This window comes from Tauraco erythrolophus, chromosome 3 (assembly GCF_009769465.1).
Source record: "Tauraco erythrolophus isolate bTauEry1 chromosome 3, bTauEry1.pri, whole genome shotgun sequence".
Taxonomy (NCBI): Eukaryota; Metazoa; Chordata; class Aves; order Musophagiformes; family Musophagidae; genus Tauraco; species Tauraco erythrolophus.
This window is the reverse complement of record NC_141467.1, coordinates 26,915,269-27,031,804: the sequence shown is the minus strand read 5'-3', so window position 1 is coordinate 27,031,804 and position 116,536 is coordinate 26,915,269. Positions and strand designations below refer to the sequence as shown.

General features: G+C 42.5%; 2 protein-coding genes across 9 annotated transcripts; one reads left to right on the top strand and one right to left on the bottom strand.

Moving 5' to 3' along the window:
• The first annotated feature begins 6,661 nt into the window (after positions 1 to 6,661).
• On the top strand, positions 6,662 to 8,785 carry FIGNL1 (fidgetin like 1). Its single transcript, XM_009988314.2, has one exon. The coding sequence runs from the start codon at positions 6,662 to 6,664 to the stop codon at positions 8,735 to 8,737; it is 2,076 nt and encodes a 691-aa protein (XP_009986616.2). The 3' UTR covers positions 8,738 to 8,785.
• Positions 8,786 to 28,497: 19,712 nt separating this feature from the next.
• On the bottom strand, positions 28,498 to 98,349 carry IKZF1 (IKAROS family zinc finger 1). 8 transcript variants are annotated; one of them, XM_086608489.1, is made up of 9 exons: positions 98,328 to 98,349; positions 84,949 to 85,002; positions 77,659 to 77,778; positions 49,492 to 49,551; positions 47,149 to 47,409; positions 41,308 to 41,475; positions 39,171 to 39,296; positions 34,644 to 34,778; positions 28,498 to 30,113 (listed from the first exon to the last, which is right to left on the bottom strand). In XM_086608489.1, exons 2-9 carry the CDS (start codon positions 84,986 to 84,988, stop codon positions 29,407 to 29,409), a joined length of 1,617 nt encoding a protein of 538 aa, XP_086464615.1. In that variant the 5' UTR covers positions 84,989 to 85,002; positions 98,328 to 98,349; the 3' UTR covers positions 28,498 to 29,406. The 8 variants fall into 8 exon arrangements, with proteins under 8 accessions (XP_086464615.1, XP_086464614.1, XP_086464619.1 ...); XM_086608488.1 differs by lacking the exon at positions 98,328 to 98,349 and adding an exon at positions 97,719 to 97,742; XM_086608493.1 differs by lacking the exon at positions 98,328 to 98,349 and adding an exon at positions 96,793 to 96,912.
• Positions 98,350 to 116,536: the final 18,187 nt, after the last annotated feature.

Genomic DNA, 116,536 nt, shown 5'->3' with positions numbered 1-116,536 from the left:
AACAATGTTCATCTATAGCACATATGGTCCACACTGATAAAATTTTACAGCTTTTACATTATGAAAACACTAGAATCTAGGAGCCAGAGAAGAATTACACCTTTTCTGTGAGACAGACCAGTATTTTGTATGTGAAATACATAACCAGGTCTGTCCAGGAAAAAAAAAAAAAGAGATCAGATTCTGATCAAAGCTATCATAGAGTAAATCCAGGATAATTCCACCGAAATGAAATGGAGTTGTTTGGGGCTTATGTGACTATAATTGAAATTAAAATCTAACTAATAAGTATTGGAAAAGAAAGGCATAAGGTAAAGCAACACTAGACTGAGCAAAAGAGGATTTTGGTGGAAATCCTCTCCATGGAAACCAGAGCAGAGGTGGATGATGCGCGCCTGTGTGAGCCACAAACTGCTGTAGAACAGGGACGCGGGCAGGATGCACATCCAAATCCAGGAGAGGTGAAATGTTCCCAACAGCCCAGAATTAGGCATAGGTCCCTCTAGGCATTTGTGGGAAAATGTTGCCAAAACTGAAATTCAGTTAAACGTTTTTCAACATACGGGTATCAGTTTTAGAAAAGGCTGTTGTCCAGATACTAAAACTCCTTTTGGCAAAGAATTTAAGATAAAGGTTAATTTAAAATATTATAAATGCAGTAAAAGTTTATTTATTTTTGTTTTTAAAGAAGTGACGTAAGTAAATCTTCTATTAAACAGCAGTGACAAGACGCATGGAATTACATTTCCCCACGGCCAGCCCAATACAGAAATCCAAAGTTCGCAGTTCTAGTTTTCCTGAAATTCTGGAATGATTTGAATATGTAATTGGTGAAGGCCTTCTTAGTATTCAATCTCTCATACCCTCTTTTCCCCACGTGACAATTCCTTCATAGACTATTGATTTTAGGTCATCTACAAATGAAATCTGGGCTATATAATCAACTCAAGAACAAAAGCATTGAAAAGAACATTTTGAAAGAAGAACATAACTGCTCTTTCCCTTCTGTAGCTTTGCAACATATCTGTTAAGTGAGAAATACTGTATTTATGAATAGTCAATATGTGAACCTGGATTTGTTGTGCCTTGTGTGAAAAAGCTAATACAGTCTATGCCGATTAATATTGTTTGATGTTAAAAATTATTACAAAATCTTGGAATTGTACTTTAGTAGAATATTCACATCTCAAGGGAGACAGTGTGGCTACTAGAGAAGGAGGGTAAAAAAGTAAATTTTCAGTAATCATACATATTTTTTTTTAAATTATTGGAGTATTAGCACAATACTTCTTTATAAAATGACAGACTATAAATATATTTTTATTATTGATGGTGAAATATTGAAAAGATACATATTTATGAAACTATTGCTAATCTATTATACTCGAACTCCATTATAATTCTGCTCCTGGTTGTTGTATTTTTGTTGTTGTTTTTGTTGTCTCCTGTAAGGGTACCATGTTTGATGAGTAGTACTCACATCGCAGTTGCCTTACAATAATAGAATAAACCTTGAGACGTGCAAACTTGAGTTGCTCAAAGACAGGAGCGAATGAGAAATAAAACTGAGAACCCTGAAGACCAGGGTGGTGGGGGCAGGTCAAATAACCATCACTGGATAGTATCTGCATAGCATATGTAGAGTCCGTATGACCTCAACGGAAAAATAATCAGAGGTTTAGTGCTTTTTTATTATAATTTGTGAGCTGTCGAGTTCCTTTAAAATCTGTATCCAAAGCCTACTAAACAGACATGTAGGTTTTAATTTGAAGCATTAATAAATGGAAGCAAAACAATCACTATTGTCTGTCTTTGCTCTTAATCAAGCTTTTCCCATTTTATTCATGCCAGACGTGCTGTAAGGGGTCCAACTTCCCCACTCAGGTCACATCAGTGCCCTGATTTTCACCACCGGTGACTTTTTCTCAATGTGTTCTTTGAACAAATTACTTTGCAAATGAAGAGTTCCTGCAGGGAGTTTCCTCCTCAGCCACACGAGTCTGAAAAATGCCTGGTCATAACTGGGTCAGTGCCAAACCTTCCGTAATGTTCTGCATGGTCCTGCAGCTGGATCTGGAACCACCTGCCCAGCTTCGGCTTTGGTTTGCGGCTGAGGCACCCTGAGGTAGGACAAGGCAGCGGCCCATCTCTTTAGCCCTGCCTGGCTGCAGCCCGTGTTCCCGAGGGGAGCTGGCAGCTGCGGGCTCCTTCACTCCCTGCCCCTGGGCGACCCAAGGGAAATCAGGCAAACACACCGTGGGGGAAATTTGATGGCAGCAGCGTTACAAACTATAAACGTTAGCCCAATTCGGTCTTAGATGATAGCTTGCCTAGTAGCACCGACAGTTTGATATGCTGTCTGCACTAATGATATAACAAGCTTGATGTATAACAGAAACCTGACAGGAACTGTAAGAAATGTTTCTCATGGGAAATTAAATGTTCACCCACACAGAAGTGACTGTGTTAATACCAGAGGGAGGTGTAACTGCAGCGCAGGGTGCTAATTAGCATCTGGGTTGGTGTCCTAATTTGAACGTGGTTAGCGAGATCCAGCTAGGGGCTCCACGACCACATTCAGTTTGTAGGATACACCCATCTGGGCCACCATCTTTTGCCCTCTAAGCCATCAGGTTATTCATCTCATCCCTGTGCCAGAGCCTCGCTACTACTGCTGCCGAGCCCGTTAGCAGAGCTGTTGTCCCAAAAAGGCCTCTTCAGCAGCCGCTGTTTGTGAGGACATTAGACAGCATCAGTTTCCAATGCTGCCACGGTGGCTGCAGCAGCCTCGCAGCCTGTGCCACAGCGGGAGAGGTGGAACAAGTGGCCGTGAAGGTGAACCACCCGGTGAGCTGGGGCTTGTGCGTGGGCACATCTCCTGTGGAACTTGTCTCTCGTGGAACTTGTCTCCCGTGGAACTCGTCCTGCACGGAGGGCGGCCGCTGAGGAGAGAGCCCGGCACTTCGCTGGCCTGGCCTCCTCCAGGCTGAACGAAGGGCATTCAGAGGGCCTTCTGCCTCAAAGGAGAGGAACGAACGGGGCAGGGGGGTTACGCTGATGGGCGCCAGCCGCCCTGCCGTTTCGGGCAGCCATCGGGATCTGCAGCACTCCGGCGCCTGCAGCCACCGAGCATGCGCAAACGCCAGGGCACCTCCTCTGCCTGCCAGGGGCCGTTCATCTCCACCTTTCCGTTTTCTGCTGCTATTGAGAACGGCCTGGAGAAGCGATAAACGTAACAAAATCCTTCAAATGCTCCAGCCTCTTCCTTCCCGACTGCTGTAACTTTCAGCCGAAGGACCAAGCCTTTACCATAAAAGTTTTTCCGCAGCGTGTGCGGGCCTGCCAGGGTGCGAGAACCCTTCTGGGCAAGCGGCGGTCACTGACAATCAGCACGCCTCTGTCAGCGCGCCAGGCGAGGGGCCGGGACCACCATCGGGAAGCCGGAGCGGAGCCGGGGCCGGGGCCGGGGCCGGGACCGGGGGCTCCGGGACGCGCCTCCAGCCGCACGCACCAGCCCGCACCCTGGGGGCGGGGGCGGGGGCGGGGCCAGTCCCTCGCCCGCGGCGCGGACTCCGCGCCCATTGGAGGGCGTTCGGCTCGGGCGCAGCCAATAGAGAGCAGGGTGGCCCGCGTGCGCGCTCCGCCCGCCCGCCCTCTCGCTCTCCGGCACTCTCAGAGCCCCGGTAAACCCGAGCCGATGACGTCGGCACCGCGAGCCTTCCCCGCTTCCACTCGGCCCGCCCCATCCGATCTCTGATTGGCTGCGCCTTCAGGAGCCCTGTTATCCGATTGGTGGAGGGGAGCGGGGCGGGACGCGGGGCAGAGCGCGCGCGGGATCCGCAGGCGCGGCTGGCGGCGGCCGTGGTCGGTGGGTGTGTGTGCGCGCGCGCGCGTACGGCGCGGCGGGCGGGAGAAGCGAGAGCGGGGGGAGTCGCGCGGCGGCGGCTGGGGCTGCGCGGCGGCACCGCCTCTGCCGCCGCCGGCCTCCTCCCCGCGCGGGCGCCCCGCTCTCCTCGCCCCCTGTCCCCTCCCGCCGCCTCCGTCGCAGGCGCCGAGCGGCGCGCGCCGGGCCCCGGCCGTTGGAGGCGGTTGGCGGCCGCCGCGCCGCCTCCCCTCCCCTCAGGCACGGGGGCCCTCTCTGCCTCCTGCGGCCGGCCCACCCGGCCGGTTTGAGATGAGGGTGGCCCGTCGGCTCCGGTGCGGGGGGACGAAGGCCGCTGGGCAGCCCTCGGGCCTCTGGTCTCGGCTTCCGCTGCCGCGGCGCGGTGCGGTGGGTCGCCCCGCTTGAAGCCGTGCCGGTGAGGGCTCCTGAGCCGAGGGGCCCTGGCTTCGCGCAGCGCGGAGCCGTGCCCGGGCAGCTGGCGCGCTTCTCGGCTGGTTTTCCTGCCTGGGGGCAAGCAGGCTTTCCCTGCGTTTGGAATGGGTGTGTATGTTCACGCGTGGATGCAATGGCATCCGGCACTTGGCTCCTCGCGTGGTTACTTACCCCTCTGTTTGCTGAAGACTCGCGTGCCGGAAATTCGTTTTTGTCCATGCTTTGGTAAACCCCCAACTTCGGACACTTATGTGAAAAGTATGTCTGCAACATCTGGGAACAGCTTTGGCTGTTGAGGAATGACTGAGTGACCATATAGGCGTTTGGCTGTCTCTTGGGGAAAAACAGTAAGACGATGAGGACAACTGTAGGAATTAGAATAGGGAGAAAATATGATCTTAAAAGATACTTAAGAAGAAAAATCAAAATGAAATTTTAAACCAGCTGCCACTGTTCACTTACTATGACTTCCCGCAGTGCTGTGAAGATGATTACTAAATCTTCAGGAAGTGGTGGTGAGCTTGACATTTGTATTCTGAATGATATAAATCTATGGAAATATTTCATGGGAGCAAATGCCTGATACTAAACTTCTTCTCAACTTAGCTTTTATATTTCATGAGAAATTTTTGATTCGACAGTTACCGAAAAGTTATATGCACAGTGACAGTTATTTAGTACGTTGTGTAGAGAAAAATTAAAGACTGTGGCCTTTCATCTCCTGTTCACCTGTCACTCAGCTGCAGATGGGTTATGGTGGGAATTTGCACCTCATTCGCTAGGCGCAAGTTAGATTTCTCACAGTGCAAAAGTTGACTAATTTCTTGGAAGACTTATTGGTTTCGTGTTGTTGGGGTTTGTTTTTTTTCTTTTTTTTTTTTTATTGGCTTCCCATGTAAAGGCACTGAATCTGCAGGAAAAAGATATTTTAACTTTTCTAAACAGCTCTACAAAGCTGGGCTGAAGTCCAAAAAAATCCAAACCAAAATATTTTATCTCCTTATTGTTAATTGTGTGTGAACCCATTCTGCTGTAATCGTATTGTGCTCTCTGTTGCCTAACACTGATGCAAGACTTTTTGAAAGTAAACGGAGAGGACTTCCCACCGCCACCCCAGGTTCCTTCAGCACTGTCTCCCTGTTGTTGTGTATACACTACACCTGAACCTGTTGAAAGGCTTGCAGAATATATGGACCTCTGCTTTAACAGTTTTTAAGTATTCTCTGGCTGGAACATTCTGATACATATTGAAGTTAAAAAAAAAGAGAAATTACTATTTGATATATTTTGTCATATCATATATTAGATGTATATCCCTTATGGACAGATGAAAAGATTGGAATTACTGTGTGTTACAAGCTTTCTGCAAACCCTCTTGAGGCAGTGATAGGTTTTTTTGTAATTTTGCTTGTACTTGTTTCTCTTCTGAAATCATGAATTCTTGACATTACCAGAAATAATCTCTGCACATGATACATTGCAGAGATAGACTTATTTGAAAATACATCATAAACATGTGCATATCTTTTCAAGTCTAGCAAAATGCTCCTTCCTAGCCAAATGCCATCTTTCCTATTTCTTTAAGTAAAAAATTGCTGAAGGAATTTAAATTCCACTTTCTAAAGCTGAGAAACAAGCATTGCTTTAAACACACAAGAGCTTTGTTTCTCTAAAATGTAAAATGGGGACATTTTAGTACCTTCTAAATGGAATAAATAGTTTTTAACATTTTCTATGAACCTGTAAATACTTTCTTAATCTGAAAGTTTAACACATTCAGGCTTATTCATTCTCCTTTTACCTCCTCTCAGAGACTTCGCATATAGTTTTGTTTGTTAGCTTCATTGTTTCATTTTTATTACCATCACTGTAATAAATTTCATCATTCTGACAGTGATGTGTAATGTGTCCTCCTCTGCACTGTGCTGTATTCTGTCAAACAAGAGTGAAAGCACTGACGATTTCATTTAACAAGGCCGATTTTCGTTTGGCCATCTGTTACCATTCTTTGCAGTCTACTTACCTCCCCAGGAGACCTCTGGTTTGAAGCAAACTCTTTTTTTTTTTTTTTTGGTGTCCTCCTTCTTCTTTTCTTTCTTTGAACAAGGAAGAAGAGAGAGCCTCAGTCTAAATGGCTTTACACCACAAACCTGGTTGCTTTTTGAAAATGGTAAAGTGTCCAGACTGACTAAGTAGCTTACGAGATCTACTGCGCTGTTGCTGTCAGTTGAAATAATGTCTGTTTTCATGTGTAGGTATTTAGGAAAGGGGGAAAGCAGCCAAAGCAAATAGCTGTGAAATGCATTTTATAACAGCAGGTATTTTGTGTATGTTTCAGTGTCAGTGATGGAAACCCCCACCCACAGCGCTGTGCACCTGAGCGACTGGCAGAAAAGTTACTTTGCTATTACCTCTGGCACCTGCACGCCCGGACAGAAGGCAGATGAATATCGTGCCAAAATCCTGCGTATTCAGTATGCATGGGCAAACTCAGAGATCTCTCAGGTCTGTGCTGCCAACCTGTTTAAAAAGTACGCAGAGAAATACTCTGCAATTATTGACTCTGACAACATAGAGACTGGCTTGAATAACTATGCTGAAAACATTTTGACTTTGGCAAAGTGTCAGCAAAATGACAGTGACAAGTGGCAATCTGCCTTGACAACGGATAATGTGTTTGAATTAAAGTGTGTGCGAGAGATGATGCAGGCTGGCAAAAATTTCCAGAGCTCTCAGATGGCACCAACAGATGCCTGTGTACTAGCTGATAAAGGGGTCAGTGCCTCTGCTGCTCCAGGTCTTCTTAAACTCAGTATCTTCAGCAGTGCCGGAGAGACTGAGCTCTGTGCTGGCTCAGCAAAATGTGCAAGTCAGGGGCCAGATCTCCTTGAGCATCCCTCATCTTCAAAGCCTCTTCAAAGCGGTGTGCCTTCTGTGACCAAAACTTCGGACACACTTACTGCTGCTTCAGCCTCTTTAAAGGAACAGGTTCATATGGGTTTCCAGGCAACTCCACTATTTGGGAGTAAAGAAGCGACAAGTAGCAGTTCTCTGAAAATGTCAGGTAACTGTCGTGATGGACAAAATTCGTCTCCTTCCAATCAGACAGCTGTACCTGCATGGTCCACAAGTTCTGGAAAAAGGAAAGCGTTCTATGGTCTGCCTGATGAAGGCAGCACAGCGATTCCTAGCCTTGCTCCATGCCAGACTTCCATTAGTACAGAAACCAGTAGTTTTTCAGGCTGCAGAAACAGGAATGAAGAGGGCAGCGTTCCTGGTTTTAAAACTGCAAAAGAACAGCTGTGGGTGGATCAGCAAAAGAAATCTCAAAACCTACCCCAGCGTGCACCAGTCTTGTCATATGGAGGTGTAAAAAAATCACTGGGTGCAGGCAGATCTCGTGGTCCATTTGGCAAGTTTGTTCCTCCAGTTCCAAGACCAGACGGAAGTGAAAACGGAGGAGCGCAGTGTAAACCTCCTGCAAGAGGACCAACAGATCCATCACTGCCCGTAGATGAACGACTGAAAAACATAGAACCAAAAATGGTTGAACTCATTATGCACGAGATCATGGACCACGGGCCTCCTGTCAACTGGGATGACATTGCTGGAGTGGAATTTGCTAAAGCTACTATAAAAGAAATAGTAGTCTGGCCTATGCTGAGGCCGGACATCTTCACGGGGTTACGTGGTCCTCCTAAAGGAATTCTTCTCTTTGGCCCCCCTGGGACTGGCAAGACTCTTATAGGCAAGTGCATTGCATGCCAGTCTGGAGCTACTTTTTTTAGCATCAGTGCCTCTTCCCTGACTTCCAAATGGGTAGGCGAGGGGGAAAAGATGGTCCGTGCGCTGTTTGCTGTGGCACGATGTCAGCAGCCAGCAGTGATTTTCATTGACGAAATTGATTCTCTGTTGTCTCAGCGTGGCGATGGGGAGCACGAGTCATCGAGAAGAATAAAAACTGAATTTCTGGTCCAGTTAGATGGGGCAACAACCTCCTCTGAAGATCGTATTCTAGTGGTTGGAGCAACAAATCGACCCCAAGAAATTGATGAAGCTGCCCGAAGGAGACTCGTGAAGAGACTGTACATTCCTCTTCCAGAAGCCTCAGCTAGGAAGCAGATTGTGACCCGTCTAATGTCACAGGAGCACTGCTCTCTAACTGAAGAGGAAATTGAGCTTGTAGTTAAGAAATCAAATGGATTTTCTGGGGCTGACATGACTCAGCTCTGTCGAGAAGCTTCTCTGGGCCCTATCCGCAGTCTGCAGTCCATGGACATTGCAACCATCATGCCAGACCAAGTACGGCCTATTGCTTTCCTGGACTTTGAGAGCGCCTTCAGAACTGTGCGGCCCAGCGTCTCCTCGAAGGACCTGGAGCTGTACGAGACTTGGAACCAGACGTTTGGCTGCGGAAGATAATTGCATCCTAACTGTTTGGCAGAAACACCTCTTCAGCGCTGTCACACATTAAACCCATGACAATTTAGAGCATCTGCACTTCTTGTTTCTGTCTTTGAAATAAATATTCTTACATTATGCTGGCAGATGTCTAGGCCCTGGCCAGAGGTTTCACCAGCCGAAAAGACCATGAGAAACTGCTGGTCATTATATGAGAAATTGCTGAACGCAAGTAACAGTGAGAAGCTGACAAAAATTACAGGTAGCTGCTGTGAAAGATACATGAATTTCACTGATGTTTGAGGGGAAGATGGTCGAACCTCACATGTAATTGAAGGGAATATCGGGAGGAATCTTGCAAGGCCCACTGTGCTGTGTCATTAGTACCATGCAAGGCTGAGGGCACCCAGGTCATGTTATCAGAAATACCATTTTTGGGTAGGTATGCGGCAAGACTGGGACTGATGGGGAAAAGTAGTTAGGGACACATTGTTTGGGAGGAGACAGGAGCAGAGGAAGGAAAGGATCAAGGTGGATGTGGAAACATGCATGGAAAAATAGAAGGGGGCATAAAAGGGGACAGTCTCATGTAAGCAGTGCTCTTGTCTGACAAAGACTGCATGTCATTGCAGTCTATCCCAGCTTCTTATTAAATAGTTTTTCTGATGATTTTCTGCTTGACCTTGCTCTCTGTGCTGCATCTGTGTTTGTGGACATGTGTTACCAGGAGGTCTGGGCACCTGCAACTGGAGAAGAGGCCATGGGTCATAGAGGCTCTGGTATCTGAGGGCCAGCTGTGGGCTAGCCAAGGTGTTTACAACCAGGTGCTGTAGGGATCCCCGTGTGTGTGCAAACTGCACTAACAAAACTCACTAGCAAACTTCAAGCTGGACTAGCTGGCAAGTGGGAGGAAACCAACATCTGGAAAGAGCCCAGATACAAGCCAGTGTCAGGGTAAGGGGGCTCAGAGTCTGTTCATGGATATTTGATGAACTTAAATCCCATGGCAGTGTTTGAAGGCTCCATGAGCGTGGTGTCCTTGTGAAGCTGGAGAGTGCGGGGACCTGCATGTCTCGCTGGTGATCTTCAGTCCTGTTTGGCTGGAGGTGAGGGACGAGATGGGGCTGTGGTGTTGGATTTATGTGAGCACGTTTGCTGTGCGTGCTGCTCACCCTGTGTCCTTGTCTCTGTGTGTGTGTTTGTGTGTATCTGCTGTTTTGGACTGGGAGCTCAGCCTCGCTCCTGGCTGGACTCACAAGGAAAAACAGGGGTGGCTACATCCATCGAACTAAGATGGGAGAAGTCAGTCTGAGTGCACCTGATGGGGCTCCAGTGGCCGGGAAGGAGAATTCCCATGTCCCAACCCCTGTTGACTGAGTTCCACTGCTCTGCAAAAAATCTTCATGCAACAATGGTAGAATTCCTAGCTAGCTTGTATTTAGTGTTCCTACCTAAGATCTGAGAGAAATGCACAGCCTTTCATCCACGTAACCTGTCCTCGCCCGCTGGCTGGACAGAGCTGCCCCTGAATGGAAAATGAAAAGCTTTCCTTTGGGTTTCTTTGTCAGTGTGGCAGAGCTGGCTGCTGTGGTGTGCATGCTCTATTTTCAGTTTCTCTAAAGCACTTTTTCTCCTGTTGGGGAAAATGCAGAGCTTAAAAGTTAATCTTGCTTAGATTTCTCTAAAAATGGAGAAATGCTGTTTAGGCAGCATTTTTAAAAAACCATTTGGGAGCTACAGGGGCTATGAGACTATAGTGAAGTTTGAATTCAGAATAATTTGGGAGACTTGGCATTTCTCAGAGTTCATCCTGATTTAAACATAAAAAATATCAGTTCTGTTTTTAGCTTATGTTTTTAGTAAAGTCTACTATGTATTAGAAATAGTTTTGCAGAGATGTAAAAATTCAGGTATGCGAATTTATCTTAATTTTTTAAATAGTGAAAGTGGAATAACTAGATTATTATGTCAGAATAAATGTGTGATGTGGTCCAAACTGATAGACTTTTGTGCCACTGGGTAAAGATTATGAGATTCATGATACTCTCACAAGTTTAGCATTGGAGAGCTACAAACGTGTACGAGGTAGGATTTTTGCTCTTGCCGAATATCTCTCCAGCCCTAATGAAAACATGTTCTTGAAAACCTCAGAGAATTTTAATTGTTGAGTAAAACCTAAGGGTTGCTGGGGGAGTGGAACTTGTAAAAGAGAGAAAAGGGAGAACCACAGCACCAGACAGGAGTATTCTCCCTCCTGCTTCTTATGTTATTCATTACTTAGCACTCTCCTGAAGTCCACGGACATGCTTTTGTTTCAGAAAACACATAGAAATCGTGAAAGGGAACATTAGGTGGAGTTTGTTCTTTTCCAGTAATGATGCAGGTAATAACAACTGTCGCTGCAGCCATCCGGCAATATTCAGGCTTTGCTGCCGGACTCACAAGTCCGCAGGACTTCCGATATTAGCCCAATATGTGTTTCATAACCCGCTGTAACTCTGCCACCAAACAAGAGATTAGATCGCCGGTGGCATAATTTCACAAAATACAGAAAATTGCACAGAAGTAGGGCATGATTGCAATTTAAGGGAAATGGTGCAGATAAATCCGCTTTAATGGATCTGTTTAGTGTATGCAGAAACCTCTGTACTTCATTATTTATTCTTTTTGGCTGGCTGAACTTTGTAAGAAGAAATGCAAGACTCTCCTCTGGTTTTGTGGTTCAGTAACATTTGGTGCACAATCTCTTAGTTTCTCTTAAATAAAGGTAAATAATTGCAGTCCTGGAAAAGTGAGGTCTTGTTAATAATCAAGGCAATTCATACTCTTCCTTTTCTCAGTGCAACATGTATTTGAGCGAGCTAAATTGTTTCAGAGCAGTATGAAATAATCCCCAGATGAATTTTGATTTATCGAAAACTGTGCCAACACAAGTAGGTAAAAAGCTGATGAAGCAGCGATGATCATCATCTGCTGATGGCAAGTGGGTGAAAACCAGGCTGGCCTCTAAGAGCATCGTTAAGATTGTCCTGTTCAAATAAAGCAATTTCTGCTTTTCTAATAGAAATTACAGAACTACTCCCAAGCCAAGATATCATTGGAAAAAACCCACCAAACACAAACCAACCCCCACTTTTCCTATGGAAATTAGAATTTTGATGGCAGTGAGGGATTTGTCTTGGTGAGCACTTACATTTACTAAGACTTAGAAGATGCTTTGAACTGTAGATACACAAACAACGCTTGCACTTGTCTTCAAACTCATGAGTGCGCATTCCTTTGAAATTTAAATGAAAGATCAGGCTTGGGAGAGTTTTGAAAGAAGTCTCATGAGTAGTTTTCTTACCTGAAGAGATACTCTGGCAGGTTGACCTTGGCTAGCAGCCAGCTGCCCACCCAGCCCCTCGCTCACTCCCCCTCCTCAGTGGGGAGAAAATAGGATGAGAGAGCTTGTGGAACGAGATAAAGACAGGGAGATCACTCACCGTTACGACTGTGGGCAAAACTGGCTCGGCTTGGGGAAAATTAACTTATTGCCAGTTAAAATAGATGTAGGTAGTGAGAAAAAAAAAAAAAAGACAAACACTGAAACACCACCTTTCCTCCCTGCTGTCCCAGACTTGATTGTGCCCCCAGCTCTCTCACCCTGCCACCATGGGTCTTGGTCGGAGGTGGGGGGTAGGAGGTTGTGATCAGTACATAGCAGTTTCTCGCTGCAGCTCCTTCCCCCTCATGTTTTTCCTTTGTTTTGGTGTGGGCACTCCGTGGGCCACAGTTTCTTCAGGAGTATCCGTCCGCTCTGGCATGGGCTTTCTCATGGGCTGCAGTGTCGATATCTGCTCCACTGTGGGTCTGTTGGAACCAGCTGTGTCTGACATGGGGCAGCCCCTGGCCTCTTCCCACAGAGGCCACCCCTGCACCCCCTCCCCACTACCAAAACCTTCACACCTACACCCAATACAGGTGCCTTCAGCAGAACAATTCACTTAACTGCTGTGCTTAGTGAAGATACTGACATAAAATTCCCAAAGACTGAATTTCTTGGCATTACTTTTTGGTATTTTATTACCATTCTTTATCTGCAGTTGAAGTACTTGTTTCGCTAGTACTTGTTTTTGTTCCATTAGGAAAACAGAAAATCATATAATCTTGGCTCATACACATGAATCTGAAATTGCATTATCACAAAGTTATGGGTCTGGAAAAGTCTGTAAGAAAACATCAAATTCACACTTCATGTAGGGTGAATTAATTTTTGTGATTCCTGGTGCGTGTTTTACCCAGTTTGTTCTTTGAAACATTCAGTGCTTATAAAAACCCTGGTCTCTCCTTGGACTTAAACCATTTTTACTATTGAATGTTCATAGTCATACTGGTGATGATATCATCACTCTCAGGACTTCCCGTATGCAGTATGTGCTGCTGTGCAAACACAATCGGACAAATACGTAGTTAACCATGGTAAAATGGCTTTCTTGCCTGGATTCGTCTTTAGCAAGATTGCAGATGGGCAAAATTCTTCGCCGGTGCCCCATCTCTGTTGCTATAATGCAAACGTTTTGTGCCTTATCCTGTCCTTATCGCTTACAGACATGGGGACATGTTTAATCATCCCTTTTGTAGCAGGTACTTAAACCAGTTGAGATCCGCTGTCATCTGACATTACAGTACTAGCTAGACTAGATAAATGTCACTCTTCCACTCTACTTAAAAATGTCCTGTTCAGACTTCTGGTCTCTTCTGTAGGTTCTCAGCTCTTCTGCGTTGTGATATCCCAAACAGGACAGTGTTCATCAGTGATAAGAGATGAAACTGGAGCAGAGCAGAAAGACTGAACATGGATGCCAGGGTGGAAGAAAGGTGAACTTTTCATTGGGGCATGATGCTTGTTTTCAGTTTGTAGGTCATTTCCAGCAAAGTTGTTCTGAAGTCACTGTGTTTTCCCATCTTTCCCAACTTGGTTTTAACAGCAAAGTTATGCAGTGGAGCCTCCTTCTTCCATCACTGAAGCCACTGATGAAAACATTGACACTGCTGCGGGAAAGACCCATGTGAAATCTTCTTTGATATGGTCTTGCCGTTTGTCTGTAACTGCACTTTGAATATGGTTTTACCATTACCTGTGCACTGGTGTAGCAATAATTTAATAATTTCCATCTTCAGAAAACGCCGTGCAAGAATTGTGAAAGACTGACAGAAGGTAAGACATGTTCTGTATTCGTAGTCCCGTATTGCCTGGGCACATTGCCTGTTCTAGAGGAATATTAGGTTGTCTTCTTGGGGCGGAGGAAGAAGCAACAGCAAGCAAAGGGCAATATTGTTCTCTTTCAGAAGCTGAGGATGGAGGAAAGTCAATGACAGCTGCAGGGATGCTGAAAAGATACTGAAGCTGCATTTTGGCTGGCAGAGAGATGATGCAGTGCTTCCTCACTGTAGGTTACTGGGGAAAAGGAGAACAACTGCCATTTCTCCACCCGGGCATGACTGGAGTCGTTCGCTGGGCAGGGAGGAGGGGACCAGAAAAGGGGAACCTTCAGCTGTGCAGGCTTAAGCAGGAGCAAGGCTGCCACTGTTGTGGGTTTGGTTGTGGCATCACAACCATGTGGTTCATCCTGACTTGGGTGTGTGCAGCTTAGATGGTCTCAGAGTCCTTAACAACACTCTAAGCCTAGAAGTGTCCCTCTCTTGGAGTTGAGTTAGTTTGTGGACTTCATGGGTAGGGTGGCACCGTGTGTTCTGTCGTACTTCTGAACATACCGCACTTTCCTTTGGCTACCGATGTGTGCAGAATAATCAAACATCTGAGCTAGAAATACAGCTGGGCTGTTCAGAGGCTCTTCAGCAAAGCCACGTGAGAAAAGCTTCCAGGAGCTGGTGCTTTCTTTAAATTGTGCCGATAGAAAAGTCCAGTTTCAGATTAGTTTGCCTGCTTTTGGAACTGGAATACTGCAATCCTGAATTCTCACTGGGCTTTGTAAAGTGGAAACACCGGGGCACATGAATCTACATGATGGGTCTGCTAATGCATTGCTTTGAAAGACTATCTAGAATGGTTGTGGATTTACAGTCAGGAAAAAAAAAAAAACCCACAACAAAAAACACTGACTTTTTTTTTCAGAAGTAGATAAAAATAATTCCAGGCAGTGGCTTGTGAAAATTCCTACCCAATTCCTTCAGGTTTTGAGTTCTGTACTATGGGTGAAAATGTAAGGAAAGATGAAATTGCCTAGGGGTCTGCTTTTTAATTTAGAGTAGCTTCTATGACTTTTTTACTCTGTTTACTGATATTAGTAAAACTGCCTTTTGGTAACTTTTTGGCTACAGCTAGAGGAAAGAGGAACTGCTCTGTCAGTTGCGACAGTCAGTCCTTCCACCTAAACCTGTTACGCAGAATCGTTTCGATTAATAGACATCACCAGTTAGAAATATTGCTCAGTGGTGATTAAGACCTACAAGTCTGTTTTCTCCTTTTCCAAATAATTTTTTTTTTTTTCCAGTTACAACTAGTGACTGCTTATCCTTGCAGACCTAATGTAACCACTGAAATTTCTTACAAGAGTTGTCCTGAAACAGCTTGTGCTCATACACTTAATTCAATATTCTGAAGAAGAACAACTTTGGCCTTCATTATTATTTCACTTATGGATTTTTTTTTCCCAAATATGAAAAGAAAAGAAATAAGAAGACGTGTGAAATATTGACATAGGGAGCTTAAATGTTCTTGATATATTGTATTTCTTGCATACCAATTATTTGCACTACAGAATAGATATAGATCTGTTAATGGAGAATTTTTTTCCAGAGAGGGCATGAACTCTGGAAGCTGATTTCTGCAAGCTATTCTGGGGCCAGCTACCCCTAGAAAAAGGGAGAAAATTCAAGAAGAATCAACAGAGAAAACTGAAATGTGTTGTGGGGAAGTTGATTACATGTAAAGATGCAAATAAACATGTATACTTTGAAGTTATTTTGGCAATAATAATAGATTTTTCTCTTGATGGCTTAATGTTATATAAAAGCATACGTTTAGCAGTGATGGCATTAAATTGGAAAAAAAGAAAAACTCCACTTTCAAGAAGGTTACAGAAACTCTGGGCTGGTATAACGACAGGAAGAGTTAGAAAATACAGTTGTAGTGACAAGGGAGGATGTAATAGGTAATTTGTTCTCAGGTTCTGCGATTAGTTTGTTGTTTTCTGAACATCCCTTGTGATTTTTTTTTCAATTATTTAAATGATAAATTTAAAAGGTTCCACCCTATTTAATGTGGTGCCTTACTGCCATATGGCAGTGAGTCTTATAGTTGACTGAAAAAAATTAAACGTGTTAATTAAAATGTTGTGATATCAGAAGTCATTCCAAAACCAGAAGTTTTGCACCAAAGAAATGCAAGAGAACTGAAGATCAACTTTTCAGAAACTTTTGCTGACATCTGCTAAAAGTATATACTAGTGCTCTGTCTGTGAATGTCTCAGAAGGGGCAAACTTGCGCATCCTGGGGTTGCTCCATTGTAGTTTCATTCATGAAAACTATTTCTCGTGTGCTTTTAAAAATGGTTAGTGTAGTACAACCCCTTCCTCTAGTGACTCCAGAGTAGAGGTAATTTATACCAGGGAAGGCTACCTTTTATCTGTAAATAATCCTCATTAAAAAATATATCTTTTAAGAGTCTTATTGCCCTTGCAGCAGTGGAAAAGGAGCACCACCTGATTTGTATCGCTATAGAGGGGTATAGCCATTGGCTATGGGTGCGTCTTAGTATCCTGGACACATCTGCCTGCAGATGCAGGTGACAATGGTGCTGCTGCTTCTCATCATCCACAGGCTGGAGTTGTCCTTTCCACGTATCTGTCAGCAGGAAAAAATGTGCAATGGCCTGTGTGAGCCAGATCAGCTCAAGTGCTTTTGCTGGACGTGCATTTAGGACAGACTTAGCAAGACCGGAAGATGCCTTGCTCGGTCTATCCTATAGAAGGTTTAGAAATTTATGGAGAAAAAAATTATCCACAGCAAACCCACTCCGTTTCTAGTGCCGGCACTCTTTTCAAGGGAAAGTTAACACCTTTGTAGTGTTGACTTGATCTTTTCCATAGCCTGCCACCAGATGGAGATCTTTTCCTGAAGAAGGCCACCCCGTTTCTTAAGGAAAGCCCATGGGTAGTCGAAGTTATGTTTTCTTGTTTTGGCACTTATAATCATCCAATATTAATGACTTGTTACTGGCATTTTATTGTGGGTTATTGTTGATTCGTTGGGTGGACTTTTGATTTTTAAGAAGATTTTTTTTTTTGAGGGAGCTGTGAAAACCAGCCTGATATCTCTAGAACTCTCTATTTAACAAAGATTGGATTTTTAAAGATTAATTTACCTTGTGTCTCAGGCTGTAATATTACATTGGGCTTGGGAAAAGAGGTGAAAATCCAGATATACAGTGCATTTGTGTTGAAACTGATCCTTGATCTTAGGAATCTTAATAGCAGAATAAAAGAGCAGATATGAGCAGTCTCCCAGGCTGAAGATCCTGAACATGTGTTGAAATGTAGATACATAACAGGTGGGTAACAGGAGCTGAGTCCAATTAATTCAACAGGCTCAATTCATTTCAGTTTTGGTTGATGGTAAATGGCATTTGTTGCTCTCTTCGTGTTGCCTTGCAAGTAAAAATCATTAGTGCTATCGTAATAGTGTTGAACATCTGGCACCACTCTTACCCCAGCGGTGCAGGGACCTTCTCCTGACCCACCTGACAGAAACCCCAGAAGACAGAACTCCTACGTGCTGGGTAGTTAGTTAACTTTCTAGGTGATCCCTCTGCTGATGTTTGACTGCGTTGCCTGGGCAGCGTAAGGCATGTGGTCAGTACTGTAGATAGCTTCCATGACTGAAGAAACCACTCAACTGATTTCTCTGGAGAAAGAATTCTCTGGATCTGTTGAAGACTTCAGCCCCTGGAGCACATTTCCAGTGAAAATCGCTGATGCCATCCAAGATCATTAATCAAGTACATTAAAAAAAAACATATGTATTTAGATATAGGTGGCTAATATTGCTCTATCTCCCCGAGTCCTACAGTTTCTCACTTCCCTGCTTTGTGGGTCAGATGCTTTGCAGCCAATTTACATCAATTCCTGGCACTGTTTTTAGAGGAAACAAGGGGGAACAGCGCGAAGTCTCACTTTCTGCCAACAACAGGAAGCGTACGCTCTTTGAGTCAGGCAGCCTGTTTCAGCCGTGCCTTTTGGTGAACCAAAAAATTACTGGACTACAGGTTTGGTCTTCAACATGGTCGTGCCGCTCAGCAAATCCCTGGAAAGACAACGGCACAGAGTGGCAGCATGGATGGTCGGGGGAGGGGGAGAACTGTATGCCACAGCAATTCCCTTTTTGGAAAGGAGCATTCCCTTTAAAGACCAATCATTGGAGGGAAGAGAGAGGAAATGGCGGTAACATCTCTCTCTGGTTCTGTCCTGTGGGTCTGATCATGCTGCTGCTGAAATCCCGCTGGGGGTGACCGCTGGAGGAGTCTGCTGTCGGCGTCTGGGATGATGCCGTGCAACACAGCTGTCCTGCCTGTTGAACAGAGAGAGGTGCTCTCTTGGATCCCGTGCTTCGTTTTTGTGCCTAAAGCAAGCTGAAGTACTCTGTGGGCTCCGGGAACTTGTTATGTAGTTTTTCAAGACTTCCATAAGTCGATCCAAAATCACTATTTTAGTTTTCCCTGATACATGGTTAAAATTGAAACGAATATGAAGGCACCTTAAAAAAATTATATAAATCCATTCTCTGAAATTCATCTTTGCAGGAGCTGTTTCCATGCCTGCTTTTTGTATACTGAATGTACATGGCATTTGCACTACTCCCTTTTTTTTTTCCCTTATCAGTGCAGTAAAACTTTTTAGAAAGCTAATGGCAAAAGCCAGTGTTTTTTTACATCTACCTTCATTCCTCTCAGTGTTTTCCTGATGCAGAGGCAGGCTTAGCCTAAAGAAGCCAAGAATGACCGTAGTTTTCTACGGCAATTTTCTGAGCAATTCTTTTTCAGTTTTTAGTGCCCCACAGCTCTTTTTTTATGTTGTGTAAATTTACTTTCCCCTCTCCGCTACCACCAAAGCTCTGTGTGTTTGTTTCTTCTAGGTATTTCCTTTCTAGCTACACCGTAGCAAACTTGCCAAGGTGTGCCGTGGGGCCGAATACGTCCCTTGTGAGGAAGTGGGGTGTCCCGAGGTGGCTGGTGAAAGCTGGAGGCAGATGCGCTGCCCCGAGGCAGCTGTCCGATGGCTGCAGGCCAGGGCTGGGGCGCTGCCCGCTCTCCTCCTGCCTAGTCCTGTGCCTTTGCTGCAGCTCGGACGCTTCGGGAGCTGATGGGCTTCAGCAGACCTGTCCCAGGCTGAAGATGCCGGGCGTGCAACGGCTGGGGAAGGGCTCTGACCCACGTGTTGTCAGGAAGCAATCGTGACAGGAGGGCTTAGAAAGCAAGACCCTGCCAGCCTATCAAGAATGAAGCATTTATTCTGCTTTTCTGGAGAAAAAGCTCCAAGGATGACCTCAGGAAACATTGAGGAAGACGCGCTGTGTGACTTCCCGCGTTGGCGTGGCGTGAAACAGCGAAGGGCCTTGGCCCTCCGTCCCTGCACGCCTGTTGGGAGAGGCTCTGCTGAGAGCTGCTGGATGGCACCATCCTCCCTCAGCTCATGGCCCCGGCGACTTTACCTCGCTTATACGAGTGCAGCCCAGGGTTTGAGAAAAATTAAGGGATCGATATAATATTCATAATATAAAGTTATGGAAGTAGCCAGAGGCTTAGTAGCAAAAGCACACAGCACAGTTAGATGTGGGAAGGATGGAGTTTTGAGTCGAATATTTCTCTAATTGCAAAGGAAATTAGGCAAGCGTTGTTTTTTTTTTTAGGAGAAGCAGAACCAAAAGGAAAGCTCTTAGCTTTCCCCCTCTGCACATTCTGTTTCTCCAGAGAAGCTGTGGTGATCCTGCAAAATTTGACAAGGAGGGTGTAACAAGTCCTTCCCTATTTTCTGGAAATCCCACCCTCTTTCCACAGCTTATCTGAAGTTTCTATTTCGCACGTTGGTATTTGTGCAAAGTTTCCAGTGAGCTTTCTGTTGTAAATAAAACATAAAACTGTTTTTATTTGAGCAGCTCAGTATGTGTCCATAGGAAAACTGAGGGAGGGCCCGCAGTGCCGTGCATCAGACAGAGAACCCCTCTCCGAGGGCTGTTTTCCTTTTTATCTGTGCATCATTTAAAGACATTTGCAAGTCAAACGCTGTCTAACTTTGACAACTGATCATGGAAAGGATTATGTATCTTTGTACGTTTGGTCAAAATATTCTGTAAATTTAGGTATCATAAGATATTTTCAGTAACAAGTGGAAGGAAAACTGGCAACTGTTGGTTAAAAATACATAAATTATTGAATATTTTGAATTAGACACACGTATCGTGTGTGTGTATATGTGTATATACGTATCGTGTATACGCATATAGTGTACACAGACACGCACTTTGGTGTCATCTGTAGCCTGAATTCTTGGACCTGTGGCTTTTCTACAGCTCTGAGGGGTCAGTGCAAGGGTCTGCACATACGGATTTCTAAGTTTACTACCCACTGAAGAGGAAGCCTAGTCTGTGGCTGGAGAAAAAGCAAGCATGAAAAGACCTGGCTACCAATCCCGATTTTGTGAGAATGTCATTGCATGATCTTGCGTAAGGAATTTAGGCTTTTTTTGTGCTACAATTTCCCTTTCCGAGAAGGGGAAGAATCTGATAGTTTCACAGTAGTGCTGCTGTTTACCAGCTTTTCAGAAATTCTATCTTGGATTTTAGAAACTATAGAATAAAGATAATAGGATGAAATGATTTTACTTTTTGGTTCAGAGCTATTTCCACTTATTGTAATCTTACCCTGTCCTGCTCCCCCCAGGTCAACAGCTACATGCCTCCTGTATTCAAACAAAAATGGATATTCTTCAGAACTGTGTGTCTCCAGAGACTGGCATATTAAAAAAAGAGAATTTTTTTTAACATTAATGACAACATGAGAAAAAAATTGTTCAAAAGGATTTACACTATATGATTCTCTGCTTTGTCAGGTACTGAAGAAAAAGGGAAGTATGAATGTATAGCAGGAACACCTGCATTGGCTGTCTGGATTTGATGGGGGGGAAGTTGCTAAAATCCAAACAAAAAATAGTTTTAGTTCGCAAATTGTTTTTAGATTTAAGGATAATCAAGAGAAGAGGCCAACTCTTCTGTAGTATAAAAGACATGCAACTATTAAGAATGGTAGAATACTTTTTCCCCTGAAATTCACTAGTTTGGGCTTTTCTGAGTTCTGTGGTCATAACTCTTATGGTGGAGAGTAATTTCTTCACTGCTGAACTCGATGTGTTAATTTTTTCACCCAATCTTCTGCCACCCTTCATTTCACTTCTGGTCTTCCTATCACTTCTGGTACATTTGCCCCTACCTTTGATGACCAAATTATGATTCAGCTATCAAGAACTATTTAACGAAACTCAGACAGATGCCTGTAGTCTCCTTCTCCTGGTTTGGGCTTTGGAATTTTGTTGAAAATGCTTAATTTTAGACCTCATCTATTAATACATGCATTTCATTGTCTTCCTAAAACCACTCTTGCATTTCTTCTTGTGTATTTCTACTCTTTCTGCTGATCAGGATCCAGTCTTTAAAGGTCTGCTAACTGCCGTGTAGTTGTGACCTGGGGAGAAGGAGCGTGCTGTATGTGCATGAACTGCAGGGTCTGTTAGTACCATGTGTTCTTCACCAGCTTGATCGTTTTCACTTGTTCTGGTTACTGCAGGAGAAATTCTCTTCTCAGGTACTATCATAATATCAGACCTTGTAAAACTGCTGTGTGTCTCAGCCAGCTTACGTTTAAAAAAGGGATAGAGAGACAGATGTTTCCAAAGCAGAAGTAATCATTCTAATTTGTACCAATATTTAAGGAGTCCAAAAAACCCCCTACGTACATGTGTATGTTGAGTGCATTTCCCATGTGCATTTGCTAGACTATGCAAATAAAATACTATAAATATTATTAGTCTAGAACTAAGTGACTGGATGCAATGCAAAAATAAAGAGTTTGTGAATGTTTCAGAGTAGGACTTCTGAGGTGGGGAGGACGATTGTATATGTGCTGTGCTAAAAAAAAAGGTAAAGTCCATATAAGAGTGCTCGTTAGTGCCTGCAAACGTGTTTTCAGCAAGTTTTTACTCTCTCTTCTGTTTCTCCAACACAATGGAGAATGAGCCTGTATTGTCTCCTGTGGCTACAGGCAGGAATCTCCCTAAGCTGACAAGGGTACTTTTTTGTACGTTACCACTATCAGTGGTAACAAAACCAGAGTGTTTGAATCCAGATTTGAACCTCCCTTATGTTAGAAGCTCTTTGGATCTCTGTTTTAATGTATAGGATGTGTTAAGGCTGCAGTGTATTTGGTCCTTGTCAATGCAACAGGAGCACTGTGAAGTAAATAGACATTACGATGTCCTTTGAAACAAAATAGAGAGGAACAGAAAAAAGAAACCTCTTCTTTACTTGTAGTACATCACGTCTAAATGTTAAACTGCCTCCTCAATATTCACATTATTTTCCCAGGTTTTTTGGTAAATTTTTTTTTGTGCAGCACTGGCAGGTGCAAAGGCTCCGACAGGCTGGTGAGGCTTTGCAGTCGGAGGCCCCTCAGCCCTGCTCTCTGGGGCAGCGGGGAGAGATGCTGCTGGGCTCCTCTGGGGCTCCTGGCTCTGCTCTTGGTCGTAAGGAGGTTACAAAGGGCGTTAGCTGGGGCTTGCGGCGTACCCGTATCCAGGCTCTGTGAATTTTGGCGCCGGCAAATAGAGGACATTAACTCAGGCTTGGTTTTGCTGGTTGTTCGTAGGATGACGTGGTTTATGGACTTTAAATTGAAAATCAGAGCCCGCTGAAATTGGTCACTAGAGTTTCAACCGACTGACCAGAGGTCAGGGCTTTGGCCCCGAAAGCTTTGCTGAGTCTTCCCTGCCTGCATCATGGGTTTCCCTAGAAGATAGCCAAGAGCAACCTCGGGCAAACAGGAGGTTCAAAATTAAAATTTAATCTGGTCAAACATTGAGTGGGAAACAAGAAGTGAAAACTGTCAGCTGTGCCCAGATCCATTCAGATCACTTCTAGGGACAGTTTTGATACCAAATTATCCTTGTTATGCAAATTTCCTCACCAACCGGCTGGTTCCCAGTTATGCATGGGGAGAAGCGGTGGCCACATCTGCTTCCCGTTTTGCCGTTTCAGAGACGAGCCATCTGTTTGGCCTCATCCCGAACAGCCTGCTCGGTGCTGATTAACTTCCTCACCCCGCCAGCCCCAGGCTCACTGTCTGCTGCAAGGTGTAGATTTTTTTTTCTTCTTCTCTAACTGCTTATAAACCAGAACCTTCACTTCTCTCCCGAGGGACAGGAAGGCGTTGGTTTGTGTGATTTGCAGCCGCCACCAGCGGCAGCAACAGCAGCAGCTGCCCTCTATCACTCACATGTTTCATATGTGTGGTCAGGACAGATAAAACTGGGAATTGTTCCGTGTCCTGGGACGGGCTTTAAAGCAGTGAGACCTTACCTTATATGAGTAAAAAAAACAAACCAAAAGACCTTGCTGCAGTTCACAGGGATCTGGTCGTTTAGCAGGAGCGGGGTTTCAGCCACGCTCGCCACATCCTTTTTTTTTGCTTAAATGGGATCAGCTCCTGCCATCTGAAGCCCAGCTTTGGATTTCTCACTCCCGTCTATCCCATTTTCAGTGAAACTGCAAATTTTTGGCCCTCCTGTTTTCTGAACACCCATCTTCTGGAAATTATGGCAAGATTTCGGAAATGTTGCATGTCTGCAGCTGCCAGTGACTTTAATGAGAATTTTGTGTTCAGCAGCCCTGAAAATTCAGAGTCCGTGTAGCCTGAAAAGAAGATGCATCAAAAATTAAAATTGAGAAACTGGGATAATGGATGTCCTGTTAAGATTAAGACTTCTGTTGCCTTCCACAGGCCAGGTCTGAGGGATTTTTGTCTTTCATGATGCATTCAGACTAGAATTTGTTCTCACGTACCATTTCCCTTCCAGACAAGAAGTTGACTGTGTTTCACGATGGTGGACACGACCTGCCCGGCCCATAGCAGGGAAGGAGGCCCTGGAGCTCTGACCCACATGACAGGCAGGAACAGTTTTTTCAGAAATCAAACATTTTCGTTTTCCAGTTGCAACATTTTCAGCTTTCAAATTGTCACTAGTGCTGCTGAAACTTGGAGCTTTCAGTGAAAGCTTCTCCTTTATTTGTGACCATCTCACAAGCTGACAAAACCAGTGCAACACCCTCAGTGTGCTGGCAAAGGCAGGAGCATTTCTAACCCCTTTTTCCCTAATAAGATGTTGAGTAACTCCCAAACCACCCCCTGAAAACAATGGGAAATTGTTACTTTATCAGGTCTGTGTGCTCCAGGTCTGGCTCCGAGTTGTCATTTTGATATCTACTCAAAGACTCTTGTGCGGTTTAGTCTATTTCTTGATTCCAAAGACTGACCAGAAAATGTTGGTTGCTGAGCACATCTTTTTTGGGGCTTAGATGCTTATATATGGATTGGGAAGCCTGTTTGGGGACTCAAGGCTGAAAATACTCACCCCTGGTAGTCATATGTTTCTGTCTGTGTAAAAATTCATATCTTGGCACCTACAACAGTTTCTGATGTAATTTAATCAAGCTATTGGAGTAGGAAAAAATATAAATGTGATGACTTTAAGAAAGTGTTAGAATAGATGATACCGAGAATAGATTTTAGGTACACAAACTTGCATTTAAATCTGTGGATTTCTCAACTTTAGTTCAAGAATTTAATAACATTGACTGAGAATATTATATTTGGTCTATTTTTGTGATTGTTATTATTATTATTATATAACAGACCGTATTTTCTTTGCAGAAGAGTCACCTGCTGAAACAGAAATTTGTAGTCCAGTTCATTTACTGAGAACTAGCTATGACAATGAACAACAGAATTAGGACATTAAAAAGTTCCTTCTTACAGAAAAGTAGTCATAGTTTATGATGAAACCGTATCACAGTAACTTAAGGAAAATTTAGATTTCGGGAACCTGTAAAAGAATTGATTGAAATACCATTAGAGTTTCTGGGGTTTTTTTAATCTCATTTTGTTCATAATAATACAGCTCTACAAATGGAAATACTTCTAAAACTTTATAAACGATGCTTTCACTAAGCAAAACAGTGATTCTTGTTTGCATTAAATATGTGGTGTGAAATTTACTGTGCTGGAATCTGAAGGAACCAGGGACACCCGCAGAGAAATCACCTTTGTTATGGCAAACGGTAGAAATAATTTCTCCGTGCTTTATTTTGAATTACCATGACTCTACATGCAGAAGTAATTGTGTTCTGTAATGACTTCGGCTGGCTGGTGGGAGGGAAGGGTAAGAGGAGAGGGCTGGAAGGGAACCCACCTTCTCCAAGTCAGCTGCTCGCAGGAGCTGTGTGAGTTTTGTGGCCAGGGGCACTCTGGATGGGAGGTGTCCGATTTAGACTTGATCTTCAGCTTCAGCTGGAGCTGCCTTAGCTGCCTCACGCAGCTGGTGAGCACAGGGTGCTTGACACAGCGTGACTTTGTTTGGCCACAGAAGATGGCAGCGAGGACAGCGAGGACGAGCTCCCCACGAAGCAGGCTACAGGTGCGGCAGCAGAGGCTGAGGCCGTGCAGGATGCTCAGCGCTCCCTCGCTGCCCCGGAGGTGTCTGGCTCCATCTCACCACGCATTGTGCACGCACAGGGCCTCCAGTGGTACCCAACCACTGCTTCACCCAGTGACAGAAATGTTCAGGGGTTTGGGTTTGGGTTTTTTTTTACCATGTTCTCTTGTCTTAAAAGATACAGCTCACTTTGCAGACATAATTTAATACCATTTCGAATTTTTATGAAATTTGCTTGTTTTTTTTAAATGCAATGTTCTCAAAGAAAAATGATGTTACAATGTAAAATAACAGCAAAGAGAAGTGTGTAAATACAACTTTTCTAATAGAAAAGGCAGTGTCTGGGGAAGGGTTGGGAAGTGGTTATTTTTTACTTTTTTAAAAACAGATATAAACTCAAAGCCATTCACTATATTTACTCATTTTAGGGTTCAGCTAAACCATATCAAGGTATTGCACCATATCAAAAAAGAGAAAAAGGGAGATTACACTAGTTTTCTGAGGGCACAGTTTGTTTCGATGTACACCCCCCCATCCTATTGTCATGCCATCCTTGCATGCATTCATGAATAAAACTATCGAAACACTTGTTTCTAAACAAATTGAAGATGATTTTGTGCAAAAAAGAAAAAAAACTCTGAAAGAAGCAAACTTAAAAAAGCCCCTTCATGAACAGAGAATGCTGTTAGCTCCTGCCTTTAAACTGGACCCCTGATACATTGTGCCTTAATATACTTATTTATACTACTGTACTGTTTAATATACAACATCAACATATCCTGGTTTAGCATAAATAAGACAACTTCAGACCCAGGAAACAAACCCACTGGGATTGACAGTGCATCATCACGTCATGTGAACCATTTTAGGTATATATGCACATACATAAAGTAGTAATGACACACAAAACCACGGATAGGGCATGTGCACGTTGACAAGAAAAGCGACACCGAAACTCACTCATACGCGTGCACGTGCGCACAGAGATGTTGCAAAGGGGGTGAACCTACCCCGTAATCAGAAATCACATTTAAAAGCTAAATTCAGGTCAGTCAACACCACTGGAGCTATGCTTGTTTGCACAGTTAATGAACGCGGCTTTATTTGTGTTGGATTTCAGAAAAAGCAAAGAAACAAAACCACCTGAGCAAGCTTCTGTCCCTCTCCCCTTTTACAGCCTGGGGTGTCTTAAAATGAAGGGTTAAAAAAAAATTATGGCTTGGGGTATATAGTGGCCTAAATCTAAGAACAGTAGGAAAGAGGTGTAAGAGCAATGAAAGCTGAATGTTTCTACACAGCCAACAGCTGACTTCACACGGGACATTGCAGCAGGGCCAGGAAATTACTTTGTCCCTTCTTGGTTGGTATCAGTGCAAAGTGGAGAGGGGTAGGGCCAGCTGAATGTATCCCTATCAGCTAGGAGAAAATGAACCCTTTTCAACTTTATTTAAAGAAAATAATAAAGGAAACTGATCACTGCAAGCTCTCCCCTTGAAGGTCTTCTTCAGATTGTTCCTATACAAAAGATTTGGTAATACCTCGTTGCCAGGTACAGTCTGTCTGGAAGCTGAATGTGTGGTGGGCATCGATGACAAAACCGTAGCTGTGGCGTGGAAGCGGCCAACAATTCCTTGTGCCCAACCGCTGCACAGGGTCTTGGGCTGGAAGGTAACAAGCAGTAATGTCTCTTAAGGCAACTGAGTTATAATGCAGGAGTAGAGGGGATCACCTTTGGGCCTGTAGTTTACATCGCTCATTGGCCATCCTGCATCTGCCAGCCTACCTAAGGTGTACGAGTAATTTGTTTTCACTGCTGTGGGTGTATGCACGAGTCCGTGGATGTTCATACGCAGTATTCACATCTGGTGACAAAAACCACTAAATAAGCACACACACGTGCACTTTTGGTGTAAAAACACCTCTGTGCCCACGTGTCATATGAAGTAAGTGTCTTACAGTCGGCAGGAAAAGCTAAGACATGAGACTGTAACAGCATGTGTTTGTAAGTCATTATTTCACCAGTATCTTTCCTCTAACTTCAGTGTTGTTGCTCCTGACTGACACCTGCAAAAGTGAAAGCAGAAGGAACTCTGTGTGCCCGTAGCAGTGTGTGCACGCAGGAGATGTGTATCGAATGTAGCTCTGCATATCAGGCCAGACCGGCCTGGGTACAAGTGCTCACGGTGCCATCGAATCTCCTTTTTAACAAACACGTGCTCGTGTGCGCTTGTGAATGGACAACGTGTGACTGTGTGACGAGCCTGCCAGTCTCGTTGGTTGTACGATTGTGTTTATTGCGGAATATCCATTTATTACGCAGAGTGGAAGTATTTATACGTTCCGTTAATAAGCCGGGATATTTTTACGAATGCTGCTCAGGAAGTGTTGCAGCACCGATGACAGATTTTTATGCAGCTGCAATAATTTCTTCTTTACCCAATCTTAGAGTACGAGTGTGTTCAGGGACAGGAGTGGGCTAGTTGGAAGAGGAAGTTAAGCAGAAGCTTTAAAAAAAGTATTTTTTTTTTGTATCAGCTGTGTTTGGGGTTAAAATCTATTCGTCATACAAGTTTTCATTCCAATTGAAAGTTACAGTATCTGCAGCAGAACCTGCCCTGGAGAAAGCTCTTGGTGGACTTTGCTGTGCTCTGCAAGGTGCTGCGGTCTCTGGTTCCCATTCGGCAAAACCCCATTTAGATTAGTTCCACTGAAGTTGAAGTAACTCCAAACACACGGTGAAATGATTTGTTGAATAGGAAGCCAGGGTTCTTAGCACCTCTGCAGGACACGGTCCCTCATTAAATAGCAAGTGCCAGGAAAAAAGAAGGCTCAGTGCTTTAAAAGTAATTAAGTGCAACACTTAGGAGTAGAGCCACAAAATCTACAAGAGGACATCTCTGTGCAAGCAAAATGGGCTTTTTTTTTTTTCATATATAAGAGAGGGACAGTTGGATATTTTCCAGGCAGTTTAAAAAGATTAAAAATGTGCATAAAGGAGACTTTCCCCACATGTATTTCTAGCTAGTGCGTTTCTCAACTGTACACCCTACTTTTCTAAATAACTGAAACTTAAAAAAAAGAAAGAAAAATTAAATAAAGTGTAACTTGTTTATACGGAGAGAGGAGGGATTGCTTAACGAAAAGTGGAGTTTTATTGGACAGGGAGAGAAAACATTTATTCAAAGAACAGCCAACAATACCCTTTTTCTATACATTAAATGCAATTCATACTTCACAGAGTATATTACAAGGGTGTTTCTTCTATCTTTCTCATTCCTGCTCGCCTGCCTAGTGACACAAACAAGGCATGCCATGATGTCAATACCAGCAGCCCCCTCGCAGGTGGAAACATTCTACTTTTTACCACCAAAGCAACTCAGAACCCTCTGGCTGGGGAGGTCTCGTCCCACCCCAGCTGTCTGTGAAGTCATCTGAGATGAGCCCCTCCATCTTTAGGTGAGTTTAATCTTCCCGAAAGAGTCAAATAATACCAGGAAGTCAAAACCCCATTCACCTGGTGTAAGAGCCCTGCGCTCAGGGTGTTGAGAGAGAAAGCTTGGCTGCTCCTGCCTGTTGTGTCCTCATCCGCGTGGTGCATCCTGCGCATGGTTAGCAGTTTTGGCAAGGGAGGTTTGCAAGAAGCATCAGTCAAGGGAAGGGCTTTCAGCTATGTGACTACAAAAGCTCCTACTTACATTACTAAAGGTTTTTGGTGATCAAACATTTTCGGTAAAAACTTTAGTACTCATTTTAGAAAACTGAGTTGCAATGCATGCTACCAAAAGGAAAAATATTTTCTTGTGGGAGAAGATAGCTGAACTTTTCATTCTCTTGTTACTTTTACTGTCCAGCTGACTTGTGCTTTGTTGCTGTCGTGGCTCGTGCAGCTCCAGTAACGCAGCTGTTGAGGCTCAATCTGTGCCGGAGGAGTTTTAACCCATGTGTAAACGGTGCTCCCCTCGAGTTATGTGGGAAGAGAATTCGTACCTGTCCTGACTATGGTAGCCACACATGTTGCATTCAAAAGGATCGCGGAACCCGTGGCAGCCCATATGGATCGTATACATCACGTGATCCAAGAAAAGGACTCGACAGTGTTCGCACTTGTAAACTTTCACTTGCTCCCCATTGCTGCTGATCACTTTGAAAGCATCCTGGGAATTGTCAGTACCTGCCCTCAAGACATCGTATTGCCTGCTTTCTTCTTTTATAGAGATGCCGTTTCTTGCATGGGGACCTATGTGGTTTGTCAGGTAAATTAAACCGCTGCGTTCCTCGTTATTGCTCTCTGTATCTGTTGAGTCTTGGCAGCTGTTGCTGGGAGAGGCATCTCGTTCGGAGGAGACAGATTTGGCTTTGGAAAGCAGCAACAAGTTTTCCACTGCGCTGTCCTGAGCTGTATGGTTGGAGCGCACCTGATTGTCCCCGAGAGGTTTGTGGAGCTGATAAAGGGGGCTGATGACAGGCACCACCTCAGAACCACCTGGTGGTGTCTGGACAAGGGGACGCAAGGACTCTGCCCCCAGGTAACTGATGGCGTTATTAATGGCCTGGTCGATAACGTGCGTCTGCATTATCTCATTCTCCTTCTCGTAGTTGGTGGTGGCATCATATGGAAGATCAGGCAGACATTTCTCACCTGCAGTGAAAAACAGTCAGGAGTTAGAGGGTTGATTTCCACATAATTAAGAAACCAAACATCATGAATTAATAAAACTGGAAGAAAAGAGTGGATCGAATTCACCTCTGAAATTCACCCGAGGTATTCATAGTTCTCTAATATAGTTGATCAGAAAAATGGTTAGTTGGTGGGGTTTTGTTAACCTGCAAAATAATTTGAGGTCTATGGAAAGGCAAATGGATTAAAATAGATTCTAGAAATAATTATATGGGGACTTGTGGGAGTTACAGATCGAATGCTTCATCCTCTCTTTCTCCTTTCTAACTGGACTCCCTCATCTGCCTCCTCCAGTGAGCCGAGGCATGCCTTTGTGGGAAGCGAAGACAGCGTAACAGCACAGTTACAGTGAGCCTGGCCTTCGTGCTTCAGAGCATGATGCACATTATCAATACTTTTCCCTAAAATATTACAATTTTAGACTGGAAATTGTATGTTTTACTTTTAGATCTTCAGTTTCTTACAAATAACCCGCATCGGCAATGTGGTCGTATGTAATTTCAGAGAAAAATCAACAAAAACTTAATTTTTCATATTGCCACCTCCCTCTCCTCCCACCTTGTTTTTTAAATAAGCCAAGTCAGACACATTACCGGAAGCTACTAATGTTCCTAGAGATTTTGTGTCAAAAAGTTATCATTCACAGGAGCAGCCAAGAACCATGGAAAAATTTAAGTGCATTTGTAGTTGGAATATATTTTCCCTATGAGGTGAAAAGCCCTATATAGAGCAAAATTACTTGTTACTTGTAACTTCGACTCTGATTTGGGATGCCAAAAGCAAGGCGGGGGGACACTCTTAATTTTTTAAAAATCAGACTGCACTCATGTATCTCTAGCTGGCTACACTGGTATTGGACTCTTTGAGTTTCACTGCAGTTTCTCAAAATTCCTGGACAGACAGGACTAAGCAAAACATAGACGGTAAAGGTTAGGAGTGGGAGAAACTATTTAAATACACAGATGCTGATCTTATGAACCTGAAGAGTCTTCTCAAACACTGTAAACTGTCAATGTTATTATCTGGCCCCTAATAAATTTGTGCAAATGCAAAAGGGTAAAAAATTCTCACAGGTTCCTAGAGACTACCAGTAAGACATTGTTTACAGTCTGGATGGATATTCTAGCTCTGCAGATCTTGGGAAATTCATTGAAAGCCACAAAAATCTCCATGAGGTGTTGTCACCATTTCTTAATCAACATGACGTTTGCTGGTAGGCCTTGGAAAGTCCTAATTTATCTAAAAGAAATGCTAATAGGAGCATGACAAATTTACCAGAAGATCTGAAAATTAATTTATTGACAACGTCTCACCCAGTTCTACTCAAATTGACTATTCAAATCAGTGAAGAGCCCAGAAAACTTCTAGCATGACACAGCTGCAATGACAGAGCTAAAGCGTAGAAAGTCCTGCTGTGTACATTTCCCACAAGATATGGTTTCACACCAGTTTTTCCATCCTCTGCAAGCAGAGAGAGAAACGCTTTGAGCATTGCGTAAGTTCCTATAGGGGATGTAGGGTACAGACACCTTCAAGCTGTGCTGCACAAGCTTCTACTTCCTCTTGTTTCCTTTCCCTTTTATTCTGGCAATTTGAGCACCTGCTGAGGTGCATTCTTTTTTCTTCCAGATTTACCCTTTCTAATGCTGTATTTTTCAGGCAGAGTTTGGGACTCGAGATTCAAAATAGGTGTTGTGAGAAACTCTTGAATTAAATATAGAAAAACTCTCCTGATATGAATGTATACCCTTGGCTCAAGAAGGAAAAAAAGAGGTTAAAATCGTTTATATTGCACGGGGACTGTATATCACTGAAAAGTGGGGCTGGTCTTCACTATACACAAATTTTGGACATCCAGAAGGCATGATTTTAATAGCTGTTTCTGGGGCAGTATTTGCTTTATGTAGCATAACTAGTTGGTAGTTGGACTGAGAGGATCAAGTGCCCATAAGACAAATTTGTTTCCAAGCAGAGTGTCTGAAACAGACACAAACTTGAGGTAGGCAGGTATCATTTCTATATTGGGCAATGCAGATAATACTTGCACTCATTAAAAATAATAGCTCATTTCTGTGCTTATTAGAGCATGAGTAAATTAAACTACTAATGGTTTGGTGCACTTCAAGCTTTGCACTGCTCAGGGTTCTGCAGCAGGTACCTAAATAGTAAAAATGCACTTAGTGCATGTGGGTCTCTTCTCTTCTCTTCTCTTCTCTTCTCTTCTCTTCTCTTCTCTCTCTTCTCTTCTCTTCTCTTCTCTTCTCTTCTCTTCTCTTCTCTTCTCTTCTCTTCTCTTCTCTTCTCTCTCTTCTCTTCTCTTCTCTTCTCTTCTCTTCTCTTCTCTTCTCTTTCTCTTCTCTTTCTCTTCTCTTTCTCTTCTCTTTCTCTTCTCTTCTCCTCTTCTCTCCTCTTCTCTCCTCTTCTCTTTCTCCTCTTTTTTCTTTTCTTTTTTCCTTTTTTTTCTTTTTCACCCCTCTCTTCTTTGCAGCCTGTTGTTTTAACAGGATGTGTCAACCTTGCCTGCAGTTCTCACTCTCTAGTTTGGAGGGCCCAGTTCTGCTTTTGGGTCTGGGAGCTATTCCATTATGGAATATAGAGAGAATTTTACAGATAAGGGGCTTAATTTGGTGAACAATCTCACTTTTGAAAGTTAATGAATTTAGCCTTGATAAAACTGAGTGAAGGAACAGACAGTCTTTCCCTTATGCAAAGGATGTCATTTGCTCCTTCTCTCTGGAATTCAGCACAGGGATTGGGACAACATGGTAATCTATAGGAGCAATAAACATGTTTTATTACCCAAAAGCTCCCCTGACCAGCCAGCCGTATCTTGTATTAATCAGGAATGTACCTATTACAGGAAGCAGCAGGTGAGGATTGGAAAGGAAAGGATTTGGGGGCATTTTCTTATCAGAAAACTTCATCCTTTTGAAGGTTAGCAAACTTCCATAAATATCTGCTGCCAGTAGGTTGTCTTCCTACACCGCACCCTGAATAACTAACTGACAGGAAACTGCCCTCCTAAAACTTGTAGTTGAACTGGCTATGTTTACTGCTTCTCAGGGTGAACAGAGAAAAGGAGAACAAAAAAGCTAGTCCACACCCACGGATGCATCACATATAGGATACTTGCTAGTACCTTTTAAATGATAACACTTCTTCCTGGAGCTTTCCTAGAACTAGTATTTCGCCTAACGCAATCAGTTACTAAAGTGTCTAAATGAATCAAGTTTACCTCTTGTAGTTGATATATTTTTGGTAACTACCTCTACTACAACTTTTGTCCTCTTATGAACATAAGCATTTCTTATCCTTGACTGCCTCCTGGAATTGTTGCCTTTGGACTTGAAGACAATCTTGGACTTTTATTTCAAACTTTTCGTCGCACCTCCTGACATAGCTGAGATTCCCCTTTCCTTGTCTCAGAAATATTAACTTTCCTTTCACCCTGTGTCCTCATTGAAGAAGGTATATTTGGAATTTCTGTCCCATAAAACAGTCTTTTTCTGCCTTGACTTTTGACTGAAGACCTTCTTAATGTGTGAGTTTTTTTCAAAGATTTCAATTTTCTCTGATTGTCTCCCATAGAATAATATTCTAAATTAATGTACAGAGAACTATAAAAGAATCTAACTAGGTATGAGTATATGCTGTTATCTAATCTCCCATGTTTTTATTCATTTAAGACTAACTCTACGTATCTGACAAAGTATTATCTGTGGGTCTTTCAAAACTGATGTAACCACTCCCTGGTACGGGCTTACCAAACAGAATAATGTAAGTGCAGCCTCCATTTCTATAGGAGCAACCTCCATTTTTTCATTGTTAAGACAAAGACTAGTAGGAGCAAATGGGCTTGAAGTTTTTGCATCATTTATAGAATACGCCCAAAGATCTTTTCATTTAGGTATTATTCTCAAACCTAAGTTTGCTTATTTCCATTTTGAGCTGTAAAAGTATACAGACTTTATGCAGGGGTGAACAGTACTCTCCAGCCTATGCTGGATTCAATTCAACTCTTCACAAACGGTTTCACAAACACCGATATGCCCAGATCTGGATGTCACCCAAGAAGTTAATAAAATAACCCTGAAAGTGTGGTCAAATGCTCTCCCAATAGGAAACTTCTATTCCTATCTTCAGGTTCTTAAGGCAACTTCAAGAACCTGTCCAGATCTTGTAATGATCTAATCTGTAAGCATTAGAAAAAGACAGGAAAAAGACTTAAAATCTATCTCCAGATGTGGAAAATTAAACATGCAGAAATGTATGCTGGAGAAATTTGGTTGGTATTGGTTTTGGTTTTGTTTTTTTTTTTTTCCCCCAACACATCACTGTATCTGCTTCTATAGAGATAGATATTGCTAATTTAGTAATTGCTAATTTAGTAAAACAAGTAAAATCATAAGGCAAAAGTAAAAATTCTGTGAGATTTTTTTGAGGTTTTGTTTTGGTTTATTTTTTAGGAGACAGCAAACGTTTAACTCTTACCAACAAATTTCTGAGGCATAGAGCTCTTACGTTTGGCGACGTTACTTGCTAGTCTATCCAGCACGAGGGATCTTTCTGACCCTATCTTGCACAGGTCTTCAGCCATTTCACTCTGGTTAGTTTCCTCTTTTATGACTGAAATCAAATGACATCAGAAGGGTTAGGCACGCTTGTTCCATTTTAATGGAACTATTGTCTTCAGATTATTGTTTCTCAGCTAATATCTTTTAGCTCCCAAACAGCTGGAAGGAGGAGCTCACCACTGCAGACACAGGACGATTCTGCCTCTTGGTAGCAAAGCCTCTCACGCCGATTAATCTATGTACATGTTCATGCTTCCCTCATTTAGGATACAAAAGTGAGCTTGCAACTGCAAGGCCTCTGCCTTTATGTGATGTAATCACTCCACCCTTGCTCTGCAGCCACTCTACATTTCCATGAATAAACTACGTCCTTACATTATACTGGACATGAAGCAGTCCATCTTTTCAGCCCCCCACTGTCATCCCCACCCATCCCTCTGCACCTCTCCCAGGGGAACCCTCTGTATGATCATCGTTTCTTTAGCAGGAACAATGGACAAACTTCTCAGCTCCAGCAGTGGAAGATGTATTTGCAAGCTACACCAGCCCTTCTCCCCTTTTTCCCTAGTAAATACTGCTATATTTCCTTGATACAATTTTGGACTTTAAATGACAATTTAACCTAAGTTGCTAAAGTCACATCTGTAGTGGAGGACTGAATTCCAACAGTCAAACATGTTTCCCAACCTCCTGCTACTGCTGAGACACTGTAGAACTAGAAAGGAGCTCAGCCATGAGGCTCTAGGAAAGGGAAACTATTTCACTTCAGTACTTTCCTGCAGAAACACAAGGGATGTATGAAAATGCACTGTCAAAACAATGACTATGAAAAATGTATGGAAAGGTATTTCTGACTTCTGGCATCTAAAGGAAAGGTGATAGGCAGCGAGATCATAGTACAACTGGTTTTTTTTTTTCTCTTTTTTTTTTTGGCAAGGTGGGGGGTCAGACACGGGAGAGAAAGGGGTTAATTTTACTTTTACCTGCTAATAGGATATGGATATATTTGCTGAACTTGTGACTTGCTATTAAATGGAGGAACAAAAGATGATTTTTAGACTTTGTTTCTGCAAGCTATTTCAATTAGGTGCGCTACTCTGCTACATTTTGCCTTCTGTGCCTGCTGAGAATTTGTTTTACCACTGGATTTACTGGTTCACAGAACCCATTACTCTGGTACCTGTGTGTTTCTCAATTCTTGAGAACATGCTGTTCCTCTGCAATGCTACTTTGGCAACACACCACTGCCTTAAAAGAATGTTTGTGAAAGTTTCACTGTTTCTGAAAGATGCAAAATCAGGGTTTGGTGGATAAGTGGAAAGAGCAGGCCAAGTGTCCTAAACACCACCACCCTGGAATACCAAGCAGAGGAGTATATAACTAGCTCTTGAGCCCCTGCTGCAGCAGTGTAACCATGACAGTGACAAGGAGTCTCATGGAATTATGCTCCAGCCCCATAAGACGCTAAAGATTGCGTCTAACGCAAGATATGAGCAGAATGTAGGATAGTTAAGGGCATTGATGGTATCTAGTCATCATCAAACAAGCACACGCTAGCAAGCATCTTGTGCTGGCTAAGGCTTCCAGATACCACTTCAGGAAGAGACTTACAGGGAATGCCTTAAAGCAGCCCATTCAACAGGGAAACAAAAGATTGAGTTTTCAATTAAAAGTTGAAGCGATCAAGAAATATCTGTTCAGGATGTAACAACATTTAATTTCTAATCAATTCAAGAGAAGGTAAGTTAAGCATTCAACTTTCAAACTTTCAATGTTGCAACTTTTAAAACTGCTATTAAAAAAAACCCAAAACTGGCCAAATTGAATTATGTACCAATTTCCAGCCTTTGCAACTAACACTCCCTGAAATTCAACACCAACCTGATAATTATTTTTCTGGAATTTGGTGTCTGTGAACTGAAAAAAATATTTATCTTTCCAAATGAAAGTCCACAGGTCATGGAAGAAATTTTATTTGACCCTTTTTAAACTTCATACACTATTTATATTGTTATTTCATATAGGCCTGGTAAGACTTAGCACACTTCCACTCAACTCAAATGCAAACTTCAACTAATATTTCCAAGAGAAGAACATCACAAGGACAGTGAAACTCTAGTCCTCTAAAATAAGAATTTTGCCATTAAATTCAGCAGGTTCCTAATTTTATGCTGAATCTCCTTCTCTTAAAGAAAGCAAACAAAAGATAAAATATAAATACAATATCTTGTTCCTCTTCTTACTCCTCTTTGCTGAATCTTTCCCTTATTTAAGTACTTGCCCAATTGCATTTGTTAGATTTACAAGCTGATGGAAAGTTTTCACCAGGTTAGGTCCTTCCAATTGACTTTTTTTCTATGTACACAGCACAAAGTATTTTAAAAGTGCTGTAAAAAACAATCTCACTGTAGCAGAATGTCAAATTAGATGCCCTTGCAGATTTTTGTACCGAATTTTTTGAGTCTGAGAAAAAAAAGCCTGATTTATGACTCCAATAGCTCTATATCACACCGTGAAATATTGTAAGAACAGTGCTAGTATAGCTGTTTGCTTTTCTAGATATAATGTAGAATGCACTAAAAATTCGAGGACACTTGCTCAGTCTCAACTGTTTCATTGTACATTTTCATCTTTGAGTTAACAAGGGAAATTAAATAATGTAAACATAGCAAAATGGTATGTTTGCAATGGAGTAGAATAGAATGTTAGAATGCAAAATACTAGGAAAAATGAAGGAAAGTTTTATTTTAGAAATATAAGGAATTGATTTATTAACTGAGTACTAAAATCTTTTCTTTTAAAGAGTGAATTTTTTGGCAGGATACAAAGTCTAAACCCAGAACTTATTCCTTTATTTTTTTTTCTAATTTACAAAAGCATTCCTATTATATCAAATACAGATTTATATGATACTTTCAGTATATGCAAGAAAGACGTAATTCTTCACAGCATTCATGGATTCCCCAAGTTTTCATCTCACTGAGATATTAGATATTCAGTCCTAAACTAGCGTAAACTCTCCTGTCACAATTTGCTATGAACAAAAGTCCATCTCTAAAACTGTATTATTTCCTATTAAAGTTTATGATTCCTTACACTAGTTCCATTTGGACATTTTAGTAGTAGTGCAGTTACTCATTCACACAGATTTTCATGTTCAAATCCATGTGCCAGACACTGAAAATTCAAATCCCAAGACAGAATATTTGCTTCTAAATCCTGTCACCAATTTGAGGAATAAGTATTGCTGCCTACTGTGTATTACGTTGAGCTTTTCTATTTAGGCATTCTCCAGCCCCTCAGTAAAATTAGAAGGGGCGCTGCTCTAACATGCTGTCTGCCAGAAGCATATCAGCTGTGTTCACTGCTGTCATTATGTGCATACACTTTATATTATTTGATAGCATGTAAAAACACATTCAGGTTCTGTCCAGGTATAAAATATTAAATGAGGCATCATTCCAAATAGGTCAGAGACAACCTTCCATTTTTGCCATTTAACAAACCAAATAACATATACTGACAGGATCAAAAAGGCATGCAAGAAATGAAACTTACTGGATGGACTTAAACTCCACCACAGAAATTGTATCTTACATTCTCTATCTAAAACTGCACATGCAAGGGGATTTTGTATGGCTATTTACTGTTATCAATCCCTTATAGGTCTTTAGGATCTTTGTTAAAAAAGAAAAAAAATCCAGACCCCAATATCTGCTTGCTCTATTTCTGGGCATACTTTTGAATCTGATATTCTCCAAGAAATGGACTTTACCTTCATCATAAGACTGGTCTCTCAGAGAGGCACCGCAGTATCTCACCTCCCCTGTTTTCTTTTAAAGGGGAGGTTGGGAAGAAGGCTGTCAACAAATTAGCTTTTTTGGACTGTCTCAGTCCAACTGGCTAAATGGAGTGCCTCTGGCTTCACGTCCTTTTGCTTGGAAGAGTGAGATCAAAGACAGATGGCTCATCCTTGTTAGATGAGTTGGTCCCAGTGGTCAAGTAAGCCCCTTAAGCTGTGCCTGTGAAGGGCAGGAGATACGTGCTGCAGAAGATTCTGCAGCCCTACCTAGAACACTGATATTAAGTCTATATTAAAAACACATCCACGAGAGTATGGTGTACAGGACTCCAAGAAAAAAAAGGAAAGGTGGTGAGATGATGCAGGCATACTGCCTTGAGATGGTGAACTGAAATTTTCCAGGTCTTGTAAGTGTTTTCCTACATGCCTGAGTTTTACTTTGGCTTTTTGTTTGACCAAGACAACAACAGCCAAATATTTATCAAATATAGAATGAATCCTGGTGCAGTATCATACATGTGGAGTGTGTGTGTGCTTCCCCAATGCAAAAGATACTACAAATGGTATTAGCGTTCTTTTTGCACTCCTTTTTCTGCATATGTGACAGGACACCGTTAATCCCCAAACAGGCATGTTTATTACCTGAATAAAGGCTGCTTGAGATATTCATGGTTTGCAGGTAGTTGTGGCAGCGTTCTTTATGTTCTTCCAAAGAGCTGCGCTGCTTATAGCTGCGACCACAGTATCCGCACTTATGGGGTTTGCCAACTGGAGAAAACACAATTAATTGATAGATTCAGATGAGGTGTTCAACAGCATATTAATAACGGTAAGAACAACAGGAAAAAAGCCCACCCCAAAAATAAACCCATGCTGTGGTGTATTGAAGAAAGATTTTGTCAATTTAAAGGAGAAAAAAACCCAAACAAACTAATGGAAAACTGCTAGTTGTTTATCTTCACATCAACATGCCAGTTCTGTGGGTGCTGCAAGCTGATTTCACATGGTTCACATCAGATAAGGGCCGCGACATTAAACCTTCAAAAACAGCATCTACACAAGTTAGAAACTGAGCCACCTTCAAAGGTCTGAGCGTAGTTGCTGTAGTGCCTAGCTCCCACAGAGACTGCCAACAGGGGAACTGCTGGTGTAGGTAGAGACACCTGCCCACGGCTGGATGTCAGTTCTGATGTAACCAGAACCAGCTCAACCCTTTTAGGACAATGTTAGATTTCATACGTTTTCTGCTTCTGGAAGTTCAAGAGAAATGGCATAATGGCATAATAATTTTTTTTTCTGTATTACACCAATCCAGAGGTAGGTAGTTCCAGGAATTTTGCAGTAATGATACGGTTTCATGGAATTCTGGACCTGAATTTTCTATCTTAGCGAGACAAGACTGTCACCTCATATGTGATTTCACAATTTTAGATGATTACAGAGCTTAAATTTTGAATTTTATTTACAAATTCTCAGGTGAAAATCAGACTCAGACATCCAACTTGTTTTATAATCTATTGATTCAATTTGCAAATTGCAGCAACTAATCACAATCTATAGTTTAGGCATTGTCTCTTTAGCTACGGAATCCTCAGAGTTTGCCAAAAGTGTCTAAGTATAATTTCATGTATATGTGAAAAATTATGTTTAAAATTGTGCAGCCATGAAAATCAGTAACAGTGAGGGAGAGGGAGGCGAAATAGTATTTCAAAGATGCTCTTTCCTGAATCCGTCCAGAACTGAACAGGAGACATGGAAACTATTTTGGACATTTGGGACCAACCCTAGGGATCTTATTATTTAATGTGTGTGCTAGAAAAGAGTTTCCTTAGTTTTGTGCAGCACAAAAATGTAACTTTGAGAGCTCCCCTTGTGCTACCCAGAACTTGGTCTCAAAGCCAGTGTTCACAAGTTAAGTTAGCAGTGCCAGTTCCAGCAACGTGGTTTGGAGGCCTCCTATCCAAATAAGGATTTGCATTTCCAGCTTAGCTGGGGAAACTAGATGAGACAACACTCTGCTTTTAAAGGCACTTTAAAGGTGCTAAATTGGTTTTGCTACACAGAAGGTGCGTGACTATGGTTTCTGTCAAACCATGAGAGGTTCATGGTAATGGAAAAGCACAGCTATTCAAAAATATTTATTCAGCTCTCCATATTACTGTGGAGACAAAACACTGAAAAACTCTAGCAGAGTCCTCTTTTTTAGAAGATTATTATCTTTCTCTCTCCCACCCTCTCCCTTCTCCCCATCTTTCTCTTTCAAAATACTTGTAACTACAATGTGTAACAAACAGCGACTGCTAAATGCTGTAGGTGGTATTCACTCCTTAGGTCGAGAACAACTACCAGACTGGAGGTTTTTGAGATTTCAGGACTTAAAACCTACTGTGTTTAGACCTTATATCATCTCTATACGTGGATAAATGCCATCCAAATCCCAAAACATTCATCAGTTTTAATTCATGTTCGTAGTTCCATGAAATGGATTACTCACAAGAGGCTTGTAAGATGAAACCCTAATACAGGGACTTTTAATCAGCCAAGAAGTATGGGGGAAAAAAACAGTTCTTCTGGTGAAGGATCATGAGCGTGAGATGAATTTAGTCATCTCTTTGCTGCTAAAACACTGTGGCCAGCTCGCATCCTGGTCAGCCCCCACATGAGGCATCTTGCCTCCCCAGGGTGGGAAGATCTCTCAGGCTTGGTGGCCGCGAACGTCCCCATGTCCTCAATGTGTGCTGCGATGAGCACCCCTGGATGGTCCCGCACCTTCACTTACCCGAGTGAGTCCTCAGGTGTCCCGTGAGGGCATCCCTGCGACGGCAGGCGTAGTTACACAGGTGGCACTTGAAGGGCTTTTCACCCGAGTGCAACTTTATGTGGCGCAGAAGGTTGCCCTTTTGTGTAAAGGAGGCTCCACACTGATTGCACTGGAAAGGGCGTTCTCCTATGGGGAGAAGGAGCAAATATGTGAGAACAAAAAATCTTACGCGGTAACAAGAGGAAGATTTCAGTGAGAAAGTTGTTTTCTCACTGCTGCTCTGTGACTTCCACCGGCTGCAGGTTTGATATAACATGAGGCTTTCAGACTAAACCTGCCAGTTTCTTAATGCTTCACTGGCTGGGTCAATTTGATCTGAAAATCTAATTTTTTTTTTCTAAATCAGAATGGCACATCACAATGCAAATTCAAACTCATTTAAATAAAGTGACTGCAACATTTTGTGTTGAAGAGCCACTCTTCCTGATCAGCAGTTTTGGAATAAACCAATATCCAATTTTGCATGTTGTGGCATTTGGTGGGGTTTTTAATGTGGCTTTTTTCAAAGGGTCTTTAAAATATGCCACTGAAGCAGCAAAATAAAAAGGAAACTCATTAAAAATGCATTTCAGGATCACAAGTTCATTTCAGCGTTACATTCTTATATTTAAATGAAAGGCACTTCATTATAACAGTTATAATAACTTCTTTTCATTTACATTTTCCCTGTATTTTCCCTTTCAATTTCTTCTCCATTACCTGTCTGTCCCTAAGCAGCCAAATCAGGAAAGAGACAGAGAAAGAGAGAGAAAAATCACGTAAGTTAAGACAGTGCAAAGGAAGCCCTGTACTTCCATGCCAAAGTCCCAGCCCTTCTCTAGGTAAGGTATGAAGAGAGGAGCTGCACGAATGGGCTCTGCTGGTTTACACTCTGGACGGACACAGGAAAAAACTTGAAGAGACGCAGCCTCGATTTGTCTAAAGTGGTGTGAAATATCAAGGAAGCGAATCAACTAGCCTTTGCAAAAATTAATATGGCTGTTGTTTGGTTTTTAGTGCTGTTTAAAATCAAAATGCTCATCTATTCGCTTAGCTATTTTTTTAAAAATTTAAGATAGATGAAGCCTTTCTTAAGTCAGTAGGAAATAAAATGTTTCCAGTTGTACCAGATAGGAGTAAAGGAGAATTTGTACATGAGAGCGCTCCTTCAGCAGGAACTGCTCCTGTGTGCCCATTTCTCTGTAGCCCTCGACTAAGTCAAAACAGCCTTTCAAACTCGTTTGCTGAATTCTTTCTCTCTTAGGAATAAATGTAATCTGCTATAGTAATGATGATGCATCAACAATATTAGAAACAGCCCAGAGATGACCTGTTCCCAGTTTTGATTTTCTTTGTATAACACAAATATTGAATTTAAAATTTCAGTGCTGAAGTTAAAATGCAAAAAAAATAAATACAAGTTAAACAATTTCTTTCTTCTCTCTCACTTAACCATCATGTATTATTTTGCACATCTTGGACCAACCTGTATGTCCATATATGCGCATATATGCAGAGCATGATCATTTTTGACTTTTGGGTAATGCAGCAGAACAGCCGAAAATTAATTAGTCACCAGCACAGTCCCAACCCAAAAATCTGCAAACTCTACCATCAGGGCTGGCAGCTTCAGCATTCAGTAGACAGTAAAATGAATCTACTTTACGGTAAGATATTTTCATTGGTCAAACAGCTTCAAGTGGGTCAGCATAGTCCCTGTCAAGCTAAATGAGCTCATTTTCTTTGCCCATCAAGTAGCTGGTTTCATCTGAACTGTATCTGCAACTGGTTCAACTGGAGTAGCCCACGAAAATGCCAGCGTTAGCCTGATGGGATTTTGCAATGTCCTTCATAAGCCATGCCCAGTAGTTGTCAGGGGAAAAGGGAAACGGGTAAGAGTCTGTCTGCTTTACCTCTTAATCTTTGGGGCAGTTACTCAGCGTGGAAGGTATTTTTCAGAAATGGACTGAAACAGTAATGAAGAAGTCACTTTGTCATGGGGGATACAAATTCAGAAGAAATGGTTAATTCTTACTAAAGAGCTTTTCTAGAATTGATTTATGTTATTTTTACTCAGAGGAGCATGAGAGGAGAAAAAGAGGATCGTAAAAGTACTCCAGGAATGAAATGTAAAGCAAAGTAAGACTGAAATGTATCTCCAGCCTACAGCTCTCACAATTACAGGGTGAAACCTTGCACTGGGTGGAGAAGACAGGCAGACAGAGCGTTTCAAACGAGGCTGCTGCATACCAAATATTTCTACAAAACTTACACTGGGATCAAATGTAAGGGAACCTGCACTCACGTTGCTGTGCAAGGGAAAAGACACCACCACCGAAAGACCCTGGAACTGTGTGTAGCTTGGCCAGCCCTTGGTCGCCCATGCTGCAACTGCTGGGGTGAGGAACGCCTGCCTTGTGAGCCCAGCAAAGTTCCCAGCCCTGCTAGGATGGAGATGGTTGCTGATGGAAGGTTACTGGGTGTGGCACTATTCTCCCAAAACAGGGAAGGGACAGGACGGAAAGAAAAATTACATAATGCATCTTTTGTTTAAACAGTCAGCTTTGTCTGTTATTTTCTCATCAGTTCTGACCAGCATATGTCTATCCTGGGTGGATTTCACTGCACGGTGTGTAGCTATGAACGGATATGGGCCAAGGAGCAAAACCTGCACTGTGACTCTGAATTGAATCAACTGCCATTGCAGTGATTTGCAAGCCTTAGTGGGACCACGGGCCCTGGACTACTTATTCACTGAAGAATAGCTATCATCTTAATTGTAATCTTTCTCATTTCTTAAGCAATATGATGACAAAATCACCTAATACTCAGAGCGTAGCTCTCTTTCTTCTCTGTTCTTTTTAATGCTCATTTTTCAATGGGCATTAGTTTTCTAAATAAATTTGAGACATTCAGACCCAACTAACAAGACATAAGTGAACTAACTGGTGACTGAAGTTAAAGGAGTGTACATATAAGGAGGGAATATACATACCTACGCACACACATATGCGCACACTGAGCAAGCAGAGCCTGAACCTATACCCTGAGGTCTCAGCACCAGCAAGCAGGAGGGGATTCCTCCCTCCTTTCTAAATCTCCTTCTTCCTAAACACTAAGCAAGGCAGCAGCAAGCTGGAGAAAATCAACGTACTGAAAGCCTTGGGGAAGGAGAGTGAGGCGAGCCAGACATCTGTGAGGGGGATTCGCTCCGCAGAGGGGAGCAACAGGTAAGGGGCGAGGAAGCAGTCAGTGCTGTAAAGCTGCCTGCAGTCGTGGGGGTGGAAATATCAGGTGCTGCTCTGCATATCTGCACTTGGCAGGTGTATTCATTAAAAGTAATTATGCCTTTTATCAGGTCAGGCAGTCATTTTATTTTGGCACTTTAGTGTGCTGGAATTTTGTTCACTTATCAAATATTTATTTAAGGAAACCTCACCGCACATTCAGGTTTTACATGGACTAGCAGCAGAGTAATTCATTCGCGAGGCTTATTCCTTCACCGGGTGTGTATTGAAACGGGCTGCAGCATAGTCAGTTAAACGTCTGTAACAGTATATCCCATTTCTACTTTAATTGTCACAGCGTAGCTGAAAGGAAAAGCAGTCACCACCGTTTCCCCATGACATCCCTCTAATTTAAACTACCAGCTCAGAGCCTCCACTCCCTTGTCAGCCCCCAAAAAACCTCCTGAGCTCACCCGAAGAGGATGCTCAGGAGAGGAGCTGAGGGCAAGGTGGGAAGGACTCAGAGGTGCAACTTCACACCCGTTAGTTTTATGAAGTGTAAAAGAAGAAGGTCCTGCTGGGTGAAGTGCAGCTCATGGGGTGCTTCCACTGTAGGTGTTAACCGCATTCTCTAACCAAAAAGAGGGTCCCATTGGCAAGGGGAGGGCTCTGCAAAGGGCGGAGAAGTCTCAGAGCGACAGCCCTTGCGTGGCAGCGTCCCCAGCACCCTTGGCAGGTGCACGGGTCCTTCTGCCAGGCAGGGAGTTCGGGCAGCTGGAGGTCTGTGCCAGGGAAACCAGTGAGATGGCCCCTGGGGATGCTGCCACAGGGAACAGGCAGCCCAGCTCAACCTCCGGAGACTCAGCCTGCCGGGTACTGCCCAGTGCACAAGAAACAAAGGCAGCTCTGCCCACTGCCTCCTAAAATCAGGGGTGTCCCCACACAGGCCATTCAGCCCTGGTGCAAACACTGCCTCTGGCCCTCAGGGACCCGAAACAGCTCCTCCAAAGCAGCAACGGCATACTTTTATTAAAACAGCAGCCTCCTTAAACAAGCACAAAGACTTCTACCTCTAAATGCATTTGGAGTTACAACATTTTATTTCAACTACTACAGTATCCTCTTCAAGCTCATGGGTCTGTTTAAAAGGCCTCACGTCCAAGTCATTTTCCATATACACTTTACCAACTTCTAAAGGACCACATTAACATTCAATTAAAAAACCCAAGGAAACAATCAACCAACAAGCACTTTATTATATCTAGGAAGTAGGCTGCAGTCTCTCTTCTCAGAACTAGTTCTGGCTTTTCCAATAAAGACAATTATCTGCTCTTCCCTGACAGAGGGATTTATCATATTGAATTGAAGAGCACTTTGAAGTAGGCGATGTAACAACATCGCTATCACCAGCACCGCTTCTGGATGTGGCTAACCCACGTTACACTAACAGATTGCACCCTTCCAGAGCTAAAACAGCCACGGTTACAATGACGGACAGTAGCATTGGCGGGGGGGAGATGACACTCAGGGTCTTTTCACGTATCTCCATTAAACTCTGAAAACACTTTGCTAATCTCACTCAGTAATTCTGGGGAAATCATTTAAGCACGATTGAGGGGATATGGAGGACGAAAGTATCTATGTGTTCACTAGCACGACTATTTCAGTGGAATCTAACCATCAGACAGGTCATTCTTACCTTAAAAATATTTTAAAATTCCCTCTTATTTGAATATTCGTGCAAAAAATCCAAATACTTTGGGTTTTTCTATTTTCAAAGTAACTTGTGTAGCACAGCAGTACAGTTCAGTCTTCTCCTTTGACTATGGATGACCTTAAGAGTTTAGATTGGAAGCCTAATTTTTAGACAGCTTTTATCAGGTAAGATGAGACTCACCCTGGTCTTTACTTCTTCACTTTTTTCAGTCTCTTCATTTTTTGCACTCTTTGAGACTATTGAGAATTAGAAAATTGGGGCAAGAAGATTCATAGCACTGTATAATGAAAAGCCATCCCTACGGAGCACAACTTCTTTACATTTTTCTTTTAGTGTCCCAGTGGAAACTCTTTAGTCCAGATCTGAACAGTGACAATACTTGGTTTTACTTCATGAAACATTTGACATGAAATTAACCCCTTTTTCACTAAGATTGCCAGTACAGTTCCCTTAACGTTTTTTTTGCCAATTACTTTCAAAATCACTGATCCATAATGAGCTTTTTTGCATTGTCGGAAACATTAGAACTGGGTTGATTTCAGAATTAGCCACAAATGGGTTTTTCTTCGGCAGTTCTTAGAAATTTCTTAGAAATTAAAAAAGACTTCTTTAAAAAAAAAAAAAAAATGAATTTTTATGTAGCTTCAATCCAAACAAGCTGCACAATTTGTAGCCCAATAGATGGACTTCTATGAAGAAGAAATCTCGATTCCTGTGCTGTCCGAAACGGTGTAACAAAATAACCGAGTTCCAAATGCCCACCGATGCTGCATTACCTTACAAGAGGGAACATGCACGCGATACAGAAAGTAAGTCTTAGTTCCTAATATGTGGCCAAATCTTGTCAACTAAAGGAAAAACTACGGCAGGCCTTACCAGTGTGGCTTCGTTTGTGAACCATGAGCACATTGGGACCGATGCAAATTATCCCACAGATATCACATTTTAGCTTTCCGTTAGGAAGTCGAATGCCTCCAACTCCCGACATAGCCTTGCTGCCTGGGCCATTGTGTGAGCCATTCATTTTCTCTCCCGAGGTATCAAGCATTCGTAAATCCTCTGCACATTCTTCCCCATTCATTTCACAGGCACGCCCATTCTCTTCATCACTCTGAGTCTCTATTTTAATATTACCGGCTGAAAAAAACAACACAGGATGCCACTCAGTTTTGTTACAGAATAAATATGGTGGCAAAGAAACAATCACATCAAAGGAGACAAATTCTAAACAGCATGTACAATATACCTAAATAACAAAAGCTATGAACACAACTACATTTCTACGGGCAGTGCGATGAGTTTGTAACACATGGAGCAATGAACACTGAATATCAGCAACACAAATGCCAGGCTTCCAGGGAGCTGGGAACCTGAACAACGTTACAAGTCTATTCCTGGGTCACTTTGAGACTTTTGCATTTGTAACATTCACTTTGACAATTCAGGCTAATGGGAATGACATTTTTAATGAATTCACTGCACGTGGATTTGTCCAAAACAATTTTGAAAGTAAGTAGCTCATCAAAGAAAATGGATGAAAATGAATTGAAAATGCAACATTCTCCACTTGGCAGGAAGATCCCAAGGGTTATACTGAGACCAAATATTTGGTTTGCAATTCTACAGGGTAAGCAAGAACAAGGGGAAAGCAAAGACTACAAACACTGATACAGAAACCAGGGTAAAGAAGGATGGAAGGAAGAATTTAAGAACAAGTACCAGCAGTACACAAAATTACAGGAGCGATAATTCTGGTTTTAGGACAGCAGGATTAGGATCACTAAGAGGAGAGGATCTCTACAGCCATGAGCTACTATTAAAAACCAGTTGAATTCACAAAGGTGGGTGGGAGAACTGTTTTGACTTTATTGGACAAGTTCTTTGTTTTATACTCCCATAAGTGGCAATCGCTTGCAACTAGAACTCCTCAGGCGTAAATTCTACACAGCCTCACTACATGTGATAGCGTGTAGGTTAGTAAATTTTATCTGATACGAACACAGCAAACCTAAACGTTATAGAGAAGGGCCAAGATTCATATCAGTCAATGCCAGTATTCATTCCTCTTCTCTCCACAGGACTGGATGATGCCTTGTGTAGAATACAGTTATTTCCCTCTTTTCTAGTCTGATGATTTTGATGAAAAGATAGTTCTTCATTAGACTGAAAAAGACCATTTTGTTGCCTCAAATCTTACTTTCCTTTCAGTAAAAAACTTCTTCTTTCACCTCACCCCAAAAAGGAGAGCATTTACTTTAGTGATTAGCTGAGTACATGAGGGGTCTGCTTCACCCAATAAAGACCAGATCTTTCCCTTTTGTGGAACAGTAATTTTATTCATAAGTGATGGTGTAGCAATGACATAATTAAGCTATAGGCAATAATTACTTCAGGAGATAAAAGACTTTGACGTTCATTTGAAAATGAAAGGTTTGACAAACTCTTCTCTGCTGCACCCTGCAACCTCCCAGGAGGATTGCATGGATGTGACTGACCAGAGTATCTGACTCAAAATTGTACTGGGAAACATGTTGAGAGTAAAGGTGTTCACATATCTGAACACTGCTTGACTGGACACCTTTTACAAAACCTACAAGCTAGGCATTTTAATGATTTTTCAAATACTGCACTTTTAATAGAAATCATACACAAGACAGAATGAGTGCACATCATAAATAGCAATTTTCCCTTGAAAATATATGTTCTAAAAAGGGGAATAGTTTAGAGATATGGAAAAAAAAATAATCAATGACCAAACAGTGATTTACAAAGACGGTACGACTGGCTAAATAGAAGTGATCTACAGTATTCTGCAAATTTAGTGGACTACAACTCCATACTGCTGTTTTCACCATGACGAATGTAAGCAATAGAAATATTTGACTTGAGCCTATGACAGATTATCCATAATTCACACATCTTTTTTTTTTTCCTCTTAATTATAAGAATAATAATTTGAATGTAAATATATTTATACAGAACAATTATAGGCTTCTTGCCTGCCAAGGATTTGGAGAAGGTGGCTTTTGAAGTAGGCTTTACGTTAAGTTAAAACAAAATACATGTGAACAAAGCAAAAAGATCAGATTACGTAAACCCTTAGATAGTGTATGCAGACAAACACACATTACTGAAAAGCGGAATGACACAAACAAAAATCACAAAAGTAGGAACTAGATGGAAATGCTCTGTACTGAGCTGAGTTTGCAGTATACTTACGGGAAAAAGATTTGGGAATTATTGTATGAAAGTCCCTAAAGCCTTCTGCCCCGTATGCAGCTGCAATAAAGAAGGCAAACAGGATGCTGGTTTGTGGTACTGCTAGCAGTAAATGTAAAAGAAGATGGCATTATTGGTATAAGAGAAATACCTAGACAGAACTATCATCACAGAAGCAACACAAACAGTTCAGGATGAAGCAGGAACAGCAGCAGAACGGTTGGCAGGGGAATCTTGACCTGCCCAGAACAATTCCCATTTGTAAAAATGTCCTTTTCTTCCAAAGCATCCAGCAAGTTTTATCATGTTTTCTAAATGCATAACCTCTCTTGGTTATTCCCCTGGTTGCAGGTTAACGCCTGCTGAATCCAAGAGGAACTTTTGCCAAAGCATATCAAAAGGGTCAACAGGAGCAGAGCACCTAACGCAGCCTTCTCCCACCCCCAGGGGAACGACAGGCCCCTCCAGGGCAAGCTTCCTCTCAAGATTTATTTTCTGACAACATGCCCTCTGTGTGTGCCAGAGAGCTCTCCTTTATATGTCCTTGTTTCTAGTCACTGCAGTTATAAAAAGTGAAATGGCGTTGTTTTCTTCTCACCCTTGCTGGTCTTATGCAATGGAAGAAGAGGGAGTTCAATTCTATAGATGTATTATTGTGTATATTGGCATATATTTTGTTTGTATTTCTAAGACTTGTCCTCACAATGTATCTACACAAAAGCAGCTGCGCAAACACGCTATACCCTCCATATTACGAGTAGCCATGTGCAGACTAACATGCCATGGGGCACACTGATACAAGTAATGGTGGAGTTGGTTACTTGACATGAGCAATGATAGGGATGTTGATCCAGTCAATCTTCACTAAAGCTCTCCGCAGTTGTGCCCCTGGACTGCCGTAGCTGCGCTGCTCGTGAATGTGGCCACGCAGACGAGGCCAAGCAGTCAGAATGCCCTTACCAGCGCATCCATTCGGCAGCGCAGCTCACTTCACCAGTGAGAGCTGATTGGTGGTCAGGCCACCTGCCTCACCCTGGGTCCTCACAGAGGATCTAATTAACAACAGCCTAATTAATTGTTCTAATTAATAAATAAAATCTCCTCATGTTCAAACTTAGCGCTTTTTGCAAACTTGTTTTCCAAATGAAAACTAGTGAAAAAAGCCCCACTGGTGTAGGAGACACAACAGGAGAGAGAAATCACTCCAGTAGAAATACTAAGGATTTTCTTTAAATCTGAATGAGAAATGGGAAGGCAGGCTATGCAATTCTTTTCTTCTGGAGACAAACTGAAAATAAAAATCAACAGAGTTTTCTATTTCTTTTGTGAGAGAAGTTCCTGTCCCTCCCTTCTTACTGTAGTGAGGAAAATCACTCTTGCAGTGATGTGACAAATACCTGGGAATCAGACTTTTCAGATGCATTGCTCAGCATTTGTACAGCTTTCTCAAACAGTTACTTGTTACAGTCTCTGGAGAAATAATTTCTGTGGACATCCATGTCTATGTACACATACATGCAGACATTAATTAGCTTGACAATAACTTATGGTAATAATTTCTCATTGGCTCTTCTAACACCATCAAGGCATTACTCATTAATTAATTTACTTTGGTTTGGTTGAAGATGACCTTAAAAGACTCTGTATTTTACCCTCTTGGTACACATTACTGCAATTTAGGAGAGTTTAATCAAAACTCTCTTTTTTGTGCAAGGAATGTGGCGTGCACCGGTGTCACTGAACTGACAGCTGTACCCTGCTCCCTTTTTACCTACCCGGAGCATGGAAAAGTTACCAAAAAGCAGGGCAGTCACTGGGTGAGTCTCTTGTGTTCTCTGATGTTTACTGGGAGCTTCACTCAGAATTTTCTGAAGAGCATTTGAAATTTATGTTACAAAGACTGTTCTGTTTTCTATGGTTAAAGGTGTTTTATGCAAGTCTTTGGAAAAAAACAACAACTGACATGTCAAAGGGGAAAGGGGTGATGATATGATTTATCACTGAAGAGCAGTGTAGCTGGCTCAGCACGAGACTTAGGCTGGGACAGTTGGGAAGGCAGGATGGAGAGGTGAGGTGACAGAGTCATACTTCCCTGGAAAGAGCTGAGCAATGTGGGGAGGGAAAGGAGACGTTTTGCAATGAGTGAAAGACTCAGTAGTAGGGAGAAAGGAGAAATCAAATGGACCTCCTGGGAAACAGGACATGGAGGGTGGCTTTCAAAGGACAGAGAAATAGGCAGCTGGAAAAAAAGGCATATGAAGAACTAGTAATCTGCTTTCAATCCATTGCTAAGGGGGCATTAACCTCCCAAGTCATATTCTTTGGTGGGATTTTTAAAGAAGAAAAGAGCATAAGACCTGCATATCAAAGGAATTTACAGAGTAACAGAGAAAGATAAATCACACTGAAGCTTCTAGGGCTTTTTAACAATAGAGTTCTCTAACTCCCTTTGATTTTTAATGGGATTTGAGCATCTTTAGTACTTTTATCCTAGTAGGTGCTTAACTGCATCTTGTGGCATATACCTGCCTTTAAGAAGCTATCCGTTAGCCTTTCGTTGAAAATAACCATGATAATTTGATTTTTGGTCCATGCAATGTCTTGCTCATACTTTGTAGCCATCAGCAAAAAACGACCTCTCTCTTCAAGTTGCTTCAAATAATTTGGGAGCGGGTAATTTTTTGTTTGAATGGCTCATTTGTTATTCCAAGACAAGTCAGAAGTATTTTGTTGATGTTAGTTGATGTTTAAATGGCAGCTTTAAAGTCCAACAAGAGTTTTTCATGAAGGCATCATAACTATTCAAGTGGCAGACAGATGAAGCTGCAACAATACCTGGCTGATTTGAACAGTGGATCAGCACTGTTATGGTGAGGAGAAGAAAATCTTTAACACCATCCTTTCTGACAAATTATAGAAGATGTTGCTAAAAAAGGCAGAATAAGATGAAAAAAAAAAGCCTATCAGGCCAAAATAAATAATCTCAGCATGCCAACATGTGTCAACAAAATCAGCCAGGATCTCCTCCTGTTTATATAGGTGCAAAACCCAGAAAACAGAATACTGCCAGCAATTCCACTTGTTATTTCTGATATAAGACATAACAGCTATTCTGTTTTGTTACAGTGCACCAAATTCTAGCACTTGGCTATGGCCTGAAATCCAAACCTTCTTCCCTTTTCTTTTTACACGGTAGTCATTTACTGTGGCATCAGCTCTGTTCTCACCACATGAGAGCACTGCGGGTGGAGGATGCCATTCTCAGAAATGTAAGGCACACAAGCAAGTGGTTTGTCCACAGAATATTTAAGGAGTCAGAATTCACTGGCTAGACTTGACCACAACAAAGACCAAGTCTTTAACTTAAATTATGTTTCCATTAACAGTATCTTTCTCTTACAAGCCTCTGAAGTGACATGAAGGTAAGTGTAGAAAAGGCCAACAGAAGGTCTGCGCAGAGCAACCATAATTAGTTACGCAATGGCCTCGGCCCTTCTTCAGTAAAATTCAGAAGACACAACATGACATAGGTGGGACCGATTCAAACTAACTAGCTATTTAGCTACAGAAAATGCGGATGCATCCACGTACTCTTAAAAATGACTGGTTTGCCCTCCCCTTTCTACATCTAGTACTGCATTTCCCAGTAACTCAAGCACTGGTGATGTCTGTGTGTATGAAATGCTGAAAGTTAGAGGCGGCCGAGAATTGCCTAAAAAGTTAGAGCCTACAATGCAACTTAATTGCTCCGGAGAAAAAGAAACACATCAACACACAAAAGGGGCTGTATGCAGCCACGCAGCCCATGTTGCACAAGCTGTTATGTAGGGCTTCTGTTAAAACAGGACCCAGCTTTCATTGTGCCACTGGACAGCGGGAGGCAAATGTCTGAGGTGGGCGCGGCAGCCCAACGACGTGGTGCTGGCACCTAATTGTTTTGCTTGAGAGAGCTGAAGTCTTTACCACAGGCTGCAACATGGCGGAGAGGGGGCAACAGATAAAAACGAAGGCTTCTTAGTGAGAGGCTCTCAGCTGGCTTTTTAACGGGAAACAAAAATAACCGAAAGGAGAGTCATAGCAGGAACCGCTGGGGCACACCTGCAGGCAGAGAAGACTGGTGCCGACGGATAAGGAGATCCTCCCTGCGGGGTCCGTGCTGCCCCTCCTTTGACTCCAAGCGCCAATCAGCCCTTGGCAGCCAATTTCTTCCTTACTCTAATTTTGGCTTTCAATCAAATGTATATTATTCCAGAAACACAGGCGCCCACAGATAAGCTATCTCCCACGGGACAACCGGTGTGAGGAGCTCCACCCATGTCATTGCCCGCGACTGCCATTTCCTCCCACTGCTGGGCGCCCGCTGCTGCCTGCAGGGAGGTGCCCGCTGTGCCAGAGCTCGTGCCGGTGCCTGCCGGCGTGCACAGCTCGGCTCTGGCTGCAAGGGGCAGGGAGCTGTGCTCACTGCATTGCAAAATCCATCAGTATGGTTTTCTGGGGGCTGCAATGAGACCAAACCATAGGGAATGCAAACAAATGAACAAAACAACCAACAAAGTATGTCCTCTCCGGGTACGAAAAGTGACTCTTGTCCCAGTAACCTCCCGTTAGTTACCTATGGGAATCCTCTAATGCACCAGTAAAGACAGACAGGTTAAGGACAGATTCAAGTAGTGCCCCTGAAATCTACTCACACGCTTGAAGCTAGGTGCTTTTTATGTATCTTTCCGAATTTGCGTTTCAGCAGGAAATGATCTGTAACCAAGCCAAGGGGCTGATCTAGTTTATTGTCTTTGTTGTGCTAGTTGCAGGTACATTTTGTACTGGATTCAAGTTGTTTTCTCAAAGGACTGTTAACTACCTGGCTACTTCATGCTCTTCATCTGAATTACCAGTAAAACTAAGTTTTAAAGGTGAGAGAAAGGGCGTGATGAAGAAAGCCATGCTGAACCTATTTCTCAAGTTCCACATGCATGTGTAACCCATGCTTCCTCTATATGAAGTGCTCTGTGTCTTTTACCGGCTGCATGATGGAGAAGCTAAGGGAACTGCAGCAGACTTGCCAGTAACAGACTTTATTGACACTTTTCTGTTTTGAGAAGTAAGATGGAAAGATTTTCAAACTGGAGGGAAAGGTTTGCTGACAAACGATGGCAAGAACAGAGCTTCTCATCCTCAAAGTCTTTGTCTCTTCTGCTTCCATCAGATTTTTTTACTGCAGGCATTAAAGGATGAGAAGTAGCAACAGGGCATTCAGCAAGAAATTTTTAAAAAGCAAAGTAACCTCAAGTAAGAATACATCACAGTGAGGTAAAACCACTACCATATATGAAAACACCAGTCCTGGCTCACACAAGTATATCTGTGTGGATGCGCATGCTTACATGCCGAGTCTGGCACCTGTGAAGCTGCGTTCTCCAAAAACACTGTAGGCACAAACATTGTGTGGCTTATGATCTTCCTCATACAGCAGCAGTTACCCAAGTGAAGCAGAGCCTCAGACATACAATAATCTGACATTTGTAAGGCATCCTCCTTCTCTAATTCTTTCACGAAGCATGCTTTGGTGAAATTCGTGGGTGTCAACCTGTCCTCAACTAATGCAATAAAATTTGGCAGTCGCACTCGGCAGCCTGGGAGAATGTGAAAAGAGTGTGCACCTGCGAAGATTAGTGTCTGGGAGAAGAGGAGCGACTATGTTGAGATTTAACAGGGAGACCAAAAAAGCTCCTCACAGATGGGAGAGATAGGCAGGTTCTTGCGTGAACCCATGCTGTCATGGCTGGAAGTTGTGCTTACTCTTCTGCAAGACCAGGGGTTACTGTGGGGATACTGAGCCAAAGCAAAGGGCTTAACAAATGCAGAAATATGAGTAAGGCACAGCTACACACTTAGGGTGATCAGTTACGTACAAACGATGTGAACCGTAGCTACAGAGGGAATTTTAAGCCTGCCTGACCTAGAGAAAACCTTGTGAAATCTGAACACGCACAGAGGGTATTGGCCAGACCTGTACCAGTTGAAGACAGCAGTTGTCACCCCACAGAAGAAAGCTGCTACTTGGGAGCAATGAAGTGTTCCTGGGTCTGTGGTAGGAAGGGGAGGACACAGCTCCTAGGCTCACCATAGAGCCAGCACGATGTGGCAGGGCACAGGGACAGGCAGAGAGACAAACTAGTTTGTATATTGCTTCAAAGCACCTAAATTTGCCTTGCCCTGAATGCAAAGTTAGCCCCTACAACCTTTCCCCTTTTCAGGCTCTAGCTCAGTGAGCTGCTTACACGTCTGTAATTTTGCCCCTGGAGTGGCACAGAGCTACCCTGGCTCAGGATCAGGCCCGCACAAGTCCACCCACGTGAACGTTTAATGTGCTGTGCCTTCGCTGTCAGCGAGATGGGCGTGGGGACTTTTACCAGGGACTGTTTAGCTACCGTGAGGATGTCTTGAGCTTCATTTTACTCAAGTGTCTCTAGTTCCCCAGTTGTCAAAGGGTCAATAGATCTAAAATTAGATGAAGCAGCTGTGTTTAGGTTTGGGGAGGTGTCTATGGGTGCTGTACCAAGGCTATGCACTGCTAGTCTCCTCTTCCCAGAAGAGGTTGGAGGATGAAACAGAGAGGAACCTAAGCCATTTCAGCACTTGAGAGGAAACACTTTATGACAGTTTTATCATCTTACCTATTCAGAAATAAAATGCAGAGCAGAGTCCTCTGTGTCTCCCTCATTGGACAGGGGATAAAAAGAAACAGGGACACTGAAACTTTATTTTAGACTTAAGCAGATCAAATGTAATCATCACTTTATGAGTGATACAGTAGATGATCTCTCTCAGGACTGTGCAAAGAAGGTAATCCTGAGGTAGCCTGCTGAGTGCTCTGTTGTTTTTCTAGAAGCATCCATCCGAGGCTATTGAAGTTTTTTCTTGTTGGGTTGTAGAAATATTGCCAAAAGGTTTTGCAATGTAAACTGCTGTTTACATGATTACAGTGTGCTCAACAGTCAGTCCAGTGAAAGGAAATCCTAATCTACATCTTCTGGGAAGAGGAATAAGTTGTTCTACACAAATCCTAAAGAAATTTTCTGAATGTGGACATACCAGATAGCTCCTGAGGAGAAAAATGTCAGGACAAAATTAATTCTTTCCAATCATGTGTTGCAGCCAATGCTTTGCAACAGGGATGTGGAGTCCCCCTCAGGCAATCATCCTCAGTGCTGGAATGACAAGAAACCCCAAATGATGCTGAGAGACTCTCAAACACTCACAGATCTGTCTCATTTTGAAAGTCTACAACCTCAGTTCAGTCCACATTTTTAAAAGACTTCTTGTCTTTCCTTACTTCCTTGGCCATTTTTTTACCTCAGGAAAAACAAGCCCTCCTTCCTTTCCCTGAACACGATCCAACCTTAACCGTATTAACACTATGAGAAGTCATCCCTGACATTGGAAGCCTCTTCTGTGAAGCATCTAACAATTGCAAAGTTGTACACTGTTTCCTTGGGTCTTTGAACACAATGCTAAGAGAAAGACCTAGATTTCATTAGCTTTCTGCAACAGCTGGCTCAAAAAGAAGGAGAGATTATTTAAAAAATGCCCGTTTCTCAGAAGGCTGTGGGGAAAAACATGACAGAAGTTCAGGCTAAAGAATTCTCTATATGTAAAAGATAATACATCAGGAACATCATTCCAGCTGAACTTTCTAGCTCTGTTCTGCAAGCACACCTCAGCTGTGATTTGAAACTACCAAATTTAGGAGTCCCTATTCCTGTCCTGAAGGGTATCTCCAAAATCAGAAAGAAACTGTGTCGCAGAAGGGAACTCTAAGCTGAGGTTTAGTTGGATCTCTGGTGCTGGAATCATCATGCCTCCAGAGGAGAGAGGCCAACATGGCAATCCATTCTGGTGCAGCTTCTTCAAACTCTGAACAAATCTTCAGCAATGCTTAAGGCTGGTGAATGTAAAAGGGTGGTTTTTATTATTATTATCTCTTGAATGAGTAATCCGACATTTGAAACTCACTGGAAACACAGTCAAGATCACAATCTTCAAACAGTCACAATCATCATGCTAAGTATCGCTATCTTACATCAAAATGTAACCGTTTTCTTAACATGGATAGATCAACAAAGCATCCAAACCAACATGTTGCTGGCAGAGCTTCAAGGGAAGAGGCTTTCAAAATAATAGTTGCTGAAATAAATGCTCTCAGTACCACCCCTCTAGAGTAAATTGTCATAAGTAGCCCAAAACTGACTATTATGAACAGAAGAAACCTACATAACCTGGACCACAGAAATTCTTCTATCAACACCTTCATTTCTGGTATAGAAGAGAATAATCTAATGATTTAACCAGCATCCAGATACTGCTTGAATTTCTTTAAACTCCTTCACTCATTTCAATATGTCTACCAATTATATTAACATTTGTCCCTCAACAAAAGATTTTTACAAAGGCAACTAATGTTTTGGAGTTCTCCAACTTCAGACACTAACAAAACTAGATTATCAGAAAACAGATCAGCCTGGAAAACATTGATCATGGAGAAATCAGACCACTGTCTCAAGCTCCAAATCTGAATTCTGGGCATCCAGTCACCTCTGAAAATCAGGATCACCCTCTGTTTAGCATGCACATGCAGGCAGGCACAAACTCTGTTTGCCACAACCTGTAACTTGATCAGTGGAGTAGTTAAAAAAAAGGACATGTATTGGCACATTCTGATTTCAAAGCTCAGAGCGGGTTCAGGCATTGCTTACCTCTCCCATAGCAGAGAGACACTATCAAACCCTTGTTCCACCACAGCACTCCACAGACTGCAGGCAACTGTGTGGAAGTGGAGAGTAATTTTGAAGTATTTAAATGATTTGGAAGCTTAAGTCTCCTTGACTTTTAGTGATATTCAGATTTTTAAGACAACCTGAGCTTCTCATGGGGCATGGAGAAACAGCAAACCGACACGAATGCTGTTGAAATTGAGTCCAATCGCAGCCATAACTGAGAAACATCACAGCTTCCCCCTTGTCCGGCTTAACAGGAAACCTCTATCTACTGTTCCTCTAACTCCTTCCACAAACACACAACGCAGCCTGGACATATTACCCATTTCCTCCCAACCCACAGTTGTTTATCTCCTTAGCATCTGTCATGGCCTAGAAGTTTGGAGCAAGTCCTACACCAGCTGCTATGGTATAAATTTAAATCAACCAAGTTGAAAGGCTTCTAGGAGACCTCAGACAAAAAGAAGACATGACAAGATAAGAAGAAAAGAGAAGAAAGAAGAGAAGAAAGAAAAAAGAAGAGGAGAGGAGAGGAGAGGAGAGGAGAGGAGAGGAGAGGAGAGGAGAGGAGAGGAGAGGAGAGGAGAGGAGAGGAGAGGAGAGGAGAGGAGAGGAGAGGAGAGGAGAGGAGAGGAGAGGAGAGGAGAGGAGAGGAGAGGAGAGGAGAGAAAATTCACTAAGAACTTCTAATTAATGGGTGCCCTAGGAAGTAGCTGGAGCAAGGTCTGAAGGAGTGAGTTTTCCCAGTTGCCTGATTTCTCAAGAAAGCTACAGCATCTCCTCATTTTCATGAATGTCATCTTCCAAAGGCTTACTTCACACACAGACATGGGCTCCAAGAATAATTTTTCCTTTGAGGCTTCACTGGGTTTTGATTTTTTTTCTTTTTTTTTTTTTTGTTCTTGAAAGGGCAGTGCTATGAGCTGTGCATAATACAGGCCTAGAGGTCTGCTCAGTCTTCATGTCTCTACAGGCAAGTTCAGAAACATGTCAGGGCTGCATCTTCTCTGTGGCAGCAGCATTGTGGGAGACCCTTAGAATGGCACAGACTGCCTGTCCTGGTTTTAGCTGGGACAGTGTTAGCTCTTCTTTTCAGCAGCTAGAAGAGCTCCGTGTTTTGGTTTTACTCAGAGGCTCGCTCTAAGAAGAATGTTGACAGCATGTTGATGTTTGTAGTTGACCAAGGACTTTTCAGTGTGCCGGAGTGCAGAAGCATGGCGGGATAAGGGGGGAGCATAGCCGGGACAAGGGGGACAGGATTCCCCTTGTGATTTGTGGTGGAACTTAAGATTGAGGGCCAAACTGGCCAATTAGTATTCCATATCACACAGTGTCATGCCCAGTATAAAAGTGAGGGTCAGCTGGAAAGAAGGTCTTTTGCGCTTTGGCTCTTTCGCCGCTTTTGCTCTTTTGCACTTGCTGCGCTTTTGCTCTATTGCCTTTTTTTCTCTCTCTTCCAGTACTCCCACTCTCGGAGTACTCTCTCTCTCTCTGTCCCTCTCTATTTTGGGGCCTCGCGTTCGTCCGGGATTGCAGCTTCGGGACGAGACGGGCTTTGCATACGAGGGGGTGGTGAGCACCTACACTGTGTATTAAATCATCTGTATTAAATTGTTCTTATCTCAACCCACGGGTATCCCATTTATCCTTTAATTCTCTCCCTCACCCCTGGGGCTGGGGGAGGGTGAGTCAACGACTGGGGGGGGGGGGGCGCGGTTTAGTTGCTGGAGCAGCCTAACCCACAACACTGCCATCTCTCCTTTTCATTCAAGGACACAGTGACGATTCAGTTTGGGATAATCTTAAACTATGTGGAAAGCCATGATCCCAAGTTCCCAAGCTGGAAAGTTTGTGACTTTCTGTCATTTCTCTTTCCTGTTTATAAATCTCTCCCTTCTTTCCCTCAGCCCTTCACTCCTGCATCTCCACCCTGACCTGCTTCTGCGCACTCCCAGAGGTAAAACTGAAGAGTTGCAGTTGTGACACTGCAATATTGTGTGTCATATTGTAACTGGGTTTCCACATCCTCCTCACTCTGTCGTAAAAGCACTCGAAGAGGAAGAAGGGCAAATAATGAAATATAAGAAAGCAGGAAAAGAGGAAGCAGCCGAGAGACAGCAGCCCAACTGAAATGCTAAGAATTATGGAGAAGTGACAGAAAGGGAAGCACAGATCAGGAATTGTACTTGGTGGCTTAGCAGAAAAAAAAAATTAAACCAAACAAAAAATATATAGATTTAGCCTTTTCTGCCTCTGCAGCAATCTTCCAGATTACTACTCCTCTCTGACTTTTGCCCACTTGACCTGTATTCCCCTTCCCATCTACTTTAACACAGTTACCAAATTGCTGCTCTGTGTGTGGCTGGACTTCACCAAACCTGAACCAACCACCATCCCCATCCTTATCTTCATGTCAACGAGAGGAGGGACTCCTCAAATCACTCTCAGGAAGAAAAGAGAGAAACCAAATATGAAGAAAAGACCTCAAAATGCCTAGCCTGAGGGTGCGAAGGCTGGATTAGGCAATGGACTTATTTGCTGAAGGCAGTCACAGAGGACAGAGTGATGGAAGAGTACAGAAGGAAATTGGCTAAAGCAGAGTAGGGATTGCCTAACTGGGCAATCCTGCCCGGCTGCCAGCGGATGGAGCAGACAGCTTAGGAAGTCCTTCCACTGAGATCATGTACTGTTCTGTCCTGCTCGTTCAGAACGAAACTTGGCTGGAGCAGAAAGTGTTTGAAATTCACATGAAGAATTCTCTCTTCTCCATTTGCAGGCAAAGCAGAATATGAAGAACAGAGCAGGACCCAGCTTTTTACACTCTCCCATTTCTCAGGGAATTTTTGGCAAGACTTTGTCTGTCCAAGGGCTGAGTAGAAAGTAAAAACTTGAGAAACGACCCTCTATAAATATTATAATATTAACAGTTATGCATCCCTTTTGAGTCAAGCTTCAGTCTTTATCTTATCTAGTGGCTAACTGAATTTTGTAGTTTCTCAGGAAGATAGTGGTGAAATCCTGCATGTAAATGAAGACAGGAGTGTTACACAAAGGTGTACTGCGGTATAATTATTTGTTCATCACTGCATGAAAGCTACCCTGTTGGAAGAGCTCATTCAAAACCATTTGTGACTATTCCCTCACAAAGCAGGCTGTCAGGAGGTGATAAGAAGTGGGTATTAGTGAGGCTTCACTTTCTTTGAAACACCCTTTGAAACACAGAGAATATCAACAGGCTCAGCTATTTTCCCTGACATTTATTGGTGAATTAGGAAGTATCATCTGGGCCACTCGATCAGTGTTTAGTTCTTCAGCTAAAGTTAACGTATTTTGGGACGTGTGGGACAGAAGAGAGATGACTTTACCTGCGTAGGAAGGAGTCAGCAGTTTCCTCTTGAGAACGGCAACAGTCCCTTAGATGTTATAACTGTTGGAGACCTGTGCTGCATGCCCCATCCTGCAGTTCTGATTGCTCTTCCACTTCCCTAGAGATATAGCACCAATGCCTCTAGTTCACAGTGGCATAGTTTGTATGCTGCATTCTGTTTCTAGGGATGGCAGGGTGACCAAGATGTTTAATACCCATGTACATGTATGTCGGAGGGCCTATGACCATTGTGAAGGTTTTGCCTAGCTTGTCATGTCCTGCCTCTTACAGAGAAGACCTGATGTATATTTTGGGTTTGAGGAGCATGATCTGCCTTCTTCTGGCTGTACTAGTTCTGGTTTGGTTTTAACTTCAGTGGAGCCTCTCTTGATTTAGTTCAGCATTTCCAAAGACAAAAAACAGTCATGCAGCCGTTCAAGAAACAATGCTATGTCAAGACAAATGAGTATTGTAAGAGAGAACTTAGCTATGGATATTCTCCACAGTAAATGGATGCATTTTTTTTCCTATTTGATTTTAGATGAGACATGTCAAGCAGAAGAGGCAGAAATATGGTCATTTTCCTGTCAAGACAGTCATAATGCTACTTACTGTTAAACCAGGACAGCTGGAAACAGCTAAGCATTGGCCTCTGCTGCAACCCTAGCCATAAGGAAAGGCATGAGTAGTTTGCTCGGTTAAGGAGCAACACCACAAGGGGATTTTTCTGCTGATGTAAACTTGGAAAAAAAGAGAACATTAAATAGTAATAGAAATGGGCAATACTTGGTCCAGAACTATTCTCAGTTTCTCACCAATTATAAATACTTCTTATAATAATTCTCTGTTCCTCACAAACAGTAGCCTTCTGCTTCAGCCTATAGAGAATTTGATAAGAAACAAAATTTTATGGCCTCAAAGAGGGATAGGGTGCTGGATGCAGACTGAGAAAACCTATGTTTAATTCCTAACTCAGCCACAGACTTCCTGTGTGGCCACGGGAAAGGCACTTAATCCATCATGTGCCCTTACTTCCCTATTGCACATTTTTCAATTCTTTTTTTTAATGGGGATAAGACTTTTTTTTTTTTTTTAATGGGGAATGTCAAAAGCTATGTTGCTGTCTAGAGTGATTCCTACATCTGGATACATGCCTCTCAAGCGTCCTGACACATGAGGCTGAAATCTGGCCATGTGCTGGTCACCCTCCTGGCATGTGTCCCACAGGAGGTGACTAGGGACCACGGGGCAAGCAGCAGTAGTAGCTTGAGAGGCTGCATCACTTAGGTATTTGTGAAAATGCTACCCATAATCTGTGATGTGTCCTACAGAATTATACAAAGGTAGAATTATTGTCCAGCCTGATAAACCTTGGTTACACCTATAAAATAGTGGATATCAAGTGCTTGGAGCCCTCAGCCAGCTCTCCCTTATCTGGGATTGCTCAAGGTCAAAAAGTAGACTTTATCTTCCTCAGACTAAAGATGCAGAAGAGGAAAGGAATGATATTTTTCTTCAGCTGGTCTTTTCCCATGCTACTACTCTGTTCCAAGAGAGATGTAAAAATCCCAAAAGGAAGTACCTCAAGAAAAAAAAAAAGCATAAGCTATTTAAAATATCTAAACCAGTTTTAATTTCCCGCCACACTGTAGCCAGCATGGCATAAGTTACCAGAGGTCTGAGAAAGGAAACAAGAGAGGGACTCAGCCTGTACCTTTTTTGTAGGAAATGACTAAATACTGAAAATTGTGTCATCTCCAGTTCAGCTTCATAGCGCTTCTCATACATGTTCAGTTAAGAGGTGTGAAATCTCACTCCAAAACCAAATTGCTAGAGGTTTGGTTTTTTTTTTTTTCTTTGTAATGGAAAAGATCTTCAAAACATCTGAGCAAAAAGAAAAGCCTGGACAAGATTATGGATTTGACTCCATGAAATCTGGGCTTGTATCCCAACTTTATCCTCAGCTGCCACCCTCCCAGGACCAGCCTCACTCACTGCTCTGTCATGCCAGCACCAGGCTGTAATTCCACTCATTGCACTGTCACGATCCAGGACTCCTGCCTGTACAAATTGGCACGGAGCTGTAAATCACACCTTTTTTCAAAAGTCCAAGCGATGCAGTGAACTGCTCCTTTGTACTAAGATCTAGACTAATTAGAAGTCAGGAAACTAATTATTTCCTGATTCCCAAAATGATCTAATCATTTGCTGCTAATATTTATTTTATTGCTTCATGTACTGTCACCAAATCCTTCATTTGTTTATGTTTACCTGTTTTATATTTTTAGATCTCACTTTTCAAGCTGAAGAGACATATTGTTTAAAACAAAGCTGAGTACTTTGAACCAAACCAATCCATCCTAGAAGAACACACAAGACTATTTTGCTGCAGCTATTAGAAAAACAAATTTGCTCTCTGGTCTCCAGAATACTATTTCTGGTTTAGATTTCACAGCACAATTGATTACACCTCATTGTGCCCTACCTCACACTTACCTTGGCTAGGAATTGTAAGGCTTAATTAATCAATCATGTATATATAGCCTTAATAAGATTGCAAGCTCTTTGGGGTGTGCTGTTGGTGTTTGTGCAGTGTCTAGGGCAACAGAGCTCTGTTCGTTTTCCAGGAACCCTGTGCCACAACACAAATTCACAGATAAAAACAACAAAACAATCAGAGAGAAATGGCAGTAGAAACACCCAAAGCTTAATTCAATCCCTTCCCAGTCTTACATAAACTGTAAGAGCTAATATGGGCAGAGGACACACAATTAATGCCTTTAAACTGAAAGAGAGTAGATTTAGATTAGATCTAAGGAAATTCTTCACTCAGAGGGTGGTGAGGCACTGGAAGAGGTTGCCCAGAGAAGTTGTGGATGTCCCATCCCTGGAAGTGTTCAAGGCCAGGTTGGATGAGGCTTTGAGCAACCTGGTATAGTGGAGGGTGTCCCTGCCCATGGCAGGGAGGTTGGAACTAGATGATCTTTGAGGTCCCTTCTAACCCAAACCAGTCTATGATTCTATGATTCTAATTATACACGACTAGAACAAGATCTGTGCTGTGAAAACTGGTGCCAGGCTTTCAGAGAGTGATCAGAACTTGGCCTCCCATAAGGGTTGATGATCTGTTCAGACCATCAGCATTGGCATTTCCTGCCCTCTCAGCATTTATGGAATATTTGAAAGTGTCTAGCAGGCAAAGTTTCTGTCAAACTTCCTCTCTGCTCCTAGTCGCGTGTCCTAGACATTGTAAGTGCCTTTTACTTGGAGAAATCCTTTTGTCTTTTTTTAAAAGTCTGCCCAGTTTATGTTTAAAGTGCTTTTCAGCTACTGCAAAGGAACAGACATTGTGTTGCGTTTTTACCAAACGTGAAGAATTCTAAGCGTAGAAACACCCAAATGTGTGTCCTAATGTATTACACACTAGGAAACCTTTTTCTTTCCCATGAGCTACCAAGTTGCAACTCCTTGTTGCTACCATGCCACAGAGAGTGCATCAGTACGACTCAATCCAGGATTCATAATGCACCTAAACTTCATGCTAACACCCAGACGGTGTGACTGGACTAAGAGTGAGGTAAATGAAAAGGGTGAAAAATCTTCCCCATTAAAATGCAAAGCAGCTCTACAGAAGTTGCTATTTCTTATCAGCTAAGATAAACTTTGATATCTGTGCCATGGCCATGCTGCACTGTGGAGTATAGTGTGAGGTTAAGAAAGCAAATTAAATCCTGCTAACTCCTCCACCTAGGAACACACACATCTGGAAATACAGTTTGGGCTATTGGGTTATACAGGCTGAACCAGGTCACAGCCAGGTAAGTTTGTCAGAGCCTGCAGCAAGTGTGCAGACTCGGTCTTGAGAAAATTAGCCTTTACCTGGTAAACTGGTCAGCAACCAGAGACAAAAATATGGGACTGACAAATGATGCTTTGTTTATTTGGAGGAGAGCATCTCAAGGAAAGTTGCTTCTGCCTTGTCCAACACAGACAAAAAGACAAAATCATGCTGGCTGAATATTTCTGAGCACATAAGGCACTCAAATCCAGCCATCCCAGTATCCTACCGGCAGGCCTTTGGACTCTTGGAAAAAGATAGATATCGGGATTGTTACTTTCATCAGAGCAGTGCCGAGAGCTCTCCTTGCCACCAGGACAAATGAAGCACGGCTCATACACAGCTTCCAATTCCTTTACCTCAAAGGCACCATGGAGTCCCAGCGAAGCTGATGTGAGCCACAGGCTCACGCCTTCGGGGTAACGTGCTTCTCAAGCGTTCATAGAAGAGAACGTTAAAAGTTTCATTTTCTGTTGTCATCTTTTTTATCGAATGAATGTGCGGCGGCTGTTAGTAGTGCAGGACTGTGGCATGCTGCGGCAAACCTTCCCAGCAAGTCTTGTGAAATTTGTTTCTGCTGATGCAAATGTGCTATTTTCTAGAGCTCCCCAATGCTATCTGATGAACTCCCATCCTATGCCTGAACGTGAAAAACACAACCCACAGCCCAGAATGTGTGGATCACTGTGTTCTCAGGAAGTATGCAACTAATATAACAATTTGTGCTCTGTCTCACTGAGGGTAAAAAAGAGGGGTGAAAAAAACACCATTGCACAGCCAACACCAGTCCTCACACAGGAAGGCCAGGGACTACATTTTGCTCAACTAGCCTGGCCTTTCTGAGGGGTTGTATTTTGCACTCAGCTGTAGCTCCCTGAGACATGCATAAGGAAATTCCCTGAATATCACTGTCGCTTTCTGGGACAGGAGAGCAGAAGGGTCCATCACTACATCTGTTACAGTTGCTCTTTTAATCGTGCTTTTGTATTTGTTAGCTCATTGAGCTACTCAAACATCTCTAAGAAAATCAGCAAGTTAGGCATGCATCAGCTTATAGTGGAAAGCTGTATCTCAAATGAGAGATACAAGATCCTATATCTGCATTTTCCATTAGATTATTTCAATACATCAGCCATTTATCCCTATGTTGTGAGGACCAGACATCTCCCCCAAAGCTTCACTGTGCAATCCTAAATCTACAGTACAGGTCTGTAGAAGAATCTTCTGGAAATCCCATTTCATCAATGTATCCCTCACTCTCCATTACAGACCTTACCTGAATAACACTTTAAGAAATTAGGCGAATAAAACATTTGAATGCAGGAAGGAACAGCACTTATAAACTGCAGGGGAGGATCCTGAGAGCCCACGTACCCCTTCACTGCTGAGCCAGCAGCGGTCAGCAGGACAGCCTCTCCAGGGCATTGTCTCAGGCGAGGAATATCAGTGGGAAGGACTGAGAGGGGGTGTGTGTCTCTCTGCCTCTGCTTTCCCCAGCTCCTCCTTTCTTCATAAACTCCTTGGTGGCCCTTTTAGTGCAATGACCCCGTCTACTTTCACAGCCACCTCAGCCCAGCAGCTCTACACAGACTGTAAAAGCCACAACGGGTACAAGCGAGTCTTCCTCAGCTGCTGCCCACTTCCCAAATGGAATTTACACTTAGGTTTCTTATAGGGATACAGACAAATTAGCAGGAACTAACCTTTTCCTCTTTTAGGTTTGAAAAAAATATTTTTATGACATGGGTTTATTTTAGAGCATGTATGTTTGATGGGTCTTTTCCCTCTTAAAAAGTGTGAAAAGCTTAGCTTTCAAGATAAATGCTTGTTTGCATATATGTGCCTTTTTTTTAGGTTTTTTACACAGACATACACAGAGAAGAATTTGACTTTGCAGGCCTATAATTTTATCAGTGCTGACAGACATACATATGTATGTACACGTGTGTATGTGTGTGCATTTACACATGTAAAAGAGAGAAAATGGAATAAATGGCCTCTATTGGCTGAAAAATACATTGCCATTTCAAACTTCAAAGGTACTACTAAAACGAAGAAATGAATTACAAAAAATTTTAGAAATGAAAATATTTTTGCATTGTCTCCTTAACACCAAGGGCTAAATCATACATTGTATAAATCAGTCTCATGGCACACAGGAAAGAGCTTATGAGCAATGGTTACACTGTATAGCAAACGTACAGACTCATTAATGTGCACTTACAGAACAAACAACACCAGACTTCTCTAGGCTGTTTTGCAAGGTGAAAAAAATTCCCCTTAACACCACAATAAGCCCGTGATAAGATATCAATTTTACTAGGATCTACTAGCAATGTGGTGGTAAGATTACACAAATGTGTTGCTACACCCAGCAGTAATGCCTCATTACCATTATTCCTTCCTCGTCTTTTACATGTGTTGGGCTCCAAAGCCACTGACATGTTTTGCTAGCACAATTATCATTTCTCATTTTTATTTCTACTTGCCATTATGTGGACAAATGGGCAGGAAGCTCATCCCCTCCCTAGAAAAGCCTAGTTCCCATTTGGCTTCTAGATAAATTGTTGTAGGTCCACACCTTCAGCAGACGAAGTCCCAGTGACCACGCTGGCCATCAGGGCTTCCTCCCCTCCAATGTCCAGCAACAGGAGGTGCCAGTTACAAAATGATCTGGATTCTGGGAGGAAAAAGGATGAACCCCGACTCAGAAAGAAAGGTGCCATTTCACTGTGGAAGGGATATTCTCACCTCTTCGCTCATGGCTTCAGCCTGGGGAAACCAGGAGAGCTGCTCTGCTCAGGAGAGACAGAGACATTTGCAGCTTGAATTGTGAATACAACCAGCCGGGTGTCAGGCTGGGGGTGGATCATGGACAATGTGACACTCCCCTCGGCCGCCAAGGTGTTTCATTCTCTTTGCAAATCTGGGCACAAAAACTGAGCGGTGGGTCTCAGTCCGCCCCACAACAAGGCAAATAAATTTTTCATCGTGAATGTGCATGTGTTGTTCTCCTCTGGAAATAAACTCTCATATGGAAAGACCCGCAAAGATATCTCTGAAACCCAGATGCAGCACGAGGGTGCAGAAACGGCAGTGTTCCCTAGCTGGCGTCGCCATTTCACTGCTAATGAAACCATCCCGCTTCGACACCAACCACCGCCACCACTTCCGAGCATTGCAACACATATTCACAGCAGGAAAAAACAGGTTCAATAACTCAGTCCATAGAATGCTGAGATGCACAGTACTGTGAATAAGAAGGGACTTCTCTCCCTCCAAAAAAACTCTAAGTCGTCATTAAAAATGAGAACACAAAGCTCTTAGCTTAGACAAAAACCAAACACAAAAAACACCGAAGATTTGGGAAGTTCAAATCCATAGCGGGGATGTTGGGTGATCACAGCTTCTTAGGAATAGAGGATGCTTTTACGTGATGAAATATGGAGAATGAATATTTCCTCTTCTATTAATTGCAACACAAGCTGAAAGTGTCACCAACTTTAGTTAAAACCTGCCTTTCCATTGCATTCAACATTTCTGTTGCATTACTTAATTGGCAGGGAGGGCAAAATCATGTGCAGATACTCTCTGTTATACAAAGGATTTAGCAATTCCTTTTAAAGCTCTCAATTTTTTTTTTTTTAAAGGAGAGGTCAGGGAGCAGGTGAGTTTTTATGTCGTTCCATAAAATAATCTAGAAGTTACTGAAAACTCTGGTAAGAGCCACTTCCTCAGAAGTAGCATTTCCAGGGTAAGAAAAACCTGGCTTATGTGAAAGTTCTACTTACTCTTCAGTCTCTTCTCTTTTTTTTTTTCTCTTTAAACTCTGATACGTGCTTGGAAGAGTGGAAGTCAATTAATTCTGCCACGTTTCTCTACTTTTGCTACATTTATTACACTTCTCAAATTAGATAATTTTGGATTATCTTTGGGGGAAGAGAAATGGGGGAAATCAAAGGTGAAAACCAAAGAGCAAAACATGAACCTTAACTTTTCTTTTTGGATCAGCCCTGTTTCTGCTAGGAATTGAGAGTAATTCTGTGTTTACATTTACTAATTCTCTGCAAACCTTCAATGGGGTTCTTAAACCCACTTTTAGGTACATCAAGAGAGTCGTAGTTACTCACTTCCAAAAATCCCATTTAGTGCTGGTGATGTTACTATGGTTGATGGTGGAATGACAGATTAGATACCTTCTCGGCATCTCTTCTTATGTCTGTAACTTAAGACACATAAATGCTTCTGGGAAATGTCCCTAAACTGCAATAAGTACAAGAACTAGGCACCATTCCTAACTTAAAAATGTGTAAAAAGCAAAGAAAGAGAAGCACACACCAAATGCATTACTCTACTAGGAATTACGTTCCCAGCATGTGCACCTTTACAACGCAAAATTCACTTACTGAGGAGGGAGGGAGCAGCAGAAAGTGGCTCAGGTTGCAGGCTGCAGGTCTAACCTGCTTTTGGGCTGCTGTTCTGCTGCCTCACTTGTTCAGGGAGGCAGCTAGATGAAGAAGGACAGAGTTTCCAACAAGCTGTCACTGGAGGCCAAAATCCTGGGTGCTGGCTGCTCCACCATCACGAGTTAACAGCTTGTTGTGGTCATGCTTCTTCACCATAAATGACAGGCTGAGGGTGAGCCTGCACTGGCTGCTATGGCATACCCACCTACTGCATGTGGGGCAAAGCTTTTTCCAGAGAGACCATCTTTTGAGGCTTCAAGAGACCTCACACAGTGAGCTCAATGAGAAAGGTTCAGGGACAAATCTCTGTCCTGCTGCAATGAGCGGTGGGTGTTGCTCTTGGCTTTAGGACTACAGCTCCAAAAAGGAGCTACCTCCATCCCCTGCTCTTTATCATAAAGGACTTGTTCTACATTAGGGAAACCTGTGGCGGCAGGGCCACACTGTAAATCCTTCCCTGCAAATCTCTAATGCAGGGATGCAGGCACAGTAACACTATTTGCACATTTTGCTGTGGGACAGAGCCTGGGGATCTCGCACCTGCAGGGAGAGCATCACTGCAGGTCCTCTGTGGCCAGAAATAGTGTCCTCCCAGGGAGGCACCATAGCAGGAGTTGAAATTACAGAAATACGAGGAGAGGCTGAAGAAAATTAAGAGAGCAGCTTATTCCAAAATGGCACCTCTGTAGAGGCAGGTGGTCCCTATACTGCTCCTCGGTCCAGCAGTTAAGCTTCTCACTCAGGGTGCACAACCTGAAGAGCACTCAGGTTGAACAAGAACTTGCTCAAGGGAAAAAGCAAGCCTACAACAAAGAGCAAGCGAGAAATAATTCAGAAATAGAGGGATGGCTGGTGTTGGGAGGTCCATCCAACCTTCTGATGCAGACTCATTCCCTTAAAACAACCTGAGGTTTAGCAAGCTGCAGTTATAGAGGTCCTCCGTGGCTTAAAATATGTCCCCTTCCAGCCAGAGCCCTGTATATCTGAGCTGTGCTGCAGCCACGGCTGAGATCCTGCTAGATAATTTTAACTCCCGAGCTAGAATGGGGCTTATCTCTGAGGCACATCTCTTCTGCTCAGATAAAAACAACTTCCTCTAACTGCAGATTAGATCAGCAGGCTCAGTATCCGTACCTAAAAGCCACACAGCTAAACACACTGCATCTCTCCAGTTCAAACAGTGCTCACCGCTTTCTCGACGCTGAAGAAACAAAACTTGCACAGCTCCCAGGCTTTCCCTGGCTTTTGCACCGATGTTCCCCTCTGAAAACATAGCAGTACCCAGTAGGAGCTCATGAAATTCGCCACAGCTCCGCAAGCTACACAGCTCTGGAGAAATAAGGGAAAAAACCCATAGCTTCGCAACCATACTTCTACGAAACGGGCCAGGAGTGGAAAAACTCCTCGCAAAACTAAATAGAAATCGCTGGAAAAGTACAACTCTCTTTTAGGATCAATTCTGTTCTCAGGGATTCGATTCTGTCACATGCTCAAGTTGCATCAGAGGACAAATTTTCATGCGCCTGCTTACACAGTGGCTCTGCCCCAGCTTTGCATGGGCTAACTGGGCTAATACAGCACAGCCTATGCTGGGACTGTGGCTGCTCTCCTTTCCAGACCAGCTCACCTTCCCTTCAAGAAACTACTTGCAAGTTTGTTTTGTTTTGAAAATGTTCACCCTCCGTTACTTGCAGAAAGCATTTTTAAATTTAATAAAGGAATTTGCCTTCAGTAAGAGAGCTGTTTTCCATTGGCCTTGTGAAAATCCGTGCACATTTTGCTAAGTCTTAAATAACTACATTGAGCAGAGCTTGTCTCTGGCAGTGTGGCCAATTCCTCAGCTTTGCAACGGCCCTGTATACCCGGGTCTTCTGCACCTCACTCTAGCACACTGCTTCATGCTACGGACATCCAAAAAAAATACCTTTGAAGGCTGGTATATATCATATATCCCATACAGTATATATAAGGGCGTTCATGGAATTTGTCACATGCCTTCTCCCACTAAACCACTCCATCGTCCTCTATAAAAATTCCCAGAAGAGTTTTGCATGCAAAATGAAAACAATCCTGATGAAAATATCTCCTGTGTTCCCCTTAAAACCAGATATGTCATACTGGCAGGGTCTCAGAGCACACAATACCACTCCATACTGAGGACTGGTACTTTGGGGCTAGAAATAGGGGCTTTGGACCAAACAAGAGGGGAGATTCCCAACTTCCCTATTTTTAATAGTTCCTAAAATATTTTAGTTACAAGTTTTTCAATTCCTTCAGAAGCCTCCTCAGTTGGACTTTCAAGCCCTGTTTCATTGTGGATGGTTAAAGACAATTCTTAAAGCTTCCCAAACCATCTTGAAACAAATTTTCTCTGTGCTCTCAGAGCCAGTAGGGCTACATCAGGTAAGACTGCAATTATCAGCAATTATTCACAAAGGCTTATCAGCTCCTACACACTTTCATACCTTTGAGCAACAGAGATGTCCATCTGAAACCTGAGCAAGTAAAATACACAGCCCTCCAGGTTACTTTAGCTCTCCGATTACATGTCCCCGTGCACACATGCCACACGTGCATTTTATTACTCACACACAACACACTGCCTTCATAGCCACTGACCTCCTACAGGAGGAGTGTGCAAAGATCTTTAGCACTGGCAGCCTTTTTCCTCAGCCCCTTTCCCTGCCCTACAGAAGGGCCAGGGCAGCAGCAAGCTGGACCTGTCTCAAGAAGCAACAGGACCGATTTTGCAAGCTAGGGTGGGGCACTTCCCCTTTTGGCTTTTCTCCCTTCTCCCCTCCGTCTGCAGCCTTTCCACACTTTTACTCTGCCTCCACCCAGCTATGTGTGAGTTGCAGCAGATTGATGTAATGGCAAGCTGTTGTGGTTGGCCTGGTGGCCCCTCAGCAATGCCTGTGTCCGTGTTCTCAAATGGTTGAGCTCCTTTTAAGGAAATAAAGCACTGAAGCAGCTCTGAGCGAGGACACTTGTCTCTACCAGTAACTAGCTACTCGTGCAGGTTACCACGTCTGAATGCCTGTGGCCAGGAGGGAAGACCTCAGGATGGAAAGGTTCCCAGTGATGCCAGTCACTGAGGCTCTGCAGCTACACAGGCTTCAGCTTCAACAACAGGGTTGTGGGAGGGAGGTAACATTAGTCACTTGACATGTCCCACTACAGGAGAAAAATGTCAAAAATCTCTTTCCTTTTAACATCTCTTCCCATACTAATGTCCTTTATTTTAAGCAAATAGAGAGTTTCTAACTTCATACAAATCTCATCTGTCTTCTATTGATGTCTAGGATCACCTTTACTTGTTACCTTGGCCATCTTCTGTCAGTTGTCCAACAGTTTCAACTCAATTTTGTGAGATGAGGTATCCTCTCCTCTTCCTCTCAGAGAGAAAAGTATCTGTACGCATTATATATTGCAGGTCCAGACTGTAGTCTGTGACTATGGGGGCGCTCGCTTGAGCTCTCCGTTGGAAGTCTTAGTGGTCACCTACAGCATCAGACGGCTGCCTGTGCAGAAATGGTGAGCCCACAACCTCTTTCTGAGGCCAGTAACACTGTGAGAAGGCTTTTTGGTTTTTACCCATCGATGACCAGCTATGGTATGGACAGTTATGGACAAAGGAAGGTACTGCTTGCCTTTCTAGGCAAATACTACCACCAGGGCAAATGGCTTTTTCTGCATGAAGCAGGGTCTGATCTACAGCTCAATGAATCATTAGCTTCCCACACATGGCTTGAATTAGGATACAGTCCCAGGGCAGAGACAGACCTAAATTTCAACCGTTTACCACATACAGGATGTTCAGTACTGATTATCCACAAAAGGTGCACGCAACATTTAACCTGAAACTTGAACAGAGATAGTAATAATCAGCAGAAGATATCTGAAATCAGCTCCTATGTTATAGGTTATCATGGGAAATAGGGCTGTCCATGCAAAATAGCTTGCAAAGAACTAATTCTTAATGGAATGGAATTTCAGTAGGATGTGTATTTCTAAATAACTTAGATGAAAATTTCAAAAAGATACTTAGGAGAGATGATAAAACAGAGTCTAGTTCCTTAAAGAGTTGTGAAAATCTGGCTCTTTGCTTGTCTGAAACATTCTCTGTGTTTTCTAGAAAAACTAAATGTAGAGCAGGTGAATGAGCAAAGTAAAAAAATAAAATAATAAAAAAGTTATAGGTGCCAGATCAGCCTGAGAAAGAAATTTGTGGCGGAGAAGAGGATAAGCAAGGAAGATCTAGTGGACAGAGGAGCAGAAATGAAGTTTGGAGGAGGAAGCTGCTCAACACACGGTGGCATTCTGGAAGTTACAATATTAAAAACATAGCAAGCTCATCAAGGAAATGAAGAGATGTAGCAGTGACCAGAACGTGTATTTTAATATGTTTCTGCTTTGCTGTGCTGCTTGGGGTTATTAGCAGAAACTGTTGATGCTTTTACTTCCACAAATTGCCTTTTCACACCTGCTTATCATTTCTGCATTGGTCAGAAGCAACCTATGTCTTGGATGCCTCTGCCTGGGGACATAAGTCAAACCATACATTTCACGAACCTCTGGACACCTCCCTTCCAAAATTTGCACCCTCTGTAGTCATCTTAGGTGAGACACTCAAAAACTGAAGGCACTCAATGAAATCTGGCAAGTGAGTTGAGTACTTTAATTCTGACCTTCACTCAGAGCAGGAAAGATGTTTCAAACAGTTCTCTCTATCGGGTCTATAGCACCATGTTCAAGTCTCAGTCTACAGTTGGAAGAAGCAAGAAAGGAGACATTTGAAAACACGAGGAGGAGCTAGAGCTTATCTTTCTTTTCTAAAAATAGCTTATTCCCCCTAATCTTTGACCTTTGAAATGCTAAATTGATGAAAAACGTAATTAAACTTTTGACTCCAGGGTTAAAGGTTTCATGAAGTGTTACTACAAATCTGAGTAAGCCAACAGTCATTTGAACATTTCTGTCTCACAGGCTGATTAAAATTAACAACAGATTTCTCACCTAATTTTAGTAAGATGAGGTAAATACTCTTTTCATTTAACAAACCTGCAATTTCCATTGCTACCTCTATAACACTACATGTACAAAAAAAGCCCTCCAGAGTCTAGTGGCCCTCTTCCATAACTGTCTGACTCAAATTACCTTTCCTCAGTGCATGCCATATGGACAGCTGATCTCTCAGGGTGTTACAGATTAAGTGGAATGAACTGTAAATCATATGTTGAAAGACAGCAAAGTGCATAGGGGATCCCCTTTTGATGAAGGAAACAGATGGGACATTAGGAAAGTCATATAGAGAAAAACTGTTGCCTGTTCGTACCTGCTCATGTGCATCGCCTGTCAGTCATTGTAGGCCACAGTCTATCTCCCAACTACGAGATATGTATAGGATCAGTGAGTCTTTACAGTACCCTTCTGTCTACCTATCGTTCCTCAAACTACTTTTTCAGATAATCCTTTTCTACCTAAGTTTGGTGATAAATAGAAGTGAGAAATAGATGTAGGACTTAGAGATGACAGCATTGCCCTGAACACCAAGCCTGTCTACACTGCCATGCCACTGCCTACATAGAAAGATAGTCTCCTTTATCCCTAATACATCTATGGGGTCATATAGGCCAAACATCTTAAGGCATTAGTTTATCCCTAACAGATTATCTTTTGATGATGATCTAGAATGTGCATAGCAATCATACAGCTCCTGATATGTTTGGGGCATGTGTGCAGACAATTTTGTAAAAAAGGAGATAGAATTTTTTCAGTATACTGTTTTCAAAAGTTAATTTAGGGCTAGAAAAAAGTTCAGTAGAAGAGGTAAAAGTGTATGCAGTTTTATAGAGAAGACAAACATTGCAAGCACCAGAGTTGATACCTACAGTTAAGATCATTCAAAAAAACAGAGCACTGTGAATTGCCTTTGTTTCTGTTGACTGTGTTAAATGTCTCACTACAAGATGTGACCCTTCAAAACTATGGGTAGAGAAAGTGGCTGTAGAAAAAATGTTGAAATCAGGACATGGAAAATCTAATTTATTGCTGAATGCACAAAGTAAAACTAATGAGAACAACAGACGGAACTTTTCATATTTAGGACAACAAAGATAACATTTTCTCCTTCTTTTGTTACAGTAACTTCTAATATGTGTTTATATTGATATATAATTGAATCATTGGGAGAATCATTAAATCATCAGCAAATATAAACTTCATCTTTGCTGGTTCTGTACGATATTTGTGAGATGAAGTAAATTAAATGCAATCAAAAATCCTGTTTGTTTGTTTGGGTCTGAACAAGGGATTTTTTTTTAATTATTATTTTTTAAATCAAGGCTTAAATATTTTGTAGGGTTTAGTTACTGTGAGAGAAAGGAGGCTTAACTCATTTTACTGAGTTGACACACAAGCAGCAAAGGCAAGATTTTGTCCAAAGAGTTTTAGACTGAGAATCAAAGTACTAGGTAAGTGATCAGATTATTAAAAAGCACTTTTAAAAATTAGTTGTTCATAAGGAATGTCAATATGCATATAGGAGGTGAACTTTATGCTCACATTTTTGGTAAAAGGGGATCAAGTGGTAAATAAAGTGAAGATGCATAAGGTCCTGCATTCTCTACTACCTAATGCTGGAGTTCGGGAGTAGGGTCTATTCCTAATGTTGACACCATTCTGCTGTATTACCTTGACTTGATTATTTTGCCTTCTGTGCCTCCCTTTCCACTTATTGTCCTTTATTGGACTTTCTTAGACAATAAACATTTAAAGGCACTTGTAATCTTTTTGTCAACAGTCTTTCACCCTGACCCTTGGTCTTACAACATGAACAAAAAAATGATGAGCAATGCTTTTATTTGTGGATAAACAAATGTATTTTGATAGTCACTCCCCTCCTGAAATATTTTTATCATACACGGCATTGATCACAGCATTCTGGTAGTCATGCTTTTTTTTTTTTTGGCTTTCCCCCCTTCCCCCTACTAATAAAAAAGCATTGTGCTCAAGTAATATCATCTAGTCTTTTTCAGTGAACTATGTGTGAGTTGATGCATGCAGTAGTCAGCAGCATTGCTAGTCTTTGGTGGAGTCTGGGATCCCTAAGAAGAACCAGTATCATGCAAAATCATCTCTGGACAATGATTTCTTTTAATCCAATCAATAGACTTTATCAATTGTGGACTTTTATCTAGAAGAACAAAAGTCAAGTTTTTTCTAAAGTTCTAAAACATATGAATACTATGTATGTTCTAATATGGCATTTTTGGAGAAATCTGAAGAGCAGATAACATTCAAGATAGCATTTAAATTTATAATTAAAATAATAATAAAAATACTTGAGAGTTTACTGAATTTTTATCAAATCTGAGTTCAGATAATTTTGACCTGGAACCACATATTTAATTTCATTTCCAAGCAGAATAAAAACTGTCTTTCTTGGAGAGAATTTCGTGCTATCAGTCGTGCTTTAGAAATAAGGGAAACAGTAGGATATTTATAACTTATCTGTGGATGAAAAGGCTTGCTGTCCTTCAAAATGATTCTCCCAAAGAGAAGGTTGCACAAAAAAACAACTAAGCAACAACAACTTGTGCTGAACAAGATGAAAAGGCACAAGACCTGCTTGTATACCAGCTTGCTATATAGCACTTTAACATTTTTGGCATATTAAATAATGTACTAATATTCCTTATCAAAGTGGACTAGTCATCTTACCCAAGACTCTCTCATTCTTAGCACTCTGTTGTCCTCCAGTACTAGTTGAAAGGTCCTCTGGTACAGGCATAGGTTCATCTGCATCATCTGGGACATCACTAATTGGAGGACTTTCCTTTCCTAGTAGTGAAGAAAGTAGCATCAGTGAGTCATCAGAGTAGCCTCATTTTCAAACAATACCAGAAGGCAAACCACAAACCAAATAAAACTTAACAAAAAATCTAAACACTACTTAAAGCATGACATTCTTAGGACCAAATCTGCTGTCCTGCAGAGAAAGCTTCTTTTGAATACAGGGGAATTATATTTGTGAGAAGAATGCATGGCCAATGTCTCTTCCAAATTTACTGGAGTCTGGATACACAGTTATCAGTCTTACCCTTCTGGATATTTGTAAACACACGCAGTTATTTTTCGTCTGCTATCCTCAGAAGATCATCCAGTTTAGCCAACATAGACTGACACAGGTTATCAAACGGTCATCTTTTGCAAAAATCCTTCTTTCTTCCACAAACACTCCTTAAGAGCACATCCAGATTTGCTTCAATGACATAGTGAAGTCTAAGCCACAAGCATTCTGGGGCTCAAACAGAACTCCAACGAAAAATTCAACTACATCTTCAGCAAGTTTCACTAATACTCACAGATCAAGCTTTGGCTGGTGCTTGTGCCTACAAGTAATTAAGTTCCTGTAGCTCCTGGGACTTCCTAAAACGTGTACAATTAGCAGAGGTCAGTCAAAACATGACTTCAAGGGTTTTATGGTCTCTTATTTGTGAAGAGGAAACAAACTCCAGTAACTTGTGTACACAATGTTTTGCAGAAGAAAACAGCCTGGTGCTTTAGTGTGTTATAAGTATTGTGGAACTGTTTTAGTGCCGAATGTAACATAATAAGGAAAATAACTCTTTTGCTAAGTGTTGCACTTCCAGAAATGGTGAAGCTTCTTGGTTTAGCTCTCAGTCACAGTACACATGTCCTGCCCAAAGTACTCTCCCTGTCTTGCAGAGCTTTTTTCCAAATGACTTCACACATCTGTAACAAAAGCTTGCCTTGAGAACAACTACCAAAAGAATTATCTAAGTGATTACTTTCATCGACTAAGACTAAAAGGCTGGTCTTTGCATTTATAGCCAAGAATGGAATAGGCCTAGAGCAGGATTTGAACTCAGTAATGTTCACATAAGACCTTTGTCTCCAAAATGGAGATGTTACCAATTTACACTGATGCAATCTGTTAGACATCCCGCAGCAATCAGCACACCAGCTAGGCATGAAGGCCTAGCAAATAAGTCTGTTTTTTTTTCTAATGAGAATTCCCTCATTAACACACAAACATTAATTAATTCTGAAATCACTTCTGAGAAAAGGAAAAACTAAAACAAATGTAGCTTACTTAAGTGACAACAGTCTGGTGATGTCAGCTATGGATTTGACCTGAAAGAAGAAAACGGTTTCCTTCCAACCTCCTGGATGGAGCAAGTCATCATGCCTTCTAATCTATACTGATCATGCTGGGGGCGGGGGGAAAGACAGGTAGGTTTAAGACATCTTCCAAATTAACTGGTTTGAGTTGTTTGCACAAATCTAGGTTTAAATGAACAAAATGAGTGGGTGACAGCATTTCTTAATGGTGTTTATCAGACTGTGGAATAACCTCTGAGCAGGAGTGGTGAGAGTGGCATCAGGTGAAGAATCTAAAACTGCAGCCAGAGGACTCAAGGACAGCGAAGGAACAGTCCTGCACTGGCAGAGGGACTGACTAGGAAATTTCACAAGGTCTGCCCCATCTCCGCCTTCTGCAGGGTATTCTTAAATGGGCCCACTGGATGTGAGTGCAAGAGTGAAGGTGGATTGTGTAAACGGAAAAGAAAGACTATGAATTTTACAGCAGAGGAAAGTAAAAGCAGGAAGTAAGTTCATTAAAATGCTTTTTGCCATTCACTGTTTAGCTCCTTATTTAGTTATTCCTGTAGTTTCCCGCATTATTTTTATGAGATGTTAGGAACTTAAAGAACTGCCAGAGTCTTTCCAATGTAAGTCCCATCCTGCCAAGCTGAGGTATCTCTTACAGGTAGGATGCATGGTTGAGGAGAGACAGCTGAAATATTTCAGCTTTTTCAACACTTCCCCCTCCCAACAAAACAAAAACAAAAAACCAGAAGTTTAATCAAAGGGCAAGAGGTAGTCTGGTCAGAATCAGCTCTCTTGACACTACATATAGGTTAAGGAAATTTGTTATGAAGTAATAATAATCAAAAGCCACTTGAACGTTCCATGGTTCAAATTGCGCTCTCAGTTACAACAGAAATCAATGCTTTGACTTAGTCTAGATTCAGAAGAACACTTACCCTAAAAACTTGAAGGCTTTTCTGGCTACAAACCAATATAAACAGATAATATCAGACCTATGAGATAACAAATAGCGAACAAAATCAAAACTTTCTTAGTGTGTAATCAGGCAAACTACAATAAGCAGGCTACCTAGGATGCTTTGAAGATAAGTCAAAGCAGTCTTTTAGAATAGAAACCTGTTACTAGATGCGTACTTTCACAGTTTATGGTGAACTGTTTGGTTCACTAAACAGATATCAATCTTCTCCTTGTTAAATTAAGAGCCCTTTGCCTGGGTGGCATGAATCAGACTAGCCTCACGGACTTGGTGGGGCAGAAGCTGGAGATCTGATATGTTTCACTTTTTGCAGGAGACTACAATTAAGAAAACTTAGTAAACTTGGCTTTAATGACTCATTTCATATTATTTGTTTTCTTTCTGTTACACATGATCAAGAAATCCCTGCATGCAAAAAGGCAGGGTAAAAATAATGGCTTTAAAATATATATATTTGTTGAGCTCTGTGTCTTGGATTCTAGAGCATGATATTTGTATTTCATGCCTTAACTACATCTAAATTGTTACACGATGCTAAGTTCATTACTGCATGATATTCTTACAGATACGCAATCTCACTAACACCTTTTTTCCAATGAATTTCGAAATGGAAATGGGGTGGGGGAAAGAAGGGAACAGTTTCCCATTTAATTTCTAACAGGCATGTCTAGAACGATAACTGGTCCAAGGGATGGAGCTAACCCCCCCCCCGCACACACACACCTAGTGGCAAGTACTGGGGTAGATTATTAAAATGTCACATAACAGAGTAAAGTACCACAGATTTATTCCATTGTCATTTTATATTTTTGTTCAAAAATAAGAAGTGAAGCATAGACAACGCAATCTAATCTTGGGGTAGGGGGCTGTGTTTTGTGATTTTTTTTTTTTTTTTTTTTTTTTTTTTTTTTTTTTTTTTTTTTAGTTTTTATAAAGAGCCACTTAACATAACAAACACAAAAAACAAGGGAGCTGTAGAGTTGAAGTTCTGTTTCTGGCTCTGCCACTGATTCATGTTGCCCTTGGTTAAATCATAAATGGAGATAACTTCAATTGCAGGCTGTATCATATGTTCCCCAATTCATCCTGAAGATCTGAAAGATGGTCTCAGATTTCCAGACATTGCCATTTCTGTATGAGAATTGTCAGAGAAGTGCCTAACCTGTCAACAGCGCCTGGTAAGATCCTCAACTTCTCTCTGCTTCAGTTTCCTCATCTCTGCCTTAGTCATATAGTTAAAGACATGAGGAAAGAGAGGAAGGGAACAAAGGGCTCAGCCCCATAAGGTGTTATGCATCCTTTATTCCTACCAAAGTCTGTTCATCTCCATTCTGTTCTGAGAGCAACTCAGTTCATGCCAGGTGTTGCTGGAGCTACAACTGTTAAAAAGAAAACCAGAGCAGGATTTCTTACAGAAATCTCATTCTCTATCCTTTCACAAACTAATGTTGAGTCTATTTAATAGCTGAGGGTTGTTTCTATAAAAACACTAGAATCACTGGAGAAGTTATGCAAGAAAAACAACACACACATTTTTCTGGATGAAAGTCACAACTCAATTCACGTCCCCTTTTCACTAGTGGAATCTCAAACCTCCAGTGATGAGAAGAGAATCACTCTGGGATGGGCACCAGGCTCTCAGCCGGGAGATTCCAGCCCAGGATACACTCATTTCCACCTTCCCAGGCCCTAGCAAGAACATCAAATGCAAAACTCTTCTTCGTGCACTTGCAGAGCACGGCACAGCCTGGTCGGTGCTAGAGGGATCTTTTTATGTTAGGTGTGGAAACATTTGTACTGTTTTTTCACCTTCCTTAACTGTTAGGCCCTAGAACTGAGAAGAAAAAAAAAAAAAAGCAGGAAAAATACTGCTTGTTAAGTGAGATATTATCTGTGTTTTCTGACTCTCTTGTATGGGTGCCGGATACCGTTTGGTTAAATGTATGTCAGCTCTCTCCTCATTTCAGAACTGCAACTGCTTGCCTCATGAAATATCACTTTCAGGAGAAAAATAAAAAGTGTGAACTCTGTGCTAGTCACACAGTATTTCAGTTCCTCTAGGAGCCAGCCATGCCTGGATTCCCAGAAGCAGGAATGCCTGTGTGCACGCAGGCTTTGGCTCGCTCACACTAATTTTACACTCTCTTGGCCTGGCTTGCCCCTGCCACACCTGAGTCAGCTACAGCTGCATAAAGCACATGGCTGCAAAACACTGCTTTTGAGCTGAGAAGACTGTTTCTAGAGACCTATTTTATTTCTGGGTTGAAAACCAAAATAAAACCCCCAAAGAATTCCCCTAAACTAATTTATTTAAAAAAAAAACAAAACAAAACAAAACACAATGAAGTGTGCTAGTGAACAAAGTCACCTAATTCCATAGGCTCAAGCTACACCTCACGATCATTACCCACAGAGAAGGAAAAATACATAAAAGTATTTTTCAGCTAACAAGACAATCTCATACTGCCGAAACTGTGCAATTGTCTATCTGGTTCCCGATATATAGTAGAACTCCCTTATCATGCAAGGAAGCATCCTAGAAGCATGTAGTACCCCAGGAGGAGGAGAAGAGGGGGAAAACTCCTTTCTGGATTCACTAGCCTATGATAAAGAAGTAGGTAACATCCTCGCACCTGCAGATCCTCTGCTTTTGAGGTCTAGCAAGATCTTACAAAGAGCTGACATCTGTGGAACCTAATCTGACAAACTCCTGTTTCCAGAAGGTTGAGTTCACACACAAAGCAGATCATAAATGAAAGTAAATGAGCAAGTTTTTTCTTTAGCCAGTTGTTCACAAATCCAGCTAACAACCCAATACAACTCAGAGCCTCTGCTCACAGAAAGTACCAGATGCTCAGAAGAGTTCGAAGCAGACTTTTTTTTTCTGTATTCTGTTTATGTAAGTCTACCTCTTATCAGAGGTTAAATTCCTCTTACACTGATATATATGTATATATTTTTAAGAGAACCCTCTCTCATCACAGAAAAGTACTATTCTCATCAGTATTATTTGCTAGAAAAGCTAAAGGGCACAAAAAATACTATAGTGGTTCAAATCCTGGAAAACTTCGAGAGCTACAAATTATATACATAGATATACATATATTATGTATATATTTACATATACACAAACATTCAAAACAGCAAATTTCTTGCCAATCTTCCTTCTCAAGGGGAGAGACAGACCATAAGGAAGGCAAAATGTGTGACTTTCTAATCTACTCCTTGACTACATGCAGCACCTCCCACGCTGCTCCTCCCTGTGTCAAAAGAAAAAAAGCAATGCCCTGGTAAGAGGTAGCAGGTGTGGAGCTTGAACTAGCGCTGTTGCGAAGAACACCACAAAGGTTAGGTGTGGGTATCCAGGGGAGCCTGTGCTGCTGCAGAGGAAGAGGAGGTCAGGGCTCTTGTCCCCAGGAGCTCACGCAAGCAGGAAGGGGTTTGTTTCTGCAGCAAGCAGAGGAGCTGGGCTCGAATCTCATGGCTCTGAGTGGATCCACGGTGCTTTGTCTGCATAAAGGATTAAAACTCCACTGCTTTTTCTGCTAGGGCCACACATGCTCCAAGAGCAGCACGTATAGGACAGGCTTTATTTCATACACAAATTGTTTCAGCATGTGACAACACACTGATGTGTAAGCAGATCCAGTCACAACTTCAAAATTGTTACCTGAGGAGGGGAGCGCAACATGCCTCCACAGGGCTGACTAGGAATGATTTCCCTATACTAAACGTAACTGAAAATTTTCTGTTTGCGTGAAGGATTATTATATTGTTGTTCTTTCAGACAGAAAACATCTTTGATTTTCAATTTTCAGATGACACTAGAAGTTCTGGCTTCCAATTTTTGAGAAAAGAGAAAGAAAATTTAGTTCTTATATTTCAGGAAAACCCAGTGACCTACCCACCCACACTATACCCAGATCTTCGTGATCTCCTAGAGCTGTCCTCCAGGTGTTGAGCCAGCAGTGCCCAAGAGCTGCCTCTTATGAAAGAGCCCCACGCCCAGGTATCTGCCAGGAGTGGCCTCAGCCTTGGTGATGGGGTTGTCGTGCTCCAGGCTGAACACTCAAAGTGAAAACTGAAAGCCATTAACTGTTGCAGCTGCCAACATATTAGGGAAACTAGGAAAGAGATTAACTTGTCCTGTTTCAACTGCAGAGGCACAATGGTATGAATATGTATTATCTTGCTAAGCTGAGATTTCAAGGAGCCAATTTCAAAGGAAGTTAAGAATAACAGCGCCCCCCCCCCCCCCCCCCCCCAGGAATATCAATATGGCGTAAGATTGCAAAATCCTATCCATATCATTACAGGACAAATTTTAGACCTAACTTCTCTGCTGTTTAAAAATTTTTTGAAATATTATCATCTTGGACAAAAAGAGTTACAAGTGTAAAGCCTCATGTCAATCACTCCTCCTTTTTCTTTTTTTTCTTTTTTGTTAATTTTTTAAATGTTTGTAAGTAAAACTGAACACTGGAAAAAGTCAAATAACCTTATGTAGTAAACAGTTTGTTTGCTTTTAATTAGTATTTGCCACCTCCCACCTGTTTGTTCTATATTTATTTTGTATCAATCAGAATTTTGCTCCCAGAAGAAAGAGTGTAAATGTGCACCTGACCATGCTTAAGAGATACGCTATCACAGATTTAATGCAAATTACATCTATGCTTCTATATTCCCTTGACTTCTTTATTTATCCAGTTCCTTTTAAAAAATCCATGCACTGTTGGGTTTGATATCAAGTGATATCATTAATTATATCTCAATTCCCACTTTGATTTAAAAAAGACCCAAAGCAATTTTATTGACAACAAGAAAAACATTGTACTATGCTAGAAAGACGAGCAGGAATTTAGGATTTTCTTTGCAGAAGTATTCGTTAAGGACCTCACCTGAAACCTGGGACATATCTTGAGCCTCATCTGTTTCCATTTTCCTCAAGTTATCTGAGAATAGAAGAAAAGCCTTAAGTTAATGCAAAATAACCCACACATACATACACAGAAAAAGAAAAAAAAAACACCAACCCCACACACACAGAGAAAGAGAAAGAAGGGGAAAGAAAAAAAACCCTTTGCTATTTAACTATAAGATTATCTGGGAAGAATAATGTATTTTTCTCTTTATTTCCTCCCTGCATACTTGCTGGAGTATCAGACTGGCACAGACCTTGATCCTTTTAAAAACAGCATTACAAAGATTTATAAAAATATCATTACAAGCACAGGAGGACCAAATTTGTTATTTATTGTTAATTTCCTACTGCATAATAACCCAAAATGCAAACTGACTGCAACAAAATTAAGCAGAAAATTAAATGGCCCTGGGTCATTGTAGGCACAGAATTCATTCTCTTGGTTGATCCATAGTTATGTTCTTTCTAATTTACTGAGCATGCATCGATGAACCTTGAGTCAGCTTGGTGACACGCGTACAATCAGCAATCAAAAAACGAAGCAATTTGCTGAAGAATGTCTCATTTACCCAGGCAGGGCTGCATATCTGAGCAGCAACCGCCACTACCTCCATTAATAATGAATACACCTCCGGCCGCGGCAGATGGGCAGAGCAGCAGCTTCAGGCTTTGGCCCCTTGCTCGCCCGGGAGCCCTTCCTTCAGACCGCACCAGCCCAGCGCTGCGCTGGGGAGAAGTACAGCTCCCGAAAATAGCAAAACGAGCCCAGGAGGGAAAGGGAACCCGTGCCTTCCTGTTTTGCTGACAGATGGCTGGCTTCACGGCGTGGCGAGCGATACCGGGAAGCTCCTGCCCTCCGCTTGCGACACACCATCTTCCGAGGAGCCAGCAACCAGTGACCACAAGCGCCAGGGAGAAGCGTGCGGAGGGTTAGTGGGGTAGAAACAAAATCCAGGTTTTCAGTCAGAAGGGGACCCTGCAGGTCTCAGGGCTCAAGTGCCGGCTGTGGACAGCTGGTGGCCCCTTGGATAATAGATGTGCTGCCGGAGCCGGTAGTCCCAGCACAACCTGGTCCCCACCTTGAAGTATGGCATGGGCAGCTGAGGTAGACTCAGGTGGGGAGGGGACAAAAAGCTAACAAGCTTTTTGTTCAGCCATGGTATGCTAGGTCACGTCTTTAGCTGGTGTGGCTGGCTTCACATCCTGGCAAGCAGAGGAGCTGGCTCTTTGCTGTTCCTTGTAACTGAGATACCTGCCCCGTCATCCCTGTTTCCTGGAATTAAAGAAGATGTATTTTCTTAAGGGTTGGAAGCAGAGGAGGATGTGGCTTGACTTCCTATAGAAAGGACTGAAACCTTATCCTAACCTTTTTAGCCTAACTTCTGTAACTGTTTTTTCCCCCAAAAAAATCTTCAACCTGCTACCCAACAAGCTGCAGTGGGAAAGCGTAAGAGCCATGGTCGTATTTATTCATTTCATCAGTTTTATGGTCTCCTCACATCTGAGATCCAATATACTGCTGCCCACCCCTCGCAAAAGCTGGCTTCCCTCACCAGGTCCATGCTAGACTCACAAAAAGAGAGCGCGTAGACTGCAGGGCTGCAGACAGATAGGCTGGGGAATAGATTTGGGTCTATGCAGTTTGCAAAAAAAGTTCGGTATTCTCACAGAGCATTCTGCCTCTTGCCCATGTACCATAGCACTACTTAATACCCAATATGCTCTGTCTTGCTATATTCTGCTCAGAAACTTTAATTCCAGACAAGCAACTTGTTTAACATCTATAAATAATTCTCAGAAATGACTACAGCCATGCAAAAACCAAAAAGCAAAAAGCCACCTACCACTCAACAATTTGCATCAGTTCCTATGGGACTGAAGAGCTTTCAATAGGTCCATTTTTAATGAAGTAGTCAATGGGAAACAAAGCTTCTCTTGCAGGAGGGAAAACCCTATGATGGTAGACCGCTCAGTTACTGGAAATGTGGTATATTTATGGCAGGTGGCATGGTACAAATGCTGGGTATAGTCCCTTATTTCTCCTGCAAGCATGACTAAACACAAAGGAAGAAAAAAAGAAATGCCCATGCATCTATTACTGCCTTTGAGGGTCACCAGGCTACTATTAATCAGTCGATTATTACACATTTTTCCACAGAGTACAGTGAACACCAATCAACCAAAGAAAACATCTCAAGAAAATACCTACCAGAAGAAAGCCACACTCTTGAAGGGCACGTTATTCCATCTGCACCTACCTTCTTCCTATTGCTAGGGCTTCAGCAGGACTGGAAGCGACAAGGGGAGGAGGTGGCAAAGGAGAAAATTTTTTTCTATTTTTGTATTCTTGAATTTACCTGCCTTTGGCACGACAAGTCTTACGTTCAGCGTTTCTGCAACTTAAGCAGCACACTTCTCAGCTGTACTCCTTCCTGTCTCTTGCTGCCATCAGACAGAATTCAGTTTGAAAACACTTCCCAATTCTTAAATGGAGAGAGATAAAGTAGAATACAGACTGTTTGGGTCTTTTTTAAATGGAAGTGAACTGGAGTACAGTTTGGTGTGGGTTTTTTTTTTAGAGTACTCTTCCTAGGCTTGCTTCCCGTGAGGCTAGATGATTGTCTGTCCTGAAAGAGATGCCCTCAGTTTTCAAAGACGCAATTTTAGAGTTTATCCTTGAATTAGGTGGTTTTAGGGCAGTTGGCAAAGCTGATCCATTTCCCAGGGATTACACATGGAGAGAAAACAGAGCTGGTGGAAAAGTGATGAGGGAAAGATTTTGCTCCTCTAATGATTATGTAGAACAGTTAAGAATGGTTCCTGAATGAAGATTAAGATCCACAAGCACTAAGCAAATTGATAAAAGTAAAAAAAAAAAAAGAACTTTTAAAAATCCTAAGGGTGTTTTGAATCCCTCCCAGGGAAAAATTGTACTCTTACTCCATACTACCCTGTGGTATCTGGTAAATAATAATGAAATCCCAGCGAACTTCAGCTTAGACTCTGTATCAGCAAAGAACACATGACAAGACACCCCCCACACCCCAATTCTGCAATGACAAGGGTGCATTAGTTTTGGATCTGTGACCGTTAAAAAGTTTTTCATACTAGACTTGAGCAAAACATGTCTTGGGCTAAATTTAAAGTGCTAAGAGTAGAGTTTACCTCTTTGCCTTTGGTATGATAAATCTATGAACAGGAAACTATACCCTGTTTTTCCTCCCTTTCCTCTTCTGCTCCAGAATCAGCAGAAATGCTGTTGCTGACTTCCCGGAAAGCAAGAGTGCCCTATGTACAGATACAAGGATTTGCACCAAAGTACCTACTTGATATCAGTTTGTAAATTAATGGATCTTTAGAGAGATTCATCTAACTTTTTAAGAAATATTTATGACATAAGACCCTAAATAACTGTTCGTTTGGCAAGAAAGAGAATCATTTTGCCATTTTTTGTTGCAAGTTATATCTAGAGAATCAAATTTATCACTAGCATAAGACGTGTGTATGACTTCACTGCCTTCAGTGCAGTCGCATCTACGTACGTCAGCAGCTAACTTAGGAGCCTGAAGTTAGAAATCAAAAGCCAGGTGGGCAGCTGACCGAAGCAATCTTGCTCTCACATGCTGAACGTGTGTAGCACTCATTTATAGCAGGAAAGGGATCAGCACCTAGGTGATAACAGATATTTCTTCTACTTAGGAATCCAAATAGCTTCAAAGTTTGGCCTCGTATTGAAACAGCTACAAGACTCCCTCCAAAATAGATAAAAATACTTCTTCAGGTCTTTTCACATACAGAACTCTAACCTGTATGTTTTCCTCTTTAGACTCCAAATACCAGATTCACCGATGAAGCTACCATAATGCTTTGGAAAAAAAATCAAATGTTGAAATCTTCAGCTAATTAATAATCAACACACAAAATACCTGAAAGGCTATGTTGATTTTGTCTTAAATAATAAAGTACCTAACTGACCATGCTCGCACAAAAATTTTAGGAGTTAAATTACTCAGCATTTGTCTAGGTTACCATCTTGAACCCAAAGAAAATTTAAACGTGGCTGATTTCTCTCCTTGAAACTCTCTCTATAATACAACTTGTGCAATGTCCTAAGTGTATATCAAAATACACCTTGTGAATCACTGAGGTACTGCTCCATTTATACCTGGTGTCAATTACAACCAGACGTGGATTTGGGACATTTTAGGATTCCAGGTGTAAATAGGAAGAAGTCATTGCAAGGTCAAGATTTTCTAATCTTCCTGAATACAGCAAATTAATTATTTGCAGTTCTTGGTTTATTATTTCATCTGCTGTTTTACAATGCAAATTCCAAAGTAAACCTCCTTGTCAAGAAAATGAATGCTTAGCATTTATACAGTGTTTTATCAATTCAAACAAATGTGTAAGCATGTCAGTCCCTCTACAAACCCAGCTCTCTTAGGATATTAAAAGATCGCAAGATTGGGCCACTGATATAATTCAATGGAATGACCTAATCCAATGCCAAAGACTAGCTATTTTGTCTTCTTTGTTTCCTGAGCAACATATCTACTGACTTCTCTGGGACAACACGTGCTCCACACTCAATACAATGGGACCTCACGTGTGATATGGAAATGAAAGCACCAATTTTGACATTTGTGGAGCCACTTTAGACGTACACCAGCACACCTAAACTCAGAGCTGGCCTTCCATCTACAGATAGCTCTACTTCTGGTGTTGCAAGGAGTCCACTAACCCAGACCACGTCCAGCTGCGTGCTTCCTGACTATTTGTAGGCGCAGCCTTGCTGAGCAGGCAGAAAGGTCCCTGAAGGAACACTTCTGTCTCGAGTGTACCCTGCAGGGGCAGGTACACTTATCCACGAAGTTTAGTGCAGAAAATATGCATGCTCATGAAGTCTGGAGGCAGGGACAAAGAAACTTTCTACAAAGGACGCGGTGGTATTCTGCAGGTGCTTTTGCAAATACAAAAAGAGAGGGGAGCACGTGTTCCTCAGCAGTGGCAGCTCTGGGTTAACTGCGATAAAACAAACAAGCAAAGAGGCAAACCCCAGCCATGCTTCCACAGCCACCACGGGGAAAGGGCCGACTTCACAACCCCAGCTTGTGTAAGCAGCCCCGCAGCAGGAAAAGGGACCGCTCGCACAGGTCATTGGAACAGCTGGCCCTAATGGAGTGCTTGTGTGTGAGCGCGTCTCATCTTTGTGGTCTTTGACATGTCTCATTGGCTCCTCATCACACAGGCTGCAGCTTTAGCAAACTCAAAATCCAAACCAACAACTGAAAACATAAAACCCCAACCCACTTTACAACCTAAATTGAAGCAAAGCTCCTAAAACGAGTCCTAGATTCAACCACCTACGACATATAAAGAGAAGTTTAATAAATAGATTAATAAGGCAAAGCCAGGCTGCAGCCTGAAAAACACAGTGCAGTTGAACACCTATAACCCCTAACATACCTGACAGGAGAATTTACACACTAACAAAAGGTTAGGAGTGATTTATATTGGCATGTATGTGTCATCAGTCTTTTTGGTTTTAAGTTGGGAGTTGCATCTACCTGCGGAACGATAATACAGCTGCATTTCTAATTGCACCAGAGGGTCTCGACCTAGCAGAACCAAGCCTCTTGCATCCACTGAAGTCAATGAGTTTGAATCAACCAAGAGAGGAGATGAATAAAGACATCCCTGTAAAAGTATTTAACATTTAGTTTCCATTTAAACAAAACACCTAATTTTTTTTTTAATAGACTTTTAAGTTCACATACAAATGTGCTGCATAAGACTGAACACACAACAGGAAGGCTGTTAAATATGGGTAAAAGGTAGTATGTATTGCACAACCAGTGGAAATACTTGAAGAAAATTGCTAGAATCCTACAAACTAATTTTAATTGAAAGCGTCCAATATCTCGGCAAGCAGCTGATAATTAGCTTTATTATTGTAATTTAATATGCTAGACTTCACAATCTCTGTGAATGACTCCACTTTAGAACCATTTTAATTCTATTTTTAATTTCCGCCTCATCACACAGCTAAATGTAAATAATAACTACAAAGATGAGGGGTGGTCCTTTCTGAAAACTAAAAACTGAGATTCATAATAAGCACTTCAGTGTCCTTCCATTTCTGTTTAAAAAAAAATACCCTCCAGGTCTTCTAAAGGACTGTATTACTGCGTTAAAACAGAAAAAAGGTTAAAACTAAGTGAATCAATTTCTTTCCCTCTACAGTAATTCCATATTCAGCATTTTCTACAAAGTCTAAGGAGGTGTTTAGTTTATTCAGTCGTTTCTCAATTCCTGCCTAGTGTAAATTCTGGTTAACTACACAAATTGACAATACAATTATAAGCATACGGTCAAATTTCAATGGAGAGCTCCTGTCTGCAAAATGAAGGAAGAACTGTGATTCAACACACAAGATTAAGAAAAGAACCCTGCTAACCTTGCAGATGTGAAACATTTATATGTCTGGCACATGTAAAATTAATTTCCATGTTAGTGAACAATTGTGCGGGTGTAAAAAAAGTTGTCTCAAAGATCTTATACAATTCTCAGTTCTTTGGGAATTCTTTTTCAAAGCACTGACAAACGATAAAAAATGCATCTTGTATGCACATATGTGTTTTCCATATGCACTCTTCTTAGCCTTCTACTGTGTTTCAGCTATATTAATGTAACAATTCATCTTTAAAGGAGATAATGAAAAAAAAAATCTATTCTTTCATTGTCGTTGTGTGCAAATTACTGGACTTCATATCCTTGCAAATATGAAAAAGGTTCTTCCTTCAAGTTTCTGAGTTGCAACCAGGGTCATTATAAATTGTTTCCACAATATGAGAAAAATGCGAACGTGATTTTCCTAATTAAGACCACATTTTATTAACTCATTAAACTTTGTCACCTTTATTCACTAAAAATCAAGCAGAAAAGCGGGATAAATTCACCATGACAAAGGAAACGTACACATTTCCATCATATAAATAAACTGACTAAAAAAAGGTGAGGTCTGTAAATTAAGGTACTCAATCTAAGAACATAGCACATTCTCTAGCGGCCAGATTGAGCTCTTGGATATTCTTCCAGGACTCTCACTAGAGGAAGGCAAGCAACAGATGCAAAACTCTGCTTCTTGTATCCATATATACACATATATATGATTTTAAAAGCGTAGGATGTCCTTAGCACAGCGTATCTAAATATGCAATAGAGAAAACATAAAAGGATTCCTTTATGTCTGGAATTGTTATTGCTAAGTATCCCCAACAATATATCAGTAGTCAATTTGTCCAAATTATAGGAGGTTTCAATAACTCTGCTTCATGATCACAGAATTGCTTTCTAATTTCCCTTCAAACTGTTCAAGTTGTTATGGATTATTAAAGGACATTATCAGCCTGAATAAGCATATTAGAGATCTGTGTGATTTTTTTTCCTCTAAATAAACCTAAAAATAATTCCTAAAATTACCGTAATTGAAATGAATTAGCAAGTTTCTCCACACTACATGTTTCAGTTAACTCATTCTGCTTTTGCAAATATTTTGGACCCAGTCCACTATGGACAATTCCAGCTTTATATTGCAATTGCTTCACTGTTCTCAGTAAGTTGACAGAAGTGGAAAAATGAAGCAAACGAAGGGAATCAGATCTGTCTTACAGAGCAAGTTTCTCTTTTACTGAGAAAGCTAGAGCAACTGGGATCAGAAGAAGAAAAGTAAATCTTTCACACGAATACACTTCAAAACAAGCTAAAGAAGTGGACAGTTCCCATTGCTTAAAAAAAAATGACCATTTCAGTGTGACTGCTCTTCAAAAACTGCCATCTGAGCAGCCTTTTGAGGCATTTGTGCAAGAAGCATGAGCGTGTCATGCAGGTCCCAGACCCGCACTGTCCTACCCCATGAATTTGCAATGGTATAAACAAAGCTAAGAACATGCACGTATCTTTTCAGGACTGGGACCTGCCTTTGCAGTCACCACAGCGTGTTGGTAGTGACCTGCTCAGCACAAAAAAAACTGCAATCTCGTCTTGTTCACCAGCTTAAAGCATGGAGGAAGGTGTGTCTTAAAGCAGAAGGGTGAGGCATAAGTTGTTGGGCTTTTAATAAGTATGCATCACAACATACCCTCAGGGGCTAACATAATTCTGTTTGAATGTAGGGAGCAACCAAACCTCTGGTTGACTCCAAGTTGTAGTTATGTTTATGTACAGATTACAGACACAGGGACAACAAACCACAGTTGATCTTGAAAGCAGGGAGTTTCCCAGCAGAAGTCAGTCCGTCCTGCTGGATAGCCACAAGAGAGAGAAAACTCCTGCAGCTACTTTGGATGAGTGGAAAGGATTTAAAATAGCCTCCTCTTTAAAAATTGCCATAAAGCTGACAAGACCGAGGCTGCCTATCTTGCCTTAGATGGAGTTCACACTCGTCTCTAAATGCCGTTCCCCTCCAGTGGGGGAAAAAATAATCTCTGGATAACAGAGAAAAATGCCAGTGAGGAATAAGTCTTTCCTCTTTTTACTCTTGAGTTGAGTTGTAAGCATTTAAAAATGCTTCCCAAAGAATCACAATCCCAGAAAAACTGATGAGAACCCTTACCTTCCACCCTTCAACTAACATAATGTATTCCTGGAACTCCCCGAAGGTATCTAGCAACTGCATATAACCCAACGGCATTTGTCCAGCAGCGCAGCTTCCTCCCCTCCCCTTTTTTTTTTTTTTGGAAAGGATTCTGAGAAGGAAAAGTCATTCCCAAACCTTTCTTTCTGTGTGATTTTATGCTTCCTAGAAAAGTGGGGTTTGTCGCTTGGGAGGGGAATTCCAGGGGAGCCCACTACAGTGCCAGCAGCGCATCCCGCCTTACGCTCGTAAGGATGACGAGATTTTCCCAAAGATCCTGTTATGGCTACACTACATTTTACAACTTTACTATGTTTTTGTTGGTCTAATTCTATTACTTTTAATAATAGTAGAAAGTAATGACTGGTCAAAATGTAATCAAGTACATATGTGAATCTTGACTGAAAAACAATAAAATTCACTACGGACCCAGCTCTTTTTGCGCATAAAACAGGAAAAAAAAAACCAAACCCACAAGTCCTCAGTGGAAGTTTTTCCTGACAAAGAGCCACACAATTAGGCTGTGATCCATGACTTGATATCCTCTGGACTTTTTAAGAAGTTGTTGCCAAAAATGATCTGCCAGAACAACATACGATTCATTATGCCCTTGTTTTCTGTTGCCGAAACGCAGACTGGATCCATTTCCTTGTTTTCTGCAAGATTGTGGCATTAGTGTAAGAAGTACCTAAGCTCACATAAAATATGTCTGGAAGTGTTTTTGGCTTCCTTTAGGAGTTATCACATTTTAATGCTGAGAAACAAGTTTTGCACTGTTGTAAAACTCTGTGGATTGATTCTCCACTTACATTTCTGCATTGCTATGCAGTGGAAATGGTAAGCAAACCAGGTTCTTGGTATTAAGGTCCCCAAGGGAAAGGAAAACTGCGACAGTAACACTGAGATGGAGACTATCGCATTTTTTATTGTACGCTGCATGTCACAGGAATGACGAAGGTGTCATTCATGCTTATGTAACAAAACATGCAACCAAACCGTTGCCGGAGCGAGCACTGGCAGCCGGGAGCTGAGGTGGAAAGTCACAGGTGTATGACAACCTTGTCTCTCTTCTACAACTCCTGAGTATGGGACCTACTAAAAACACATCAACTCTCTTTGCTCACTTGGAGTTAGGAAGCCACCCTGAGAAATACTTAGCTGGGACAAATGGTGCACACAGGATCAGCATCTATGCTTCTCCAGTTACTGGGAGCATGAAGGGCCAAGAGCGAAGAGTCTTTTACCCTCTCTGCCGATCGCTATGTTAGGCAAGAGAGATTAGTTATCGCTGTTTAATTGCCGGCATCCACCAGTCCTTCCTGACTGAATTAGGACAGTCAGTACAATTCCACATTATGCCTCTGCCTTCCTGCCGCTTCCCCTGGAAGCTGTAGCCAGAAGGTGGAGGACTCTTGCAGGTATAAGTGCATTAGGTTTGAAGTCCTGGCTCCTGAGGATGTTGTGTACTGGACTTCCACTGACTTCAGTCTGGTCAGTCTTCTCTCTGGGTGGATAAACCTGCCTTCTCCTTGGCTTTTTATCTTAAATTTATGTTACTGTTAGGGATATGATTTCTATTTCTTTCTTTATTTTTTTTTTTTAGACTTGCAGCATATCAAGTTCTGAGTTTAAGCTACTTTACTCACAAAAAAAAAAAAAGAAAGAAAAGGAGCACGGACGTGGATAGTCAACAATATTAATATTTGTGAGAAAATCTTCGAGGTTGGATGCTAGTCTGGGACAACTGAAACATGAACTAAGGAAAGTGCAGAGCTCTGCAGTATTATGGACACTTCCCACACACAGTTCTGCTAAGGACAGCTATCATTTTAAGAGTTCTTGGTCTTGCACTTGGTCTACACTTAGTTTCTCGTGTCCATATGCAGCAGTTTCAAAGGGTTTGATAAAGCCATAAGGCATACGGCCATCAAACTAAAAACACTTTTGAGTGGGGCAGGAAATATATTGCAGTCTAAGCAGCATATCCTGTATTTTTTATTCCATTTTAAACCAAACTTTTATGAGTTAAAATCCAAGCAGAGTATGTCAATATTAGGAAGAAACTTCTGCATGTGAGCGATGACATCTTTTGGAAAAGGGACATAGTATGAACTACTATGTGCTACTGTTACGCTAACACATGAAGAGGAGTACCGGGTGTTTTCATTGTAACTCGAACAAATCCATTCTCACTTTTTTGACTTACAATTTTCCTCATCAGAGAAGAGAAAGAAGAATAAGCAAAGTTACCTATGGGCAAAGATTTAGTTTAGAAAATTCAGAAGCAACTGCATTTTCCTATCAGAAAGCCCACCCATCCTTAAATTTTCTATTTCACTAAGACTCTGAACACCTTAAACTATGCGATTCACTAGCAAGGCGAGACACCAGTGCCGCAAGCCACTCAGAACATGCCCGTGATTAGTTGATTCAGATAAAGTCTTTCCAAGTCTTTGGAAGTAATTTTAGTGCTTATTTCTAAATGCAATATATTAATATGCTTTTTCTTTACATTTCAATGATCATTTATAATGTTTAATAGAGAGTCATACTACATGGTACTCCAGTATGCATGTGAGTCACAATTGATGTGAGCAGTCAAATGAAGCTAACAGAGTGCGTCTTTTAAGGGATTTGGCCCTTAACAATGCATTACAGCTTCCAATTTTAAAACTAGACTATTAAAGTCTAGCAAATGGGTTGTTAAGGTGAATGCATGAAATATAATCAGGATTAGACACCCAGTTTATTTCATTTGGGGTTCTTTTGGACAGCTGGACAGTAAATGCATGGGAATGTAACCTTGGTAGCATCTAGCTATTGAAAAGAAAAATACATAGTCGGGAAGCTCTCATTCTAACTTCTCATCCCCACACAAAGTCCTCTGAAAACACTACTTGCACTTACACGTGTAATCAAACTCAGTGCAAAGAAGAAAAAAAAAGAAAAAAATGAAAGAAAAAAAGAGAAAAAGAAAAAAGAAACAGCATTATATTCCTCTACAATGATTCACACAGTTTAAGCTAGTGGCCATACCACTCTAAAAATTCTTGCATTCCACCAAACATCACTTTTTGGAGACAATTTGTAATCACAAGCTACGATTTTTTTCTGACACAGTATTATTAACTTTTAACAATTTTGGAAGCAGAACACTTTGCACAACGTCTGGTAGCATTACCATACCTTTTAGACCAAGGTAGAAAAGTAATCCGAGAAGTAACCAGGTTTCTTGAAGCACAAATTTAAAAGTTTCCTTAGAATCGACTGCTGCAGTGGGAAGTCGTTTCTTCACACGCAGAGTTTCTAACTACACGCATCTTCCTTAATAAGGACTACAAAGCGAAACCGTCCCTTCAGAGAGAGGGCAACTTTGCGGAGCCGGGCGAGAGAAACCTCCAGCTGTGCTGTGACAGGCTGTATCGCAAGGAGGAAAACTTCTGGTGGCACCGCTGTTCGGAAGTCAGCAACTTCTCCTCTAACGCCGCTCCCCTCAAGCGCACAGGGGCTGCTGATTTTCCAAGTCCCTAAACGGCTTTTACAACCTCCGTACCTGCCTCCCCTCTGCCCATTCCCGGCGCCAGCAATTCGAACGCACCCAAGTGCTGCAGCCGACTCGAGGAGGCGAAAAACAGAGCGGTCCGTGCGCTCCTGCGTGGGGCAGCGCTTCCTCCGCCCCGCTGCTGCCCTCCCTCCCCTTCGAGTCAATGAGCACCCCTTCTCGGCCGGCTCCTTAAGGCTATTCCTCTCTGGAATTTTAAGGAAGTGTTCCAAAACGCCTGGATTTCACCCAAACTGCGGCGCGATGTTTTCAAATTAAAAAAAAACAAAAACAAAAACAACAAAAAACCCACCAAAAAACAATAACCACAAACGCGGGTACGACGGGCAAGAGGGGAAGACAGGGATGGGACGAGATGGGATGGGATGGGAGGACCTGCCTTCTGGGCTCCGCGGTCTCCCACTTGACGCTCCCGGCAACTTCTGCCCGGCAGCGCCGGCTCCGCGCGGCCCCTCCTCACCCCCGCGCCGCAGCCGCTCGGGCTGACCCCCCCTCCCCGTCCCCGGGGGCTGCGGCAGGTGCCCGCCCGGGACCCCCCGCCCCGCGGTACCTGCTACGCCGGGGCCGGGGCCGGGGCGGGCGGCAGCTGCGGCGGCGCCGCTCCATGTGCCGGCGCTGCCCCGCGGGCGGCGGCTCCGCGCCCGGTCCCTCCCCCGTCGCTCCCGCCCGCCTTCTGCCCGGTGCGGCCACCCCCGCTCCGCACCCGCGCACGCCGGACGGAGCCCCCGACTCGCGGGAGCAGCCGCCCGGGACGGCGGCCGGCGGGCGGGCGGCGGGGCGGCCGCCGGCCTCCGCGGGGGGGTTTTACCTGGCGAGGGGTTTTGCCGGGGCGCCCCGCCGGCTGCGCCGAGCTGGAGGCGCGGGAGAGGGGCCGAGCTCCGCGCCGCCCCCGCCGGGCGCTCCCGGGTCCGGGCTCACGCGGCGCCGGGACCCGGAGGGCTCCCGGCACGGCGGGCGGCAGCCGGCGGCAGCGGCGCGGCGGGGTGTCACACGCCGCCGGTGGCAGACATCCACCTGTGACGCCTCGGAGCCGAGGTTAAAAGGGGTCAGATCATCCTCCTTTACCTCAGCCTGGTCATCCGCGCCCCGTGCGAATCGCGTCCCACGCTTTTTAAGCACTCGAACCGAACGCCGCAGGGTCGGAACCTGGGTAACTTACTCAAAATCGGTGGCAGAGCCAGTCCCTGAAATCCAGGCTTTACGCTTCAGTCCAGAGGGCACGGCGAACCTGACGGAAATTGCTCGTGTCCTTAAGAACTCAGTGCGTACACGCGCTGTGGAGGATCAGGATCTCATTTTTGCAGTGCTTCAGTTCCCCATCTGCAAGATGAGGATAATAATACTTCCTTTACTCACATCCTATCTTTATCTGCACTCTCGTATTACAAAAATATTAGGCATGAGAGTAACTTCATGCATGTGAGTAACCTCATTGACTTAGAAGGGCCAATCCAGGGACGCAAAGCGAAGCAAGCATGTAAGCATCAGAAAGATCAGGGCCCAGTAAAACGCACACTCTTTGGGACAGAAATTGTCTGCTACTAACTACAAGTTTTTACTGTACAATGAAATTAGGTCTCCAATGCTAAGTTGGGCTTCTTTTAGAACAGAAATGGCGAGACTGTACCTGGGGATTTACTTCATGCTCTCCTTCCCTCGGAGGAGCTCTGCAGACATGATTCCTGTGTGCTTCACAAGCTGGGATTATATCTGGGTACACCCAAGATGAACCAGGTATACCTAGTGCTTCTCAAGTTTTTTATTTTTCTCACTGAGTCTTTACAGAGATGCAGAACCCTCCTTTTACTACACCTTACAAGCAGACCTTATGGATCTGATAGGGTTGAAACCCAGAGCCAAATTCTCCTCTTACTTATTCCAGACTATCTCCACGTCTTCCAGCAGGTTTGCATGTGGGGAAACGAGAACATTTGATCAGTAGAATCACACCCTGGCATTAAAAAGAAAGAAAGAAAAGATCCACAAAAAGGTACCACCATACGCTAGCAGTTAGTACCTTTCTCCAGGAAATCCCAAAGAGCTCTGCCTCAGCAAGACTGGGAAATACAGGCAGGGAGGGCTTCACCAACCACCCACTTGAAAAGCGGAAGCTGGTGAACTCAAGGGAACGCAGCAACTTTCCACAGATACGTGCATCCGGATATTTCTAAGTAAAAGGACTGACGCTCCACTGAGAAACGGGACTTTCAGGAGCTGTTTGCAGCTCTCCCATGCTCCAGCTGCCACAGAGCCCGCAGGCCAGTGGCTCTGAGTGTGCTCCAGCCTACGGGGCGGGGGGGGGGGGGGAGCTGATCTGGCATGTATTTTTAAAGGCAGACTTCACACTGCAAGCCACAATTTCTCATTAAATATCTGATAAGAGTTTTAAGGTCAGAATCAAGCCACTGGACACGCATGAGCTGAGCCTGCTGAAGTCAAATCCTGCGAGATGTTAAGCATCTTCTGCAACTGGCTGCGCTTAGGTTTGTTAACAGCTCACAGGAGCTCTCAGGACTTAGAAGATGTTGTGAAGATCCTTTTTTGGCTGACACCCTTGAGCATTACTAGTGGTAGAGTCACAGGAGCGCTGAGCTCGCTCCTGGCAGCCTGCTCTCGTGTACAGCAAGTTTCTTTCTGGGATAGCAGCAGTGGGAAGCCTGGAGAGAGCTCCTCTGTCCCAGCAATGCTTACCAAGACTAGAGCTGGTTCGAGCAGATCTGGTAAGGCATAGTGGCAGGTACACAAGTGCTTAGGCACTTGCCTGAGGAGCCAAATCCTACAATCCTTTTCTTGTAGTATTTCCAATGACATTGCTGGGAATTTTGGATGGGCCAAAGTGGATTGTAAAAGATATAAGGTAGAGCAAAGTATAGGGAAAAAAAAACAAGTGGCCTTACAGTTGTCTAATTCATCGCCAGCTAAATCTTACCTCAGACTAAATTTACTAAAGAAATTTTTCCATTGCTGTCAGTTCTTTTGTGGGATGCATCTAACAAGGCTGTGCAGTGAATGGTTTCCTTCAGATTCGTTCTTAAATACAAACAGTACTTGTTACTGCAGGAGGTACAATGTTTCTACTGCTATGTATTACCGTTTTCCATTTATTGCTTTCCTACATCAGTCTTACCAACCTAAATCTTCAAAACGGACAGCATGCCACGTTCATGCTGCTTCAGTCCATTACCAGGCAGGTGATGACAATTTAATACAAAAATACAGCAGAAAAGTTTTGCAAACTGAGAATCAACAAGAAAATTTTAAGTGCAGAGCATGCATATTCTCTGCAACAGCTGGAGTGAGGCAGGCAGATGCTCCTCTTGCCTTTACACCACAAGATTTATGTTGTAGTCCTAATTCTTCAGAGAATGGCCTGGGCACAATGTCCAGAGGGTTTGCTTGCAGGATTGTGAACTTGTCGGATGAGTAGTTCTCATTCAGTTTGGAAAATGGAAGATCCTCATCTGATCAAGATGAAGATGGCGAAGATTTATCACACGAAGCGTGGCAAATTTACAGAGGCACAAAAGGGTAATGGATATTGTTTTGTACAGCCAGGAATTCCCCCAAACCATGCTTTCTACTATAACACTAAGTGTGACCAGCTTTGTTTCTCAATCCTTATTGTACCCAGTCTCCTTGCCGAGAAACACGCCCCAGTGCTATTTCGTTCTCAGATGGCTCTTGGTACTTTGCAGTGCCAGAAGTGCTTAGGAAAACATTGCGGGCCTCACACCGAACTGTTGATTGGCAGCTATTTGAATCTAACATAGGAAATACAGATCATTGTTCCCGTTCCACAAAATGTCTAACATTTAATAGATCCTCCTTTGTTTCTAATTTTTGATCCATTAAACTGTAGTCTCAGATTTTTTAACTTCAGAAAAGAACTCTGTCACCTTTTAGCAAAGCTCTAATGCTTTTACCTCAAAAGCATCTCGAAGGTCCATGGTTTCCTCTCCTTACGCATCATGGGAAATACCACTTGTGCTACTGACATATAAATACAAAATATCACCACCAAAATCTCCTTTGTTTCCCATCAATCTGTTCATGTGATTTTCCTCTTTCCATTGCTGTGCTGACTTCTCAGCCACTGTTGCAACATATTTATTACTCACCTCTCTCCTAACTTATCTTGCATCGGCTTCCCACCGTCCTTTACTTGATCTCTCCCATCATTCTCGTTTCTCATTTACATATAAGCATTTCAGGCAGTTGCCTCTAGGTTTTTTTCCCACAAAACTTTTCTTCACCGACTGACCTCCTTGAACTCAACTGGAAGGCCCTTGCTCTCTCCAATCTGTGTATTTTCCACTGACTTCTACCATACTACTGGTTTCGAGTCACCTGCATACGATTAGAAAGCCTCCTCCCCTTGTTGTTTTCTATACCTCAGCCTCTCAATTCTTTCCTTATGAGCTTCGTATCTGGAGGCCAGAGAAGCTCTTAGTGCCTTATGGACACCACTACAAACACAGATAAATAACTGTTGTAATAATGCAAGGAAATGTGAACGACAGCTGATCAGATATGTGAGATTTTAATTTGTATGTAGGTGAAAGGAGAGAAAAATTAACAGTTCGTCATCAGTGTCTTTGTTAACTTATTTCCATTTTAGGAATAGTAAATGTGAAGAGAAGGTTTTCCTTTTTTTTTTTTTTTAAAAAAAAAAAAAGGTAGAAAAATATTTTACCGTAAGGGAATGTAATAGGCTGAATATGACTGCAGATGTTTTTTTGGCATCCAGGACAGGTACATATTCTATGACCGGTGACTGACTGACTGAAGGGGAACCATGGAGCTGAATGACATTTGCTATTCAGGAAAGAGCATCTCAAGTTTACACGCATTTACAATTTTAGTGGAATTAAACACTCTGGTTATGGGTGTACACATGCACACATGCACAAAACACTTGGGAAGGGGTGCACCAAAGATGTCATCAGTCCCACACATTGTCTCACACCACTGGTTGAAAAGCATCCCCTTCTAAAAGTTTCAGCTCACAGTCACATCTGGACCAAAGCTGAATGCGGACCCAGACCCAATCCAGGAGCTCTCAACCCACACCCAGCCTGTTATCTCCTTGTTTTGCTGGCTCATCATGGGCATTTTCGCGTAGATAGTTCTGGTAACCTGAGGAATCCTGTCAGTGGAACAGCTGGCCAGTGGATCTGCCTACAGGACAAGTACAGTAGAGTTAGGAACCTGCCACACCACCACTCTGTTTCATAGGGTGGACACTCTGTAATTGTTGCTGGTTATGTTTAGGTAGTGCACAGAGGTGCTGGTTAATAGGTGTCGCTTTACCTTACCACAAGCTGTTCCAAGGAATTTGCTGTCTTCTCAGGCAACGGGAATTGCCTATTGTGAATTGCCTATGGTGAATCCATGAAGTATAGCTGTAGCTGTACTTGTGTTAAAATTTCTCAAGTCGTTTTCCTTTTGGAAAAGAGGGGTAAAACTTTTCTACGTTTACAAAAGGGGCTGAACTAAGAGGGATTATCACACTTGTTCCTGCTGTCCATTGCATCTAGCAAAATGAGACATTCTTGATTACAGGCTAATCAGTCTTAACAGGGGCTTGGTTACATACAGTAATACCTGTGTGTCAGGGGAGCAGGGAAGGACGCAATTTCCCTCTACAATAAGAAAGTTCTGACTACAGAAGACTAAGGCGCTACTGTGAGCAGCAGCAGCCTCGCTAGCATACAACCAAAGAGTTGCAGGAACCACACTTCTTGCTTCGAAGACCACCCAGCAACTACTTTGCATATAAAAACATGGCATGTAGGATTTAATCTAATGTAACTGAAACCAAAATTCTGGCTCACTTGTTCTGAAATGTCCCCTATGGCCTATGGAAAAAAAGTTTTGCTGCTTCAGCTTTTTTAAATGATAGGTCTCGTTTATGCTTCTTTTCTGTAGCTAGTTTTACACAGAATACACACAAAATTCAACTTCCATTTACATCTGGAGACAGCTACTGAAGTCCAATATTTAGCCTAGATTTCCAAGGTTAAAAGTCTGAACAGAAATGCTTTAATCAGTCACAAATTTAAAATTAATTGATATTTCTCTTACTTAAAATGCCTCAGAACAGGACTGCAATAATTTCTGTACTAATACATCCCCATAAGGTCTCCAGAACTCCGATCAGACATGAGGAAAAGCATGATGAGTCCAGCACAGGGCAACAAAGACGATGAAGGGACTGAAGCATCTCTCCTGTGAAGAAAGGCTGGGAGAGCTGGGACTGATCAACCTGGAGAAGAGAAGGCTCGAGGGGATCTTATCAATGTGTCTAAATACTTGATGGAAGGGAATGAAGAAGAGGAAGCCAGGCTCTCCTCAGTGGTGCTCACTGATACAGCAAGAGACAATAGGCACAGGAAATTTCACCTGAACACAAGAAAGTACTTTTTGTACTATGAGGGTGTTCAAATACCAGAATAGGTTTACCAGAGAGGTTGTGGAGTCTCCATCTGTAGAGACATTCAAAACCCAGCTGGACGTGGTCCTGGCCAACTAGCTCTGCCTGACTCTGCTTGAGCAAGGAGAAGATGATCCCAAAAGCCTGTGATTAGAAAAAGGCAATCATCTGCTTTTCAGAGATCATTGAATCTATGTATAAATTTAAAAAGAGAAATGTTCTATCATGCTGGTTCTCCTGTTACTGATCCTTTCCAAACTTGTGAATCCATGAAGTATAGCTATAGCTGTACTTCTGTTAAAATTTCTCAAGTCTTTTTCCTTTTGGAAAAGAGGGGTAAAACTTTTCCACGTTTACAAAAGGGGCTGGGGCTGAAATAAGAGGGATTATCACACTTCCTTCCTGCTGTCCATTGCATCTGAGATTTAAAGATTTTTTTTTTTTTTTTTTTTTTTTACACACTATCATGGAGGTGCTATGGCTGTCTGTCTACAAGCTGAAGATCACAATGCTTAGGACCTATTCTACCCAGGCAGAGATGAAGATGTCCCTGAGCCTAGTCAGATACTGGATCTATTCCAAGATCCACATTGTTAATCAGGCATTTCTCCACTAATAGAGTTGTGTAAGAGCTGGCAAATGTTTCTCTTGAGAAACTACTGCCAAAATTAATCCTACCTGAGAAGGTAGCTGGAAATAGGAAAAAGATATACGCCCATTTTTGTGTGGCCTTAATCTTGGCTTAATAAGATAAGGAAGACACTAGAAATTCAGAATGAGTGCACCCTCAGCAAGTTTGCAGATGACACCAAGCTGTGTGGTGTTGTGGACACGCTGGAGGGAAGGGATGCCATCCAGAGGGACCTTGACAGGCTGGAGACGTGGGCCTATGAGAACCTCATGAAGTTCAACAAGGCCAAGTGCAGGGTCCTGCACATGGGTCGGGACAATCCCAAGCACAAGCACAGGCTGGGCGGAGAATGGATTGAGAGCAGCACGGAGGAGAGGGACTTGGGAGTGCTGGTGGATGAGAAGCTCAACATGAGCCGGCAATGTGTGCTTCAGCCCAGAAAGCCAACCATATCCTTGGCTGCATCCAAAGAAGCATGGCTAGCAGGTTGAGGGAGGTGATTCTGCCCCTCTACTCTGCTCTCGTGAGACCCCACCTGGAATACTGCATTCAGCTCTGGAGTCCTCAACACAAGAAGGACGTGGAGCTGCTGGAGCGAGCCCAGAGGAGGGCCACGAAGATGATTCAAGGTCTGGAGCACCTCTCCTATGAAGACAGGCTGAGAGAGTTGGGACTGTTCAGCCTGGAGAAGAGAAGGCTCCGGGGTGATCTTATTGCAGCCTTCCAGTACCTAAAGGGGGCCTACAAGAAAGCTGGAAAGTGACTTTTTACAAGGGTATGTAGTGATAGGACAAGGGGCAATGGTTTTAAACTGAAAGAGGGGAGGTTTAGATTAGATATAAGGAAGAAATCTTTCACATTGAGGGTGGTGAGGCACTGGAACAGGTTGCCCAGAGAAGTTGTAGGTGTCCCATCCCTGGAAGTGTTCAAGACCAAGCTGGATGAGGCTGTGGGCAACCTGGTGTAGTGTAGGGTTTCCCTGCCCATGGCAGGGGGATTGGAACTAGGTGATCTTTGAGGTCCCTTCCAACTCTAACCATTCTATGGTTCTATGATTCTATGTTACACTCAACTTTCAGAGAGAGTAAACTACTAATAGTACTGCTAATAGTTGAAGGATTGACCCAACTTCTCTGCTTCAAAGGTTCAATAACAAATCCTCATTTTTACAAGTTAATTTATTACTGATAATTATTCAGTGAAGATCTCCAAACACTTGCATTGCATCATGATTCCACATTCAATTGTTTAATTTGATTATATGAATCATATGATGTTGATCCTGAACTGCCAGAAAGTGGCAAGAATATCCGTATTCTAGTGAATCTAGTATTCGTTCTGTGAGAGATTTTCTTTCACTGAACATATCTACTAAAAAAAAAATCAATTCAGCTTTACAATAACTACACTCATTTGGCCCTAGAAAAGAACACTGTTGTCTGCGAGGTCTACCATATTCTACAGGCCCCACCTTGTTCAGGAGACTCTCCATTAAGATCCCTGTATTTAGTTAGTGATGAGTTATAACTTATGATACTTGCTGCACACATGTGCCAAATATCCTATGTATGGAGAAACAAGCTCATTTTAAGTAAACTATTCTTTATCTTTGTGCCTTCCTATTCCAATGTATTTCAATATAGCCGAGAGCATACATCTCCTCTCTGGATTATCTTATTTATAGTTAGTGATGACAGGTATGTGGTCAGAGTGCCGTTGTGGTCAGAGTGTCGTTGTGATCTCTATCACTTGTTGGAAACCTTTTTTGTTCAATAGCAGTTAAAACGTTTGGTTAAGGAATCCAAGAGGGAGCTTTCTTCTGTAACAAAGAGAGCAATAAAGCAAGATCTGGAGATTAGTGCTGCAGTTTACAAGCAAGAGGCTTGGACAGTGTTCGCTGTGCAGTTTTGGGTGAACCATTCAGTTCTCTGGAGGAAATGGCAATGTTAACACTTCTTTATTTCACCAGGGTATTCAGAGGACACCATAAACATTCTGAAAATTTCCGGAAGTGTGATAAAGGAATCCATTATAAGGGCATATCTAAAGGGCAGACTCAAGCTTCTCTGCCTTCTCTTTGAGCTGGCCAGATGACAAGACAGCTGTGGACTTGTGGTGGATTAATCTTGGCTTGCTGCCAGGTGCCCACCAAGCCACTCCCTCACTCCCTTCCCTCAGCAAGACAGAGGGAGAAAATATGATGAAAAATCTTATGGGTCAAGATTAAAAACACCTTCCCTCCACTCCCCTTCTTCCCAGGCTCAGCTTCATTGCTGACTCTTCCAGATCCTCACCGAAGCAGCACAGAGGAATCGGGAATGGGGGTTGTGGTCAGTTCATAACACTTTATCTCTGCTGCTCTTTCCTCCTCACACTCTTCCTTGCTCCAGGGACAGGTCTCCCCCATGGGATACAGTCCTTCATGAAGTGCTCCAAGTGTGTCCCTCCCAAGGGCTGCAGATTTTCAAGAACAGCTCCAGCATGGATCTCTCACATGGTTGCAGTCTTTCAAAGTGTCGTGGTTTTAGGCTGATCCAGCAACTAAAACTCACACAGTCTCTCCTTCTCCAGTAAAGTAGAGAGGAGAGAAAAAAAAAAACAAAGGGACTGAGGGTTGAGACAAGAACAGAGGGAGCACCCACCAACCATGGTCCTGAGCAAAACAGACAGGGCTTTTCTCAAAGCAAAACAGTTTATTAATGATTACTTAGAAGGACAAAGGGAAACAAAAACCGATTACTCGAGAGGACAGAAAGAAACAAAACCAGATCTTAAAACCGACACCTTCCCCCCCCCCCTTTCCTTTTCCTCCTGGCTCTACCTCCTCCCCCCAGCAGCACAGGGGGCAGGGACTGGGGGAGTGCAGGTCAGTTCATTCCATGCTGTTACTGCTGCTTCTTTCTTAAAGGAGAAGGAGTCCTTACACCCTTTTCTCCTGCTCCAATGGATCCCCTACCCACGAGGAAAAATCCACAAACTTCTCCAGCGTGAGTCCAGCCCACTGGAAACAATCCTTCCCCACAGATTGCTCCGGTGTGGGCTTTACCACAGTCTCGGGTACTTAGGGAGCTGTAGCCACTCGCTCCGGCGTGGGTCGTCACGCAGACTCCAGATGCCTCTCTGCCTTGTCGTGCACCCCAACACGACCATCCTCAGGCTCAGGCATCTTCTCCTCACGGGCTACGAGTGGGTCTCTGCTCCACCGAGGCCGTCCTGGTTGCAGGGGGGCCGCCTGCTATCTCACCATCAGCCGCAGGGGAAACTCGGCTCCGGCACACCTCCTCCCGCTCCCATCCTCACTGACCTGCTGTCGATGCGGCTGTTTCTCTCAGATCTCAGCCCAGTGGGCACCCCGGGAGTGGGGTGCCCCCGAGTTCCCCAGTTGGCTCCGCCGCCGCCATCCTCCGTGGGCGGCGCCGGCCCGACGCAGGCAGCCGCCCGGTCAGGAGCCAGGGAGCGGGGGCAGTGCCCTCCTCCCTTCTCTGCTCACTCCTGGGCAAAGCACCTTTTCCAGTCCCTTTGTCCTGACTTAAATAGGGCAATTCGCAGAGGCGCCCTATTGGCTCAACCCTGAGGGGGATGGCAGTCTGATCTGGTGGCCAGAACTAAGCCTAACCCGGTTCCAAAACCGGGGAGGTCGTAGGGAGCAAAACCCCTCTCCTGCCACCAGAACCACCCCCCCTCCACATCAAACCATGACACAAAGATCAACTGCTCCAACTTGAGTCCTCCACAGGGTCACAGATCCTGCCAGAAAACCTTCTCCTGTATGGGCTTCTCTCCATGGGCTGCCGCTCCTACCAGGAACCTTCTCTAGCATGGGCTTTCCATGAGGTGCAGCTTACTTCAGAGCCTATCCACCTGCTGTGGTACAGGGTCCTCCATGGTCTGTGGTGTGGATATCTGCTCCACTGCGGTCCTCTCTGGGCTTCAGGGGACAACTTGCTTCTTCATGGTCTTCTCCATGGGCATCAGGGGCATCTCTGCGCTGGTGCCTGGAGCATCTACTTCTTCTTCTTCACTGGTCTTGGTGTCTGCAGGGCTGTTTCTCTCACATTTGCTCACAGCTGCTGCACAGCATTTTCTATCCTTTCTGAAATACGTTATCACAGAGATACCACCCGCATTGCTGACGACTCAGCTCTGGCCAGCAGCAAGTTTGTCTTAGAGCTGGCTGCAACTGGCTCTGGCTGACATGCAGCTCCCCTCCCTACCAAACCCTTTGCAACTTAAAGCCAATGAGCTGGAAGACAAATAGACACACTGATACTAGCTTGAAGACACCAGCACGGCTGTCTGACTCCCAGGGTAGAGCTGCTTACTCCAGTGGATCCACAGCATAAGCAGAGAACATGGTATCTCTTCGTTTCATTTGGGTTGAGGCATGCGCATTTGCCAGGTGAGCAGCCTTTTACAACCTGGGCTTCTAAAAGGCCATACTTTAGATTATTTTTACTGTTTACCTGAAAACAAGCAGATGCCACTCAGGGGCTAGGACTCCATCATGTGCGGCAGTGTGCAAATGGTTCATGACCTGTATTTAATCAGACAATGGATAACCAACAGCTACACGCCACTCAGCGAATGCAAGGAAACGGTGAGATATTACCAAGCAAATCAATAAGCCAGGGCTTGAAGCGCGACGTCATTGTAGTTGTTACCAAGTTTGGTAGGGATAACGGCTACGAACATGTTCAAGGGAGAAGATGAAGGGATGGTACATACAGACACATGTTCCCAGCCCCGTAAGTCACCAGCAAAAGTGCTGATTTGAAAAGAGAATAAGTAGGCTGGGGAGAGTGGTCAGGGATACAAGAGCTTCCCAGCAGAAGTATGGTAGGTAAAGAAAATACTAGTCTAAACTGAGGATGGAGAGCCAGAAGCAGATACAAACTCCCAAACCATGTGCTGAGGCAATGATGTTTCCAGCATTTTGAATGGACGTGAACCAGACAGGACAGGATGGGCTCGACTCTGACAAGGGTGAGAGACAAGGTGAAAGGCGACTGAGACACAAGGTGATGAGAATGTAAACACGAATTTCAGCTACAGGTAGCCTTAGGAAGGGCCCCACCTGGGCAAAGCCATGCAGAAAGGATCCACAGCATTCAGGCATATTCTTCAGAGGAGGAGACAATACGGGCGGTTTGAAGGGAGGGCCGCGTTATTTATTCTGGTCTCAAGCGCCGTGTGTTATACATTTTTATTATGGAGTTGATTACTTCAAGAATACATATTAACTGTGTAGCTGTCACAGCTTCTCTTTGTCCCACACCTGCCCCTTCCCTGGGTGTGTCCTTCATAGTGAGCGCCTCAGGAGACGCAAGATGGAGACGGGTGATATTAGGGTGAAATTAGCCATAAAGAAAACATTTAAATAAAAATGATTAACCCAGTGTTAGAGCTATTATGGGACAGAAAAGAAATGTCACAGAAAAAAAATGTGTACCATGACTGCCCCATTATGCTATAATTAGTTTATCTTTGTATAATTTATGGTCAGCGCTGTGTCAATGAATTCCAGCAAGAAGAAACCCCTGGCCTGCGGCGAGGCTGAAAGAGAGGAGCTGGTGACGCCTGAATTACACAGAATTTTTAAAGGTGTTCTGGGAACTCAGATGAGCTCCAACTTCAGAAATTAAATGGAAACAGCTCCTTCTTGTACAAGTTCATTGACATAGAACTAATTACAAGCTAGGCACCTAAATATCTTCAGACAGGTATGCTTAGATTTCTAATTTTACCTTGGTACAGGTAAATACTTTTAGGAGGAATTTGAAGGATTTCTCGCTGCTTATATTATATAATCAGTCTAGCGGCTCTTGATAGGCATCAGCTGAGTTTAATGAAAAGTATTATTTATCTCAAGGGAGATGAACAATTATTCTTTTTCTGGTTCCCTAACTCCTTCTTCCCTTTAGAGACTAATATTTGACTAGAAAAATAATCATTAAGAGAGTTTATACTGTTAGATGGAAATCTAGCCCCGTTACCTGACTTAATGACACAAACATGCAGTGATATGTATATATTGATGCCTCAAAGTGAATATCATGGTGTTTTATCCTGCAAGGTAAATATTGATCAACGTGTACAGTGTATTTTCCCTTTGGATCAATATGCCTGTTTCTTCTTAAATCAATAAGTATTTATTCTTACATAGAGGAAACGTTTGGCTCATAATTGGACAAAAGTGGGTATATAGTAAATAAGAACATTTTTCTTGCTTACCTCCAACAGTTGTGGGGCTCTTGGGGTTTTAAAAACAGCCAGACTGAACATGTAGAGTGCTGCATATGAAGTTCAGAAAATACTATTACTTACGTCTGCTGAGCTAATATAGCAAACATGCACCTATATGATCCAGTTTTCTAATCAGAGAACAGTGGTGCCTGCTGAACCCAGCTCGAGCAATCAATATTCCACATATATCTTTCTGCTTTTTGGTTATTTTTAACTTCTTGTAGTCTTTCTTTGGGTGTATTTTTAAACAACAGGTATGAACACCCAGGGCATCCTGGAACGTGATTATGTATCTTTAGGCTCTACACCCTAACTATTTTTCAGTTGCAACTGATATCCTGACTTTGAAATAAGAGAGAAGATGAGAATTTGAATCCTGGGCTGCATCAAAAGAAACATGGCCAGCAGTTCGAGGGAGGTGATTCTGCCCCTCTGCTCTGCTCTTTTGAGACCCCCCACCTGGAGTACTGCATTCAGCTCTGAGTCCCTCAAATAAGGACATGGAGCTGTTGGAGTGAGTCCAGAGGAAGGCCACGAAGATCATCTGGAAAGCTGAAGCACTTCTTCTATGAAGACAGGCTGAGAGAGTTGGCGTTGTTCAGCCTGAAGAAGAGAAGGCTCTGGGGAGACCTTCTAGCAGCCTTCCAGTACCTAACGAGGGCCTACAAGAAAGCTGAAGCAAGACTTTTTACAATGGCGTGTAGTGATAGGACAAGGGTCAAAGGATTTAAACTGAAAGAGGGTAGATTTCAATTAGATCTAAGGAAGAAATTCTTCACTCAGAGGGTGGTGAGGCACTGGAACAGGTTGACCAGAGCAGTTGTGGATGTCCCATCCCTGGCAGTGTTCAAGGCCAGGCTGGATGAGGCAAGGTGCTTTCGCAACTACAATTTCAGCCAACAGTTAAATGTTGATTATTGACAGACTTATCAACCAGACTTCTCCTGTCTGGTTTCTATCATTTTCTGTCCAAACTGAAATTTCAGCCTTCTCTAGCATGTTTTTGTGAATATTTCTCTAAGCCCAAGTTCAACAGTGCCAAAACAGGTATCATTCCTCTCCCTTGAGTTCTGACCGCGACCTCCTTCTGAATCATAGTACACCAAATCAGCATCCTGCCTCCTTACTCAGACTGTCACCCCAAAACCTCATCCTCCACTCAGAACTCCCTCATATTTTTTGCATTCAGACTATTGCCGATACTTGAAAACTATTTTAGAACATTTCTTGGCTATAAATCCAACAGTTATAACAGCTAACTCCAAGTTTCCATCCTCTTGTAACTTCATTACTGCAATATTCTTTCTTCTAATCGTGACAAAAAATCTACCTGCAGTCACGTTCATTCAGAATACAGCTACAGAGATCGTTATGCTTGCCTGCTGCTTCAATCACATTAAATCTTTTCCTAGGTACCTCCATCTGCTATTCATTCTATCACTTAAAAAAGGAAGGAATCTGGTTTTTTTTGTGTGTCCTTTCTGGCCTGTAATCTCTCATTGACTTTCAATATGCAAGCCCTGACATACAGTGGGCCTTTGAAACTTGCCTCTACCATCCAGCAATCTATTTTTCAAACAAGGACCTTTGTTCTCTCTCCCATGCTGCTCCTCACTGAGAACGATTCTTGATTCTACACTTTCCTTTGCTGTTTCGAAGTTTTCACCTATGGCCTTGTGGGAAACCAGAATTACTGTTTCTTAAAGTTAAAACTATCAGCATGTTTTTAATAGTCATAAGTATAATGTAGCGGGAAAGGCTTCAAGTGGACTACAAGATGGTTGTCTGAAGAATAAACTGGATGGTGTTTCCAATCAGAAGAAATCAGTATATGGATACTTCCAACACTAGTGTAGCCTTATTTATCTTGGTAGAACATCTATTATTTCCATTTTAAAGGTTCTCAATAGAGAACAGTGATGATAAATGTAACAAAAAAGTTTTGATTTTGCATTTTTTTCTTGCAATATGATTTTCTCAAGAAAGTGAAATACTAAAGATTTTACACTAGTCTGAAACCAGATTATATGAACTCCATTTGCTTATTTTCAATTGGTGAGGGCACTATTTAGTAGTGAGATGACAGATAAAGCCCAAAGCAATCAATAGAAATGTGAACGATGACAGACACTCTGCTTGGGACAGAAGACGAAGCCTCCAGCTGCTTGTGCCAGAACTGTATGAATCACTTCAGTAGAATGAGAGAAGCCAGTACTGTCTTGATTAACTGGGTGTGCTGGGTTTTCGGGTGCTTACTTTTCTTGAAGCACACACAAAACACAAGACACAATCATATCATTACCCACATGAGCCTGTGGTTTGGAGAGACGAGCAGTTGGCTTCCGGCAGCTGCAAGGAATGATGGGGAGTCAGATAGGGCCAGGCTGTCACACACTCCATACACTTTTTTGCAACATTTTTCCCCCTCATTTTTTTTCAAATGCAATAAGCATGCTGTCCAAGTCTGCTAGAAAAATGAATTACATAGGTGTCCTCTCACTTAGCTATCAAATCCTTCTCTTCCAACCTACTAAATAAAGACAGGGGCTCTTGCATTCATGAAAAAAAAAAATGAAGGCAAGGTAAAATCGTTTTCATGCAAACCCATACTAGAGAATCAGGAAGGTATTCATTTTATTTTGTGTATCTAGACAGTGATTTTAATGTTATGTAAATGCAGCAGGCAATTCCTAATCTATCCTGAAATGTATGTGTCAGAGCTCTTGTGTAGTACAGGTTACTGATGATAAAAACAAGATGTGTTTTTATACAAGGAAGGCGCATGATTACCAGCTTTAGAATTTTTTCTTTCATTACAAATTTAAAATAGGACAAGCCAGTGCAATAGAAACTGAGGGGTACCACCACAGAAAAAGCTAGTGTCTTTTCAGAATCAAGTTTGACAAGCATTGTTTGCCTCTCTTCTTGAAACCAGAACAGCTAGACATGGTAGCAGCCTCTTAGACTTTAAAACTGATTAAGTAGAAAAGCTTCTATTAATCCTCAGTGCACCAGTGTTCCTCATTTTTCTTTCTTCCTTTTTTTTTTTTTCTTATTAAAAGGAAACTTATCTTGTCTAAAGAATGTTTCCAAACACTCAGTCGAGTTGAGGTTGTCATGATAAGGCAATCTTCACATCAGGAGGCTTTTTCAGAGAGGAAGAAGAAGCTCAGATACAGGCAAGGTCCAAGCCTCAGATCCAACTGTCAAGGAAGCTGATGCACAAAAGGTCTTAAACTGACATTTATGTTGCTGTTATATGCTTAAGTATCTTGGTAGAACAATCCAGAGTCTCAAACCAAGACTCATTTGCCACCTCAGTCTGGCAGCCCCTCAGTTTGTGTTTCCCCAGTGAAGTCAGCACCCTGTTCGGCCCCACAAGCCAGCAATTAGACCACGCAAACAGGTTGTGCACCCACACAGACACCTCTTCTCTGCCTGAGCAAACCCAGGTGTCCTTGTGGACCCTGCTGGTCGAATCCCTGCAACTCCCACGCACTCCTGTGGAGTCATGAAAAGCACCCATCTACAGGACCTAGCTTCAAGCCCTTTCCCCACTTCTATAAATCTGTTAGGATTCAATAGTCATGACCGAGACAGCATTAACCCAAATGGTCAATACCTCAGCAGTTCAATCAACTGGCAATGTTTTATTTATGGCAAATATAGGCTCCTTCCTATAGGCAGATGGGGAACTTGAACCCGGGTCTCCTATAGCTGTAACAAGGACTACGAGATAAAAATCTGCGTGGGGAGAGCAGGAAGCAGGGTAAGAGGAGGAACTTCTGCTCTGTTTTGTCAGAAAAACACAGACATTGGAAAGTAAACCTAAACTATCAAAGGAGATTTCATGGCTGTGACTGTCAAGTGTCAGGTTGTGTTTCCCAGCAGGCTCAAGTTATATGTGTGACTGATTAAGAGAAGGACCATAACCTAGTCAACATGAACAGAGCTAAGGTGCTTCCCTCCTCGTGCACTGACCTCGGTGGATCCTGCTCTGAGAAGTTTAGCAACACTGCTTAAGTTGTCTGTGGCTTTTGCACTCAAGTGACACTACAGCTCTCCCCTAAAGCTAAGGTTGATTAACCTCTGAGTCAACTTAGAAAGTCTCCAAAGAGTCCTGATGATATCAGAACATGATGGTGTTTTCCTCACTCCTGGGTATTAGGCAGAGTGATACAGAGACAATAATATCTGCTCTACCTGGCAGCAGTCCAGGGAACGCCTAAATTGTCATTTTAATTCAGCACTGCAACATCTTTGTGTCAGAGAGAATTTCCAATGAGGCCAAAGAAGGCCCAGGATCCAGATATGGATCTCAAATCCCATTTCTAACCACATGAGAATTGTGCATTCAATTCCGCCATGCTTCAGCATAAGATAAACTGGGAGAAACTACACAGAAATATCAATATAATCAAGGCTTCACTTGTAAGTGATGCCAGTCAAAGGATTATCCTTTTATGAGAATCAAAGGTAATTTTATTGGGTCCAGAGGCTCTGCTACCAGGTACGATACATGACTGTAAACAGAGAAAACTTGAGCAAGGTGATATGGGATGGTGAGACTGACCACCCAGGACTGGCTAGAACCCTAGTAAAAACCCCGAAGTAAAAGTACAGAAGAAACAAGACACAGCAATAAGGATCTGCAGTACAAAATCAAAGAAATTACACATCCAGTGTTTACTGAGAAATGGTAACTAGCATATACTAGAATAATCCCAAAGAAAAAGTTCTAATGGAAAAACAGGGAACACATGGCTTCCCTTATATAGGGATGCCTCACAGTGGCTAAAGCGTCTTGGTGAAATTGCATCAACTTTTGAACGGCTAGTATTCCATATAGCTCTGGGCACAAGGTTGGAACTCCTAAAAATAACAAAGGACTGAAAGCCCACGTTTGAAACTGAGTCTTATAAGACGATTTGTGCTGCTATCTGTGATGGCCAGTTTTAGCCTCAAACCTGTACAGAAGAGCCAGGGAAGCAATAGATAAGTGTGTGAAAACTATGTATTTAGAGAGGAAAACTGTTGGTGAGCATGAATCAGCAAAGGCTTACTAAAACCAGGTGGCACTGTGCAAGGAATCTGTAGGTCCTATGCTATTACCAGAATGCATGCTTCATTACCCTAATACCTCTACCAAAATTAGGTGCACTACCTGGCCAAATAGGGCTTTACTTGCACAAACAAGCACAGGGTGTCTGATCTGTGCATGTCCTGTGTTAGTGAAAAGACAGCCGTCTCTCTTCTTGACCTGAGGAGTTTCAGTCTCAGGACAAGAGAAGAAACTATGCCAACATTTCATGTGTAAACAAGAAGGCACTCTGATGAGACTGATCCTCATTCAAAAAATAGGAGTAAAAAGAAAGAAAGAAAGAAGAAAAGTTCAGATTTTGTGAAAGACACAAAAGTAAGACATTTTCATTTCATCAAAATGATTATGACTGTACCATGTTGAGATCAACACTTAAAATATTGACTCAACATTGCATCAACATTCATAATGTTTTAAACAAGTTTTATGCATGGCTAAATAGCATGTAGACATTTGCAGAACAATTTGTCAACATTGCCTCTGAGGTGTGTTTTAATGAAAATGTGAAATTTCACAAAAAAAAGGTTTAAATGCAAGCTTTCCAGTGCAGTCAGTAAGAAATTTAGCTGAGCAAAATAGTACATTTGAATTCAAATGAGCTGTAAACACACAGTATCTAGCAGGAGTCTGTAAAAGCTATTTAGTAAAATAAGCAATATTCTATTGCAATACATTAAAAATTAGCTGTTTGGGGGAAGCTAAGGCATCTGGAGCCTGTTATTTTATATGAGCTGTATACCAGGAAAGGCTTAGTTTGGCTGATGGTGTCAATGGAGCTATCAGAAATACAAGCATTTATCTAAGTAATTGCACAGGAGAAAACATTAAAAGCTTGGCACATGTTAAAAATGATCCCTAATTAAAATGTTATTTAATAAACAGGTCCATTTTATTACTCATGGACTAAAAAAAAATTAATAAGTGACTGCTAAACAAGTAATTATAAGGGTAATAAAGCTC

What these genes read in the sequence shown, in the direction of transcription:
- IKZF1 (XM_086608489.1), bottom strand. Translation starts at nt 84,988, where the DNA reads ATGGAAACAGATGAGGCTCAAGATATGTCCCAGGTTTCAG. An exon ending in AGATATGTCCCAGGTTTCAG is followed by an intron (nt 77,779 to 84,948) that starts GTGAGGTCCTTA and finishes CTTCACTACTAG; the next exon opens with GAAAGGAAAGTCCTCCAATT. An exon ending in TAAGAATGAGAGAGTCTTGG is followed by an intron (nt 49,552 to 77,658) that starts GTAAGATGACTA and finishes TCTTTATTGCAG; the next exon opens with CTGCATACGGGGCAGAAGGC.
- FIGNL1 (XM_009988314.2), top strand. Translation starts at nt 6,662, where the DNA reads ATGGAAACCCCCACCCACAGCGCTGTGCACCTGAGCGACTGGCAGAAA.